The 144,179-nt window shown below is 39.1% G+C and overlaps 2 protein-coding genes across 2 annotated transcripts; both read right to left on the bottom strand.

Annotated features, from left to right (window-relative positions):
• Positions 1–32,792: 32,792 nt before the first annotated feature.
• LOC150090916 (equilibrative nucleobase transporter 1-like) lies at positions 32,793–75,527 on the bottom strand. Its single transcript, XM_090380643.1, has 5 exons — positions 75,447–75,527; positions 63,632–63,736; positions 56,550–56,745; positions 43,674–43,785; positions 32,793–32,917 (listed from the first exon to the last, which is right to left on the bottom strand). Exons 1-5 carry the CDS (start codon positions 75,454–75,456, stop codon positions 32,807–32,809), a joined length of 534 nt encoding a protein of 177 aa, XP_090236769.1. The 5' UTR covers positions 75,457–75,527; the 3' UTR covers positions 32,793–32,806.
• On the bottom strand, positions 75,485–139,831 carry LOC150090915 (equilibrative nucleobase transporter 1-like). Its single transcript, XM_090377384.1, has 7 exons — positions 139,569–139,831; positions 128,708–128,831; positions 105,989–106,065; positions 98,385–98,477; positions 92,626–92,851; positions 75,526–75,656; positions 75,485–75,490 (listed from the first exon to the last, which is right to left on the bottom strand). The coding sequence occupies exons 1-7, from the start codon at positions 139,800–139,802 to the stop codon at positions 75,485–75,487; spliced, it is 891 nt and encodes a 296-aa protein (XP_090233510.1). The 5' UTR covers positions 139,803–139,831.
• Positions 139,832–144,179: the final 4,348 nt, after the last annotated feature.

Genomic DNA, 144,179 nt, shown 5'->3' with positions numbered 1-144,179 from the left:
ATGATGCGATTTACGGAGTTAATCTCAGCATCTTCCGTTCACAGTCATCTTGAGCGGAATGATGATAGGGTTCTCACATAAGTAGTCGGTCTGTACGTGATATTTCAACAGCAATGAAGATCACTAGACCGATGATGGATGATGTGATCTGCAAATGGAATCGGACTGCTGGTGCTACTTGAAATGACCTGCAAAAACCTCTGAAACTGATAGAATGCGATAAGAGAGCTCTACAAAGAATCGTCCGCTCGGAACGCAGATTAACGTTGTCGCAGCGTACACACACACACACACACACACACACACACACACACACACACACACACACACACACACACACACACACACACACACACACACACACACACACACGCTCTTTATGAGACATATGTCCCATCGTCAGCAACAGTACAGTGAGTAGGACGCTGCATGGTATGGGTTAGCATGGTCGTGCAGCCATCCACAAGCCACTAATCATCCCGACTAATGCCAGACGCCATCTTTTTTTTTTTTTGGTAGTTGTTGGGGCATAGGCTTCTGTGGCCATAATGCACCTCCCAAGGTTTTTGCAGTACTTTGATCCAAGCCCGAGGCGGGAATCGAACCCGCGACCTTTGGGTTGCCAGACAGGCATTTCACCCACCCGGCTAGCCCGGTCGGCAGACGCCATCTAGCTTAGTGTAAAGGCAACGGTTCTTGGACCGTAGACCAATGGAAAGCTGTGCCATGGAGTGACGAATCACGGTACATTTTCTACCAGTCTGACGGTCGCGCCTGGGTATGGCAGAGGCCCGTTGAAAGCTCCCAGGCGCCTCCTTAGCCAGGTGGGAAGGAGCAGCAGTGCGTAGCACACGCTTCTTGATTAAACCGGGGTTTGAGCCTGTCACCACCAAATACGGAGGATGCGGAAAGGTCAGGGAATGACCACCGCATATCCCCGGAGCAATATGGCCTTTGTTGCTGGTGCTCCTAAAAACCAAATAACTAACAAACATAACAATTGAAAGCTCCCTTCCAGGTAGTGTGATGGGTGTGGCTGTTTTTAATGGTTTAGCCTGAGACCATTGATTATTTTAGAAAAAAAATATTAATGCTGAGGTCTAGGTAGACGCCCTGTACAACAATGCATTACCTACGTTGTGGCGGGACGTCGGAGAAAGCCCGTACCTATATCAGCAGGACAACACTCCACGTCATATTCCTTGCGTTGGAGGTTTGAAGACTGGTTTGAGGATATAGGCATCGAAAAGTTGGACTAACCAGCCCAGAGCTTTGAACTTAAACCTATAGAGAAACTCTTGGATGAATTGGGTGGTTAGGGGCATGTGAGGAAAAGCTTCCTAAAAAAACAGAGCTGAATTAAGTCCGAAAGGCAGAAAACATTGGAGATTTACAAAGAAAAAGGCGCCTCCGTAGCCAGGTGGGCAGGAGCAGCAGTGCGTAGCACACGCTTCTTGATTAGACCGGGGTTCGAGCCCGTGACCACCAAATGCAGAGGATGCGGAACGGTCAAGGAATGACCACCGCATATCCCCGGAGCAATATGGCCTTAGTTGCTAATGCTCCTAAAAAAAAAAAAAAAAAAAAAAAAAAAACTGGTTGAGAATATCCCTTTGAGGCTAGAGGTTGTCATAAACTTTGAATGTTCTAGTACACGTGATTATTATTATTTCTCCCTAATGGGGGAGCGTTCATCCTGTGATGGGTACCAAGTACCAGGTGTAAAAATAAGTTTTCTTATTCAGTAGACCCTAGTGTCAAAACGGTTCGAGTTAGCGCTGTGAAAATCGGTGGGTAAGTCATTTAGGGTATGGGAAGCGATTTCTAGTAGAAAAAAAAATTAGTTCAACTTTTTACCACCAGGGTATAACAGCGCTGCACATATGTAAAAGTTGTCATTTACTTCAAGACACGCTGCTTACGCAAATGGCATTCTGTTAGATAAAAGCAGAAAGGCCAACGCCACCGTCCATAACCATTTTGGCTCTTACAAAAAAGGAACGTGCTCTTTTAGTAAAACTATTCTACCAGAATAATAGTAACGCTTATGCAACACTATGTGAATATCTTTAACTTAAAAGTTTGTGTAAAAGACCTTTGACGTCAGTGGGGCTTCGAAAACGAATAAAGAAATTTGAAGCGACCGAACGGGGAGTTAGGTGTAATTCCAGTCATGGGACGACCACGTATCGAAACGGAGGTAGTGGATGAGTTGGCGGTTGCAATGGTCAGAATGCGAAAAACTACTAGTCAGTAGTGCCTATCAGAGGTGTGTCAAGAGACTTGAACCTTCCTTGGTCTACTGTATGTAAAGTACTGTACTTCGAATAATTTTACACTGGTTCCTATACAAGATTCACATAGTGCAAGAACTAAAGTATTGTGATCAGCAACAACGAATAGACTTTGCCCTACGATTTCTGGCTCGTATGTAACTTGCGATGCATGGACTCGAATGAGGCACATTTCACTCTTCATGGGGCTGTAAATGCACAAAACTGTCGAATATTCTCGTCCAACTGCTGTGTATGAAAAACCACTACAAAGTCCATACGTTACAGTATGGTGTGGATTCACAGCAGAGTTTATAATTTTTCTTTGAAGAGTCTACACCGCATGGCCCCGTAAGGTGTACAGTGACTAGTGCACAGTACTAAGAGATCACATTATTCCAGCTCTGCAAGAAAGGCAATGCTTGGAGACTGTAGTGTTCATGCAAGATGGTGCCCCTCCCCACGTTGGTCGACGTGAAGGAACTGCTCCGTTCAACATTCGGAAATGATTGCATCATTTCTAGACACTTTCCGCAGTTCTGGCCAGCCCGATCAGTAGATCTCAACCCCCGTGATTTCTGGCTATGGCGATACCTGAAAGACAGAGTTTACCGTGGCGGCATACAGATGCATGTCAATTTGAAAGCAAGCATTAGACAGCATGTAGCCAACATCCCCAGTGAGATGCTACGCGAAAGTGTCACGTTTTTCTGCATTTAATCTCAAGTGAAGAAAAGCATATAGAACAATATCTGTAGATTTCTAAGTTCTGATATTAAAATCTAATCCTAAGTTAAGTATTCCATTTCATTTTTACAGTGCCAATGTTTCCTGCTTTCTCATCTCCCAGTTTCCTTTAGAAGGCTCTTTGGTCTTCATCGAAGATTCGGTTGTTTATTTTCCTCTGGGAGCTCTCTTTGTATCGGCGTAGTTTCTTGCTGAGTGCGAGGAGGTTTTGCTTCAGTGTGTTCAAGTATTCACATATTCTCTGATTTCTGGTCTCATGTTTTTTTTGTATCAGTATTAAAATTAACAAGTTAAGGATGATAGTAAAATGAAAGAGAGGGAATTTATTTTCACCCCTATCCTTCCGAAAAACTTGTCACTGGAAGATTCCTATACCAGCAATTAGGGAAACACCAGCTTTAAGCTTCAAGAATTTCAAGCTTGAGAAAACAAAGCGATCCCTCCCCATCAGATGAAACTCAAGAAGTTGAAGTGGACGCTGTCTCTCTTGAGGATGCTCTTCACCTTTCCAATCAATTTCTTACTTCTATTACCCTGTTGGTATTGGGTCAACTGACCTATCTTGATTTTTAAATCCTCATATATTCTACTGACGTCTTCTTTCTCAAGCTGCCGGTTCTTCTGTTTTTGGTTCTTCTGATGCTGGTCTCTCGTTTCTTTTCCATTAATCCTAGGGGCTGCTATGGCAGCACAGTATACAGCTGTGTGTATAGCCTCCAGCATTGCACCATTGTTGTCTAGGTAATGTGGTATTATTTACCGATTGAGGTGGTCTGTTACTCTCCACAGTATTTTATTTCCACTCTTCCTCCACTCGTCTTCTATTCTGGATATAATGACTTCGTCTCTTTCCACTTCTTGCTCTTTCTCCTCTGGTTCCGTAGTATGCTGTTTCTCATCTGGTTCCATTTTGACCATATTCTATGTTCTTTGTACTTGATCGCTCACATCCTGCTTGATTTTTTTGCAAAATGGCAGGAGCTATTAGGTTCTTCGTGAAGATGGTCCTTCTTTGGTCTGCTAATTGCTGTTCGGTGACTTGAATATCCGGGAATCGTTCCAACCACTTGGTAAGTAGTCGCGACCTGTATATTGTCATATCGGTTTCTAGCCTGGTTATTTCATAGTATGCTCGCCTGATGTACGTATTCATTTTAATGCTCCCCTTCATGCGTTGGCGTTTTCTTCCTTCCTGGGTGGTCACTAGCACAGTTGCGTAGAAGCACTTCCAGTTGGTGGGGCTTGATGGTCTTTCCCTTCTCTTGGGGTAGCCATACGGGGCCAGTGCCACTTGCTCCACTGTCTTGCTCGGAGACCGTCTCCAACTTTTCGAGCCGACCACTCTGCCTAAGGTATGAACGTGAGTGACTTTATCCTGCGCCATACTCCATACGGTATGGTTAATATTTCTCTGCGACATCATCCATCTATGCAGGTTGACTTGTTTAGCTTCGGCTTATGACCAGTGGTTTATTTTTAGTTCTCGCGGGTGACACCAGATGGCGCCACTATCTGCTTCAGCCGTCACTCCGATTTTGGTCTCATGTGTCCTTGGGGAACGTAAGTCCAATTGGAGCAACTTTCGCGATGTTTTTTTATTTTTATTATTATTTTATTATATCGGTTTCCCAGCGTAATAGAGCCGCGTTCGCTTCCACCAAGGCGGGATTCGAACCCGCGTCCATTAGGCTGGATAGTTCAGTGACTTAACCACTGGACTTCCTTGTTATTATTATTATTTCTCCTTGACTAGCAGGTGTTCCACCCCGTGAGAGTTTCGCGAGTTTCGCGACCGCATTGGTCGCGGAACACTCTTACTATCTTACAGGTTTCAGGTTTGTGACTTTCTGGAGTTCCTTCTAGGTGTTCTCTGGGAGACCTATTGCTGCTAGTCTGTTATGCATGGTCTTTGGCACCATACCAGTGGTTCACACGACGATCGGGATGGTCGTTACTTCTTGGATATGGCATATCCAAGAAGTAACCATATCTCTTTGATCTCCTGTCTTAGGTTCGTGTATTTCTTCCTCATGCGTTTTCTGGAGGTTGCGAGTGTTGGGCACCCCTATGTCAATCAGAAAGGTAGCCTTTTCCTTCTTGTCTACAAGGATTATGTCTGGTCTGTTGTGCGGGATTGTCTTGTCCGTTTTTATGGCGCGGTCCCAGTGCAGCTTGTGGGTTGGAGTTTCTAGTACTACCTGGGGTTCGTACTTGTAATACGGTAAACTTTGATCAAATGGCAATTCCTTGCTAGCTTCTGATATATTATCCTGGCTACTTGGTCATGTCTACGAGTGTACTCAGTCTGGGTGATCACCTTTCATTCCGCAGTGATGTGTTGGATCGTTTCTGAGGCCAGGTAGTGTCGCCGACATCTGACATCTTATCTAACACTCCAGGCTTCTTGGCAATGTATTTTGTATAGGTCCTAGTTTTGATTACCTGGTCTTGGATGGCAGCCATGAATCATTCAGTCTCGGGGAAGAGTGTCCCGCTCTTGAGCCATGCATTGGAAGCCATTTTATCTATGTGATCTTGATGGAGGTCATTGTAGTGTCTGCCGTGGAGTGCCTTCTTTGCCATCTTTCTAGCGTCGTTTGTGCTGTCTGGGCGGGAGGGTACTCCTCACATAGGTTGAGTGAGGTATGCCGCTTATCTATCTTCCGTATGGCATGGAAGCGTGCTGCTGTGTTTTTCTGTAAGTAATCGTTCAGGTTAGCTATCGCTGTTTTCTGTTGCTCGATGAGGTCTATCAGGCCTCTTCCTCCCTCTTTCCAAGCTATTGTTCTTCTCTCCATGGCTGACTTCGGGTGGTGTTGGCGGCTCATTGTCATCATTGTCTTTGTCTTTCTCATGATATCATCCATTTCGGTGTTAGTTTAATCTCTGATCCCGAAGGAGTATGTTAGCATTGGGAGTGCATAGGTGTTTAGAAGAAGAACTCTTTAATGCATACAAAAGCGGGACACTCTTCCCCGAGACTGAATGATTCATGGCTGCCATCCAAGACCAGGTAATCAAAACTAGGACCTATACAAAATACATTGCCAAGAAGCCTGGAGTGTTAGATAAGATGTTAGATGTTAGATAAGATGTCAAAAGGTACACGCCGTACACAATACCCTTCACGGCTACAAGCCAGGGGTTTAAAGTAAAGGCTAATACAATGTAATAAACAAGGATGAGATAGGAGAAAAAAAAAACAATATTATTGCTAATTATACAAGTGTAGGTTTAAATACTGGAAAAAAGTTGAAAAATTTACATATAAAAATATTTACACAACAGCATGTTATCAAGTTAAATTATTCTCCAGGGAGCAGTCCTTTTACAGTGCTTGAGTCATCTGAGCAGGCGCAGAAAGTTGGAACACTGTGGTGATGGATCCATGGCAGTGATGGACAGGTCCTTGGGAGCAGGTTCTAATGTCCTGTGACGCGGTCCTGAGAAGGAAGTCGATGGAGTAAATTCTGCCTGTATGTTTTATCCAATGCGAACTTATAGAGGTCGCCATCCAAGGAGTGTATGTACTGCAGCATTTGCACAGGTAAGAACCGATCGGATAACTTTAACCGGTTTGGGGTGGCCTGGAGGACTGGATTGGCCCGAAGGCTTGGTACTGGGATTCTCCATCCGCAGTTAGCCCAGAAGTCTGGTTCCGAAATAACGCCAACCATCATTTTTACAGCAAAGATGAGTCTTCTCTCATGGATAATAGCAGGAAGACGTCTGATGTTTAGAGCTGCTGCCATCTGAGTGGTCTTTGGTGCAGGGGGAAGACGAAATTTCCAAACGGCCCACTTCAATAGCCAAAATTCGCCCGCAAAAATCCGTCTCAGATGTGTTGTGGCAGTTGAGGTACAGACTTCTGCGCCATAAAGTATGACCAGATGGACACATGTCTTAATATATCTGCACCCAACGGCCTGGTCATGGACATGCATAAGTTGTTGCTTAAGCATCCACCAGAGTCGACAGAGCTTTATTTGCAGATGGTCTATGTGTGGTAGAAAGGAGAGCTTCTGGTCAAAGATAACGCCCAGATCGGTGTGTTGCTGAACAGCAGAAATCGCAGATCCTCTTATATTGGGTTGCACCATTGATGGGTTGCGTTTGAGCGAGAAGGTCAACTGTTTCTTAATGGCTTTAACTGTGTTTCCTCCGTTCAGCTTTGCTTTCAGCAGGCTTCTGAGTCTCTGATGGTATTTTTCGGTCAGGTTGGCCTTGATTTCTTTTTGCTGTAACTGCTGAGCCTGCATCATCCCCAGGTATTTGTTGGTCTCCCTCTGTCATTGCTTCGATGTCTTTACCAGTCTGCATATCGTAGTTTTGCCCGACTAATTTTCCCGGATGCAATCTGTGGGTCTTGTATTTATCTAGACCAAATTCCATCCTGATATCATTGCTGAATTCTTCGGTGGTCCGGAGTAGTTGCTGGAGGTGCTTCTCGGTTGTTGCTTAGAGGTTGATGTCATTCATGTACACTAGATGAATGAGGGTGTACAGGAGTTTCCTTCTTTTTTGAAGTTATATCCATATTTGCTGCTGTTGAGCCTGGTGGATAATGGGTTGAGCGCTAGACAGAACCACAGTGGGCTCAGGGCATCTGCCTGAAAGATTCCTCTCCTGATGGGGATCGGCGTGGTTGTGATATTCTCTACCTTAATGGTGGTACTCCCTTTCGCCATCTTTGCCTCTAAGAAGTTTGTCACAGTTGGATTGAGTATGTAGATCTTCAGTGTCTCTATTAGCCAGCTATGAAGCACGGAGTCAAAGGCCCAGCGGTAATCGATGTAGGCCGTGTACAAGTTGCGCTGCTTCTTGTAGGCTTGTTCTATAACTGCGGCATCTATGGTTAATTGCTCCTTGCCTCCTGTGCTCAATCGTTGCATACTTTCTGCTGTTCGTCCATGATGTTCTGACTCTCCAAGTGGTCTTATCTGTTCTTGGTTATGCAGCTGGTCAGGATCTTGTAATTGTTGACAGACAGGTGATTGGTCTGTACTTTACCGAGACTCTGGGATTGTGTCAGGGTGCATTGTTATCTGAGTGAACTGCTCCGCTATGTGCGTGTGTGTGTGTGCAGCTGAACTTCTTGTGCCAGTAGTTGTGGATGTCTATTCCTTGGGGTTTGCCAGGTGTGGGACTTCCTGATCGACTGTTGTACACCTTCCTCCCAAATCTCCCATTCTGTCATCTCTTTTGCGTTCTTGGTTTTCTTCCTTTCTGGATCTGTCCAGGGGGTACAGCTATTATGGATAACTTCACTGCTCCACGGGTTTCCCCAGAACTCCTCTAGTACCATCTGGGTGAAGGGGTCCGTTGCCTTCTTGTCCGATTTTCCTTTTTCCTATAGAAGGCTCTGCTTTTTTTGTCAAATGTCCTATTGTCTGTTTTCCTCTGGGCACTCCTCCTGTAACAGCGACGTCTCTTGCTGAGTTCCATGAGTTTCTACTTGAGGGTGTCAAGATATTCTTCGATCCTCTGATTATAGGTCTCGTGTTTTCTGGGGATGTTTTCTTTCTTTAGGATGGCCTTCACTTTTCTGATCGGCTTCTTACTTCTGTTACCCCGTTGGTATTACGTCAGTTGGCCTATCTTCACTCTTATCTCTTTTATCTTCTGCTGTAGCCTTCTTTCTCAGACTGGTTATTCTTTGCGTTTTGTGTTATATTGGTCTCTGGTTCCCCTTAATATGCCGCTGTAGTAGCCACCAGAATGAAATTAAATGGCTGTGCGGATGGTGTCTAGTGTTACTTCGTTGTTGTTGAAGTATTATTATTATCCATTTGTTGATTAAATACCCCTGTATAGGAATTCCCTAGAAGAGTAGCGCTAAACATCCATCAATACTTAATAAATAATAACATAAAAATAAATAAAGAAAGAACAATAAATCTATAGAAACAATTATTTAAATATTAATTGAATCCGCAGAGATGGGAGAAACCCCTGGTGCCGTTTGACACTAAACACACTCTACACTATATTAATTAAACCACAAGAAGTCAACGGAACTGATGTGCAGCGTTTGTATGACAGCAAATAAATACACGATCAAATGTTCACGGTGCAGCATCATAATTGGAAGTTGCTGTTCTCAAGTGGATATAGTGCGTTTAAATCAGAAACGACGCAAGAAGTTTCTTTGCACAAGTTGTAAGTCCACAAATGAAAATGATAGAACGGAACAACTGAATAAAACAAGTGAAGCGCCACAAGGTATCATAGACACTAGTGACTCAGAAAATGAAGACCCCTCCTCACAGTGCGCTAGGAAGCTAAATCACTCCTTATCTCAAATCTTAGGCTGTGACACATGCCCAGAAGAATGTGAACACAAGAAAACGAGTGACGACCCCCAGGATATTTGTAACATTTTAGACCACACTATAGAAGCGAGCTGTATTGCATTTCAGACAGAAGATAAAAACGAAGCGAAGCACAACCAATTAGCCAACGACATACGGAGGCAGGGAGACTTACTAGAAGAACTCCTTCTCCCCATTTTCAAAACTCTCCAGGACATCCAAAAGGAAAATCACGAACTAAGAGAGCAAAACATTAAACTAATTGCCAGTCAGAAAGTAATGGATAAGAAACTAGACACCGTCCTAACACAGCTACAACATATTAACAGACGACATAATCAGACAGCTGAAAACTTACGAGCTGGCCCTGCTACCCATCTTAAAGAATCAAATAAAGAGCATGATACTCGTCTCAGGACTACCCTCCCAGGCGAAATAAAAACAGTATTGCACGAAACTGTTCCCCGCAGAGAACAGATACGCTCTGAAATTGTAGAAAGTACTGAAAACTACTTCCCGAACAGAAGAAATCCAGACTGCAGAACGGAAAACAGAGCAGTGACAACAGTCGCTAGCACTGCGTTACCCGCAAGCCAACCCTGCATAGATATGAATCGCTGTTCCAACTTAGAGCCATATGCACCGAAACAACCTACCTACGCACAGATGGTTACTCTCCCATCAAAATCGGCTGACCAAAGTTCTACTAAAAGAGAAAGCCACCTGCTACCTACCAATCAGCAACATGATGCAACGCGACCAAACGGAGATCCTATGCATAAAATCCCTGTTTCCTCGCCGAGGTTACCAACAGGATATCGTCCTTGTCTTGCCGAAAAGTACAACATCACTTCGGTTCAAACGAGAGGGAAAATATTTGTGTCGCGAATCAACCCCAATATTACTCCTGGTGTCATCAGAGAAATGTGTGTTGAGGGAATTGGTATCGATATTGAGGTACGTCAAGTACGAACCAGACACCCTGCCTACTCCTCCTTCACCATCTCTTGCCCCATTAATTGTAAAGCCCAACTACTGAACAGAAACATATGGCCCAGTGGCACCCTCGTTAAAAGATACAGAGAGCAATCGACAAGGCCCACAACTAGTGCAGTGAACACCCTGGCAAAACAATAGCAATTAACGAACACCTCGCCAGTCTTCAAAGAAGATACAAAAGTCTCCATTTTCCTACAAAATGTTCGCAGCATATCCAATAAACTCCACACCTTGCAGAGCCGTCTAATCAATTCAGAACACTCATTTATCTGTCTGACAGAAACGTGGCTCCAAAATAATAAGCAGCTGAACGCTCTGGCAGACAATTTAGGCTACAAGTGCATCGGTAGAGGGAGAGAAATCAAAAGGGGCGGAGGAGTAATGATGCTATATAAAACCGACTTCCAGATTGGGAAAGAACAAAGCTCTAATTCAGATAACTTCGAAGCTGTTATCGCCACATTCTTTGGTGAGAACAGCAAGGTACAGCTTTGTCTTATCTACATGCCACCAGAACATACGAGGCAATTAGAAATGAGTTCTTTACCTGGCTGGTATCAAACTTAGACGTAAATATTGAGACAATCATCTTAGGAGATCTGAATATGCCGTTACCGAGGAATAAAGATGCAAAAGCAGAGCTAGACGCCACAGTAGAAGCACTCGGAATGAAACAATTAACAACACCTGCGACAAGAGGATTACAGTGCTTGGATTTAATTTATTACAACGCGCAAGATGTTAACTTAATAGACAACTCCTTACAGTTTTCCTCCGACCACTCTGCGCTTTCAATGGAAGTTGCTCTTCGAAGACAGATTGCCGATCAGAACTGCGACACACATCAGAGTAATGAATCAAATTTGATATTTTCCACAAAATATATCAAATGCGAGGTCATATTGCAATGCTTAGCGCAATATAACTTTCAAAGTCTACATAAGATGTCCACTGAAGAAGCCATAGATGAGATTTCGAGGTTACTCTTGCAGATCGCCCGTCTAGGAGCAGCAAAAGTATTAAAGATCTCCGACAGAGCGAACTCTTGGTTCACTCCACAAGTAAAAGTTATGTTTAAAAAGAAGCAAAAGCTCTACCGAAAGTGGAAAAGAACTGGGCACCCGACTGATCGGACTATGTACAAACGCGAAAGGGCACAGTTCATTCGACTGAAAAGACAAGCATACTTTGAGGTTATGAAGGAAAAATTAAAAAAGGGAAAGAGAATAGTTAGCGAGAAAAACAACAAAAAAGAAATGACGGACCAGCTGTTTAGAGAGTGGACAGAAGTGACATTCGGAAAACCTTTGAATGAAAAGCAGAAAAATTGTGAGGAAAACATCCACGAGATGCAGAAAATGATTGAAAAACTGACGGATCCCACTGGAACTAACCAAACTAGAGCTAGAAACATATTACGTGAAATTAATATCAGCAGGGAAAACTTAAAGGAAGCTATTAACTCGCTCCCCAGTAAAGCAACGATCGGGCCGGACTAGTTCCCGCTATTCATGATAAAAATATGTGGCGCTTACATAATCGAACCGCTCCACCACCTCTTCCAGCGAATACTAAGTGAGGGGGTTATCCCGGAAAAATGGAAGAGATATTACGTAAAACCAATTCCAAAAATAAGCAATCCTAAAACCAGTAAAGATTTCAGGCCCATCGCAATCGGATGCTCTCTGCAAAAAATATTTGAGAAAGCAATCCTGAGCACCATCAATCAGCACTGCTTTGGGGACAGGCCAGAATACTTACATTCTGTGCTTCCTCGAAGGTCGACTATTACTAATTTAATGGAGACTCTACTCCGAATACAGCTAGCTTTAAACAATAAACAACAGTTGGACATCGTTTTTCTGGATGTTGCAGCAGCCTTCGACAACGTCTCAATCCCAGCTATAACAGTAATCCTCAAGGAGTATTTCCTCATTTCAGGAAGCACTTTAAGCATTCTCACTAACACCCTTCAAGAAAGACAAATTATCGCAATAAACGGGAAACAAACAGCATCTTACTGTATCTCCAGGGGAGTACCTCAAGGGGGCGTATTGTCCGCCACCTTCTTTGCAATAGCACTAGCCCCATTTTTAGCTCAAAACTGTGAACAATTTATTACATATGCTGACGATTTGAAATTTTTTGTAACATCTAAAGAACAAGAAACTGCACCCCATCTATCAGAGGAAGCAAACAAGGCAATCAAGAAGCTAGAAGAATATCTGCACTACATTGGCCTGAAACTTAATGAAAAGAAAACTGCCCAAATGACCTTCACCAACAAAAAGAAGAAAAATGAAATTACGATTTTTGTGAACAATACCAGAATCCAAAATTCCCCCGCACATGTTGACCTTGGCCTTAAGTGGGATGAAGGATTAAACTTCATACCTCACTTCGAACACATTAGGAAAAAGACATACGCAGCACTGTGGAGCACTAGACAAGAACTCACCGGTCTCCGAAGCCCTCATCTTATAATTCAATACATCCTTAAATGCGTTACACCGATTCCGTTGTACGCATCGACTATCTGGTCATCAGCCCCTGAGAGCAACATCAAGGCCTTCTTAGGAGTAGAATACTGGCTCCTGAGATGGCTAAACAAGATTGCCGGGAAACCGTTTACCATCTCAAGAGCGGTCTTGTCTGCCAATATGGACATCACACCCTGGAAGTATATCATCACAACCAGAAACATCTTAACTCTGGCAAAGCTACTAACGGAGAGAATAGATTCGCCGAAAGTGGGAAACGTGATCACTCGCCTCCGTATGATACGACCGAGAATAAAGAGGGAAGAACCAAGTCTCAAGTGCCAACTGACTCAATTGGACTCTCTGGGGAGATTTTTCCCAGCAAATACTGTGAATTATTTTAATAATTTAAATATAGATCCAGAGAAACTATGTACAGACAAAATGTATAGGACAGAAATCTTTGGTAATGTGTATCGGCAAGTATAAATATAATAAGAAGACTAATTTAATAATTTATATAATAATATTTAGCATTTAACAACCATTTGCAATTAATTAAATCAACTTAACAATTAATTCATTGACCGCATATTCTGTGTTTTTGCATCTCCAAATTTTGTAAATAAGTTCATGTAAACATGCTTGTAAATACTATAATGTAACCACACCCTGTAGCCACGTGCTGTCTATGGGTGTCTCGAAAGAGAAATAAACAGATAATAATAATAATAATAATAATAAATCTACTGTACAATAAATTCATCAGTATTTTAAGTCTTTTCGGACACTCTTAAAAGCGTCTTAACTAATGTTCTGTGGAGAGTCACAGAGTTTATGGTACCTTATATTCTTTCGTTGTGATTCCTCTTCGTTCCTGATTCTTCATTAAATTTGGAGTTTTGTGTACATTTCAGCTGCAATAAGATTCCTGTATGTCTTGCCTTGGCAGTACCTGTTCGTGTAGATTTTGAGGTCTCTGAAAAGTTCCAAAGCAGGGAACAGCCGCCTTAATCCCACTGTTATTATTATGGAGAGCACTCCGTAAGTTATGAGGATAGTTAAGTTTAGCTTCAGGGCGTGGTCTGACCACAAGGTTTTCAATTTGAGGGGCATCTAAACTCACAGTCAGATGTTGAGCAAGAATGCAGACGTATGCGGTAATCAGTTGAATCTACGGTTGTTGTTGTTGTTGTTGGTATGTTGTTTAATGGCATCAGGGCTTCCAAGGCCATATTGGCCTTGAATCCATGGGGCTAGGTTCAGGTTTGCATATAGCAACGGTACACTGTTGATATCATCCATGATCTCAACAAGATATGCGTCGCGTTTGATCGGTGTAAGAATTTTCAAATGATTTGGCCGTACAACTGTATTTTTAATATACCAAACAAATGTAAATGCATGCATTTCTCACATTTTTATAACCTTGTTAACAACGATGAAATTTACCTTGTAGAGAAGGTAATTTGATGAAACTTTACACTAATATTAAATTATATAAGTCTAAAACTCAGTGTTAATTTTAATTTTTATTTATTTATTATTATTTTTTTCCAACTTTAAATCCAGCGTAACCACACAGTAACCACATTAACTCTTTTAACGGGAATTAACAGTTGGGGCTCTGGTGTTGTAAAATTTAATTCTTACAATTGCAGCGAGATTTTATTCAAAAAGAAAGAGCTTTGCCGTAGCAAAAAGTTTGAGAACCGCTGCTCTAGGTGATTCATTACATCCGGAATAAGGTGACGCTTGAGTGGGCGAAGAAAGAGAATGTCACTCCTACGTAATGCTGCTGTTTTCATAAAAGATTGTGATAGTAGAGTTAACTATTTCACTTTCAGATATTAACCTCTTCCTGTTTTCTCCCACTCTTCGAATACCGGTAAAAAAAAAAACAGATATAGGCCTATTAGCTGTTAAATATACCACCTAGTTACCGCGCATGTTTTCTTTTCTTGACAACCTGACGGATAAAAATGAAGTTAATTATATATAACAACTAAAAAACCTTAGATCAGATTGAAAACATCAAAAAACGTATGTTTTTGATACTCATTGTTTAGCCAGCCACTTAAGTAAACTGGTTGCCGAAATAGTTTTTCATAAAGATGCACAGATCTAAACCCGCTGTCACTAGATAATGAGTGGGATCGTATTGAGTTATTGCCAGAAGCGGATTAAGGTCGGCTGAGGCCCCGGGCGCAGAAGAAAACATTGGGCCCCTTAAAAAGAAAAAGAGAGAGACGGGGAAAATAAAAATACATGTTAACCATTTTTTTAAATAAATAAAAAATATTATGTACTATTAATGTTTTATTTCCAATAAAAATTGAATATAATATACAATTTGTATGTATTATATTCGCGTCTTTTTTTAATTTGTCTTTTTTCAGCCCCTCATAGATGTCGTTTCATTTTTCTAGCTACCATTGGTAGCTAGAAAAATGAAACGACCTATCAATGAAAAGAAAAATATAAAATTTAATAGTCTGATGATTAGAATACTAGAGAAGAGATTTTTCGTTATAGTGCAATAAATTAATGATTAATTAAAATTCAAAGATTATTCATAAACTACGAAAATCCAGGCGCTGATGTAACAACAGGAATTAATTTTATCTTAATATAATTTCAACAATTTACGATATACGCGTATTTGCGTTTATCGTAAGTCTGCACTGCAGGAGAACCTTTGTAAGTACAAAGGACCAAATACGATTCTGTTCCTCTGATGAGCGGTAGCGCAGCCGCGCGGGGCCTATGCAGCGTAGTATGTGCATAGTATGCAGCGCAGTAATGAAATAATGAAAATAAGCGAATATAAACATACTATCAGGTTTTACCGCCGATTGTAAACTTGTACGTAATTAAAATTGCACATATGAAACCAAACTCGGTGTCATTAGAAAAAAATGTAAAGTTGGGGTTTTGATGGGGCCCTTCAGAAGTCGGGGCCCGGTGCGCCCGCCGTTAAATCCGCCTCTGGTTGTAAGGTATGTTGGTGTCCAACGGCTTCTGAGATTTCTCCCATTTCCGCGGGTGTGCGTTGTATCGGGTCAGAGATTTGAAGGTGTGTTGGGTCATGTGCAGTATACAGTATTGTGTTGTGCCCTTTGTTCTTGGCGCATATGACCCGCGTAGTCCATGCGCCATTAAACCTCAATACAAACCAAACCAAACCAAACCAAGCCCTTTGTTCTTCCGGTCTATTAGCAGCGAAGACCCTAGTGGGACCCGACGTTACCACACCATGCCACGGCTGACTGGGTCCTGCCATCTCCTGGGACTAAGACCAGATTTGAGAATGAAATGATCGCTGTTTCTTGAGCAACGGTTGTAATTTTAACAGTTAGTCTCAGGTTTTTCCCCCCAGACCTGGGGTTTTTTCGTCCAGAAAACAGGCAAATCGACCAGAGAACACACGCAATTTACAGACAAAATTATATTATATTCGTAGATTATATTATATTGTTAGATGTAATCATTTACAGGGGACCCTAATATCATACTTTTTGTAATTTTAGCAGAGGTTGTTCGATAAGTTGTTCTTGGGAAATAATTTTGATGTATTTAGATTTACACCCATGGGGCATGAAAAAAAAAAAAAAACGTAGGGAGGCAGAAGACTGGAGGGTATGAAACAGAAGGGAAGGACTGACAGGGAACATGGGCCCTGCAGACAATGCTGCTTGGCACCTAGGTAGGCCTATTAGATGACGTCGAGGCATTTAATAGGTGACGAGGCCTATTAAATGCCTCGTCACCTATTAGATGACGAGGCATTTGGCCCCTATGTAGGCGTCACATGTTATCTGACGAGGCATTTGGCCTCGTCATCTAATAGGTGACGGGGGCAAAACATTCCCCTAAGGGAATCAATGTTTGCAAGTGTAAACCGCAGAGGGTGACAGGAATCGCGAAGTTCACCTCTTATCTTCTTTGGGCCAGAGATTAATGGGGATACAGTTGGAGCATCAATTCAGCCTGTGATAAGCCGTGCTAGTGTGAGTGCATTTCTTGTCGTGATGAGAAGTCTCCAGGGAGTGGTCCCTAGATTAGCTTGGAGGATGGATCTGGATAGTAAAAGGGTGACCCATTACCCTGTTAATCCATCTGAGCAACCAATATTCCAGACAGAGGTACTTTTTACGTGGGAGGCAGGAGCAGATGACCAAATTTCATATGCGTAGAGAAGGATAGGGGTAATACACCTCAGGATGTACCGACAAAGCAGCTCTGGCCGATGCACACAATCAGCTCCTGATGCACTGTCCAAAGTGCCGCCTATATCTTCTGTCTCATCCTGACAAAGTGAGGCTGGAAGGCGAGTCCAACATCCCAGGTGAGGCCTAGGTCTGTGTGGGAAGTTACCCTTTGCACCCTTTCCCCGCCAACGAAGATTTGAACATAATTTTTAACTCCTTTTTTGGTTATCGGTAGTTGAGCAGATTTGGAAGCGTTCAGATACAACACAGTTATGGCTAGATAGTTTTCCAGTTTCATTATCTGTGTAGAGGCCTTTTTGTTTAATATCAAGGATCTGATCAGGATGGTTTGAACTCACATAGAACTTGAGATCATCGACATAAGAGACAAAGTTAGAATTACATGCTAGGAATGGTTCCAAAACTGCTGCGAAGAGGATTGTTGAAAGCACACTCCCCTGCAGGATGCCTCGTGACGTCGAAAGTTACCTGGAAGTCGTTGACGGTAACAGACAGATGTCTGAGAAGTAGGATGGACTTCAAGATTTGTAGTATCTGGCAGACCGAAGTAGTGCTTCAGAATAGTAAAGAGAGCTGGAAGGTATATTCTATCGTATGCCGATTTAATGTCCAGGAAGATGGTGTCAATCTGGGATTTGTTATTGAAGGCCTGTTGGATATCAGATTTACGTTTCATGGTCCAATGGCACAAAGACTCCGTGTGATTGAGATGGAGAGCGGTCGGTAGGATGAAGCGAGCCAGTCACGAATGGAGGTAGCAGGAGTCTTGAATGGCCAGATGGCTGTACAGTATTCTGTTTGTGGCGATAAAAAAAAAATTCACCCGAAAAGCCGTATCAAGGACCCATACTGGTAGTTATTCCTTTCCGATTTCGTATCCACCTTACTACGCAATATCTTCCTTCTAACTGTATCCCGTATGCCGCGGGAAAGAGATCTCAATTTGCAAGACATGCCCATGATGGACACATTTCTGTCTTTTCCACCATAGCAAAGAAGAGGCCGTCTCACCTTGTATCGTACACGCCCGATGCAGCCAATAACAGTTGTTTACTGTTATTCGCATGAGGTCAAAAGTCAGTTTGCAATCCAGTTCTCGACATATCTTTCATATGGAGGGGCAGGCGAAGACTAACACGTAGGGCCAGTTTATGTGGCTAACTAACGTGGTATTTGCTCAAGGCACCGAAGTTTATGTGAACTCCAAAAATTGAACGAGCAACAAAAAAAAAAATAAAACAAAAAAAAAAACACTGTCACTCAAAAAGAAACAAACGAACAGTTTAAGAAAGGAATTCTATATAGAATTAGAGAGTGAATTTTTGAGTGTTGAAAAAATTACTGAAACAAATTTATCTTCGTCCCGATTGTTTTTGGTTCGACATTTCGAGACAAATCAGCAAAGCCCTCTAAGAGGTTAATTTGAAAATATCACAAGCCGTCTCCCTGTTTCCAAAATGAATTGAATACTTTAAAAACTGTAGAACAGATGATAAATTTAAATGTTTCTAGACGATACAAAAAAGTTGGCATTGAATTCAAAGTAAATTTGAGCAACGAGAATTCGTCCCAAAAACGAACGTTGATAACACGAACACGAAGTTGGAATTATAGAGACAGCAATTGTAGGAGCCACTTTTTCTGCATTTTAGATAATGCAGTCCAGTTATTGAAAGACAGGTTTGAGTTGATTGTAAAGTATAACGATTAATTTTAATTTCTATAATTCGAATTATGGCACAGAAATGAGAATCGACGAGCTGGTAATAATTTTATGGATGTGGAAATTCTGCTTACAGATAATCAGAGTGACATCTCCGGCATCGATTTATACGGAGCATAAAAATATTTGCGACATGCTCAAAAAATTTGAACGGCATCATTGGCAAATATTTTCGTGGCGCTGAGAATTCTCAAAGTTGTCTGTATCATTTGACCTCGCGGAGCGGAGCTTTTCAAAGATACTTTAATTATCACTTGTCTCCCTTCCACGATGACACAAGATTGGTTAGATGGGTTGACAACCGTAACAATTGAAACATGCCATTACCAAAAATTTAGATTTGGATGAAATGATTGATCCAAAAATTTGCAGTTTAAGGTAGGGAAATGTTAATTTTTGAAGTCCAAATTTTAACGAGTATTTTATAATTAAAGCAACTTGTTTTATTTAATTTAAATTAATAAATCGTTTATTATTTTAAGATTTTAATAAAACGAACTGAATGGAATGACAAATTATATCAAAAATTTTATATTTTTTTGACCCGAAAACCGTTTTTCAGTTTATATTGATTGGGTGCTAAGGCAAAGTTCGGTTAAGGCTCCACGACCCTTTGATCTGGCTCTGCTAACGAACATCAGGGAAGGAGGTTTGCTAAGGAAGTAGTTCCATCGTCAATCCAATGAGAAACGTAATGCATCTCCGCTTATGACCGCTGTAAAATACAGGGACAAAATACATGAACCCTATTTCAAAATTTATAGTTGTGCAGTAGTCCAGTTCTTTTTAAAGAACCTTGATGCCCCCACTCCCCCGAGCGGAATGGCGAAGGCAAAGGACTTTATTTAGAGTCAGGACAATTCCACAATGAAGTAGCCTCCAAGGTCTGTAGATCCTAATCCTATTTAGTTTGTTTGGGGCAAGGGACGTCCAACTGGTGGCCCATTTCTTCATATCAAGCAGCATGCGGGTATGTAGACAGACAAAGTGTTATATTTTCCTCCGGTTTCGTTGATTTAAATCTTATTTAATACGTAGCGTGTCACAAAATGTAATTTCGCCTTGACTTTTGAAGATATCCGTTTTACATTCGATGTTTTTGTATTGCACTCTTATAACGTTTTAGGCATCTTCTCAGTATTTAACAATACTGTTATAATAATATAATAAGAATGCTGTTAGTGTTATATAATAGTAATGGAGACATGTGATGCAAGAAAGCATGCGTATGAGCTTATATAGCATGAGCCAAAAAATAGTTTCACACATCCATCTAAAAGTTTGTCCAGTTCCTCCTTGAATTTATTTAAGCTATCAACTTCCGCAACGACAGATGGAAGTTTGTTCCAGCAATTTACCAGCTAAAGGCAAATTTGCGCACATCTGTTCTACAACTGTCTTTCCTCAATTTGAATGTATGCCCCCTCAGGTTCGTAATCTGAGCAAGCGGAAGAATCCCATCAGAATTCAACGTGCTCAACCCATTCAAGGCCTTATAAACTCAATCAGATCACCTTGCAGGTGCCTAGTCTCCAGTCGCTGCAATTTGCAGAACTTAAGCCTTTCTTGGAAAGAGAAAGATCTATAATTGTTGTATTTCGTGTTTCGTTATTAACTGTAAATAACTAGATATGAACACTGTTAACAATTAGTAAATTCTATTTCTAAAAATGCGTAATTAGTGTCAAGGAACTGCGTTTTAGGCCCGAGACCGCTTCCCTCGAGAATTCGTGCGGCTCCGATCTTCAGTATATTATCTGTTTTGGCCCCTAGCCAAAAAGGCTGGACACCGCTGCTCGAGGGAGACAAATTTTGAATCTTCAGGTACCTCCCAAAATCTTGAAGAGTGTGCTTCAGTTCCACCAAGACTCTTCAAAAGTCTCATCACTAACAGCATGAGAGATTGTGTCTGTTGCCTGACTATCAAGCGTAATCATACATCATATTAAGAACTACAACCTAAGCTGGACGCTTAATTTCAGGTACGCATGAGTTTATTTGCATATTTTATTTACAGTTATTACGTATTTATATTTACACTGATCAATTATTTTTCAAACTATAATACATTTGTGATTTATGCTTGAACTTTTGTTCAATGGTTTTAAAGAATAATGATTCGTTAATTATGTTTTTTTATCCTTTTTTCATAAGCTTCCAACTCGTGTAACTAACTATAAATAAAGAAATTTAAAGCCACTAATGAGAGGGGTTTAAAAATTTGGCCTCGATCGAAAAAGTCGCCATTGGAAGCAGAAAACAGTAGTGCTGGCTTAATTGCATGCTTGGAATCACGTGACTTAACGTTTCAGTGCATAATTAAAAATAAACAAACAAACAAATACATCGGTGAAGCAAACAAACTACACCTTGATACTGTATATAATAATATTTCATTAATTAATGACCTCTTGTGAACAGAAACATTCCAAGTCCAATATGCATCTTTATTCAGTCGAGTTATGCGATTAATGTGTTCCTCAAAATCGTAACGGGTAAAGCGAAACGCATATCTCAGAAATGATCTTCCATAGAAGATAAAGTAATAAGACTGAGTTACGTTCTGGTTCACACTATCGGCTATTAATGCAGTAGACTGTTGAAATAACGGCACCCCAAATAACGGAACATTCGTGCTAACGGCGCAATTGAGATCGGATTACGTACAGCACAGATGTCTTGCAGCACCGAAAAAAAGAAAACGGCAGTCACATGATTACTGTATTTAGCATTAGAGGCATATGATGTAAGAAAGCAAGCTTATATAGCATCAGCTCCACCCCCCCAAATAAATAAATAAAATAATTATTCAAATACCGTTGGCTAGAGGCAAATTTCCGAACATCTGTTCTACAACTAACTGTCCTTCCTCAATTTGAATTTATGCCCCCTCAGATTTGTAATCTGAGCAAGTGGAAGAATTCCATCAGCATTGAGCCTGCTCAGCCCCATTCAAGGCCTTGTGCACTTGTACACTTCAATCAGATCACCTCGCAGGTGATCTGATTGAGTTTCCAGACACTGCAATTTGCAGAATTTAAGCTTTTCTCGGTAAGAGCACCGAGAAAAGCTTAAATTTTCCTCATCAATCTTGTTGCCCTTCTCTGTACTCCAGCTCGTTCTAGCAACTCTACATCCTCCCTAAAAGTGAATTCTGTACTAATATCACGAATTATACCTCTATTTTACATTTATTTTAAATTAAAAACCCTCACTATGGCTCTTAAAGTTAAGAAACTTCATACAGTGAAGAAAAGAAGAACAACATTAAAGCTTAGTGACAGACTTGATATAATCCAAACTATTACATTAGGGTTACCTGGAAAGTTCATTCAGGTATTGTGTCTGTAAATTGCGTGTGTTCCCTGGTCGATTTGCCTGTTTTGCTCATCGAAAAACCCCAGTTTCTGGAGTAAATCCTTGCTGTCCACACCCGAGACCGACTAACTAAGCCACGGACTGAAAAAAGCCCATAAAACTACCTCGCGTCATCCACGGGATTTGAACCCGGGGCTTTACCACCCGTTTTGGGGAGGACTGACGATACCGCTGTGCTACCGCGCAGACTAAACTTGCTATAATAAAGAAAATAGAATGGGGCGTAATTAGGAGTGTATTAACGACAGAATATAATATTGGATCGTCAACGTGTTTGTTTTTTATGTGTAGTTAATAAAATTGCCTTCTTAATCTCGCTATTTGTTATTTAGTCTCATTATTTCTGCATTAAATACATTAAAAATAAAAATTTCTAGATAACGGAAAAATCAAAATAACGACACCTTGAATCCCCGAAAGTGTTATTACAGTATTTCGAAAGTCTACTGTACCCATCCACCTCATGTAATCGCGAACCGACTTTACTGTAGTCGTTGAATGTAACACTTCAACGACTAAAGTAAAGTCCCCAAATGTTAATTTGCAGTTTACTGAACTCTTTGTGCTTCACTAAATATTTATCACTTTTGCGAGTAGAGAGCAGTGTTAAGTTAATCGTGAAACTGTTAATCGACTATTAATCGTGAATCTTAATATTCACGCATGTGGAAAACAGCGGATTGAATTTAGTCGTCACACTGAAATAGCATGGCCTTTTCATATCATATCGACTTAGATGGTTTCGGGTGGAAGTATCACTTTCTTTATTTTATTTATTTTTATATAAAATATATGGAAACTCAGGAATTTTCAATAGGCCGACCTACCATACATTGTATGCACGTTTATAGCCATGATGTACTGACGTTAATGTTGCCTCTGCGCTCACTGGAAAACAGCCCAACCCTTGAATTAATAAGTTAGATCGATGTCAAGGTAAACTTTATGACTTAAGTTAAAAAAAAAAAATAAAAAAAATAATAATAAGATAAAGAAAGAATTTTTCACTGTCATGTGATATACGAAGATATCTTGAGTTTTGTCGCCATTTCTATTCATGATTTAAAATTTACATAAATATTTTTATTACACTTGTGGGTTTATAAAACTGATGACAGCGAAAAGTTCATTGAAATATCATCAGCTGCAAACTTGTTTCAATATATGCTTTATTATTTAATGTTTCCCACATAAATGCCATTCAAGTATACTATTTTAATGTTTTTTTAATTTTATTTTTCAAAATTATATAATACGGAATGCATTTTAATTTATTTTTCAGGCCTGTCACAAAGCCTGTTATTAGCTGTCGTTGCTTTTACATTCCTGCTCAACTTGTTTCGGACTGACGAAATATCTTTGCAGCTAACGACCTTTCAAAAAATAATAAAATAAATAAATAAATAACGACATGTAAACTACAATTACACACAAGAATAAAAAAACAAACAAAAAAAAAAAAAAAAAACCCGATTAATTGGCCGGAATATAAAAATGCATTCTTAAATGATCAGTTCTTGTATTTTTTTTTTTTTTTTTTTTTTTTGCCCTTTTCTTAAAAGTTTTCTGTTTGATTTTGATTTGATTTGAGTGTTCTTGGCGGAAGAGCTACTGTGGGTAAAATGCGCATGAAGTTTTCTGTGTAGCAGAAGCATAATAAAATAACCGATGAATATGTTAATTGATAACTTTGAAGAAACGACAAAAATGAAATTCATTTTTTAAGATCGTTGTTTATCAAACATTTAGCACTTCCGTCAGCAGTGATTCCACTCTTCGGAAACATAATTGGGTGGTTATTGACATTAATCAGAGTATGCTACTTAGATAAACCGAGCAGGTGGGCTGAAAAATGGCAATTGAGGTTTGACATAGATAAAATTTGGGCAGCAGTAATCCCAGAATAACACATCATCCGGTACCAAGCTCAAGATGGTGAAGTATGAAACAGATCTGGGAACAATTGTACAATCTGACATGAAGATTAATGATCATTGATCTAAGAGTTAGCACTGTGGACTGTGGATATAGTTACCATCCTCTGTGGAACTAGGCAGAAAAGATTTGGCTTCATATCCCGTTAGTTCCCCCCCCCCGCACAAAGTGGCTCTGTTATTCGGGCTTAGGGGAGAGGGATGTATGGTTTTATTTGACAAAAAAAACTTTTTTTTTTTTTTTTTTTTTTTTGGAAACAGGCAACCGACCACAGAACTTACAGACACAACATACAGTAGACTTTCAAATTAATGGCACCTTCAAGGTCCTGTTAGTTCGATTTTTCCGTTATCTAGGAAGTTTTATTTTTAATATATTTAATGCAGAAATAATGAGACTAAATAAGAGCGATTAAGAATGCAATTTTATTAACTGCACATAAAAAACATAAACATGTTGACGATCCAATATTATATTCTGCCATTAATACACTCCTGCTTACGTCCTATTCTATTTTTTTTTTTTTTTTTTAATTATATCAAGTTTAGTCTGCGCGGGCAGCACAGTGGTATCGTCACCATCCTCCCCACGCCGGTGACAAAAGGCCCGGGTTCGAATCCCATAGATGACGCGAGGAACTTATTTGAGCTTTTTTCACTCCGTTGCTGAGTTAGTTGGTCTCAGGGTAGATAGTAAGGCTTTTTCTCTCGGAAACTGGGGTTTTCGTCCAGAAAAACAGGCAAATCGACCAGAGAACACACGCAATTTAAAGACACAATTAACTTTTTGGGTGACTCTAATGTAATAGTTTGTATTATATCAAGTTTGTCACTAAGCGTTAATGTTCTTCTTTTCTTCTCTGCATGAGGGTTATTAATTTTAGGAGGCATAGTGAGGTGTTTTTAATTTAAAATAAATCTAAAACAATGGCATATTCCATGATATCAGTACAGAATTCACTTTCAAAATGGCGAACGTAAACAAATACAGTAATCACATGACTTGCCGTTTTCTTTTTTCGCCACTGCAAGACATCTGCGCTGTATGTAAACATCCGATCTCAATGTGCCGTTAGCTCGAATTTTCCGGTTTTCGGGTGCCGTTATTTCGACAGTCTACTGTACTAACCCTTCAGTCGGCGTTTAACACGAATATCACACTCTGATCACTGTAGACATGCCGCTAGAATAACTCATGAGATTCCCTCAATGATGTATCAGGAACTTTTCTAGCAGAGACAAAGAGCTTATCCCGTTGTATAAAGCAATGGTTAGTTGTTGATGTAGGATTTTAGGGCACATCAGCAACTTATGCCATATTGTGCCGTATATAATATGCCTGTAAATTGCATCTGTTCTGTGGTCGATTTGCTGGACGAAAAACACAAGGGAGAAAAAAGCCATGCTACACTCGTCCGAGACCGACTAATTCAGCTATGTTGTAAAAAAGAATAAAAATTCCTCGCGTCATTGACAGGATTCGAACCCGGTGTGGAGAGGATGGTGATTATACCAACTGTGCTACCCACGAGGGCTGTGATGGTTAGGCCGCAACTTGAATACTGAATACTGGTTTGGAAAACCAGTATGCCAGTATGTGGTATTCAAGAAATTACAATCTGTTGAAAGGACAATCTGTTCCAAAGGGTGCAGAGAAGAGCAAGGAGATTAGCTGGGAGCACAAATGGGTATTCCTGCCAAGAAAGGCTGTGGTTCTGTAAATTGCATTAATCGGGGATTTGCATCTGAAAACTAGGAATCTACGTGGTCAAGTAACTGAATTCTTTAATGGTTGGATAAGGTAAATAATGATAAATAAATAAATAATTTATTTACCATAATTTACAGGCAAGTCCATAACAGCCAAAGCTAGAAGCCAGTTTTAAAATTCGGCGGATACATTTATAACGCTAGTTATTTAAGTCACATTATAACAAAATTCGAATAAAGTTAGGAAATTAATCCAGCAGGTTTTTAATACTAAGCTTATAATTCGCTATGATCTCTCCTCGTACCTGCTCTTCCCTCATCACTGGCCACTATCAGAACTGAATGAACACCTAACTGAACATTTTTCTCATTGGAATGACGGCACTGAACTGATAGAAATCAAACTCAGACACTTCCCATCCCTTGTTCTGCAAACTGTCTTCCTTTCCCTGGCCTTCCGTGGGCTCCCAGACCAGGGGTGATGACTTCTGCCTTCCCACCTCTTCTTTCCGCTGGAGGATGCCTTCTTTCCTCATCCTCCTCCTTTTACCTACTTCCACTATCTTCCCCACTCTCTTGGCGGAGATCAGCCAGAGTATGAAGGAAGCCTGGCTCACCTCCCAATGGTGTTGGCGGGCAACGTAGGGTTCCGCTAGGGGCCCTGCGGCCAAGTAGCCAGAGACACAACAACAGAACATAACAAAATTCTGCATAAACCAGACGCTACACTTTTTCTAGCTTATGCAGTAGTTCTGCATTCCCTCACAGAGTACATACGGCGAAGATGTGGGAAACCACAGGTGGCGCCTAATCCTAAATACTATGCCACTAAGCTTATGAACTTGGCTGGTGGCTTTCCAGTATTAATTTGGTTACAGATATACAATTTTAGTGATTGGTTCATTTATTTGAAGATATTTTTGGCAATTTCTGCATCACCAGCTGAATTTATCACTCCGCCTGTTGGTGATGCATTGCTGGCGGCCAACATTGAGGATATTAATTAGCTATAACGCAGAATGGGAATAATCTGCTCACTTATTTGCTGCATTCTAGTCACGCGAGTTCTCTACGGCGGTTTGTATCTACCATTGGCTCTCATTGATGACGAGTCATGACCCGACTGATGTTAAGGGAATCAGTTGTTTCAGTGATTATTTTAGCTAGAAGGGCGATATTGTTTTCTTTAATGCGAATTTCCAAGGTTTTGATGCTAAGGTTACTCTGAACTGTTGTTTTGGAGGATATCCAAGCTCTCTGTACGTAGACCATTTCTCAACTGAAAAACTTCGGGATCGTCGTTTCGCTGCAGTGGATGACACGAAAGAAAACGCCGAAGCGGCCATACATGCGATAAAAAAAACAACAACAACAAAAAAAAAACACGATTTTAAAGAATGTTTCAAAGCTTGGGAAGACTGGTGGAGCGTGTATGTGTGGAAGGAAGGTACTTTGAAGGTTATTAGGTTAGTAAGTTAACTGTTCACTCAATAAACGTTTATGGTAAAATTCCGGGAATTTTTTTGTATGTTTATGAATATATCTATTTCTTAGGGTGGTTTTGTTGAGAGAATATCAGACGAGTCGATTTGTTGACATTTATTGATAGATTTAGATTCTTGAGATATTTAACTAAGTTTGCAACTAGTATCCTTTTTTTTGCATCTTGAGAAATTGTCCGAACGTCATCCTCAGCTTTATTAATTAAGATAATTTTTAAACGATCTGTCTAAGAAATGGTTCAAGTACTGATGTGAATACCCCTCCCTCCTTGCGAGACTCCACTTGTTGCTACAGTATTATTATTTTGGATGCTGAACAGAAAAGGTACTAAATACCCTTTCTCTAAGACTATTGCAGAAAGTTTGCTATCGCTGTATTGATGTTAAAATTCTGCATTAAAGATAATGCAACCTTTTTACCTCAATAACGTCAGTTAATGAATGCAACATTTTAACATACTGGATGAAACCATAAATATCTTTATGGTTTCATTCAGATTCAGGTTATCATAGGCTGTGTTATGTTAAGATACAGTATGTCGCACTGTGCTTCCTGGAAGGCTTCCTGAATTTCAATTATAGTTTCTACCAGATGGGTCATAGCTGACCCTTTCACAGCACTGAGTTTGCGACTGAGTTTGTTGTTGAATATTGTATTTTGTAGATAGAGCAGAAGGGCTTCATCATACTTTTTTGAATTGCACAGGCAGTTGCCATTGGTCAATGACATTTGCTATACCTGTTCTGAGGCTTTGGGATAAGTCTCATTCTGTAGGGTCCTCATTGCTCTGGGAAGTATGGATGCGTTATACAACTCCTGAATAACAGCATGAGTAACGGGAGTGCGGTATAACGGTATGAGTATATTTTACTGCTTTTCTTGTGAAAGTTGTATTCCATCAGAAGCTGCCGTATTCTTTAATTTGAGATAATCCGTATTGCGTTATTTTTTATGCAATCAGATCAGAGTCAGTGGGTTGGCTTTGTTACTTGATTTTTTTTAAAATCCATTTCAAGACCTCTTCAGCATTAATTAGGTTTCTGTCTTTGAGAGGTATAGTCCATTGGTCGTTCTGCAGCATATGGCCAGGGGACAACATATGGCCAGGGTGATTGTATGATTATGATGGTTAGTGTTTGCAGTATATATGGATAATAATCTTATAATTATCTATTTGAAAAAAAAAAAAATTATATTTAGTATACTATACTCTTATGTAGAAAAGTTCTAAAGCACTTTTCTTTGAGGTTGTGGCAGATATTCTTCCAATTATAGCAGCTCTTGCATAGAATTTAAAACGCTGATGGAGCTGACTGTGAATAGGTAGAATTTCGGCATGGTCTAGGCGTTCGGCTAGAACCAAATTCTCTGTTTGCATCTTCATGGCTGTGGGACTGTTAGTAACTGTGTGCATAATCCCATGTACCTAATATATTAGAGGTGACCAATTATGTGTGAACCAACGTAAGCATGGGACGAGATGAGGTGTCACATCACACAGAGGAACGGTTGGTTGTTGTTGTAAGTGCATCAGCGATTTAGAGCGTATTGTTAATGTCTGTAAATTGGTTGTGTTCTGTAGTCGATTATTTTGTTTGCTGGAGGGAAAAAAAACATGCTACCCTCACCTGAGACTGGTTAACTCAGCCACGTTATGAAAAAGGCCCATAAAAATTCCTCACATCATTGACGGGATTCGAACTCAAGTCTTTTCCACCAGGTATGGGGAGGACGGTGATTTTACTAGCTGTGCTACCCACAAGAGAGCAGAGAGGAATGGACGAGTCTCTGTCACTGTGTTCCTTACATTTTAAGGATATACCTTTAAAGTGATTTTGCAGTTCGGCCACTGGAACAAACCTGTTGGTAACTCTCTAGGAGGCATCCGAATCAGCTAGTGTATAATCTCTGTTCGTGACTGGAAGGAGTCCGAGTAGTGCATGAGGTGCGGGGTGGGGGAGACACTGCCTCGGCCACTTTATGTTAAGAAGCTGGGTATGGTGTTGCTGTGTGCACGCCGTAGCTAAAAGTTCCATCAATTTATGTAAATTAGAATAGACAGAAATTCAAGTCTAATGTTAACAAGTTTCTTCTGTCTTCTCAACCTAATTAGTACAGGAAATAAAATCAGAAATGGTTCTGTTACATTTTCTCTGTATTTTAATTATAAGATTTGATAATTGAGAGCTATTAAGTGCTCGATAATTCCTATATTCTATTATATTATAAATCAACAGGGATTACCTTTATTTTAGATATAGGAAGCTTCTTTTCCAACTCTCCTAGTCCAACTCGCTAATAATTCTTGAGGATGGCGATATCTATTTTGTAAAGCAGGTGGGACATCTTCCCCACTGTCAGAACCGTAGTGTTCAAACCGTGTTGAGACCGCACGGTCTGAACACTACGGTTCTGACAGTGGGGAAGATGTCCCACCTGCTTTATAAAATAGATATCGCCATCCTCAAGAATTATTAGCGAGTTGGACTAGGAGAGTTGGAAAAGAAGCTTCCTATATCTAAAATAAAGGTAATCCCTGTTGATTTAATTATAAGAAAATACATGTATATACAATTTCATGAATTTTTATAATTGTGTTTGTCGTCTTACTTTCGCAGCCTGTGTTTTTTCCCAGTAAAAATAAAAGTTTGGGTGCTATTGATTGAGATAATTTATAATAATATTTCTAAATGACTCATTAATTCAGTTATTCTGCGTCTCTAACCCTATTCGAATGAGCTAATTACTTTTATTTGCGTGTTGATGAGTGCTAGCTCTTGAATCGTATCTTTCAGTTTGCGATGTACGAGTACGAATCATTTTTTTTTTATGAAAACCCCAAACACGAAAGGTATCAAAATCTATAGTACTTAGTACCGTGCATGGGTTGAAGTATGGGGGGAGGGGGATGCCGGAAACTTTGCTCTAGATACTAAACATGGGTTTCACCACTTCAAGCCTCCAATAAGCTTAGGATATTCATTACAAATCATTTAGGATTAGGATATTCATTACAAATCATTTAGGATTAGGATATTCATTACGAATCATTTAGGATATTCATTAAGAATCAGTTATACGAATCATCTATGATATTCATTAAGAATCAGCTATACGAATCATTTAGGATATTCATTAAGAATAAAGTATACGAATCATTTAGGATATTCATTAAGAATCAATTATACGGATCATTTAGGATATTCATTAAGAATCATTTAGGATATTCATTACGAATCATTTATATGAATCATTTTTATAAAATGATTCGTATACATGATTTATACAAAATAATATGAAAGATTCTTTATAAATCCTGGTGGTACTGCTGATAAAATTTGAATAGTAGTAGAACTTTACGTCTGAATTGTTAATTTTAAACCTTTATTCTTCATCGTAATTGGTTTTATATCATGTCAAAAATTATGAAAGTTGGGAAACAAAGAAAACTTTGGATTTAGACTAAATAGTAAAAAAGTTGGACAAGTTGATCATTTTGTGTATCTAGGAACAGTCTTTAGTGAAGATGGAAGACTGGATATTTAAATAAACGAAAGTAATCAAAGTTGAAGATGAAACCAGTTAAACAAATTCATTTGATACAAGAAGAGAAATTAGCTGTATTTTAACGCTTTTAACTTAAGAAATGAGAGCGGGTAAGCGCTTATCAGATAAAGAAATTGATCAAAAATTCGAATCTTCAGAAAGGAAAAATTTAAGGAAAAATTAAGAAAAATTTTTCCTTAAAAAAATTTTCCTTTTAAGGAAAAATTAATGGAGGTTACATTAAAATTAATGAGCTAACGGAAGCAATGGCCAAGACCATATTATAAATGAGAAAATAAGAAAAAAAATTGTAGTAATATATCAAATCAAAGGTACTACGTGAAGCAAACTTAGATGGTATGGCAGATAGAATGGATGGGAGAAGAGAGAATAGTTAAACGAATAGGCCTAGAAGCAGACCAAGAAGAAGGTGGTAGATCAATGGTATCAAACAAGCATTAGAGGAAATGTGGCCTTCGCTTGGCTAGAGCCACAGGAAATGGGAATAGTATGCCGAAAAATGGTGAATGGAAGGCTTATAGTCCAGAAGGACTGATAGGTACTCGTATTTGATGTTGTTATTGTTGTTATTTGGGTTTTAGGAGCATTAGCAACTAAGGCCATATTGCTCCGTGAATATGCGGTGGTCATTCCCTGACCTTTCCGCATCCTCCGTATTTGGTGGTGACGGGCTCGAACCCCGGTGTAATCAAGAAGCTTGTGCTACGCACTGCTGCTCCTTCCCACCTGGCTACGGAGGCGCCGTATTTGATGTGTAGTGACTTGAACACCCACTGAGTATAACAGATTTGGATGATGACAATTAACAATTATGATGGATAGCCACTATAGTAAGAGTTAAATGTTACCGTGACAAGAATACAAGAATTTAGAATGAGCTATTTATCTGTCTCGTAATGATTAAATATGTTAGCAGACCTTATTTCTCTAGCGAAAACAAAAAGCTTTTATAGATGGAAACTCGTTAATAAATACAAACGTTTCGCCTATCGGAAATATGCACTTATCAGATTTAAAAAAAAAATAGTACAATGTCATGGTGTTACTAACAGTAGAAGCAGAGATCTAGAAGCAGCACTGGTTTCGGAAGTTGTGTGTAAGCATGAAAAGTTGAAGGATGCGTTGCTTTCTCCTCATAGCTTTGGTGACATCATCGAATGAAAGAGGGCACAGTGTCATAGCATTTCACTCAGCTCCTTCTCGGACACTCCTGTTTTATTCATCGTCTTTGAAGTGAGCTACATTTGGCAGTCATTAACATCGACTGCAAACAGGAAGAGGAAGTGAAGCAAACGATAGTGAAAAACCGTGAGGTATCAGTTGCTAATAGCTGAGACGTTGTACTTCACCTGATTGTTGTTGCAATATGAGCTGATTGCTCTTTCTCTCTGTCTCTGATTTTTTTTTTACTGTCATATCATTCCAAAGGACTGTTGGACATTATTTTTCATTATTTTTTTTACCCAAAATTTGTATTTTTTTAAACACTGATGGAAGAGTGCACGAAAGGAGGAAGCTACGCGAGGTACTGGAATCGTCTAATTGCTTACTAACAATAAAGACTGTTGGAGGAGATGTGGAAAATGTTTTTGCGGTACCGGAAAATACTGGTTGCTTTTATTCACTGTGTATATGTCACAGTGAATATATACACTCTTTTGACCTCACTGTCTCGAGAATAAACAGAAATGTATTTATTTATTAAAACATGAATGTTTCTAGATTTATTAACAGAGCAGCGGTTCTCAGCCAGCGTGTCGCGAATAGCTTGGAGGTGCTAATCGAATATTTATTAAAAGTGCATAGGTAATACTTTAAATGCGTCACTCCTTTTTTATAACTTCGGTAGATTTTAGTATGTTGTCTTTTGTGCACATGAGAAAAACTTGAGAACTGCTGATTTAAAGTGAAATATGCGGAATGTAAAAAAATCATCCCTTGGCAAAATATTAAAGCACTTCAGGTGGAAGTCTTCTTACTTCTTTAGAGACTTTAAGACATAATAGGTGAAGGGGATTCCAGAAAGAAATTCCAACTAATACCAACATTGTTATATGAGCCTGCAAATGAAAAAGAAAAATTAGCAGTGTTTGATGATTATCTCTCTTTCTCTCACACACGCACTCACGCGTTCACCCAAAGGAAATTATTTCTATTTGGAGGAATAAAATTACAAATATTATTTGTAATTTTATTCCTTAAAAGGAATAGAATTCCTCTATAGTAATAAAATTAAAGTAATATTTGTAATTTATTCCTAGTACTCCAAAATTTCCGAGGTATATATATATATATATACTAAAAGTACTAGACAATTTTACGAAACTGTATGTGTTAAACTTTTGTAGTAAAATATATTCCTAGAAGAAATCGAATATTTTCTTTTCACCTGAATGCATCGTACCTAAAAGTCTCTCAAAAGAGAAATCATTCTATGATGTGGAATTCTTTTACATTTCATTAAAGGGACGAATAACTCCTTTATACATAGTAGATGTAAGTTTATTCTAATAGTGAACTACTGTATTCTCAGGCTGAATACAACTTTCGGCACTCCTGTTAAGCAACCATATTTTTTCAATTTGAATTTTTGCCCCCATGTTTGTATCATCTGAGAAAGAGTAAAAATATCATCAGCATTTAGTTTACTTAACCTTTTAAAGCCTTATATATATTTTACTTCAATTACTTCACAGGCAGATGCCCAATTTCCAGGCGCTGCAATTTACAGAACTCCAGGTTTTCTTGATAGGAATATCCTTATTGCGTCCTAAATGATTTTGTTGCTCTTCTCTCCATCCTTTCTAACAGATCTGCACTCTTCCGAGAATGAGGTTTCCAAACCTGAATGCAGTATTCCAGCGTGAACTAACCATTGCTTTTTACGTCAGGATAATTCCTCTTTGTATCTGCTTGTAAAATTCCGTACATTATTGACAGAGCATCATGAACTGTTCTAGCAGCCTGTCTGCACTGCTCAGAGAACATCATGTCAGACTGTACAATTACCCTGTCCTTTTCCTTAACTAACTACCTTGAATTTGGTTCTACCGAAATTGTATGTTATTCCGTGATTAGTGCTACCCACTGTGTCATCATTTACCTGTTAAGCCGCGATTGACATCTTTCAGTCCATCTTCTTAGTTTATCCAGATCTTGCTGAGTAGTATATACTCTGATCGATGTCAGTAACCACCCTGCCCACTTTTGTATTATCAGAAAACTTAGATATCATACTAGAAATACAGTAAACCTTAGCCTTAACGGACCTCGATTTTAATGAACTTCGGAAATAAGACAAAGTCTACTGAGCAAGACTATTTTTGGGAAAGCATAATTATCTCAGTTTGATGGCATATATCATCAGTTAAAACGTTTTAATTAATAATAATAAAGTAAGTTTAACTCGTAGCTAATGTGAAGGTTGACTTGTTTTCCGCTTATAAATACAATATTAGGTAACAGAATAGGCAAAAAAAAAAAAAAAAAAAACACGAAATACCCTATAAGGGGCATGTTAATCTCTTTCATTGAAGGAACTTTTGAAATTCCGTAAAAAGTCCTGTGTATAGTTCATGCTATTATGAAAAAAAAAAAAAAAAAAACAAAATTAAATTCTTTTCGTCCTGCGTCCCTTACAATATTCACATTTCAGAATGTGTAAGGGAGTTCAGAATTCTCCTTATAGTCACTTTCCATCAGCTTGCCGAGTGTCTCAGACATCAGTGGAATGTCATCTGAACCTTTAGCGAGAGTGCTCGAGAGCTCATCAGATCTAAATAAACTTCAGTCAGGAATTTCCACTACCACTATACTACACGGTAAAATTAAATTATCCTGCTCCACACAGTTGGAAAGTGCAGTAGAATACAGTATTACAAATTTGATGTTTTTTATTTATTTATTTTTATTTTTTTTAAATTTCTATTGCAGCACTTTTTATGACATTCCAGCAAACTTGCAAATATATGTTTCTTTCGAGTTTAACGGACAATCGGATTTAGCGGACAGGCTTTACCCCTATATAATCCGTTAAATCGAGATTTTTATTTATCTATCTCAATATTGTTAATACACATTAAAAATAGTAGGGGACGCAACATTGAATCCTGTGGTACTCCACTCTTGACAACAGACCAAGAAGGGCAATGATCCTTTATAACATTTTTGTATCTTACCACTTAATGATCTCTTTATCGGTAGCAGTAACTTGCCCCTGATGTCACATTGTTTCAGTTATATAAGTCTTTCCTATAATTTTCTTTTTTTTCACTCAAATGTCAGTCTGTGATGGCAAATTTATTCTCTGCCTCCAGTTCCTTTGTAATGATACATTAGTACCTAATCAGATTGGTCAGGCATGATTTTCTTTAACAAATCATGTGATTACCTTATAGCTCTATTCCTATCAGGATAACTTTGCATTGCTTCTTGAACTATTGACCTCATTATTTTACCTGTCACAGAAGTCAAACTTATGTGTGTATTGTTTCCACTTTACCCTTTGAGCCACTTGTGAATAGGAGCGACTCTCACCCACCCATGTGTATTACATTAATACATTGCATATGTTTTATGGTCGGTTATCTGTTTTTCTGAAAGAAAAACCCGAGTTTTCGGGAGAAATAACCTTGCTATCCTTGCCCGAGCGACTAACTCAGCCAAGGAGAGAAAAAAGCCCATAACAGTTCCTCGCGTTATTGACGGGATTAGAAAACAGGGGCATTTTTCTCACAGTGTGGGGAAAATCGATTATAACTACAGTGCTACCCGCGAGGACTAGTATTGTAGCTAAAGGTTTGATTATCCCTCTGCCTCTTTTAATATAACTGGACATATTCTGTCAGATTCAGTGTAAGCTGCCCCAATTTCTCTTCCAGCTTCCTTTCATTTATCATAAAATCGTTTAAATCCCAATCAACATTAGATATCTGCTGTCCCAATCTTTAAAATACTTTTTTTTTCACGTGTGAATGTAGATGCAACGTCTTGCCTAATGTCGTAAACCTACAATCCTAGGTTTACGACAATGCATTTTATTTTATCTGTCGTCCTCTCTCAATTCGTTAAGTTTGCAACGGCCTATCCACGTGTAGAAAATCGAGAATTTCAACATTCTGATATGTGGAGAGTAATGAGGGAGTTAGCATAAAATCATTTAACATGCTCTAATAAGAATTTGCAGTAAATGTACGGTTGAAGGAAAAAGGTTCCGTACCTCTGCCAAGATATCATTATTGAGAGTCTGGACTGATTTGTGTGAATAATAGGTTTACCATATTTCTCCGATCAAATCCGTGAAAAAAAAAATGGTTTTAACATAAAATATGTAGAAAATAAACATACATAATCTGATGATTCTTATTTATTTATTTTTTTTTTTGACCAGTGGAAATTAAACCATCCTAATGCTGTGAGCAGAACAGAATTTGCCTTATTGTATTACTTCCAAACAAATGGCATCCTTTTTGTGATGTCATCTGTTTTGATAGGTTAATTTGCCATTTACTTGAAAGATGAGACAGTGGATAAATTACAGGTTAATCTACCATTTGAGTAATTTACCTTTTGGTTAATCTACCATTTGAATTATCACTAATAACAAACAAATGTGTTTGAAAGCAGTGCTATACCGAGGCAACTAGTAAAGCCAAAGTATGTTCTGTGGCTCGAGCCCATATTTTTCATACTCTGCTTGAGCCACACATGTTCATTAATACGGCAATAGTCGTGATAGAGAAATATATCATCTCGAGAGAGCTCGTTATGTTATGGCCAGAATACTTACTGGCCATTACATACCTGGAAAAAGAATAGTCTCAAGTAGGTCTGTCTGACGATTTGTAGACAGATATTGTGAGTAGCCTTTTCGGGGGCACGTTCTAAAAAACCAGGAGACAACTGGTAATTCTAATAAATAGTGCTGTTTAATTTAGTTAATGTTAAGATCCTTCATTGAGGTTCTTGATATCCTAAGTAAACTTTTGTGGACTTCTTATATTGGCCTCCCGTAGTCCACGAAAGCCTCATTTGTAATTTTTTTTTTTGTTTATAAATATTTGTAGGAAATAAATTATGGGAAAACTAACAGACCTCATTATTTGTGACCCAACCTGTATATGCACAGTTTCTTTTTTTTTTTTTTTTAGGAAAATAAGGCTTAAATATCACAAATTTCCATAATGTAATATAAATTCATATGCTCGATAAGAAATTTTTTTATAGGTCAATAACTTCGGAAAACGTGGAAGAATGGCATATGAACAGATTTTTATAAATGAAACAGATGCGATGATAAGCATTCATAAGACTTAATTCACTTTTGATAAAATGAGAACAGTAGTGGGTCCTGGACTGTGACTGAGAACTCTGAAAGATTTTTTGTTCTCTGCATCTGTCCATTTCTTCCACCCCTCCTCCTCCTTTAATGAAAGCTTTCAGGTCAATATACACACCTGCCAGAACATCTGAATGTGTTGCTATAATGGAAAAGCTTTTGCTTTTTCTCTCTCTCTGTGTCTCTCTTCAATGCCTTCCAAATTGGCTATCATAATAAATATTAGAGTTCGCTTTTCTTCATATCCGGTTATGTCCGAAGACAAATCGCTAGAAAGCCAGTTTTCTATTGTGAGATATTATTTTTAATTCTGTTGAATAACGTATCAACTCTATAAGAGTTGAACAACGCACGTATAGCGTGAAATATAATTTCTCTTCTTAACTTTTCTTGTTCTATTATTTTTTACTCATAAATTGATATGAATTTGTACAACAGCTTGAAGCAGAATATATGATGTATATACAGGATGTTTCAGAACCGGTCTGCCACACTTTGAGGAGGGGGAAATGATATCGAGTAAAAAATGTTGATACATTTTTTATTACATTGGTCTATTTTCAACGTTGAATAGCTATGAATGTTTCAAGGTACGAAAAAAAAAAAAAAGTGAGTATTAATCAGGTGAATTTATTGCCACAATTATATAAATTGTTTTAAATTAACCTTGCTCCTTCCAAACAAGAGTTCACTGCCGTTGAATCATTTTGGAAAGTTCGTGTACGTAAGCAGCATCAGGAACGTGAATAATCCGATAAAAATTTCTCTTTCTCTCTCTCTCGTACTTTGATTTTGGATCTGGACATCTTAAATGAGAGAGAGAGAGAGAGAGAGAGAGAGAGAGAGAGAGAGAGAGAGAGAGAGAGAGAGAGAGAGAGAAATAAAATAAATAAGGAAAGTAAATAAATAAATAAAATAACATTGCTACACTTGAGAAAAAAAAAATAAAACAAAGGAAGAAGAAAAAAACAAACCCTTCTATCTAATCCATTTCAGGCCCAATACCGGGGGTGTTGACCACTCTATATAATCTCCTCCTTCGAGCAAAGACTTCCGTAGTAAAGTTGTGAAGAACAGATAAACGTTCAGGGGTTAGGAGTAACTGGTCTAATTGATTTTCAGATATTGGGATGGTGTTCACTAAATCTTGCCTCAGATCTTCGTACAGAATACAGTCAAATAGGAGGTGCCTCCAGTTTTCCTTGGCTCGCAGTAGCACAGGTCAGTCGTGCAGAGGTTGGTGAACTAACGTATAGCGTGAGACGGCTCTCCATTAAGAGAGCCGTGTCCTGTAACCAGGAAGGAAGTCTCCATGGTGAGGGAAAGCCAGCATTGGACAGACTTAGAGGATGTAAAAGTGACGTCAGGAAGGAATCCTCTGGTAACCATCCCAACCTGGGACGTATTCTGGCTGGTCTGCCCAGATGTTTACTAACTCATTGTAGCATCTGGCTTTCTCAGATTTTTGGTCGGCGTCAAGATTAGGCTCGATGTCAAGGAACTTAGTGGGGATGTTATTAGCCTGCTCAGTCAACAGATCTGAACCCGATTGAGCATCTGTGGGATGAGGTATCTGCGCGGTAGCACAGTGGTATCGTCACCGTCCTTCCCACACCGGGTGGAAAAGGCTCGGGTTTGAATCCCGTCGATGATGCGAGGAACTTTAATGGGCTTTTTTCACTCCGTGGCTGAGTTAGTTGGTCTCAGGTCGTAGGTATGGGTAGGCAGCAAGGTTTTCCCCTCAGAAACTGGGGTTTTTTTTTCTTCGAGCAAAATAGGTAAATCGACCAGAGAACACACGCAATTTACAGACATAATACATAACCAGGCATATGTAAGAAATTATGGGTGGCCCTAATATAACAAGTTGAATTTGTGGGTTGAGGTTTCACCTGATCCAACAGATGCCGCCAAGATCGTCGCTATCCACTCTGAGGCAAGTGCCGGATGTGAGCGAGTTTGCATGGAGAAGCGTCGCTGTGGAACCCTTTACGCGCCTCATGGAATTCATGACAATAATACGACCTGAGGCTGTTTTCGCTAAAGGAAGTGCTGTTGGCAATCAGGTTAGTATACCTAATAAACTGGCTAATCAGTGTGTTTCAAAAGGTATGTGCCACAATGTGTTTCAAAGGTATGTGCAGAAAATTCTGGGACATATTTTTAGGTTTAAAAAAAAAAAGTTTCAGGTCAGTCGTGCTGACCTGAAACTTTTTTATTTATTTATTTCGGAATTATTACTATTTATTTCGGAAATATTACATCATTATTTATTTCGGAATTAAACTTTTCAAAAGACATGAAAACAGAAAGTAACCATAATTTTAAATTTCACTTACTCGTTTAAGTAATTATTCGAAGTGACGTCCTTCCACTTGAACGTAGACGTGTTCTCGTGGAGTTTGCAAATGCCGAATGTTCGACCATTCCCACAGCGTTGTTGATTGTTTCGCTGCCACGTGCAATTCGTCGCTGCAGTTCTGTAATATCCGAAACATCTGATTCATTACCCAGGCTCTTTAAATGACTTCACAGAAAGAAGACAATGGGGGTTCACGTTGGTGACCATGCTCTCCAGGCAACAGTGCCTTCCCCCCCCAAATATATCTGAGTGGATAGGTAGCTTCGAGGTAAGCCTTCGTTTATCGTCAGAAATGGGCAGAGCGCCACCGTACATGTCGCCGTAGATGAATATCTTAAAGAAACCGAGCAAAATTACATATAAAAAATAACAATAATAATAAATAAAAACCGTCGGTAAGTTTGCCGATCAGTCGCCATAGAAGAACAGGTAGTTCCCTTAACAGGTATTAATAGAGAACTGCTCTTGATGGGAATATAATATTATATCATGCTGATTTTCTTTCCTCCACTTCAAGTTGCGCGCGGTTATGATTCCATCCTTCGCAAAACTTCCTTCATTCGTAAACCGTATCCGCCTTGCAAAACCAGAAACTTAAGCATGATAAAAGACTGCACATAAAATACTACAGTACAAGTTGGAGCATCTAGGCATTAAGGGCACGATATTATTATGGATAAAGGGATGGATGAGTGGGAGAAGACAGAGAGTAGTTATTAATAGAAGCTTCCTCATTTTAGGCACGATGTCGATCTGCTGGAACAGGTGGAGAGAAGGCCAGCGAAAGTGATGAAAGGAACAAAAGGGTGTCTTTACCAAGAAAGGCTTCATTTCTGCAGATTTCAGCGTAATTGCTGCGAGGAGATCTGATTGAGTTGTTTATGTCTGCGCGCTACCACAGTGGTATCGTCACCGTCCTCCCCACACCGGGTGGAAAAGGCCTGGGTTCGAATCCCGTCGATGACGCGAGGAACTTTAATGGGCTTTTTTCACTCCGTGGCTGAGTTAGTTGGTCTCAGGCGTAGATAGCAAGGTTTTTCTCTCCAGTAGCTGGGGTTTTTTCGTCCAGCAAAACAGGCAAATCAACCATAGAACATACGCAATTTACAGACACAAAATACAGGTTAATGTATTTAATTACGGGAAACCCTAAAATAATAATAATAATTTGATTGAGTTGTTTATCCTGTCGATGACACGAGGAACTTTAATGGGCTTTTTTCACTCCGTGGCTGAGTTAGTCGGTCTCAGGCGTAGATAGCAAGGTTTTTTCCGAGAAACTGGGGTTTTTCGTCCAGCAAACAGACAAATTGACCATAGAACACACGCAATTAACAGACATAAGACACAGCACGGCAGATTAATTTAATTATTCGGGTGGCCTAAATATAATAGTGATTAAGTTGTTTGTCTCCGCGGGTAGCACAGTGGTATTGTCGCCGTGCCCCCCACACCGGGTGGGAAAGGCCCGGGTTCGAATCCCGTCGATGACGCGAGGAACTTTAATGGGCTTTTTTCACTCCGTGGCTTAGTTAGTCGGTGTCAGGCGTAGATAGCAAGGTTTTTTTCGTCCAGAAACAGGCAACTCGACCAGAGAACACAAGCAATTTACAGACAAAATAAATATGGATAGATGTAATCATTTACAGGGGACCCTAATAACATTTTTTTTTTTGATTGAGTTGTTTAGAGCCTTGAATGGATTGAGTAAGCTCAATGCTGATAGCATTCTTCCTCTTTCTCAGACTACACACGTGAGGGAGCATAAATTCAAATTGAGGAAGGATGGTTGCAGGATAAATGTACGGAAGTTTGCCTTCAGCTAGCAAGCAGTTAATTGTTCGATTTGTTAGGTTCCATCTGTTGTTGTTGGAACTGGGTAGTTGAATAATTCAAGGAAGAACTAAAATGATTGGAGAGGATGGACAGGTGATGTGGAACAAGTTTTTTTTTTTTTGGTGCTGATGCTTTAAAATCTTGCTTTCTTGCATGCTACTAATGACATTTAAAGAACTATTGGCAGACTTCTTGTCGTTGAGGGAAAGTTCTTCTGGAAACAATGATTACACTTTCTGCAGATGGCAGTGTTCGAGTTGCTGTCGCACTGGACGGACGTGTTGGGAACATGTAGAGCAACACCAATTTGTTAATGGATCTTCTTGTATCCTGTCAAGAATTTCTTCTTCAGCGTCTTGACAATAGACTGCTGTCACCATGACAGCCTTGCGGCGCGACGAAATGTCAAAATGTTTTCTGTCAAATTGTCACAAGTGCTCAACCAATTGGCAGTTTTCTAACACTGAAGTTTTTCTAGTATTAATCGTATTACTTCCAATGAATTTTTTACAGCATGACCATACGTGAGATGCATATCTGAGTACCCAATAGTCATTGGGATGAAACTAAAATCACAATCACAGAACAAGGCCCAGAAAAAGACTGATATGCAGAGCAGAAGCGTTGGAATGTGTTGGCTCTTGGGGTGGGGAGATGAAGGGGGTTTGCAAATGCTTCCGCTTCATTTTGAGATCGCATTCTTTCAAACAAAGAAACAATATCAGGGTTTTATTTGCGACAGTTTTAACGCATTCAGACCACCGTTTCTGAGAATGACACGTTATGAAATGATTCTTTTAAATCATTCTCGTGCGTTATAATGATTTTAATATGAATTTTTTCTTATTTTGGACCCAAGAATACTTTCTAGAATTTTTTTTTCCTATACTTTTGAAAATATACTTTTTTCCTCTCCCTGAATCCTCTTCCTCTCCCTTTTTTCCTCTCCCTGTATATACACTGAAAAAACATCGAAATAAACCAATTTACCTAATATCAAGAAGGGAGTCCATGGGCTGGCAGAACGACTTCGATGTTACGAGGCGCTTGAACCAATCTGGAGATATGGATCATCACACTATCTGTAGTGTCCCATAATTATCCTACATTGAAGAGTGGTAGATTTACATGTCTGACAGGCCGTTTTACCTCATCCCATTTACTGTATGTTTTATGAGATTCATCTCGGGTGAATTGAAGAGAGGGGCACTGAAAGAGGGTGAAATATTCTGACTATTCATTACACTATTGTTGCACACCTCTGGCCCGTGGTACAGTCATATTCTGCTTTTATGAGCTGCTGGAAGCAGATTGTGATTTTCCATCAATTTAGGAAAAGATCCATTTACAACTGAACTATGCAGCGAGAGTTGAAGAATCTCGAATTTGGTAGTCGTGTGCCTATACGAAAGCCACTTTTTTCTGTAAAAAAAATCTAAAGATTCAACTGAAGTGGTGAGTCTCGATTTACAATTTTTTGCACCAATGGTAGGGTAAAAGTGTGGTGTGAATTTCATGAAGCCATGAATCCAGACTTTTTTGTGTCCACCACTCAAGCAGCTGGAATAGTATCATGGTATAGGGTGTATTTCTGCTGGTACAGATTGCGTCTGCTCATGCCGATAGAAGGTCGTGTTACTTCGTGAATATCCTTCTGTCGTATAGTACCAACTTCACCCTGAAATGCTCCATTTTTACCCGATTGCAGTGGATTCTTAACGAAAACAAAATTATCTACCATTCAAAAGTTGTATCTGAATAGTTGAGAAACATTTTCAGAATTTCAGACGTCTACCCTAGCCGTTTAATTGTCCAGATCTGAATCCCATTGAAAATATCAGGGATGTGTCGGAAAGGGCAGTTCGGCTTCGTAGTTCTTTACCGACATAGTACAGCAGCTGACAAATATCCTTATGGAAAAATGATCAAATCTAGAACCGGATTCTCTCAGGCACTTAGTGGAATCCATGCTGGTGTATACGGGCTAATAACGTGATTCGGGAAAAAGGAGCCTTAATAGATAAAGGTTTGCAATAAATTTTTTGGCCTGTGAGTATATTTTTGCGAATTTATGTTTTTCTCTTATTTGCATATTTATTTTACAAATTTTCTCACTTTTCGAATGCGCTATATAAATTTTCAGCATCTGTAGTATCTTCTCGCTGTGGCGTTCCAACAATTCATTCAAAACTAGGAATGCAATGCAGTGTATAATAACGAACTTTTTTTTTTGAAAGTGCAAATTATAATGTGATTCTTTTTACTAAACTATTATACCTACCGCCATGGGATTCTTCTCGGTCCACTCAAACAGAGGAAATTGTAGAAGACACAGAACAGATAAAATAGTTCCTAGTAGGCCCATTAACTTATTGAAATGCTTTTGAGGAAATCTGTAAAAGAATATAAAAATGCCATTAATTTTCTAATTTTCTGTGGGCAGTGCAAAACTCACGGTAAAAAAAATTTACGACATAATGAAATTCATTTATACAGATTTAATGGGTAATTGAAATCCCTCTGCCCTTTGTTCTAATCAATAAGGTGAAACAAATTTAGCCTGGAAATTTAAAGTGTAGGTTGCTTTAGAAGTAATTCGACATTCTTAAACAGTTAGATCATAATATGATGTTCTTAAGAAGCAATGTGTTTTTATGAAGGTTAACCCTCACTGCTGGTAGCGTGAGTACTTTCAGTTCTTGACTAATTATTATAGTTAATCCTTACAGGTACATTTTTTCAGCTCTGAAGAGAGAACCTTTTGTCCATTAAAATGGATTTAACAATACATATGGATCCCAGAATACTGTGTAATGTAAGCGGTGTGATTTGTTATAAATGTTATATATGTCCATTTATTGCCATAAAACATAAAAAAAAATTTAAATATAAAAAAAAGAATCTCATGGTATGGTACTTCAGAGGAAGGAGGACTACAAGTATACAAACCTAATCACGATTGTTCTGACCCATGTGTCCCCATTCCAGGTCAAAACAGCACAAGCAAGCTTTAGATCCGAAAGGCATTCTTAACAGTGGAAAAAACTGTTACTGAATAATTAACCTGGGCCAGAAAATAGCTAAATCTGGTATTGATTGAAGGCCCATTTCTTAAATCTCTTGAATTGTTCAGCAGCAAATCATTCACAACAACTAATGCGTAATGATCTTATTCAAAAGATATGATCACGGGTGTCTTTATAATCGTGAGACCACAAATATACCGATGAACTTAAATACACCGAAAGGTTTTTTTGTTTGAAAAAAACGGGATCAATTTTCACCCCATTATGCGTGGGGATGGGGTAAGAATGACAATTCGTAAAAGTGAATTTTTTTTTTATAATGAAAACCCCAAACACGAAAGGTATTAGAACTTATAGTGCTTAGTACCGTGAGTAAGTTGAAAGAAGGTACTTGTTGACATTAAACTTCAATATTTGTAGATTGTAATTTTCAGGAAATACGCACGGAGGGCAGTTTTTCCCGAAAACAGAAGTTGAAGCAATAAATGAGAAAGAAGAATAGTTTGTTCTTTGAGTTTGAAGTTGGACAGTAAGTGGATGCTGGCTGCCTGCGATGCGTGTTCGGACTGGTTTGAGAGAGAGAGAGAGAGAGAGAGAGAGAGAGAGAGAGAGAGAGAGATTGAAAAGGCAAAAGGCTCTCGTCGATGACGCCAAGAATTTTAAGGGTTTTTTTCACTCCATGGCTGAGTTAGTCGGTCTCAGCCATAGTTAGCAACATTTTGCTCCCAGAAACTGGGGTTTTTTTCGTCCAGCAAAACAGGCAAATCGACCAGAGAACACGCAATTTACAGACAAAATAAATACATGTATATGGTAGATGTAATCATTTACAAGGGACCCTAATATCATATTATAATTTGTTTTCGTATTGAAAAAGGCATGCAGCACAAACAGGACATATAGCGACTTTTGAATAGCGTCTAGAAGCCTGAAAGAGGTTATAGGAGCACTGTCCCGGATGTGGGTGCCATATTCCGTGATAGACCGGATTTGAGATTTGTACAGAGTTAGTGGTTGTTTAGAGGAAAATTAACGCCGAGAGCGAAAGAGAAAACCCGGTCTTTTAGATTAGATGCAGAGAAAGCAATATTTGTGACGCACATATGCCAAGAGAGAGATTGGAAGTCAGGGTAATCCCTAATAGAGATATGTAATCTTTTAAAGTAAGCTGAGTGTCATCGAAGATAAGCGTAAGAGTTAAAAAATCCATCTTGCGAGATATAATACAGAACTGAGTTTTAGAAGGATTGAAATTAACTGCGTTATCTTTGTCCTATTGGAGAATTACCTGGAGATCAGCATTTAAGGAATCGTTAGTGGATATTCCAGAAGTTCAAGCTGTTTGTGCAGAGCAAAGTTCCTCAAACTGGAAAGTGGAATGTAATGTGTTATCATTAGCAAAACTATGGAGAGGATTTCCAGTCAATAGAAGATCATTAATATACAAACGAAAAAGAGTGGGAGAAAGAACTGAATCCTGGGGATCAGTAGCATTAGTGGAGAAAGCAGGCAGACATCCATCTACCAATACTCGTACTGAGCTGTCAGAGATAAAACTGGATACCCAATTACAAAAACCAGTTGGCAGACCATAAAACGAAAGCTTATTTAGAAGACCTTTATGCCAAACACGATCAAAAGCAAGTTTTCTACTCCTTAGCCTGTTCGAAATCTAGTTTTGGACTGATTAATAACTGTTTTAAAATTATTGCGAGCTTTGGTGTAGGCAGAAAATGAACCTGGAGATTTGGAAACAAGCCAATTACGATATGCAACATTCTTCTCTTGAATAACACATTTATTGGAAAACCAAGATTTAGATAAAGAACGAGATTTTAATGTGGAATAAAGTATTCCTTCCCTACAAGAATAATTTTATTGACACGATCTGAGCAAACAATGGCATCAGAAGATTTGAAACAAGATAAAATGCTCTTATATAGTGGCAAGCAAACTATCGCTCACCGGAGCACATTCATTCCTTTGGTTTTCTACAAGTTTGCGCACATCTTTTGTGTCTTATTCCAATATTTTTTATGTATAGAAAATGCAGATCATTTCTTGACGTACTGGCCACACGTCAGGAGCGTGTTCTAGAGGTGAGATGGGACAAAAAAAAAAAAGTCCTTTAAACCATACGTCGATTCTATGCAATTATAGAGTTAGGTGATAATGCAATGTAGCAGTGAATCTAGGCAGGAGTTAAAAGAACCAGCGGCTCAGTTTCTCCAGGACTTCAAGACATTGAGATGGGGGCGGACCACAGCGAAGCCAGTGCCAGGCGTTGCGCCATTTAACATCTCTTCTGCATACAACGGTTTAACCAGCCAGGTGCGCATCGAGAACGATTTATCTGAGGAATTTACCATCCAAACTGGAGTCCGCCAAGGGGATGTAGCCTCCCCGTTGCTTTTCAACATCGTGGTCGACGCCATTATGAGGCAAGCATTCAGAAACAGACAGGGCATACAATATGACAAGGATCACTATGTGACTGACCTGATGTTTGCTGATGATAGTGCTATCCTTGCCAGTAACGACGCTGAAGCCACGGACATCCTCTACGACATTGCCCGCATTGCCCGGCCATACGGTTTGAAGATCAATGCTGGTAAGACAAAGGCCCTGACAACAGATGGGTCGCAAGCCACCATCTATCTCGAAGGCGTCCAGATCGAGCAAGTGCAGGACTTTAAATACCTTGGGTCGCTGGTCCAGGAGAAGAAAGTTGCATCCACCATGGAAATCCACAGCAGAATTGGACAGGCGGCCACTGCGTTCGCCTCGCTCAAATGGTGTCTGTGGAAGAGGACCAACATTTCCAAAAAGACTAAAATCCGACTCTTCCGGACTTTGATCCTGCCCATTCTTCTTTACGGATCGGAAACATGGATTTGTCTCAAGTTAGATTTGAACAAACTTGAGGTATTCCAAATGCGATGCCTGCGGCAGATCTTGGGCATCTCTCTTCGCGACCGCATCACTAATGATACCATCCGCGCCAGATGCCAACAGCAACCAACCATTGCCGACCAAATCCAGAAGCGAAGGCTTAGATGGTTTGGCCACGTATGTAGAATGGGCACGAACAGAATACCATCCAGACTCCTTTGGAGACAACGACCCACCCAATGGAGCATCCAACGGACCGCGCCTAGGAAAACGTGGGCCAAGCAAGTGGAAAATGACTTGAAGAGCCGACGTCTCGACCTTAACCAGGCCAGGACTGACGCCATGGATCGTAAGGTATGGAAGAACATCACAGAGCAAGTCCGAAACCCTGCGGCAACTACAGCAGCATACTGGTTGCGTGGCCAACCGCCTCCCCCAGCTGCCAGCTAAGGACCAAAGAAGAAGAAGAAGAAGAAGAACCTTATTTTTAGTATCTTTAAAAATGTGTGCCAGGGTACTAGAAATTTTTCATTCCAGAATAAAATTTTCAATTCTCCTTTATTATTTTCATCCTAAATTTACTAGTAATTACATCAAAGTTTCAATTAACCTCCAGTTTTATTATCATCCTACAAATTTACATACAACGAAATTCAGTTTTCGAAATGACCACCTTGTGACTGCATGCTTGGTGCCAGTGCCAGGCGTTGCGCCATTTAACATCTCTTCTGCATTATGCCTGTTGGTTTCGGATTCTGTCACTGGCTTTGTTTATGTCCTCTGCCAACTGTTTCTGGATTTTTACCATAACACTTCCTACTGCATATAATTTGTCAACGGTCCTAGTCATGCCAATGGTCCATCTCTATCATCCATCTTCGCTGATAATTTTCTTTATGGGACTCCATGACTTCTTTACTGAGATGTCGAGGTGATTCGTTATGTATCACTTCGATATGATTAGTTATGTATTCTCATTCGACCCGTGTGGCGAGATGCACATCTTCTAACGACAGTGGCGGGTCATGTTCCATAAAAGTCCTTTAATACGCAGTTGTTAGACTTCCCTCGATAAAATGTGTCCCAAATAGGTGGTAGCCCTTTAACTACACTACATACACTGTGCTGCCACTTTATTAGGTACAGACCTATTGTGCACACAAATGGTTTGTCCCACAACGTTGCAAATCACATAATCACAGTTGTGGATATAAATGCAGCAGAACAACCTTTCTACTTTTATCAGTTAAGTGTACAAATCGTAGCAAGAATAGAGGAAAAGGAGTGATCTAGCGAACTTCGAACGTGGCATGGTAGTAGGTGCAAGACGTGCTGGACAAAGCATTTCTGAAACGGCAGTTCTCCTGAACTTTTCACGCACCACGGTTTCAAGGGTGTATCGAGAATGGTGCAACGAACAGAAAACATCCTCTCAACGGCACTCCTGTGGAAGAAAATCGCTTGTTGATGAGAGAGAAGTCAGAGGAGGATGGCTAGAATTGTGCAAGCAAACAGACGGGCCACAATGTCGCACATCACGTCAGAATACAACCTTGGTGCACAGAACAAAATATCGCAACGGACCACTAGTCGCACTTTGTCGCGAATGGGCTACTACAGCCAACGGCCACATCGCGTATCTTTGTTATTAATGAAGAACAAGAGAGCACGCCTCCTGTGGGCACAGCAACACCAGCACTGGACTATCGAGGATTGGAAAACAGTTGCTTGGTCTGATGAGTCGAAGTTCCTGGTGCATCATGCTCAGAATTTGACGAAAACAACATGAATCCATGGACGTGTCACGTCTGACGACTACTGTGCAAGGTGGTAGGGGCTGTGTTATAGTGTGGGGAATGTTTTCTTGGCACATGTTGGGTCCATTGATACTCATAGATTCACATCTGAATGCCACATCGTATCTAAACATCGTTGCTGACCAAGTGCATCCGTTCATGTTGGCAATTTATCCTCAATCAGATGGTTACTTCCAGCAGGATAATGCGCCAGTGCACAAAGCACGAATCACTACGGAATGGTTCCAGGAACATGACAATGACTTTTCTTTGGTGCAGTGGCCCGCTCAGTCCACGGATCTCAATCCTATTGAGCATCTTTGGGATGAGCTGGAAAGGGCTGTTCGCTGCAGGCCTACACCTCCGTCGAATCTCAAGGAACTGCGTGACACACTAAATGTCTGCATGGACTCCATTCCTGCACAACGTTTTCAGCATCTTGTTCAATCCATGCCTAGACGTATTCAGGCTATTTTGAAGGCAAAAAATCGGCACTAATGAAATGATGAAAATTAAATTGAACCATGATTACTACCGTTTATTTTATTAGAGTATATAATTATTAGTTTACTGATTAGAATCAAAAGAGCATTGCAGCCCAATATATCCTATTATTACAATCTTAAATTAAAAGAGGAAACCTCGTACCTTTTTACGGAGGGTTGATTTAGCCTTTTGATAATGATTTTTACAGTTCTTTAAAACTACGAAATTCTATGCCGCCGCCACCGGTTGTGTTTTATTTGTTTTCCCTGCTCGTGGACTATCACAAGGCATCGCAATTTCCGTTGAAGTAAAGCGCGCTGCAAAACTGCCAAGTCGATCTTGTCCCATTCCTGCTGGCAGACTTGCACAAGCCTTCAACAGTTCTGGGGCGGCGGTTTCCCAGAGCTCTTTTCAAAAGTCCGAATGCGCAAAAATCCAAGAGTGCGTTGTCAGGTGATTTAATAGGTATATCTTCAAACGGGATCGAACGAATACCTGTCGCTGCTTCCATTCTCCGCAAAAAATCGCGGGTAGAACTTGTCATGTGGCTGGACACCTTATTCTGGTGCACATAGACCTTTTCAGCATCAGAACCGTACAATGTGGGTAATTCACGTTCAAACAACGGCTGTAGAACTTCAGTCTGGTAATACACTGAGTTTACTTTCACGTTTTTAGTGACTGTACGCAACTCAAATTTGACCTTATAACAAAAACCGGCTACAACCATAAAACCTTAGCCAAAACTTTCCTTGCACTGACGCGCCCATGTTGGAAAGGCCTTGTCACCCTTTGGATGGTAATAAATTGCCTGAATTTTGTTGCAGTAGGAGAGGTATACGCATGCTTCATCCAATGTTGCTACGAATTTCCACCTTTCAGTTGCCAGATATTTTTCGTAGAGTTTTCGAGCATTGACACACCGCTCTGCAATGGGCCTTGTGCTTCTTCTCCAGTTGCAAATTTTCGTTGGTTATGCGACAAACGGTTGACTGGGAGGTTCCCACACGTGACGCTATAGCTCTTTGGGTTTTTGGATTTTCACTGACAACGAGCGACTGGACTTTTCATACTACCTCCCTCGTTCGACTTGGAGCAGGATGCAGTTTCTTCGGTGTTTTCTGCCCACTTGCAGCAGCTTCGCGGAATTTTCCTTTGCCATTCAAAACCTTATGGATACCAAACTTTGATACACTAAAATTTTTCTACTTGCACCTATCAATAATTTTCGCATAACTGTACCCTTCTTTGGAAAGCGCGGTTATGTAACCTTCCAACCATGGGTCCAATTTCCGAGGTATGTCTACATTAAAACAACTTCTACAACTGATGCACCTGTTCATAAGGTTTGTGACTGCACCTGCGCGAAAAAAAAATTTACATTGCTGCCGTACGCCACAAGCAGGATTAATATCAAAATCGTTATCAAAAGGCTGAATCGACCCTCTGTAGTAGGACTGTAAATCTCTCGACACTCAATCGCGGATGATGTATTATTATATGAACATTAAATAAATCAAATTTTAAAAAATCAAATTAAAAATGATGATTTAAATTTAATTTTTTTAATTTGATTTATTTAATGTTCATATAATAATACATTCATCCGCGATCGAGTGTCGAGAGATTTACAGTCCTACTAAAAAGGTATGAGGTTTCCTCTTTTAATTTAATAATTATTAGTAAATTATACTACTCATGAGCACAAAGTTGAACGTATTGCTGGCAGGTTGGAATTTATAAAACTTTCATCGATCATATGATTTGTTTTAAGATTGTAGCCTGACTGTGTCACGTGACCGATAAAAAGTTTTATATATGCCGTAAAGAAAGGTGCTGGTAAAGAAAGGATATCAGTTATTGAACTTGTAAAGTAAGCGGTCAGTCAGCTCATCAGCCATCGAGTTAAATCTGTTGTGCCCAACATGATTGATTTAATTCAAATTTAACTCGATTGGCTGGCAAATTCTTCTCAGTGGCTCCAGAACTGGGAGGAATTTGATCTTTTTGCCCATTCACTAAAAATTCTGGTAGAGAGGACAGTTCCTCCCCATGTAGTGGTCAGTGCCGAAATACAGTAGTATATTATATGCGTTTGAGCTGTTTGTGGTTCCAGCTCACGTGACAGCTAAATAAGGCCAATGATTCTGTTGTCAAAGTGATTAGTTGTAACTCCTTTGACTCATGCGGTCCTGTTGGAGTACAGATTACAGTATATAATTTTTTAACCAAAAATGCAGTATACGGTTATTATATACTGTATAAAAATGCACGGAAACTGCCTCCTCAATGTTTTAACGAAAAAAAAAAAAAAAAAAAAAACAATAGCAGTAATCAAATAGTGAAAAAAAATTGTTGAAGCATGAGAGGAAAAAGGATTACAGTATTCATATTTCATAAAAATATTCTCGCATAGACTGGATTGGTTATGTGGACTTTTGAATTATGGAGGTAGAAATCGAAACAAAGAGCGTGGGACCCGTAGGAATGTAAACCATAGTATAAACTTTATACTATATACAACAATGATCATCAGATGTTTCATATGAACATCTGAAACAAGATAAAATGCTCTTATACAGTGCTCCAGTGAGTGATAGTTTGGCAGGCAAACACTCACTGGAGCACATTCGTTCCTTTGGTTTTCTACAAGCTCACTATATATAAATCACAGGACGTGGGGATGAGATGAGGTCATATTCCTTTATATGGTAATTTTATTTAAATTATCTGTAAGTTATTGGTGAACTTGGTGATTTTTTGTTATTCAAACTATTATTTTTCGTATCTTTTTCTAATCAATTTTTTTAAGATAAAACTTGATTATATTTCACAACTTTTGTAAATAACACTCCTACGGTTGTAAGAGTCCCGATTGATTATTCAAACTGGACTGTATTCTGTTCTGAAAACTTTCAGGTTTACAGAAGCACAAGTGACGTCAAAGTTTTTTGATGGTGACAGAAGCACAAATGATGTCACTCAGTATTTGTCTTACATGACCACGGGCGGGGCTTCTTTTCCAGCTCTTAGTAAGTTAAACGCTTTCATAGTTTTTTTTCCTTTAATGGAAAGGTATGTATATTATATATTTTTAATTTTACTCAGTACTTTTGTTGTTTTCCCTGAGTTCAGGGAACAGTTTCTTTCTACTGCATTTTTATGACGACCCTAAGACCGAATTAAAGGGTGAGAGGTGACGTAGGTGACTCCAACAAAAAGGAAATGAGCAGGGAGAACAAGAGTTCACTCCGTAGCTGAAAGGGGATGAACATTGAGAGATGCATACCCTAGGCTTCCTTCAGTGAGGAGAGGAGTGTATTTATAATTGTTCAATTATTTTTTTTAAATTATTTTAAAAGTTATGTTCAGATGAGCAAAATTTATGTGTGTTATTATATGTATTAAACGCACGCAAAATTTATGTGTGTTATTATATGTATTAAACGCACGCAAAATTTATGCGTGTGTTTAATATTCAAATAATTTCTTTGAGATAAATTTATTTCTTAAAAGATTATTCATATTATATTTCAAATGTTTCATTTTGCTTTTTCCATTTAATGATGGATATTGATTAAAATTTCAGTGTGTGATAATAATTAAACCCTTACAAAAAGAAATATAGTGATTTGAATATACACTCAGTAATCAATGAATTATGACCACCTACTTAATAACGTGTTGGGCTACCATTCGCACGGATAACAGGACTATTGCCTAGGCATTGACTCTACTAGATGTCTGAAGACGTCCGTAGAGATCTGCAGCCATGCTGCCTGCAAGGCTTTCCACACTATCGGAATAGATGATGGTTGCGGGTACATACGCCTCACTTCCCGTTCCAAAACATCCTACAAGTTCAATTGGATTGAGGTCAGATGAATTTGGAGGCCAATAAAGCTGGGTGATACCTTCACTGTGTTCCTCTAACCACTCGTGCACACAGTACCTGCCCCGGCGCCTCCGTAGCTAGGTGGGAAGGAGTAGCAGTGCGTAACACACGCTTCTTGATTAGACCGGGGTTCGAGCCCGTCACCACCAAATACGGAGGATGCGGAAAGGTCAGGGAATGACCACCGCGTATCCCTGAGAAATATGGCCTTAGTTGTTAATGCTCCTAAAAACCAAATAACTAACTAACTAACAGTAGCTGCCCGATGACTCGGGGCATTATCGTCCTGAAAGATCCGATTTCTGTCCAGGAAGAAATGCAACATGGCAGGCTGCATATTGTCTTCTAAGAGCTGCCGGTAGACCTCACCAGTGAAACATTGGTCCATACTAGGGCTTACAATACCGGTCAAAATCTTAATACCGGCATTTCGGTATTTTTAATTTATGAAACCGGTATTCCAAAAACAAACGTTTTTCTCAATAAATTTTGATGACAGTTAGATGCAATAAAGTAAGGAAAAAAACTAAGTACTGTAATTACTTGAATTCGTGTTTTAAATAAACTTTTATTGCAATAATAAATATTCTGAAAAAAACCATTAAAAGACATATTGTTACTGCAAAGTTTAGTTATGTTTAAGCATCCACACTACCTGTCCGAATAAAGTGAGCTCTTAAGAAACATAAGCAATCAATAGTATGATCGTTAAAAATGGATCTAATTTTGATACATACAGTATTTGATTAGCGGCAGAAAATGCCCTTTAGATTCTATTCTGGTACTATTGTACTGAGATAATCGTAGATGATCTTAGTCCATATTTTCTAGGCTTTGAATTTTTCTAGAAAAAATAGTTAAAAGTATTTAATTTAATTTCCGACTCAAGTTCATCTTTTAAAATCTCATTGGAGTCGGGCAATTTCTTATTTTGGAAAGAATTTGCCAAACACTGATGTTCTGTTCCATGTTGATCTTCCATGGTTGAATTATGTTCATCATTATCTTAAGGAGAAAGACTTTTTATTAAGCGAAGTATAATTTTCACTATAGTATCTTTACTGAGTCTGGCAGAGAGGAAAGAGTGGGGATAAGGAGTAAAGAGAGCAAAGAGTGCAGTTAAGGAATTCTTCACATATATAAATGCAAAGAACAGAAGGACAAATCAGATTGGACCCTTATGTAATGGACGTGGGATAGTATTAGATAACATAGCTGAAGTTGCAGATGAACTCAGCAGTTACTCTGCATCGATATTTACATAAACAAAACCTTTGTGTCAATGAGATATTATGGAAGTGAAATTGAAAAAAATGTAATTAATGATGTTGAAATCTCAAATGATTATTTAATGAGAACTTCCGCGCCTACAGCGAGTAAGGCTCCTGTTGTTGATGGCATATACCCTATAATCTTAAAGGAGGTGGCAAGTGAGTGCATTGAACCATTAAGGCTAGTTATGAGAGCATCAACTGGATAGAAGAGATTCCGTTGGATTGGTGTAAATTGGAACATAAAGGCGTTTCTAGGAGTGTAACGGGAAATTACCGACCGGCCAGTCTAACTTCAGTAGTAGGGAAAATCATGGAGACAATGATCAAGGGTGGAATTCAGGATCATTTTGATGGAAATGGAATTCTGTAGGATACATAGCATGGTTTTGTAAAGGGAAAATCATGTTTAACAAATCTGGTTAGCCATTTTGACAGGTCACTCTTGAGCTGGATTTAGGAAATAATTTCGACATTGTTTATTTGGATTTCAGCAGAGCATTTGACTCAGCCCCACACGAGTGGTTACTTTATAAGTTGGAGCAGGCTGGAATCATAGGGAAAATCCTTAGAGGGATAGCACGATGGCTTGAGGGCACCAGGCAGAGGGTTGTGATAAATGGTTATTCCTCAGATTGGGTTGATGTATTGTAAGTAGTGGGGTTCCCCAAGGATCAGTATTGGGACCACTGTTGTTTTTGATTATCTTAAATGACATCTATAGAGGGCGTGAGGTCTAAACTTGCAGATGATTTAAAGGATCAGTAGAGTAGTTAATAATTACCACCAAGCAGGGCTTCTTCAGAGCGACCTAGATAGACTTCCGGGATGGTCAGAAAAGTAGCAGCTATGCTTTAATTCAACAAAATGCAAGGTCTTGCACCTGTGGAACAGCAACCCCAAAATAACTTATACACTTCGTGGAGTTCAACTAAAGCCAGTAGTGAAGGAACGGGACTTGGGGGTTACGGTACCCGTTCTGACATGAAGATGTCCGAGAATTGTGGACAGGTTGCAATGTTTCATAGTGTCCTATCGATGATTTATCGAACATTTGCTAGTAGAAATAACGACGTCATAATCACATAAAGGTGATTTTATAACGTTTATGTGATTAAATTATAAACAATTAAGTTTTTAAATTAGTACCGAAACACCGGTATTTTTTGTATCAATACTGGTATTTCAATAACGGAAAAAAATGACCGGGATCCCGGTATTGTAAGCCCTAGTCCATACGCTCCAGGGATCCTAGTTCTTGCCAGCAAAACATTCTCCGTATCGTAAAAAATTGCAATTCACCTCCCAATACATCGTATGCTCCGTTGCCTATGTATTAAGGTACTTTTTAGCTTGAAGATAAAATTCGGTATAGAATCTATAAAGGTAAGCCCACAAGTCAGTTTTTGAATTTTGTGGCTTAATAGCGAGATCTGTTCCATCCGCTTCACGAAATAAACAAACTACAATTTTATTACGTGGGTTGTCTGCATTTCCTCACGCAAAAATAAACTAACTCGTGGTGAAAAATGTTTAATATCGATATGAAAGAGAGAAGACTGTTAATTAATTATAATTCTTTTGTATTTTGAAAACTCGTAAAACGTATATATAGCTTTTGATACTCGTATATATAGTTTTTGATATTCAAGATTGTTATGTGCATACGCTGTTGACTTTAAAAATGAGAATACATTCTTATGCGCATAAATTTTGTGCTTTACTGTGTTATACAAAGAGATTTTCTCTAAATTAAAGGGAGTAAAATTAAACGGAGAAAAAAAAACTTACCTTATCCGAAGATATGCGGGATTCACTGAATTCAGCATGGAACGGGAAAGAATATAAAAGATAAGAGACGTATAAACTGCAATGACATGGTGAAAGAGTTGGCATATGAACATCATGAATACAACAGTGTACGTTAGAATTAAAGCTCCGAATCCTGCCCGCTGAAGGCGAAGCTTTCTGGTGTAAGGATCATTCACTAAAGAATACAAATATATTAATAATGGCATATTAAAGCAGCATAAATGAAGGTTCCAGACAACTACAATTTAAGATAAAAATTATTTAACAAATTTCACTGTGATACTGATAGATCGTTATCCGAGTTTAATACCTTTTTCCAGTGGTCAATAAGTCCTGCATTCAAATTTAATTAACATAAATCGAATATGTGAAGAAATCAGCAAAACTTAATTGATCATAAATCACTATTTATTCAACCGAAAATATTTTATCCAAATTTTGCAAAATTAATTGTAAGTTGTGTACATGTATCTAAAAATTTCTAGCATACTAACAGGCTCGGCTTTGAAGCTTGTGAAATGAAAATTGGCACGCTAACAACGAGAACCTTTCCTTCATCTGATAAGTACCACAGTTTTGCTAAACCCAATTTACCGCGGCGTCTCCGCACTAATTATCACTTGTAATGGAGGACTGTTCCGTTCACTTTTTTTTTTTGACAAAAATTCTGTTTAAAATTCGATTTGCATCTCAAAATTTCTAGCATACTAACAGGCTCGGCTTTGAAGCTTGTGAAATGAAAATTGGCACGCTAACAACGAGAACCTTTTCCTTCATCTGATAAGTACCACAGTTTTGCTAAACCCAATTTACCGCGGCGTCTCCGCACTAATTATCACTTGTAATGGAGGACTATTCCGTTCACTTTTTTTTTTTTGACAAAAATTCGGTTTAAAATGAGCAAAAACATTGAATTTTTAGAAGTAGTCATGAGTCATAATGAATTAGTAATTACAGAAATTAGTAAATTACAGAAATGTTACAAAAAATATTTATTAAGTAGATCAAACTTCTTAAAGTATCAAACTTCTAATTACAGAAATTAGTAAATTACAGAAATGTTACAAAAAATATTTATTAAGTAGATCAAACTTCTTATTAAGTATCAAACTTCTTAAAACTGGAAAGAGTCAAAATCTGCATTTGTTGATATTCTAAAGGGAGTAAAATTAAAAGGAGGAAAAAAAAAAAACTTACCTTATCCGAAGATATGCGGGATTCACTTGAAAATATTTCTCTAGCTTTGCTTAGTACAAAATTATCTGCAATTTTAATATACAGTAGTTCAGTTCGCTGACGACGTCATTTAGATTGAGAAAATAGCCAATCTCCATTCTTGAAGCATCATTGACTGCATGTAAGTTTTTATAAGTTTAAGTTTCGAAGAACTTTTCCTGATGTTACAGTGAAAATTAAAATAAATGAAATTCTTAGAGAAATGTTGATGTTGAAAATGTATATCCTTTATGAAGCATATTACATCGATGAATGTGTAGGAAGGTGTACCATTCATTTTCATTCTTTTTATTAACACACACACACACACACACACACACACACATATATATATATATATGTGTGTGTGTGTGTATGCATGCATGTAACTGTTCAGTGTAGCGGCGGCACCTGAAACAGAGTTTAACTCTACCAGTTATCATCGTATTGTTTACAGAATGCTGTAGTTTGACCAAATGTAAATCACATGTGGTGTGGTTTGTATGTGTCTGGTCGGTCTCAGGCGCAGATAGCAAGGTTTCCCCCCAGAAATTGGGGTTTTTCGTCCAGCAAAACAGACAAATCGACTCTAGAACACACGCAATAAACAGACATAAGACACAGCACAGCAGATGAATTTAATTATTCGGGTGGCCTAAATATAATAGTTTGGTTTTTTGGTTTGTATGTGCTATCCTCAGCACGAGGAGGTGGTGAGCCTGTATTAACTTAATTTCCCAAAAAAGGGGCAGACCCCACACCCACCGAAGGCAATACTAAATCGGTGGGTGCCAGCAGATTTCTGTAGTTTCTCAAACCAGAGGGAAAAAAATAATAAATAAATAAATAAAGAAAGAAAGAAATCACTGAAGGCTTCGTGAATTTCAGTACTACTAAGGATAATTCTGAAAGACAGCAGGATGCGAAAGGAAAGCATATATTCATAATGATGCGTCGTTAGAACTCGTCGTGGAAGTTCTCAGTAACTGCCTTCTTCTGTTGAAAACGTAAACAGAAAACTGTTAAATGGTTGAAATTGACAGTTTTAATTAAAATGTTTACATTGCCAGGCGAGAACTGCGGAACTTTTTCCAGTAGGGAATTCCTAAAGTCACAATTATAAGGGCAGCGGAAGACAACGTGCGCCCAGTCTTTTCGCTGCTGACAAAGGCAAGTGTCATTATTTTCTCAATCCAACTGAACAAGTTTCGATTTGATGGAACCGTGCCCAGTGATGAGAAAAGACGTGTAGATATTTGCCGAGAACCAATATGAAATTTGCCGATCAGAAGAAAACATTACATTATCGATAAAAATGTATGTTATTCTACCCTTGACTGACGTGGTCGGTCCAAGATCTTGCCAAAGGTTGATAAGTTCCCACTAGATACGACGTTTTTCCTGCTTTTTATCATTTAAAGAGTTTGCAGTAATACCAGAAAATTCCATTGTCAATGCGTGCTTGAGATGATAACAGAACGATCTAAATATAAGATGAAGATCTAACGGCAATGTCCCACCTATTACTTTTAGGGCATCCATAGAAACTGTCCTGCAGGCACGTAGCATACAAAGCAGTATTGAGTGCTGAAGAGGGTGCAGTTTAAGTCGAAACTTTATAGTCACGCTCAAACCACATAGCAGAAGCATAAGCGACAATTGAAAGAAACACGACTTTTTAGTTGAGCGTCTTCGAAGAGCGTCTTCCTGCCAAGACCCCAGCGAGATTTCGAAATTTTCACTATAGCCACAGTAAATTTTTGACCTTCTCGAGAAGATTGTTGATGTGTAGGGTGAAATCTAGTCGGTCATCTACCCCAAGATATTTCAAGTTACGGACGTAGGTTATTTGTTTTCCATCAATTTTAATATTAGGAGGGCGGTTCAGATTAGATTGATGGTTAAATGATATCATTTTGGTTTTCGCCTGAGGTAAAGTAAGCTTGTTTCGTTTAGTCCAATCAATTTGGTCCAGAAGGATTGCAGACGTCCTGGTTTAAAGCTGACTCTTGAACCTAAGCTCGTACGATTGATTTCTTGCATCACATGCTTCTATTACTATTACTATATCCAGAAACAATAAGAACCAAGTGGTTTGCGTATGCAATTGGGACAATAAACTAAAATTGCCTGATAAGCGATCTATTTAAAACAATGTTCCAAAACAGAGGTGCCAGTACAGATCCTTAGGCCATCCATTCCAGAGAGACCTCCTAATTGTCTGATTTTTGGATGATACTTGGATAACCCTGTCTCTGAAGTTATTCCGGATGACCTGATAAAGCTGCATCGAACATTTTACAGCACGCAGAGCTTCGAATGCACTTTCCCACCACTGAGAACCGAACGTATCTTCAAAATCAATTAAGATAACCAAATGGTAATTCGAATCCAAGTTCTTATTATGTTTCTTTAGTTTTTGTAAAGCATCCTCTCAATACCCTTGATAAATCCGAATTGGTGAGTTGAAAATGATTCCTGATCATGAAATAAATCTGTAAATGTATGATAAATCATTCGCCCAAACAGTTTGCCTAAGTTTGGAAGAAGGGAAATAAGACGGAAAGATTTTGGATGTGCCAAGACCTTGATAGGCTTGTCCGGCTTTTTGATGAGCTTCATCAGGGCCGTTTTCCACAAACGCGTGAAGACACCATTTAGCAGACATTTGTTAAACAAATATAACAGATATAACAAATATAATATAACAATTCACCAAACTTCTTTATTACAACATTTTCGATCAAATCCGGTGCTTGCAACTTAGATAAGCTGAGTGTTTTCGGTGGTGCTTTTAACTTAGATAACGTAAAACAGTCTGTTTCCAGGCTGGTAGAATATTCAGAATTAATTTTGCGAATAGATGATTGAAAGTGGTTTTCAGAGGAACTGTCATCGACAAGAAACAAGCCATCAAGAATAGATTAACAGTGTCAGTCCAAGTTAAAGCTTCCGAGTTATCACATATTACAGAGTTATAGGCCCTATTTGTAACCAATTTGTCTCTAGAGATTTTATATAGAAGACCCCACGGGTCATAATTTCCAGTTGTTCCAACATAAGCGTGCCACGTAATAACCTTTTGTTTATTGATTTCTTTATTATATTCTTGTTCCGTGCACGATAATCCCTTTATCCTCTTTAGTTTGGTAACAATACTCTCCGGCCAGGAGCGATGGCGTTGAAACAGCCTTCTGGCACGATGTACTCTTTTTCTCAGGTCAGACAGGTGAGAGTTCCACCAGAGTACAGAAAATGCCTGAATTTTCTTCCTTCTAATTGATGCAGCAGTAGCACGGTGAAGGGCTGCCTGTGCATAAAAAACGTACTCGTTTGGATTCATTGATTCAAAGTGGCAAGGGTGTCCTCGTTGAAGGTTAATCGTAAAGAAGTATGGAAGAGTGGCCATTTTATAAATTTGGTACAGTATCTATCAAATTATCTATCTATTGTACCAAATGATCTATCGTTTGTTATTTAGTTTTTAGAAGCATTAGCAATTAAGGCCATATTACTCTCAAATTATCTATCAAATTTAAGGGAAGGTGTACCAGCAACCAATAAAATCAGTTATCTCCAATTTCCTTCAACTTTCTCTTACTATTTTGTGCGCATCTCGCTGTTCGGATTTCGTCCTCGCATTTTTTTTTATTTTTTTTATTGGAGCGCTGGGCCTAAGGCAACCCCCTCTCCCTAAGGCCGAGCGAACGGGCCGATGTTTAATGTGTTCATAATCAGCTAACGTCTTTAAATAAGTAAGTCATTGCAACTACAAGTTTAGTTGCACCCAATTGAAGATGGTCGTATTCAATATAACTATATGGAATGTGACTGCTGCACAAGTTATCGTGTAATGCACTACGGGCTCGAAATGGATTAATAACCGGAACGCCATTCCGGTTCTGCATACACTCTATTTATTAAAAAATAGGATATTTTATTAACTAGTTTACTGATTCATAAACGTTCCATTTCGATTTTTGGTGCATTAGCAGTAAGCACTGCATAATAACGTATGCAACATTTGCAAATGGAAAACGCATTCAACAGCACACCAAATAAGCCGTTTCGTAACTGTTATGACGGTGTACGGTGAGTTACAAATTAAGGACAAGACAACTAGACGTCACAAGCAATGCGGAAGAAAAGGGAGAGTGAATGTTCTTCGTAAGATATGTGTGAAGTGTTTTCTGCGGAGGTAAGAGGGCAGTAACCGCGGAAACTGCTCACCACAGAAAACAGCACTTGGCAAGGTGGCACAATACGACATACCGTCCACCGATTGGAGCATAAAAAAGATCCAATTTGCATCTAAATCAAATACAAGGTACAGATATTAATACATAGAATAATAGATTAACAGTAGCCGGAGGAAGAGATGAAAGTGATTCTTGCGCTGATTCTTTTGGGACATGCAAAGGCCTGGAAAGAAAAGTGTCCTTGGTTACAAGCCTTCTATGGATCCTCATGTGACAAGCAACATGGACTGTATTAGGGTTACTAAGGAGACGTTTATGCCAAACACGACCAAATGCTTTTGAAATGACCAGAGCAACTGCTTGAGTTTCACCAAATTTTTCCATTGAATTTGTCCATAAATGGGTGACATAAGACAATATACTCGTATCACGGAATCGGTATGAGTCGTTGATCCGATGGAAGGTTTCAATATGGAGTTTAGGAGTTGGCAGTTAATGGATTTTTCTATTACTTTAGAAAGAGGTAAGTGCAATGGGACGATAATTGAATGAGAAAGATTTTTCCACCTTTTTAGGAACTGGCTGGATGTGATAAAATTCCAAGCAGAAGGAAAAATACCAGCGGAATTAGAAAGTATAAAAGGGAACAGAAAGCTCAACTCCGGAGGACAGATTTTGAGAACAATTGGAGAAATACCATACGGACCTGAAGCTTTCTTGGATCAAGCTTGTTCGAAAATTTTTTGATTTCTTTTTGACGGAAGACCACAGAAGGCGTTGAGTGGAGTGTATTTGGAATGGCAGGTGGTAGTTTACCAAAGCTGTCAATACAAGGAAAGTAGGATGCTAGTGATTCGTCGGCTTTATCTGTCGCTGAGGTGGCAATAGAACCATCGGGTTTCAGATGATTCAGATGGGCAAATAGCTGCGGCAAGAGACCACAATGCTCGACTACTGTTTCGACAAGAAGGAAGTTTTCTACTCTTAGCTTGTTCAGCATCTAGTTTGGAATGTTTAATAACTGCTTTAATTGATGCGAGCTTTCGTGTAGGCAGAAAATTAAGCTGGAGATTTAGATGCAAGCCAGTTACCATAAGCAACGTTCTTATCTTGCACAGCCTTAACACATTTATTGGAAACCAAAGTTTAGATAAAGGACAATTTTAATTTGGAATTGCGGAATAAAGTATTTAGTTCCTGCAAGAATAATTTCGCTGACATAATCTAAGCAAACATTGACATCAGAATTTTTAAAACAGTAATCCAACCAATTTGAAGAAGAATAAAAATCTCGCAGATCATCCCATTTTGCATTCTTGTAATGCCAAATAACAGGTGGCTGAGAATGTGCATGAGAGAAAGGCTCATTGAGAAGAATCTATCATTAAGTTGTGATGTGAAGTGCCTAGATGTTTACTCACCTCGACCGTGTACTTGGAAGAGTTGTTCCTGAGGAAAAGATCAAGAGTATTAGTTGTCTGGGTTAGGATTGCCGTAAATATGCTTCCAACTCTATTACTAAATTAACTGCAGAAAATAATTTTCGCATTGTTTCTTAATGGAATATTCACATATACAAAACAAATTAACTAAATATATTTAAATATATAAAAATCGCTATTTAAATATTTAAAAATAAATTGTTACCTTGTTTGGCTCTACGGATAGCGTTATCCATCAAAAAACCGCAAAATGGAGCTACAGCAAGAGACGATAACTGTAGTAGTCCATAGATTTCTGACATAATGCTAACTGCAACAAAAATATTTGTTATAATGATAATTCTGAAATGTAAAATCAGTTCTCTTAAATAAACTCTATTTTTCATGCCATCAATATCTTAAGAGAGTGACTGAAGCTCAGTCACTGTCTTAGCGTATTAGGTTTTTCATTACTTAAACACTTTTATTTATTGTGTACAGCTTGATGGGCGAAAAATTCTATTTCAAAAAATGTCTGATCAATATATATTTAGATATGTGAAAATACGGAGTTTGCATTTACTTGCATTATTGCTGATTATTGTTACTTGTGTTGTATTTGAATTTTAATGTTTTAACTTGTAATTTTTAAAACATACTAATACAATAAGTTGTCAATTGAAATAGTATGACGCTTTTTTTCGCACATTTATGGTACGAAAACTATTGAACTTAGGTATCAGAAGTGTTCAACTACTCTATGCACTCATGCATCCGCGCCACTCAGACAAGAGGCCAGCATCTGGTCAGTTCTCCCGATGTCGTGAAAAGCTTCATGCTTTCCCGTATTCACTACTAAAAATTCCAGCGATCCTATGAATAAAGTCCTAAAGATTCAGGCTAATGAATGTACAGGTAATATAACGTATATTCTACACCATTCCTTCATTGAGAAAAGTCCAGATCGAACCATATTTGCATCGTATTGCGAAAGTGTGGTCTGGTGCAGTTCTTGTACGTAACCATTGTCGTGGAGAGATGTTCAGTTAAGCATGTTCTTGTTTATACACAGGGACGACCACCAAGTCAGAGGAGTATTCAGTGAATCATGAATACAATCGTCGCATATAGTAGCACGTTATGATCGCATATAGTAGCACGTTATGATCCCTCCCCGGGTTATCGATGTCATTAAAATTCATGTGGGCTAAAAATTTATTTTTTTAACCAGTTATTTTTCATTTAGTATGCCAATATATGTTGGAGGATTGCTTCGTTGATATACAGGGACGACCACCAGATCGGAGGAGTTTCAATTGAAATGCCAATTGAAACTCCTCCAGGTCGAAATAGTTAATTGAAATAGTTTAATTGAAAGTTTTCAATTGACTATTTCAGTTGACAAATTGAAAATGAAAAATTTAATATACAGGGTGATTCAAGAGGAATAATAAATATTTTGGGAGTTTGTATTATCGATTATACTGAGTAAAAAGTTCATATAAACATGTGTCCAATTCTCAATGGATACGGAGATACCGCAGTTTGAAACTGGCGCACACAAAGACATTATGAGAGGTATTAAAGAACGATAAATGACTTATTGTTTATGTATATGTCTAAGGTGGCACCTGGACTGCAGGCCCATTCGTAGAACCTCTACTAATGGGCCTGCAGTGTAAGTGAGTGAAAAAGTGTGTGTAATATGAAAAAAAAAAAAAACAGGCCATTTCGCCACCAGGGAGTCTACTTCCTGGTGTCCGTCCTGGGTACGAGGATCCAGGCCCGGGTCGGGTCTACTTCACTGTCAGTGCATTGAGCACAAAACACTGCACCCACCAGGTCTAGTGCAATACTGGTGGGTGCCGACTCTCCCCCTACTCCCAAGCTGCCCACACCTGGGAGACGCAAAAAAAAAAAAAAAAAAAAATATATATTTGTGTGTGTGTATATATATATATATATACATATACAGGGTGTCTCAAAAATACACGGATTAACTTCAGGAATGAGTGCCTCATATGTAGACAATAAAAATATTTTATATCAACATAGTTCCGGAAATGCTTGGTTCCCGAATTATTAACCAGAATGTCTTATCTCCCGCAGGTGATTTCCTTCATCATAAGGTACTGACAGAATCTGGTGGTTTTCCATTCCGACCATGTACTCAAATCAGGAGCAAGCGGGTATGCACTTTATGTACGGTTTGGCGGACGGCAATGCACTGGAAGCTCGTCGTTTGTACCACGAAAGGTTCCCAGAACGAAGATGTGCAGACAGGAAAACGTTTGAAGGTATCCATCGCCGCCTTTGTGAACATGGGACCTTTGCACCTCGTGCTGCCGACAGAGGACGACCAAGATCTACGACTCCTGAAGTAGAGGAGGAGGAGATTTTGGATGTTGTGCATGCCACTCCTGGAATCAGCGCACTCAGAATAGCAATGCAACTGGCTGTTCAACGTTCGACTATTGGGAGAGTGTTGCGAGAACACCAACTGTATCCTTACCATCTGCAACGGGTACAGGTCTTGTCACCAGCAGATTACCCTGCGTACATAAAGTGCATATCCGCTTGCTCCTGATTTGAGTACATGGTCGGAATGGAAAACCACCAGATTCTGTCAGTACCTGCGGGAGATAAGACATTCCGGTTAATAACTCGGGAACAAAGCATTTCCGGAACTATGTTGATATAAAATTTTTATTGTCTACATATGAGGAACTCATTCCTGAAGTTATGCCGTGTATTTTTGAGACACCCTGTATAATGGTCAAAAATTAATAAAAAATAAATAAAATAAAATAAATAAATAATAAAAATAAATATAAAAATAAATAAAATAATAAAAAATATATATAAAATAAAGAAATAAAATAAATGAATAATAAAAATATAAATAAAATAAATAATAAAAAATAAATAATAATAAATAAATAAAATCATCCCGCACTCAGAGGGAAAAAAGAAAAAAAAAATCATCCCGCACTCAGAAGGGGAAAAAAATATATATGTCCTACTGAGTGACTGCAAAAAAAATAAAATAAAATAAATAAATAATATTATACAATGTCTCTGTGCATTCATTAAAACCGTAGACATTTGACTACGCTTAGAAAACATAGTTTTAGCAAATTCGTGCATAGCATTAAAGTTAGATCTTGAAGATAAATACGATTGCTTCTTGCCAGGCTGTAAATCTGGAATGGCAGTCCTTAACTTGTTCCTAAATTCTTCATAAATAACACAATCATATAAAATATGATTCTGTTTCCTCACTAGAACAGTAACATAAAGGATCTAATACTAAATTTTTTTTTTTACTAAATTAAAATAATGTAATTTAGACTTATTTTGTGTGGACATGTGTATTTGTAAAGGGCGGCTCCTAGAACGTTTGTTCAACTCCACCTCGTATCTCTGTGAAGAACAGTATCACTACAAATGGGCCAGATATGTTTGTGACGTACGTTTGTGTGTTCTGTTGTTCTGTTCTGGCCGCCTGGCTACCCAGAAGCATCAGTCACCTGGACAGATGATTCTAGGTACTCGTCCACACTACGGGAAAGTGGGCCAGTCCATGTAAAGCACGTACTGTCTCAAGAGAGACTCTGACCCACTTGATGTTGTCAGAAGGTAGGCCAGGATCCTCTGGGGGCCCATTCCAGAGGGGAAAAAAAAAAAACGATCACCCATGGTGCTGGATATGGAACCGAAATTAAAAAAATAAAACATTTATAAAAATAAATAAATAAATAAAATAAATGAAAAAAAAAAAAGTAAAATGGAAGAAGGTAGTGGTGCTGCTAAAAAAAAGAAGAAAAAAAAGCCAAATAAATTAGTAAACAAAAAAAATTATAATAAAAAAATGCATAAAAGAAAGTGATGCTACTAAAAAAAAAAAAAAGAAAAAAGAAAGCACTTAATTTTGTCTGCAGGCCGAGGAAAATTTTCACTTCTTGAGGATTTGAGTTTATATATTATTAAAGGAGATCTAACCAGCTATGCATCAGAAGGACCATTGTGCTGCATCCTGTTGAGATCTGTCGACACTGAATGCCTTTGAAGAAATATCCCTTGAGCGAAAGCCTGAAGAATCTGATATGACTCCGAGCTTTGAAGCAGGGACGACTCCTGTCCTGGTTGAAAATTAGTAAGTGCTTGAAGAGGAAGTCTGAGATCATCATACAGGAACAATGAAACAAGATGGGATCCCAACTCTCTGGTGATCCACACGAACAGAGGTCTGTTTGTGATAAATTGAACCTGAAAAGACTCTGGTTCATCGATCCATGTCCTGTCAACAGGTAGGATGTGAATATGTCCATGCAGAACCACAATCGAACACGTTTATCAAGGAGAAATTAAATTTGTGGTATAAATTTTCTCGTTGTCGCACCAACTGGAGCTGTATCCCATCGATACTGCCAGATGTTAACTAACTCGTTCCACAGTCTCCTTCTTTCTCTTTTAGCATCATCTTGAAGGTTGATGGTTATTCCAAGAAATTCGGTCTCAATCTGCTTTTTCAGTCTGTATAAAAATCCTCTATAAGTAACTTGCAAGTCTAAAGGTAATGTTACGGCCATTACTTGCAGAGCTTGCGTCGAGACTGTCCTGCATGCCTTAACTAAACACCGCAATATGGTTCTCTGCAATGAGGCGAGTTTTGCTTTGAAGTGTTTGAGCCGTGCCCTGTGAAACCATGCACCGGCAGCATACGTGATCAGAGGAAGGAAAACTGCATTGTAATAGATCCTTAAAGTTTTTCTGGAGAGCTCCCATTCAACAGGGTACACCCTAACAATTGCACCAGTAAATCTACATATTTTAGATGATAAGTTTGTCAAGTGAGGAATAAAATTGAGACTGGAATCAATTACCACTCCTAGAACCTTGTACTCTTTAACTATGGGGAGACGAATGTTGCTGATCTTGACCAACGGAGGACGAGAGATATCCAACTTTGATCCAAGAATCATCATCTTTATTTTTGACAAGCTGATTTTAAGCTTATTGGCCACCGTCCAATAGGAGAGATCCCGGAGAACCAAATTTGCGGTAGTTTCAAGATCGACCGTAGAGTTACCATTTACCAAGATGGTGAGATCGTCTGCATACGCTATTATTTTGACGTTATCGAAAGATCTGGAGATCCACTGCTGCAGCACCATGTTCCATCTAAAAGGACCCAATATAGAGACCTGTGGGCACCCTCTAGATACTGATCTTGATACTTGACTATTATGGTTCTATTGACAAAGTAATTACGGATTAAAAGGTAAAGGTGGTTGTAGCACCTAGCCGATCGCAGACGCTCCAGGACGCTCTCCCACCAAAGGGAGTCGAAGGCGCCCTTGAAGTCGATGAAAACGGCCAGGGTATATTTATGTACCGAGTTTTGAATTGAAGAGACAAAGTCCACAAGAGCATCCTCGCAGGAACGTCCGGGACAGAACCCATATTGACTCCTTGAAAGCAGATCCTGTTCTACCAGTAGGGTATTCAATCTAATGGCCATTAGTCCGGCTTTCTGATCAACTTAACTAGAGCGACCTTCCAAATTTCCAGGAAAGTTTCTTCCTGAAGGCATCTGTTGAATAAGTTTAGAAGAACATAAAGTTTTAATTTCAAGACTCTGATAATAAAAATGTTTTCTACAAGATCCAGTCCTGGGCACTTCTGAACATTAACTTTATGCGAGACAGCCTACAGTTCATCCAACGTAAAAGGTTCGGTGGTTGTTGATGACACATAAAATTGTCAACTAAGGCTGAGGTAGGATCATCCAACGGAAAAAGAGCATCTAAGATTGCATATGCAGAATCGTGCCAGTTCAGTGTTTCCACAGAATCCGCCACAATTGAGCCAAATATGTTAGAACCAGAGGTTTTTCCTCTTACAATCTTGTATAGAAGACCCAAGGGTTAGCATTTCCAGAGGTGTTAACGAAATTCATCCTCGTTTCACACTTTTGAGAGGCAATGGCCTTCACGTAGCTTTTCCTCAATGAAGAATACTGCTGGTAAAAACGATTAACGTCGGCTTGGGGGCCAGTCTCTATGCCTTGGGTAGTACCTACGGGCTCGATGAACTTCCCTTCTTAACTGGGATAACTCCTGCGTCCACCGTGAACACGTCTTCTGATTAACTCTCTTTTTTTTTCTAGAAGACTTGTATGACTTTTATTATAGCATTTTGAATATAGTTCACATGATGAGAAATAGGTGAGGTTTCAAAAGAAGCAAGTTTCTGTTCGTCAAGGTCCAGAAGAATGGAAGAGTCAAAAGCATTCCAGTCAATATTTCTGATGGAAAATCTTATTAATTCTAGCTGTGAGAAAGTGTGTGAAGATGGAACAGCAGAATCAGGGGAAAGCATATAATAGATGACTCTATGGTCACTGGTGCACCAGTCCGTATACACAGTCCAGTCAGTAAGCCGCAAATCGAAGTGAGAGTTTGTCATCGTTATATCTATATTAGATTCTCCTGCATAACTTGAGAAAGTATGAGGGTGATTAGGCTTGTTGTGAATTGAAACACAATGATTAATTATGATTATACAGACAATACAAACAATACAGACTTATTGTTTGTATTTATTGACTCTTTAAATGATACAAAACACAAATAATTGACAAATATTTTAGAGTTCACAATAAATGTTCGAAAATCCCACCGCCAACCTCAATGCACTTTACAACTCTTGTGGTAATATGACGTGTTGTTCTTCTGAGGTCGTCTTGGCGTTCCTTTATGAGGGCAGCAGTATCCAAAATGCGAGCGAGCAATTCGTCTCTTGTATTCACCTTTCCTTTGTAAACTGTGCTTTTCATCCATCTCCACAAACAAAAATCTAACGGAGTGAGGTCTGGAGACCTTTGTGGCCAAGAACGAGACCACCGCGGCCGATCCATCGTTCAGGGAAAGTTCGATTTAGATATTGTATCACCAGACGGGTATAATGTGTAGGAGCTCCGTCATGCTGAAAGTACATACCAATCCTTGTAGCCAAGGGAACATCCTCCAATAGTAGTGGAAGTTCGTTTTGCAGAAATTCTAGGTAAATGGGCCCTGTAAGACGATTTTGTAACGCAACAGACCCAATCAACTGATTGTCGATGATACCGCACCACATGTTTACAGAGAAGCGCTGGTGAAAATTTGTTTCTACAGTGGCATGTGGATTTTCGTCTGACCACCTATGAGAGTTACGGGTGTTGTTGATATCCTCACGGGTGAAAGTAGCTTCATCACTGATCAGTATTAATGGAATTAATCGGCAATTAGCATTTACCCACCGACAAAATTCCAATCGTCTCCTGGTTGAAGGTGTTGCACCCGCTGTATGTGAAATGGATACAAGCCGTACTCAGTTAATGTTCGCCATGTTGTTGTCTGTGACACCGATACGCGTAGAAATTCTTCGTGTGCTAATAGTAGGACTACGGATGCCTTCTATCGACTGAAGGATGTGTTCTATTTCATCCACATTGTTCATTTGCACGTTCAGAAGAAATATGATCGCTGGGAACTGTACCAGTCTCACGCAGTTTGGTGTAAACACTAGTAAACGCTCTTGAATCTGGTATTCTGCGCTCGGGAAACCGTCCACGGTATTCTCTACAAGCAGCAGTAGCACTTCCACAACAAAAACCGTAGACAAATACCATATCGGCATATTGAGCATGTGTGAAGATGTGCGGCATTCTTAACAATACTTCTAACGCCAAACAGTGTCTAGTTATAACTGCTTCTTGGTCATATCTGATTCAGGGAGCTGTGCGTGATAGTTTCAAACAGCTGTATTTCCGTATTCATTGAGAATTGAACACATGTTTATATGAACTTTTTTACTCAGAATAATCGATACTGTAACCTCCCAAAATATTTACTATCTTTACTATTCCTCCTGAATCACCCTATATATATATTTTTTTTTTTTTATTTATTTTTATTTTTTTTTTCCATTTATGTTTATTCTTTTCACCCATAGACTTGTGGTGTACATCAGAAATGAAGACAGTGTTGCTATTTTGCTTGCAGTTCCGGTCGTTGGCACCTGATGAGAGTTCTGTTTTGTAAGTTGTGCAGCAACATCCTTATTTGCTCAATTTTTTTTTTGTCATGTATTTTTATTATGCATATTTTGTTATCTACCACTCTGTTTCTCTCACTTCCTTTAATTTTTCATTTCTCACTTTTGCTTCAGTTCTTTTATTAATTTTACTTACTGATCTTTTATTCTTTTTCCTCTTCCCTTATATATATATATATATATATATATATATATACTATAGGTAACTCTTTATAAAGACCCCTCCCCCTAAGAGGAATCAGAAAAAAGACGTTACTGCATATCGATAGTTCAGTGGTCTCCAAAGTGGGGTGCGCGAGACAATCCGCAATAAATAAATATTTCTTAATTATGAAAACTTTATTTTTTCGAAACGTAAGTGAAAATAAAACTTATAAATAAATGTATTTTTAATACTTCAATATGCGGCCTTGTGTGATCATGCCATCAAATGCACGTTCAAGTACAAAATGTATCATTTTGTACTCGAACTTCAATTAGATTTTGTTTTGTATTTTTTTATTTGTGATATTTTAAAATTATATAATGATTTTATAAATGTGATTTTAGATATAATGCTTTCCATTTAAATGATTTATAACTAAAAAAATATTAAACTTATATATTTAATTTTTTTTTATTCCGGGCTGCTCGCTAGTCCTTTTAAATATAATAAGGGTGTGCGACCAAAAACGTTTGGAGACCACTGAGATAGTTCATAAAATCTGCAAAAGAACAAACAAATGTTTGAATATATAATATAATTCTATTAATATAATATAGTATAATGTAATTCAGAATATTTTAGTATATATCAAGGCCTAACATAGAAGAGGAATTTGTTTCAAATTAAAATAATCTGCGAAATAAGTGTTTTAGTAGCAGCGTAAGTTTTAAAAGAGAATTATAAAGTTTATAGCGGTTAATTTACTTTCGCAGTTTGGTTGCACTTAAAAAAAAAAAAAAAAAAAAAAACGACGTACGAGTTCTAATCCTTGATGATATCCTTCAACGAAACTTCATTCTCGAACACAGCGGGCTCCTCTTCTTCATCACTACAAATTTTAGGTTAAGGTACATATTCTGAAACACCAAATATCCGCATCCACTTCGGCGTACTCTTCAAAACACATGCTTACCTCTAAGTTTAGGCAATGACTCACATCCTCAAATTTATTCACTATTGTCGGTCTCGCGATTAAGATCGCGAGAACAGTCCGACAATAGTGAAGAGGAATAAGGAAGGAAGAGGAAGATTACATGTGAAGCTTCATTAGTTGCGCCATTCAAGGCGACAAAAAAAAAAAAAAAAAAAAAAAAAAGCTACGGCCGCCGTAGCCGAGTGGTCAAGCGAGCAGGTGCATAAGTACACATGCCTTGAGTGACTGGGGTTCCAGCCCGTGCTGTTTCTCGTATTCTGTCTATCTTGTGAATTCCTCTGACCGTTTGGTTGTCCCGGAGTATAAACAGAAAATTTATTTAAATCCAGCACGTTTGAAGCCATTGGAGATCACTTTTTTCCTCAGCCTCATGCTATGCTGAAACACGTAAATACTTTGGCTGCAGTACGTAAATTTCGCATTGCATTTTGCTTTCGAGACATAGTACAACTTTGTTTAATAGCTTTCTTTGATAGTTTGCTTAAAGCACTGAATTACTACTTGATCAATGGTTGAAGAAGTGATGTATTAAGTGGAGATACTCAATAGTGATTGTGCAGTAGGCCATTCACTTGGCAATAACGGGTGCAGATACTTCTTCTTTCGTGCTCTGATCCTATCCGATGCAGTTACTTCTTCTTTCGTGCTCTGATCCTATCCGATGCAGTTGATTTCTCTAAGCTCTCAATCTTTTTTTTTTTTTTTTTTTGATCTTTCAGAATGGTGAACAGTGTACTGTTAAGAATGCTGACTGTTTAGCGATGTTTATTTTATGACGCGCCCTGTTATTTAGAGCTTGTAAAATCATCATTTTGCAGCGAGTGACATATCAATCAGCATATAATATTATATCGGTAATCGCAGTCTGTACACACAGTATAATTAACTTCTAGCCAAAAATTTATTTCATTACTCCAATGTAAAATCTTAATTTTGTCTGCGATTGGCAAAGCTAACCATTGTGTAGGACTCATATCGATAAACATAATATATACACAATATATACACTGAGTTGGCTTTACATTGGCAACACCCCCCCCCCCCCTTGTGGAGGAATGGACTGGTCTGTGACACTGGGGAAGTCTCAAATTCGGGAACGGCTAATATAAGATTTAGTTCACACACATGGCTATCAGTTTTTGAGTATCTGCGAGGAACAATGAGTCGGCGTCGATATCTTTCCGACTTCGAAAGTAAAATGATTGTAGGGTTAAGACGTTCAGGTGCCAATATCTCGAAAACAGCCAACATGGTTAATATTAGGGCCACCCAAAATCTAATTCATTTGCCCATGTGTAATACGTTCATAAGTTGCGTTTGTTCTCTGGTCGAATTGCCTGTGTTGTTGGATGAAAACGCGGGGGAAACTTGCTATCTATGTCTAAAACCGACTAACTCAGCTACAGAGCCAACATGGTTAAATGCTCCCGTTCTGTAGTGTCAAGAGTCTACGGTGGCCTGCTCAACAGCGGTCGAACCAACCAACCAAAGATCACCCGTGGGACAGCCATGTGTGGTCGACGCCCGTGGTGAGCATCGTATGTCTCGTTTCGTAATATAGCAGCGACGCAGCGCAGTGGTCCAGCAAACCATCCAGTACAACGCAGGGATAGCAAGACCAATATCCACATGAACTATGCGCCGGGCACAGCTCGTATAGGTTGTAGGTGGATAGCCATCATGGGTACCCATAGCTCACTTCGAGTCACAAGAAACTGCACCTCTGATTGGCATGTCAGCACTAACACTGGAACACTGATACATGAAATCGGCCCTCTCGTCTGATGAATTCCATTTCCAACTCTATCATGATGGGCGTATCCGCATTTGGGGAAAGCAACATGAAGCCATGGCACCTGGATCATTGTTGGTGGTCGACAGGCTGGAGGCGGTGGTACGTTCTCTGGTCGGGGACTATTTAGGGACTTTTTTTTTCGTGGAATACCCTGGGTTGTCTGATCACTGTTAATCAAGGCTCGATGGGAACGCCTATTTTTCTATTGTCGACGACCAAGTACATCCCTTCATGATAACAGTGCATCCAGACAATTCCAGCATCTATCAACAAGACAGTGCATCATGCGACAAGGCCCGGTAGGTTGCTGTTTCTAGGAACATGACATTGAATTCTACGTCCTACTCTGACCGCCCAACTTACAGTATCTCAATTCTCAACCCAGTGAGTATGCTTGGGATCCAATGGAAAAAGGCCTTCGATGCAATGACCATCCACCTGATTAATGGGTGGGCATTATTGGACACATTGTGCAACCCATGGGTAGCACTGCCACGGTGTGTTTTACGTACACGTATTTCCTGGAATTTGACAAGCGTAGCACTGCTACTGTGTTTTACATTTTTCCTAGACTGTGTGTCATTATTATTATTACGTATTTGTAAAGTTGCAATATTACGTATCTCACATTCTACGAGACATTCAATACTGCTTCACAGTTCAGTACAGTACTATTTACTTAATTTTTAAGACAATTCGATTGCTGAAATCATTTAGCATTATTTATACCTCCTAAAATAGTATTATGAAAATAGTATTAGACAGTCCCAACAGCCAAAATAGAGGCACAATTCGACCCGCAGCCAGTTTCAATAAAAACTCAGTAATAGTTCATAAATTAACGTTTTTTTTTTTTGTAATTTATACTGTTTCTACTTATCGTCTGTACATGTTGCATAGTTACGCATATACAAGTAAAAAAACAGAAGTGGATAATATAAAAAAAGTAATTTCCCAATAGTTTTTCAATGGATGTAAAACAGTTTATGGTAACGCGAACTCACCTATACTCATATCGGTGGTGATCTCTCCAAGCCACCAGTTAAAACTTCCATTGTAAAATATTAGTGATAAAGCAGAAACAGTTCCGGCATACAAATGCAAGAAGTAAGATGAAGTTAAAATAGACTCCCGCAGCGAAGGGATTTGAGGATTTGATATGTTTTCCACTGTAACCTGAACACTTATATCTTGGATTCCGTACGTAAGTGCACCTACGAAAATAACAAAAAATGATTAAAAGGTCATTCGCGCTCTAGTAAAGGAGAATTGTATAACTTTGCGTAAACATTTAATTACAAAATCAACTACTTACAAGTTATCTTATATCTGCCTGTCATACTGTTTACTATTAGTACTTGGCTTCCTGCTGCGATTAATATTATCTAGCCTTCATTTGTTGCTTTCAGGCAGTGTTACATTTAATAAAGATCATTATTTATTTATATGTATTTATTATTTCACTGGAATTCACATCTCTAGTGTATTAATGACGTATGCTCAAGCAACAAAAAGACATCTATCAGTTGAAACCCAAACGGTGGTAACCATACCGCCAAGTGGGAAAGATGAGTATTGGCCACCAAACCAAACGACTAGCAAACAAAGTAAAGCCATAAATACTCTAATTACTTGGCCCACTATGGCCATAGTTGTTGATGCGCCTAATAAATCCCTGAACAAACAAACAAACTCAAATTACTGAACAACCAGATGCCTCCCCACAGCAAAACACTAAAGTAACTACAAATCCTGATGCAAACAAAACAGATTGCATGGACTTAGAAGATTGCTCACAGCAAGACGAGCACGTACTAGAACTATTCACTGATGAGGATATGGACACTGAAAAACCATATTTTACAAAGAAGGGGAAAGGGAAACCTGACCGAAACAAACCTTCAGCCCCTCGAGAACAAATCGAGGATTCTACTAAACTCAAATAATGCTGACATTCCTGCAATGGAATTTTATTATTATTATTATTATTAGCTACATGGTGCAAGGAAGTGTAAGGCTTATGCTGCACCAACAAAAAAAAAAAAAAAAAAAAAAAATTCCCAAGTTACCCTGAGAGAGAGAAAGAAGTAGAAGGGAATCACTAAGAAAGAGAAGAATGATGATATCCAGCTCAGGACCCTGCGTGTGCCAAGCCCATACTCACCAGATGTGAGCCCCTGGGGTAGTTGTAGAGGATATCGCAGTAGTTTAAATGACATCCACTATCTCCTCACACAATATGAACCTATCGCTTTCTGCCTTCAGGAAACCAACCAAACCCCACATATAACTGTTTCTCTCCGGAACTACACTGGTGTTCAAAGAAAGTGCATCACCTAGGAATTTCACATTTCTAACCGTTTGTTGCGATGGTATGTTACATTAATGACTAGCATCACAAATATAAATATAAACAAAAGATATTTATTAATAGTTAAGGCAAAGCTAAGTAATATTTGACAGGCAGGTGCTCTCAAAATATTCCAAAATGAGCATTTGCAATCTTTATAAAACAGTTTTGGTAAATATGACAATTATGGCTGAAATATTATCAGAAGCACTCAATTTGCTTCAGTTTATCATTTTAAATGAAAAACAAAATGAAAAGAAAGTTCACCAGGTGCAAACTAATATTTAGTTGAACCGCCTCTGACCCTGATGACAGCAGCACACTGTCGAGGCCGCCTCCGTATCCAGGTGGGAAGGAGCAGCAGTGCGTAGCACACGCTTCTTGATTAGACCGGGATTCGAGCCCGTCACCACCAAATACGGAGGATGCGGAAAGGTCAGGGAATGACCACCGCATATTCCCGGAGCAATATGGCCTTAGTTGCTAATGCTCCAAAAAATAACAGAACACTGTCGAGGCATTGAAAAATTCAATTTCTGAAGAAAGATAATCAACTAAGTTCGTGGTTTATGGTTGACAACTGTGTACTTTTGGGCGGGAGACTCCGGCTTTTCTATAATTTCTCCGTGCTCCGGTTCAGGTTTCAAGTTCTCCGGCGGGCCCAACAAAGGGCCAAGTATCAAATATAAAAAAAATTAAATTTGCTGCCTACAATAAAACTTTCTTCCCACACAATACTACCAAACTACTTTTTTGCGTGAACCATACGAGCTGTGTACTCGTGTAAATTTTAATATGGAATGCCAGGAATTTATTGAATTCCTTAAACAACCTGAACATATCCCATTCTTAAAGACTGCAGAGCATCGAAAAAATATAATTTTAAAAAATAAATATAACTTTTTTTTGTAACTTTGTTTTATGAAGCTTCATGAAATAAAGTTTTAAAATTTTATTAAACTTATTTATCAGTCTGTACATAAAATATTACTTTAAAATTATCTTAGCCATTCCCCCCCCCCGTAAATCTCCGGCCCAAGTCTGTGAAAGAGTTGGCAACCCCATAATTCATGTTTGGAAGCTTATTAATAGTGGTTCCATCGTGGTTCCAAACACGAATTATGGCTTCCTGAAATTCAAGACGGGTCTTTGGTTTCTTTCTGGCAACGCGATGCCAACAGTTCTCTATAGGATTCAGGTTCGGGCTGTTTCCTGGCCACCTAAGAGTTGTAATGGACCGTTCTTCCAACCATTTTTTTACCTGTAACAAATGTAAACACATTACTGTCGAACCTGTAATGCAGAAATGAAGCTAAAGTAACTACAGAAGTGCCTACTTACACTTTTCGCCCGATGACAAGGAGCAGAGTACTGAAAGATACAGTTACTTGGCAGGTTGAAATGGTCTCTAATGGTTGGCAGCAATTTGCCTTCCAATACAGCCAGGTATCCATTGGCATTTACGGAACCTTTTATAAACTGCAGATGACCTACTCCGCGATACGAAATGCACCCCCATATCATTTGACTGGTAGGGAATTTCACTGTAAACACCATACAGTCTGGGTAGTATTCTTCACCACGTCTACAGCGAATCGTTTGTCTCCCATCAGAGCAGGTTGAATTTCTTCTCATCCGAGAAAATAACTGACTTCCACTGCTTGGGGGTCCATTTGACATGCTCCTTACACCAAATTAATCGGACATTTTTAATTTTCTGTGCGAGGAGGGGTTTTTCTTAGGACGACGGTCTAAAAGTCCATTTTTGAAGAGGCGTCTTCCGACTGTTACTGCACTTGCTACCACTCCTGTATGTTCTTCCCATTCTCTTTTCAGCCCTGACGAAGAAGCTTTATGGTTTTTAAGACATAAGCGCTTCAAAACGCAGTCCTGTTTTGGCGTAGAGACTTGTTTGCGTCCTGTTCCTTTTTTCCTATCAGCAGAACCAGTATTCTTGAGTTTGGAAAGAAATCCACTCACTGTCGACTGTTACAAGACACTCTATAAGCAATATGGCGGGGTGAACATCCTTCCTCACCTGAAACAATAGCACACTTTCTTCGTGGCGTCAGCTGCATGTAACTCTCTATCCTGACATAAGCAAGGAACGACCAACTGTTGCAGAGCGTGCTTTTATAGCTGAAAGTAATAGCCGATGCAATATTACGTCATCACTTACGCGTGTCAATCTTAACTGATGCAATCTCTAAGAAATAATGCCATGTACTTACGTTTACTTTCTTTCTTTCTTTGAACACCAGTGTATGTAATTCATTGGCAAGATCGTGCTGTACACATCTCTAACAATCGGGCGCATGGAGGTGTGGCATTGATAAGCAACGCCCAAATATCCTCCAAACCACTCCCATTAAAAACAAACCTTAAGGCAGTTGCAGTGCGAGTCAACGTTAATTTTGACTTGACTATCGTCTCGCTATACTTGCCCCCAACCAAAATATAAGCTACGCCGACGTAGACCTAGTGGTACAACTTCCTCAAACCTACTTTATCCTAGGGAACCTCAATAGTCACCATGCTTTATGGGGAAATCAAAATATGGACAAACGAGGACAGGTTATAAAAAAGTTACTTGACCAGCACAATTTCATTACTCTCAATAATGGCACACACACACTTATACTCATTTACCTACAGGATATTCTTCAGCTATTAATGTCTCTCTATGCTCGGAATCCATATATCCTCTATTTGGATGGACTATTCATAGCAATCCATTGGGTAGTGTAGTGACCATTACCCAGTGATATGCCGGATTGATACTAACGTTCCCCACTTTTCTAACAGAACTGTCAAATGGAACTTTTTCAAACCGAAATGGGATATATACAAACAACTAGCAATACTGGAAGAAAAGCAGGTCCAGCAAACATCCATAAACTTGGCCGCAGAATATATATCTAACCAAATACTACAGGCAGCAGACCATGCGATTCCAAAGCAATCCAACAAAATATTAGCATGCTCAAAGTTTTGGTGGAATAATGAATGCAGCATGGCTAAAAAAGAAATGAACAAAGCATGGAACATCTTCAGGGAGTTTCCAACAACTCTCATCCCCTTTAAACAGGCTAGGGCAAAATCAGCACGTATTAGATATATTAGCAAAAGGGAAACATGGACACGTTTCGCCTCCACAATTATAAGAACTACAAAAATACAAAGCTTATGGGCCAAAATACGACGCATGTACTCAAAACATCTCCACATCAACCTTCCCATACTAACTGTAAGCGGTTGTGATTTTACAACAGCAGTGGAAATTGCATATGCATTGGGCGAATCGTTCATGAAAATCTCAGCCACCACATCTTACACACCTCATTCTCAGGTACACAAGGCACAGGCTGAGAAATATTTCATCAACTTCGAATCAGCGTCTAGTGCCGCATACAATATCCCCTTCACAATGACAGAATTGCACCATGCTTTAGCCGCCACCAACCTCTGCAGCAGGACCAGATAGAATACACTACATCTTGATAGCACAACTTACTGAACCAGCCCTTAAGACAGTGTTACTTTTTTATAAGAGAAATTTCAAACAGAATACCTTCCCGGACAAATGGCATCACGCTTATGTTTTGGTATTTCCAAAACCAAGGAAAGATCCTACAAATCCACATCACTACCGAGCTATTGCACTCACCAGCTGTATGAGCAAGGTCCTGGAAAAAATGATCAATGCCCGCCTAACATGGTTTCTAGCCCACAACAACCTTCTTAACTCGGTACAATGCGGTTTCCGTGAAAGCAGATCCACTCTTGACATACTGATTAAGGCAGAAATAAACATCCGTGAAGCTTTTGTACCTAAAGAACACCATGTGATGGTTCTCTTTGACATAGAAAAAGCGTTTGACACAACTTGGAGGCATGGTATAATGCCATCTAAGACGCGGACACCTACCAGAGTTTATCAAAAACTTCCTCCATCATCGCTCATTTCAAGTTAGAGTCAACAACCAGTTATCTTCCAATTTTATCCAGGAAGAAGGAGTCCCACAAGGTTCAGTACTAAGTGCCACCCTATTTAACATAATAATGAACTCCATAACAAAAGAATCTACCACAAACAGTGTCCACTACCCTGTATGCCGATTACTTCAGTATCTCCTGCCATTCGCCTAATATGCGAATGGTAGAAAGACAGTTGCAAGGTGCCATCAACAAAGTTGTAAAATGGACCCAAAACAATGGTTTTTCGCCTCTCGCCTCAAAAGACTGTGGGGATTCACTTCTGTAGGAAGCGTAATCTACACCAGACCCAGAACTTCACCTAGAAAATCATATCATCCCGCTGGTTCGTAGTGTCCGCTTTCTTGGTGTGGTTCTTGACCAAAAACCTATCTTCCTCGAACATATAAAAGAGCTCCGGATTGCTTGCCTTAAGAAGCTAAACAGACCGTTACATGCTACTGCATTTGTATCATGCATTAATACGGTCACGTCTAAACTACGACTCTGCGGTCTACAAAAAGCCAAATTGTGATATTATGGTTGTCCGTAATTGATTTTATAAAACCGGATTTGTGTCTGTAAATTACGTGTGTTCACTGGTCGATTTTTTATGGACGAAAAAAACCCCAGTTTCTGGTGGGGGGGGGAAACCTTGCTATCTACGCCTGAGACCGACTTACTCAGCCACGGAGTGAAAAAAGCCCACTAAAGTTCCTCGCGTCATCGGCGGGATTCGAACCTAGGCTTTTTCCACCGGTGTGGGGAGAACGGTGACGATACCACTGTGTTACCCGCGCAGACACTCTGCGGTCTACAGCTCTGCTAGACCAAGCCTTACGTTGGCTTGATCCCGTACACCACAGTTTTCTTCAGTCTTGCACGAGGGCATTCCGTACATCGCCAGTCCAGAGCTTATATGCTGAATCAACTGAAACCTTTTTACATCTACGCAGACAAATGCTTCTGTTAAACTAATCAGCATACATCAAAGGTCAACTGGGCCCTACTCGGAATGGACTTTTTCTGGCCCAAATGGGGAAAACCTTTACAGAGCCTGCCTATCTAAAAACCCATCATGCCTGCGTTCCCTGCTCGATGACTGGCAAATTGACCTTATCATGATACAGCCTACTACTTATCGTACAGTCCCACCTTGGATGTGTCACATACCGCTGTGCGATCTTTCACTCACATCGTTGGGGAAACACACCTTACCTTAACAGAACATACTGCAAATTCATGCCACATTGAGAATCCAGCATGCAGAGTACACGCCAATCTACACGGACGGAACTACAACTGACGCCCATTTTGGTGCAGCAGCAGTATTTCCCAACCTTACCATAGCCGAGAAACTCCCCACTGAATGCAGTAGCTACACTGCAGAACTCCATGCTATCTACATGGCGTTAAATTTAATCTTCTCAACAAATATTTTGCACAGTCTTGTCTACACAGACTCAGTTGGTGCTATCCAAGCTATATACAGCAGAATAAAAATCATCATAATCCCTTACTCGTATACATTTGGAATACCATGACCAAGTTAAATAACAACAAACAACAAGTTCTCTTTTGTCAGGTTGGAATTGCTGGAAATGAACGTGCCGACCTAGCTGCCAAAACTGCTGCAGATCAACCCTTTAGCCAGGGCGGCCATATTTTGAAAAATGGTAAGCGGGATAACTTGAAACGAAATGTGTAGTATAGAATTTTTCCCTTCAAAAAGTAAGAGAAAAATATAAAATTACAATTAAAATACATTTTTTATCAATCATTCATAGTATTTATTTGTTATATGATTGCTGCTAATATATATATTGTCCTATATAAACTATAATATTATTTATAACAGTTATTTTAAAAATAGTGAGGAAGACTACTTTTACTTTATGTATTTTTCTTTAGATTTCGCTAGTTTTAAATTTTCTTCTCCCTCCGAAGATTTTAAAAAGTTTTTAAATTCTAAACAGGACATGTTATAGTTTTCTTTCACCGTAAGTTCGACTTCTGAATTTTTTAATAAAAGACCGTTTCTCTCTTTCCGCCAACCAATTTTCATTAAGCTGAAAACTTTTTCTGATGAAGGAAACCTGACGTAGCCGAGTGGTCAGGAGTGAGTGGACCGGAGTTCAAGCCCGTGACTACTAAATACGATAAATATTTGTATTGACGATTTATTGTAAACTCTACTGACTTGGTTGTCGTGCCGGAGTATAAACAGAAAATTTATTTATTATTTGAATGTGGAATGCTTAATATGGAGCTTACAATTTGAGACAAATTATTTGCCTCCGGAAATTTTGAGAAAAATTGCATCCATTTTTTATCAACACGCATTTTCTTTTCTTCATTACTCAGTAACGAAAAAATGCCTTTAAACTTTCTCATTTTTCTCTTGTTATTAGAATTAATTTTTAACACATCCGTTAGATTCCAATAAGAATTAATTAAAAATACGTAAAATTAATAAATTAACAGTTTTTTCCTCTCTTATCGGGACGAATGATGGTATCGGGAAGCGGGACTTGAAGTTCTAAATCGGGACAGTCTAGGCCATATCGGGACGGTTGGCCACCCTGCCTTTAGCATAGCACTCTTCGATTTCAAGTTGATTATAAAGAAGCGAAGTCTTGAGCAATGGAAACACGTCTGGCAAAATCATGTTGACAACAAGCTGCCCTGTATAAAGAAAGAGCTCAAGCCTTGGAATTCGAGTATACGTGAGAAGAGACATGAAGAAGTAGTAGCTCGACTACGAATAGGCCATACACACCTGACACATCTCTGTCTTCTTACATGCACTGATCCACCACGGTGCACAGGGTGCAACACTTCTTAGCTCACTGTCCAGCATGTATTTATTGATTCCCCCAAATACATACTGATCGACAAGCTATGGCCGACCGGGCTAGCCAGGTGGGTAAAGTGCCTACCCGGCAACCCAAAGGTCGCGGGTTCGAATCCCGCCTCGGGCTTGGATCAAAGTTCTGCAAAAACCTTGGGAGGTGCATTATGGCCACAGAAGCCGATGCGCCAACAACTACAAAAAAAAAAAAAAAAAACAAGCTATGTTTACCTCATTTTCTACGACAAACACTTCTTTCAGCATTTCTGACCTCCTAGCAGACACGCCACATGTGACCAAAATTTTTGGTTTCCTCAAGCATAGAAACCTGTACAATACAGTATAAATTTGAATAACATCTATACAATATAACTATGTATTTAACATCACCATAGTTAGGGGCATTATGGCCTTGCGCCGTAAAACCTACAAACAAACAAACTAGTGTACTGAGTATAATACGATATACATAGCTCGGATCAAATCAAATACATTTTTCTGTTTATTCTCTCGGTGGCGTATATTTCTAAAACTTTTTTTTTTTTTTTAATTATGCCCCTAATAAAACATTACTGCAAATGGTCGCCCCCAAACGAATTGGACGCCTCCGTAGCCAGGTGGGCAGGAGCAGCAGCCGTATATAACACACTTTTTGATTAAACTCGAGGTTCGAGCCCGTAACCACCAAACACGGAGGATGCGGGAAGGTCAGGGGAATAACCACCGCATATCCCCTGAGCAATATGGCCTTAGTTGCTAATGCTCCTAAATAACAACAACCAAACGAATTTCTTTTTATAGTAGTTTTCTCTCATACATCCAGAAGTGTAGGGTAGGATATGAGGAGTGTTAACCGAATATTGATGGTGGTAGTATTGAAGTTTTCTATTATTTAGTTATTTTTTTGTTTGCAACTGTTATAGAGATCAGCATTCTTTCAGCGTACAGAGTTTAGTTGTTTAAATTTTGCGCTAAGGTAAGTAAAGGCTTGAGGCGTCAGTGTGTTTTCTGTATCTTTCATTACGAATGCTGGATAAAAAAAAAAAAAAAAAAAAAACTCATGCAGTGGGTTTTTCATTCAGCATACAGTTAACTTCTATGCGTGTTAGAAGAACGCACTGAATTCCTCCCATATGACGAAAATCGAACCCAAGGTAATTTAGGTGGTTAAATTTTCGATGTGAAATTACAGCGAGCTTAACCCAGTGCCTGACACGAAAGCATCAACTGTATAGAAAAAGATGTGTTAATCATTTCGGAGTCAGTTGCTCCATCTGTTGTGCAAAACTAGAACTGACTTGTTCATTTATTAATTATTATTATTTTTTTTTTTTACGGTAAAGTGATGATTTTTTTTAAAAAAAGGTATTCCAGGTATATGATTGATATCTAATGCTTCTGATATTTTAGAAAATAATTAGCAGTTACAAAAATTATACAATATTTAGAGTAGTGTCTTTGTAATCAACTTCAACCTTAAAGTCATGATGCATAACATTGTGTTATCTAAACTGTTTTCAGTTATTCTATAATGTGAATGAAGTTGAACTCTGTTATCTGCTTTTATCTTCAGGTATAAGCTACTTGGTACTTTGGTCCTTGAGGTTGTCACAGACATTCTCTCAGATATGCCAGGCTGGGCTTGCTAACCCCAGGGGCTCACATCTGGTGAGTATGGGCTTGGCACACCTAGGGTCCTGAGCTGGATATCATCATTCTTCTCTTTCTTGGTGATTCTCTTCTGCTTTTGACACTCTCTCTGTCTCTCAGGGTAACTCTGGGATTTTTTTTTTTTTTTTTTTTGGCTGGTGCAGCATAAGCCTCAGGCTTCCTTGCACCATGTAGCTAATAATAATAATAATAATAATAATAATAACAATAATAATAATAATAAAGTCAAAAATGCTGATGAACTGATATCGGGTGGCACTCAAGTCAAGTGTACCTAATTTCAGCGAAGTACGGTTGGTCTGTGACAGCCAGATGACCAGCTTGCACCTTCAAGATGGTGAAACTGTTAGTAAACCTGGGTATAACCCCATGTGCAAATCCTGAAATACGACACCTAGCATACAAGAGGTGACCACCCAGGTGCGAACCAACGTAAGCAGGGGTAGAGGTGTGGTACCCACACCACACGGAAGAATGCCGCCCTTCTGTGCTACCAAGCAATAAGAGGTGGTAGATGACTCTCATCAACCAGTACAATATCACACTTTGCTTATTAGAGGCTTGAATTGGCTCAATCCATATTTAGTCTACTTTAGCAACCCATCTCCAGAGGTTTAGCAAACCCCATCTCTTCCATCATGCAGTATGATTGATGTCATTTGAGGTTATGATGACATCATGGCGAGATCCAATCTTCCTTACATTTCGGGTACAGCTCTAAAACGGTGTTCGTAGGTTGACCGCTAGATAGTCCACCAGGCCGAACCTATTGGTAATTATTTTGGAGCTTCCGGATCAGCTAGTGTATAATCTCCTGCCTCTACTCTGCCAGATACTGACTGGAGGGAGTCCAAGTAGTATATATGAGGGTTGCATTGTCGAGGGCCACGTTATGTTAAGGAGCTGCGTATAATCTTGGAATGTGTACGCCATATCCAAAGATTTCATTATTTCATACAGCATGTCCGCCCCACCTTTTCTTACTACTGAATACATTATGAATTGTCAAACTAATAGAACAAAGTTATCTGCCAAAAGATCTAAACCTCCCAAATACTTCGTTCATTTCACAATATACAAATATACAATAAAATTCTTTATTCCATACTCCACCTTGAAATCCCGTCCTTTATCTAAACCAGCGTTTCCTAAACTGTTTTCCTAAGATGTGAACAATTGTTCCGTGAAAAATTCTAATTAATAATTTAAAAAAATAATAATAAAATAAATAAATTTTGCATATTTTTAGCGTACGCCAGTTTTGTATCATTATAATTTTTAACGTTATTTATTTATTTTTTTTTTTCGGATATTAATATACTGGCATAGACTAATAATCAAATAGACCGCCGCGGAACACTATTTTGGAGCGCTTTTGCATAGAGAGAAGTATGCGTAGAGGTAATGACATCTAGAAAAAGTAGCAATGTAGTGATCTAATATGCGATTTTGCCTGAGTACACGGGGTTGAAGGATAGAGGGAAGCGAACTGATATCATAACTAAACTCACTTCCTTGTATAAATTTTTTTTTGATAATTATCAATATTTCGAAATATTATTATTAAAATAAATGACCATGGCTTTGTGGTTGAAATCAGGAACTTAAAAACGAGAAGCAAGTACTTCTAGTATTGCAACTGTGGTCGATGAAAACGAACACAGTATTGTCACACTTCAAAGTGAGGTTGAACAACCGCAGCCTTTTGTTCCCCACAAATCCGAAGTGAAAAAACAGGAATCAACTAATAAAAGACCAAAACGAAAGTATGATGACAGTTATTTGAATTTCGGCTTTACATGTGTTGGAAATAAAGATGCTCCTGATGCACAGTGCGTCGTATGTAATAAAATATTAGGAAGCAGTTCTTTGGCTCCCACTAAATTTGTGTTCCGTAAATATATGTGTTCCGCAAATATATTGTAAGATCAAAAGTGTTCGGTGACTAAAAAAAGTTTGAGAAACGCTGATCTAAACTTTGGTTTTCTAATAAATGTGCTAAGGCTGTTCAAGATAAGAATGTTGCATATCGCAATTGTCTTGTACCAAATCTCTATGTTCATTTTCTGCCTACACCAAAACTCTTAACAATTGTAAAGCAGTTATTAATCAGTTCAAACTAGATTTCCAACAGGCTAAGAGTAGAAAACTCGCTTCTTGTCAAAATGGTAGTCGAACATTCTGGTTCATTTCTTGCTTAAGCTATTGGCCGCAACCTTTGCCCATCTCTATTTCCACCTCTGTCAAAGCCAGGTGGTTCTATTGCCACTTCAGCCAAATGTAAAGTTGACTTGATAGCGTCCTACTTTTTTTCCAACTCGTGTATTGATGACCTTGGTAAAACCACCTCCTACCATTCCCGGTACAATCCATTCAATAGCTCCTGTGATCTTCCGTCAAAAGGATTTTGATCAATTTTGATGGTAAGGAAGCTCCAGGTTCTTCTTTCAAGAGGAGTGTTTCCATTTACAATGGGTTTCCTCAGCCTACAAGTTATTTCTTGTTAGGAATTTTTTTCCGCCATTAAGTGCGGTTCAGGGTGTCTTGGTCGGTTAAGCCTCGGGCTGTCATGCACTCCCGTACTCCATCCATCCATGTCCTCCTAGGTCTTCCTCTTCTCCTTCTTCCAGGAGGTATCCATTCCAGGATAGCCTTTGGATATCTGTTTTCTTGCATCCGTTTTACATGTCCATACCATGTTAGACGCTTTTCTTTGATGGTGTCAATAATAGTCTTTCTCACTTCCATTTTTTCCCTTATGTCTTCATTCCGTTTTCTGTCTCTTCTAGAAGTTCCTGCTGAGCGTCTCCAAAAATCCATTTCTGTGGAGAGCAATTTGTTTTCCGCTCGCCTATTCAATGTCCAGGTTTCCGCTCCATACAATAGAAGACTTTGTACAATCGTTTGAAATATAAGTTTCTTTGTTTTATTTAGGATATTTTTGCTCCACAGAACAGAGGTTAACATGCCGATAGCCTTTCTGCCGTCTGTAATTCTCTTATTAATCTCTGCTTGGGATGATCCATCACTTTGTAAGATTGATCCCAGATATTTGAATTTATCGACTTGTTTGATTTTAAAACCTGCAATATTTAGAACGTGTCCTGGCCCTGAAGACAACATTTCAGTCTTGCTAAAATTGATTTTTAGACCCTGTTGTTTATATTCCTCAAACAATTGACGACATGCATACTTTGCATCTTCTAAGTCTTGTGCTATCACCACCTGATCATCTGCAAAAAGTAAATCGTGAATATAGGTGTTCTTTTTAATTGGCAATCCCATTTTATTACATTTTTTTGACCAGGATCTTAGGCAGATGTCAATATAAATTTTGAAAAGTGTTGGCGACATGCAACAACCTTGTAATAAGCCTTTTGAAGTGTGGAATTCAGGTGACAAAGCTGATCCCAATTTAATTCTGCATCTATTATTCCTGTAAATTGCCTTAATAATGTTAATCAGTTGTCCATCAATATTTGCCTCTTTCAGTGCTTCCCATAAGAGTTTTCTTGGAACACTGTCATATGCCTTTTCAAGGTCAATGAAAATCATAAAGATTTTTTTCCCTTTTGATTGGCATTTTTGAAGGATCTGTCGTACTGTTGAGATATGATCTATACATGACCTCCCAGCTGAAAAACCACTTTGTTCTTCTGATACCTCGATTCGGTCTTCTAAATGGTTCCTGATCCATTTTCCAAGGATCTTTAACAGCGGGTTCAGGACGCATATTCATTTGTAATTTGAACAGCTTTTCCGATCGCCCTTCTTATAAATTGATGTAATATATCCTGTTATCATTTCTTTCGGTATTTCTTCTCCTCTCAGTATACTATTTAACAGTTTTTGTATCAGAACAGCCACTCCTCTTCCTCCATATTTCAGAAGTTCCATGTAAACTCCTCCAGGTCCAGGTGATTTGCCATTCCTTCCTTCCTTCCTTCCTTCAGCAGGAGTTCCATTTCCCTAACAGAAACTTTTAAGCCCGAGTCTTCTACACCAAAATCCTCCATCGTCTTGAACTCTTCCCGGTCTTCTTTTAAAAGTCCTTCATAGTACTCCATCCAGTCTTTCAAAGGTATTAATTGCGAACCAGCATTGTGTTTATTCTGTTTTCTCAAGTCTTTAAGGACTTCCACGATTCCGCTGATTGCTTGAAGCCCAATTTACTATTAATAGTTGCGCATTTCCTTTCCCATTCTTCATTTTTCGCTTCTACTACCAACCGATTGGCTATTTTCTTTTTAGCAACATAAATGTTCCTATATGCATCATTCCCATAACCCAGCCATTTCTGATATGCAAGTTTCTTTTCCTCTACAGCAGCTCTTACTTTCTCTGTAATCCAGGTCTTTTTTGGTCCTTGGCTCTTCTTTTTGCCAAGGTTTCATGAGCTATTTTTTAACAGTATTTTTTAAATATTCGTAGATTTCTTCAGTATTACCTTTTATCTCTATGTTAATTGCAGCATCCAGTCTTTGGGTGAAGTTGTTTCTAATGCTGTCGTCCTGGAGTAGGTCAATGTTAAATTGATCCACTTGTAGCATTTCTCCTTCCCTGCATTGTTGGTTGTCCCCACATATTTTCTTAATCCAGTTCCACCTCAGTGTTGTTTTAACAAGAAAATGGTCAGATCCACATTCAGCTCCTCTATAAACTCTGACATCTTTCAATACATATATCCCTGAATGTTTTGAAAAAATGTAATCTATAACTGATCTAATTTGTCTTGTCTCCTGTGACCAAGTATATTTATGGATATCCTTATGTTGGAAAAATGTGTTGTTTATTCTCAAGTCGAACTGTTCACAAAGATTGCATAGTCTATCTCCATTGTCATTCCTCTCTTTCTCTCCAAATCTTCCAATAACTTTGCTATTTTGTTCAGTTCCTACTCTTGCATTGAAATCTCCCATTAGAAATATCTCTTTGTTCTTAGGAATTTTTTCTATTTGTTCTCTCATATCTTCCCAAAATTCATCCTTCAAGGCATCGGCGGTGTCATTAGTCGGGGCCTATATTCCCAAAATACATATTTCTCTCCCGTATATTTTCAGTTCCAATGAGATCATTCTTTCATTAATAAATTGCCAGTTTTTGATGTTGTGTCTCAATTTTTTTTAACAGCAATAGAAACTCCTGCTCTTGCTCTTTCACTCTTATCAACTCCACTCCAAAAATGGTAGTATTCTCCCATTATTTCCTCTCCACATCCCTTTTTCTTTGTCTCTGATAACACGACGATGTCTAACTTGAATTTGTGCAGTTCATCCGAAAGAAAGTTTCTTTTAGTTTCAGGTTCTGATGGTATTTCTCCGCTTGTTCTCAAATCCCGTGCTCCTGAACTTACTCCCGTTCTGTGTCGCCTTTTTTCACTTTCTTATTTCGAAATTTTCCCTTCTGCTTTTGGAAATTTGCTCATATCTAGCCAGTTCCTAAAAAGGGTGACAAATTCCTCACATCTAATTATCGTCTCATTGCACTTACTTCTACTCTTTTTAAAGTAGAAGAAATCAATTTACCGCCAACTCTTATGCTACCTAGAAACCTTTCATCTGATCAATGATCGCTAGTATGGATTCCGTCAGTGTTGATCTATTTGTGATATTCTGGATTAAGTTACCAATCTATGGAAAATTCAATTGAAAAGTTTGGTGAAACTAAAGCATTTCCTTTTGATATTTCAAGGATTTTGATCGTGTTTTTAAAAGGTCTTTTAAGTAAGCTTCTATCTTATGGTTTTCCAACTGTTTTTTGCAATTGGGTATCCAGTTTTCTCTCTGACCGATGACTGCAAGTGTTGGTAGATGCTCTATTTCTTTTAACTTCTCTACTAATGCTGGTGTTCCACAAGGTACAGTTCTTTTTCTCACTCTTTTCCTCTTGTATATTAATGACCTTCTTCCATTGACCGGAAATCCTATTCATAGTTTTGTTGATGACAGCACATTGCAATCCACCTTCCAGCTTGAGCAACCTTGCCCTGAAAAAACAGTTTTAACTTCTAGAATATCCGCTACCATTTCCTTAAACGCTAATCTCCAGATAATTCTCCAGTGGGGCAAAGATAACTTAGTTGATTTCAATCCTTCTAAGATTTAGTCATGTCTTATATATCGCAAAAAGGATTCTTTTGCTCCTATGCTTATCTTCGATGACACTTTAATTTCTAGACAAGATGCAAGATCATATATCTTCATTGGGAATTAACCTGACTCTCTCTTGGCATAAGCACATTACAAATATTGCTTCCCCTGCATCTAAAAAAACTGGGTTTTCTCTTTCGTTCTCGATGTTACTTTTCTTCCAAACAGCTGTTCATTCTGTACAAATTGCAAATCCGCCTTACCTGGAATATTGTTCCCACATCTCGGGTGGTGCTCCCAAAACTTTTGTAAGGCTTCTATATTCCATTCAAAAGAGGACAGTTAGGTTAATTAATGACTCGTCTCTAACAGAGCCTCCCCACTCTTTGTCTCTTAGACGTTCTGTTTCTGCTGCATGCCTTTTCTATAGATACTTTCATGGGCACTGTTCTTCTAAATTGACTTCTATAATTCCCGCTCTCTTTTCCAAAGCAGTCCGAACACGTGCCGCACCAGTCAACATCCTTTTACTGTCCAACTTCAAACTCACAGAGCCAACTTTTCTTTTTCCTCCTGTATTCATTCAACTTCCGTTTTCTAGAACAACCTTCCTTCATATGCAGTTCCTAAAAATTACAATCTACAGAAATTCAAGTCTAAACTCAACAAAATATCTTTTTTCATATCAACGTTCAACCCATGCACAGTACTAGTACTATAGTTTCTAATAACTCTCGGGTTTGGGGTTTTCATTAAAAGAAAATTGTAAAATCCATGCAGTTTCTGCAATCACTAAAGTTTTAACAAGTTTTTTTAATGTAAACCTTTAATAACCTTAAACCTAATTATAATTATTAATTAATATTTTGAGTTAATTATTAAAACCTTAACTAAATTATAAAATATAATAATTAAATTTTTATCTGTAAGATGGCAGTTTTATTTATAAAAAAGAGGCTTTTATAATAATTGATATAGCTAATAATAATTGTAATATTTTAAAAATAATTATAAATTTTGTTATTTCGTGGTTAACTACATTCGGCGCGTACGATGGATCGGCAACTGTGACCGGGTACACGGTCGCCATACCTTTGTTACGCCCCTGGATGTATGGAAGCTAACGACGAACAGTTTCAAACTAGCCAAATAACACGACAGAAATATTTCGCGTTTTATTGTATTACTACTTAGCTAGTCTTACTAGTGTAGCTAATAATGTACTGCGTAGGAACGAATGTACATACTTCTGTTTTCCAAGAGTCCAGTTCGTGAAGTCACTGCGATCTCATCTTCCGATCTGTCACATGTACACTGATCAGGTCTGACGTTGTCTGCATCATCCGCAACTTCTTCTTCTTCAGTAATAGCATCCCTTGGAAGCAGTAAGAAAGTAGGTATAAGCATTAAGCTAGATATACCCGCCCAGGTGTAAAATGATGTTTTTCTTTTGATCCCATAATATTTTGTGTACTGTAAATATAAAATTAATTTCGAATAAGATTTCAGAGTGAAATGTCTGGGAAAATCTCTTAATAACTAAAATAAAACATACCGTATTTCAAATCATAAGTAAGTGTCTTTGTATAAAATTAACGTGAAGGCGAATTCCTTTGTTTTGGTTTGCATTAAGTATGTATTCACTGTTTTAGAAGCTGTTTCGCAGCCTAAAATTATAGATATGTTACCGGAAAAGTGTAGAATTATAGATTACACAAGTAGGCAAAGTACGAAATAAACGTTCTTGATGTGAAAACATCTTTGGTGGCAACTACTACATACAATCATGTGGTCATTTTCGGACTGAAGCAAAACCAGTTGGTAACGAAAATGTCAGACGAAAATTACGCAAATGACGTCACTTCCTAAATAATGCAGTCACTAACGTTGATTCCGTAGAGGAAGTAGCGGGTTCACGCCCGCTACTTACTCTACAGAATTTTCATCAAAATGTGAAACGGAAAAGACGCAAATTACGTCACTTCCTAAACGACGCTCATTCAGTTACTAACGTTGATTCGGTAGAGGAAATAGCGGGTTCACGCCCGCTATTTCCTCTACCGAATCAACTTTTAGGAATATGTAATTTGTGTCATTTCCGCTTCACATTTTGATGACAAATTCGGTAAAAGATGTTTTCAAATAAAACATCATTTGTGCGTACAGGGTACACCGCCTTTTTTTTATGCGAAAACATCGTTATCGGCACCTAACAATGGAATGTGACAGAAATGTGAGATGGGTGTATTGTTGTGTTCAAATATTTGACCACAACAATACACATTGCAATCATACTTCATTACAATACACATTGCAGTCATACTAAGGAAGTATGACGACACAAAATAACCATAATAATGGTTCTTTAGCAGCACGCCATACTATTCTACAAATGGATTTCGTTAACCCCTTCCAAGCCAAGGATGTTTTCACATAAAGCAACTTTTGTGCATACAGGGCAGATACGCAGTTTTTTCCATTTTTTTCCCCTTTTGTTGTTTTCCTCTTTATTTTCTTTCTTTCTTTTTTTCTCATTTCCGTATGTTACTGTTATGTAAGTTAATAACAGTTTCTGAACCTTTACTAGTATACAAGGGCATAGTATACATATACAGTTTCTGAACCTTTACTAGTATACAGCTCTCTTGACTGCTAAACACTGTAATGCTCTCTCTCTCTCTCTCTCTCTCTCTCTCTCTCTCTCTCTCTCTCTCTCATGAACTCCTGTGACCTTATTTGGTCGTCCCGGAATATAAAAGCAGATTTTTTTTCCTTTACCTTAAAAGAATCAGAAGAGATGTGTGTGCTTATGTATTGTGTTCTGTGTAGCACTGCTTCTGAATGCTAGTTCAAGACAACCTAACTGAATCAGTTTTCGATTTTTAGCAGATGCATATGGAGGAAATACTAACCACCCATCTCGCTGTTAAAGTGAATATATATCCATTATAAGTGCTAAATATAATACGAGGAAAAAAATGTTTATTTCGTGCTTTGCCAGAAATTGTATACATCGCCTAGATTCTAGACATTACAGGTAACATTATAGACATTCTTCGCAATTATTAATGCAAAATAATGTGGACGTTTTATTTTGTCTATATAGTTAGCAATAACCGAACTGATTTATTCTGTCCTCCAATGTATACTAGAACACCTCACTCCTGGGATATAATAGTTTATGCCACAGGTCGCATGACAGGTAGATAGCAGTAGCAGTTTAAATTATGAAATTATGATTTAAAAGGCATGCACGCTCAATAATTGGCAAATGTAACAGAATGGGACAGTAAAAGGACTTAGCTAAAATGATTACAAAGCGTATTGATTCTGCCTCTTTGCATAACTTAAATCAAGGACCACGAAGAAAACGAGACAAATTGATATATTTAATAATTTAAATATTATTCAAGAGAAATTTTGTTATGATGTAGCCTACAGGAAACAAATATACATAGCTGCAATTCTTCTCTTCTATGATATCAACCATAAAGAAAATATGGCAATAACTATCTGGTGTCTATCTGATGCTAAGTATGATAGCAACCACGAACAGCGTGAATGTCCAATTATTTTCAAGAAAATCAATGCTCGGGTTGGTGGAGGCTCTACGTACAAGCAAGAAAGTGGGAACTGAGTACAACAAAAAAATTTCATGTACAGTATAGGAATCCCTTCCCAACGGGTTTGCCAACCGCAGATTTGAGATAACGATTTTATATTTGTATACCAAAATTTTATAATTCACACTTTTTTATATATATATACGCGAATCCTAGTAGATGAATTTTCATAAAATTTTACACTGAGTGATCACTGAATTATAACCATCCCTATGAAAACAACGCGACCCATTGACTACGTGAGGTACGAGAGTGCGCAGTTAGTCGATCTACATAGCATAGATAAGGTGTCAGTGGTTCAGTAGGTAGTAAAATTCCTAGCGTGATGGTAAAAGGAAGGATTTATCGGACTTTGATAAAGGACAGATTGTGGGAGCTCGACGAGCTGGTGCCTCGATTTTCCAAATGGCTGAACTGGTGGGGGTGTTCGAGAGCTGCGGTACTTAAAGTGTACCAGGACTGGCGTAAAAATGGTCAAACAACGACCTCACGGCAAAACTGCAAAGGTCAGCGAAAAGTTGATGTTACAGGTGAGCGCCGGGTTCGACGACGCGAACAGGCGCAGCACTGTTGAAGAGTTGACTACCCAGCAACATGGGCCAACCCGGAACAATATCTGGCATGACCATGCGTCCCACGTATGGGCTATGCCAGCAGACGACCCCTACGGCATCCTCTCTTAACTAAGGTTCATCGGCGTAAAAGACTCGTCTGGTGCAAAGAGCATGCACGTTGGACGTTAGAAGACTCGACGAAGGTGTGCTGTCGGATGAGTCACGTTATTTACTCCACACCGTGGATTGTTGTCTAGGGATTTGGCGTCAACAACATGAGGCTCTTCATCCATCATGCATAGTATCAAAAGTGCAGGCCGGTGGAAGCGGTTGTATGGTATGGGGCATGTTTCCACTGGCAGGAACTTGGACCTCTGGTGCACGTGGAACAACGTATCAGTGGTCTCCGCTATCGTCAACTGCTTGCTGACTGTATACACCCCGCTATGTTACACTTTTTCCCGAATGGCGATGATGTCTTCCAAGATGCGCCGAACTATCGGGCACTTGTGCAGGAATGGTTATAAGGACACAGTTCTGACTTCCAGCATATCGATTGGCCTCCGAACTCCCCCGATATCAGTCCCATAGAGTACTTGTGGACACTATGGAAAGGCATATCAGGCGTCTGGATACACAATCACCTGCATTGCTGACCGCATTACACACAGCTTGCTTGGCCATACCTCCCGAACGCTTCCGAAATCTTGTTGAATCAATGCCACGTCGGATAGCTGCTGTACTAAGGGCAAAAGGAGGACCTACGAAGTATTAGGTAGGTGTCCATAATTCAGGGATCCCTCAGCGTATATTTGGCTCTTTTAGGATACTTTAGCATTAGTAGAGACATGTGATGCAAGAAATGAAGCTTATACACTTTCACCCATCCATTCGCTCCGAAAGTTTGTTCAGTTCTTCCTCGAATTTATTTAAGCTATCAACTTCCACAACGACCGATGGAAGTTTGTTCCAGCAATCAACTACTTGCTGGCTAAAGGCAAATTTCCGCACATCTATTCTACAACTGTCTTTCCTCAATTTCAATTTATGTTCCCTCAGGTTCTTTGGTACTCAGGTTCTCAGGTACTTTGTCGAGCCATGCAAATTTCATAAATATCTGACAAAAAGAAATTCGTAAATTATTTTTATCCGTAAAATGCCTCTAATTCTACACTATTACATCCAGAGCAACGGTGGCAAGCTGATGCAGTTTAATTAATTTTATTCCCAAAATTCTAAATTCTCTCTTTCCTTACTGTTATTTCCACCCCCATTAAAAGAAGACAAAATATTGTCAAGATAAGTGGAAGGAAAATCCCATCTTTGTTCATACAGTTTATGCTAACCCGAGAAGAGGATGAAATTAATTGAGGTGGTCGGCAAGGTTCGGATTTAGGTTTAGATTTCTCTTTGATTCTGCTCCGAATAAAAGTTTCAGAGTTAGATGTCGGTTATGTCATGATCAGTAGCTATTTCATTTGTAGTATATAATGCCGGTTTGAAAAATTATTTACTCTAAGGCACAATGTAATTTTCTAACTCTTCTGGATCCTAACTTCGGGTACTCGGTATGTTACCTTAACCGGTCCCTGTTACTAGTATCACATTACGTATAAATTTATTCTTGGTGTCTCCTAGGGCAACTTACTGCGACGGTATCATACACTGGTGTGCAAAACTTAAGGACCAACACTATTTCTAAAGGTTACAACCACAAAATCTTTACTTAAGGTACTCTTTACTGATGAGAGTAGATTCAGTCTCATCAGTAAAGAGTACCGATGAGAGTAGATTCACTCTCAGCAGCGATTCTGGACTTCAGCTAATCTGGCGAGAGGTGGCACACAGTATCACCCTGCAAACATCACTGAAAGGGATCGATATGGCAGTCGAGGTGTTCACCTCTGGGGAGACGTTATCTTGGACGGACGTACATAACTCCAGATACTGGAAGGCGGTACTGTAATCGGTGCACGCTATTGTATTGAGGTAATCCTTTCTTAATAAAGTATGTTTGGTGCCATTGGCCCCGAGTTCGTGTTTATGGATGATAACGCCACATCCCATCGCACTGCAGCTGTGATATGCTTTTGGGAAGTGAGGAGGAAATTGTTCCTATGGATTGGCCCGCCCGTTCAGTCGATCTAAATCCCATCGAACACATGTGGGACGCTCTGGGGAGATGCCTAGCGGCACGTCCACACCCACCAGAAAATGTTCACCAGCTGAAGATGGCGCTGACAGAGGAATGGACGATGTTACCGCAAGAACTTATCAATAACATTGTTCTAAGTATGGACAGGCGGTGCAAAGCCTGCATCGACATTTGGGGTGGCTATATTGAGGACCACCTCTTCCCTTTGTTCCATCTTTGGCAGTGATGCATCTGTATCATGGCAGCCAGTACTATGTTGCCATTTTTGAATAAAGTCCCTCTGTACCGTTTTGTTTCCGTTGTTGTGTCGGTGTTGTTTCCTTCATCATTTCTGTACCTTACAAGATTCCTTTGGTATGCTTTTCCCATATCCAGGCTACTCCTATGAGAAGCTACAGGAAGGCGTAAAAACCTGACTGGTCCTTAAATTTTGCACACCAGTGTATGATTTTTCTTTTTTTTTTGACGAACGTTTATTTACGGTGTTCCTTTGTTGTGATAAACACTAGTCCTGCATTCTTAATGAATTTCTATAAGGACATAAAACAGCAGTTGGGCTACGAGATTTTGTTGTATGCTACTGTTCAGATTAATAGTAAAACTGCGAAGCGACAGAGAACCAAAATAAATTTTTGAAATATCAAACATACTTTATTAAGAAATGCCAAACTTACCTTAAATACTAAAAAAACAGCAGCTGAGGAACAGAAAGCTCCATTATATAATGACATGATGGTCGTCTTCTGTTCCGGAAACAAATTCGCAATCTAAAAGAGAGAAAATAATGTCTAAATTTAGGACACCACTGACGTAAGTTGCAATCTCATTTCAGTATGTTTGCAGTGACATAGCACAAAACCAAAAATTGCCACAGTAGCAAATTATAAAATACTTGTTCAGTCTCTAAGAATATATTCCTACATTTAAGGAAATATTGATACCTGTCAATCTACTCAGTACTGTACGAGAGGTAATACAGTACAATAATCTATTGTTGGAAGTGGAGTGGAGTATCCTGCTTCTTTTCAGAGTTCCCGAACACCATTCCTCTTTCGATCAGAGTACATTACGATTCCTTTCAATCATTTTTTGGCCGTGGAACCTTTTGAAAACATAAACGTTCCGCAGAAGCCTCTTTTAAGACAACAATAATAATAATATTAAAAACAGTAATGTATGTGTAAAAAATTAACTCGTAATACGAATTAAGAATTCGTAATACGAATTCTTAATTCGTATTACGAGGTGCATCCAGGTTTATCCAAATTTATTTCCCATAAAATACACAAGACATAAATTAAACATAAAAGGCGTTTTTCAACATAATCTCGAAGGAAAATACACGCTTTTCAATCTTTGTTCCAAGCTGTCAAGGGTGCGGTGAAGGTTTTTGGAGGTGTGGTGTTTAGCCCACTGATGAACGGCCGAAGCAGCTCCTAGGTGGCCTTGTTTTTTTTTTAATGAAACCCAAACATGAATTGTATTAGTGTGATGGTTGAAGGTTGAGAATACAGAATATAATTTTTGACATTCGACTTGAATTTCTGTAGATTGTAGTTTTAAGGAAGTACATGTAAAGAAATGTTCCAAAAGATGGAAGTTGAAGGATAAATTAGGAGGAAGAAAAGTTGGTCCTGGGAGTTTGAAGTTGGACAGTACATGGATGATAAAGTAGTTGGACTTGTTTTAAAGATAGAAGGGGGAATTATAGATATCAATTTAGAAGAACAATACTAATGGTAGTATCTATGGAAAAAGCATGCAAAAAGAGAACGTCTGTGAAAAAGAGAGTGGATAAATTTAAAAAGTGGACTATAAATTAACTGGATTGCCTTCTTCTGAATGGAGTCAAGAATCTTGAAAAACCCTATGGGAGCACGACCTCAAATGTGGGAACAATGTTCCATAGTAGGGTGGATTTGAGATTTGTACAGAGTGAATAGTTGTTTAGAAGAAAAATACGAAAGAGAAAACCCAGTTTTTAGATGCGGAGAAAGAAATATTTTTGATTCTGTATTGCTAAGAGAGAGAGAGAGAGAGAGAGAGAGAGAGAGAGAGAGAGAGAGAGAGAGAGAGAGATTAGAAGATTGAGTAATCCTTATTAGAGATATGTGATTTTGTTCACAAATCTAATGTCGTCGAAGATGAGCATAGGAGCAGCAGAGTCCTTTTAGCGAGATATAAGACAGGACTGAGTTTCAGAAGGATTGAAATTAATCAAGTTACCTTTGCTGCATTGCAAAAAAATTGGAGATCAGCATTTAAGGAATTGATGCTCAATATTCGAGAAGATTAAGCTGTTTGTGCAGGGCAAAGTTTCTCAAACTGAAAGATGAAATGAAATGTGCTGTCAGGAAAACTATGCATAGGATTTCTAGTCAGTGGCAGAAGGTCATTAATATACAAGAGGAAAAGGGTGGAAAAAAGAACTGAACCTTGAAGATCACCAGCATTAGTGGAGAAGTTGGAAGATAGAGATTTGCCATCGCCGGCAGCAAAGTTAGAGAGAAATCTGGATACCTAGTTGCAAAAGTCAATTGGCAATTCTTAAGATGGAAGGCTTATTTATATGATCTTTATGCCAAACACAACAAAAGTCTTCGAAATGTAAAGAGCAAACCAAACTGCTCGAGTTTTATCAAACTCTTCCATTGAATTTGTCCATAGATGAGTAACATAAGCCAGTATACTACCAGTGAATTGACACTGACGGAATTTATACTGGCGACCATTGATCAGATGAAAGGTTTCTAGGTAGTTTACGAGTTGGCGGCTCATGGATTTTTCCACTGCTTTGGAAGGATGATTAGAGGTAAGTGCGATTGTGCGAAGAGGAAGTGCGAAGGATGATTAGACGTAAGTGCGATGGGACGATAATTGGATGGGAGAGATTTGTCACTCTTTTTAGGAACTGGCTGGATAGGAGCATATTTCCAAGCAGAATTATAAACACCAATGGAATAAGAAAGTGTAAAAAGGCGGCACGGAACAGGAGTTAGCCGAGGAGCACAAGTTTAGTTGAAAACGTGAAGAATTACCATCATTACCTGAAGCTTTCTTGGCATCAAGATTGTTCAAAATTCATCTGACATCCTTTTGACGGAATACCACAGAAGACATTGAATGAAGTGTACTGGATTGGTAGAAGGTGGTTTACGATGACCATCAGTACGAGAGTTAGAAGAAAAGTAGAATGTTAGCAAGTCACCTTTATCTTTAGCTGAGGTGGCAACAGAACCATCGGGTTTTAACAGAGATGGGATTAGAGATGGACAAAAGTTGCAGCCAATAGTTTTAGGAAGAGACCAGAATGTTCAGCTACTTTTCGACACTAAGCAAGTTTTCTACTCTTAGCTTGTTCAAAATTTAGTTTGGACTGATTAATAACTGCATTATTTTACCATTACTTCATTAGAATATTATTTTATTAGTATTAATATCATGCGCATATTTCTCTTTTATATTAAACTTTGGAAAGAACAGAGGTAAGTGCGATGGACGAGAATTGCACGGGAGATATTTATCACCTTTTTTTAGCAACTGGCTGGATATGAGCAATTTCCAAGCAGAAGGAAAAACACCAGTGGAATCAGAAAGTGTAAAAGAGACGGTTTTGAGAATAAGTGAAGAAATGGGCCTGGAGCGTACTTGTCATCAAGGTTGTTCAAAAATTCTCCTGCTATCCTTTTGAAGGAAGACCATTGGAGGCATTGAATGGAAGGCACTGCGAATGGTAGCAGGTGGTTTACCAAGATCATCAATACAAGAGTTACAAGAAAAGTAGGATGCTAGTTAGTAAGTATCCCACTTTTCATCTTTAGCTGAGACGGCAATAGATCCATCAGGTTTTAATAGAAGTGGGAGATACAGATGAGCAAAGTAGTGGCCAATAGCTTTGGCATGAGTACTCGACTCTGTTTTCAAAAGAAGCATGTTTTCTATTCATAGCCTGTTAAAAATCTCGTTTGGATTGATTATTAATTGCTTTACAATTGTTGCGAGCTTGAGTATAGGCAGAATATGAACCTGAGATTTGGATATCAGTCAGTTGCGATATGCAACATTCTTATCTTGAGCAGCCTTAGCACAGTTATTGGAAACTAGTTTCGATAAAGGACGAGATTTTAAATAAAAAAGACTGTCATATTGGAGCCACTGAAGACCGAACCTTTAACCCCATATATGTTACGTCAATTAATTGCCTGTGTTCTCTAGTCGATATTTCTGTTTTATTTGCCAAAATGCCCGAGTTTCCGTGGGAGGCGGTCCTTCCTATCAACACGTGAGTCAGATTAACACAACCACGGAGTATAAAAAAAAATAAAAAATAAAAAGCCCAAAAACTGTTCCTCTCGTCATTAAAGTGATTGGAACTTGGTGTGGAGAGAATGGTGATCATAACAACTGTGCAGACATCTCCATAGGGGCCCTAGTGGGTAGCACAGTTGGCAGAATCGCTGTCCTCCCCACACCGCGTGGAAAAGACCTTAGTTTGAGTCCTGTCGATGACGCGAGGAATTTTTATGGGCCTTTTTCATAACGTAGCTGAGTTAGTTGGTCTCAGACGATGGTGGCATGTTTTTTTTTTCCCGGAAACGGGGTTTTCATCCAGCAAACAGAAAATCGAAAACAGAACACGCAATTTCAGAGAGTATACACGGAGCAATATGGCCTTAGTCGCTGATGCTCCTAAAACCCTACTACAATAACAATCCTCATAACAATAATTTCACTTACACGATCTGAACAAACATTAACATCAGAAAATTTAAAACAGTAATTCAACCAAGGAAAAGAACAATAGAAATCTCGCAGATCATCCCATTCTCATACAATGCCATCATGTATTGTCTCATGTAATGCTTGGCTGCTCTCAGCCTCAACACGAGGCTGAGAATAGACAAGAGCGAAAGGCTCCATTGGAGAAGAGAGTGTCACAAAGTTCTCATCTGAGGTGCATAGAGGATAATTCACATTGACTGCTGAGAAGAGTTTTTTGTGAGTAAAAGATCCAGATTTGATTGTGTGATTGGGATCTGGTAGGTAAATGAACAATCTGTGTGCGGTCATTAGTAATTGCAAAAGCCTCAATATCTCGACCAGCTCGGTCCGTGTGATTAGAAAACTGAAGGCAAGTTGAGTTATGAACATTAAAACTGCTAAGGAAAATGAACTCACTGTTAAGAAATTTGAACTGGAAAAAGTGGGGTTTAAAAAAAGGAAATATCCAAAGAGTTCCAAGTTATTAGTGGCTTGGGAGAATGATGGAGGCAAAAGATGAATTTCATAGAATGGCGTAGAGAGATTTTAAGCCAGCGAAGATCGAAAAGAAGAGATTCCAAATTAATAAGTCTTTGAGAGGGAATACCAGAGTGCACAAATGCGCAGGTACCACCTCTCAAGCAAAAGAATCATACGGCGAATAATTAGTGCAACTCAGAGGAGCTTTGGTTGAGGAAACTAATAATTCAGATTCAGTTAAACAAAGTAAGTGGGACTTGGCAGAGTGTAAGTGGAAATGGATATCATTGAGATTGGAACAGATCTCGCCATGATGTTCATCATGACCTCATATTGGTGAAATGAATGAGGAAGTGTTTTTGGCGTTTATATCTTTTCGCAGACAAGTTCTGTTAGTTTGAGTGTTCGTGATGCATTCAGTAGAAAAAGTAAAGGTGGGACATGTTTATGAAGTAATGTAATTTTTGGATATGGAAGTACAGACAGCAAAAGTATATCCATCTACTTGACATAACGTGGCCTCGACAATTTCCCGGCATGCCACTACTCGAACACCCTGTATTCATTGTCTTGTAGAGCAGAGGCAGCGAGATTATATATTAGCTAATCCGGATGCTTCCCAGAGGCGAGGTTCGATAAACTATCTAGCAGCTGTACTGTGAATTCCATTTTTGAGTTGTACCCTCATCATATAAAGAAGAGTGGATCTCGCCATGATGTTCATCATGACCTCAAATAATATAAATCTTACTGCATGAAGGAAGAGATGGAGGTTGCTGGAGCTTTAGTCTGGAGACTAACCATGTGTTTTACCATTTCAACCTCCAATAAGCAAAGTGGTGGTGTTGCACCAGTTGATGAGAGTCATTTACCACCTAGTAAAAGTTCTGGAAAACGTCTACCGTAAAGAGCATGGCATGCCCTCGTGTACAGTTGGTATATTCACCAACCTCACCACCAGTCTTTTCTTGACTCGAGGATTTTTTATGGGTATTTTTCGCAATGTGCATGAGTTAGCGGTTCCAGAGGAGGGTAGCATGGCTTTTTCTCATGGAAACTCGGGTTTTTCATCCAGCAAATTGCCCACATATACACGTAATTTACAGACACTTTATGTATGGCGCAATATGGCCGAAGTTGTTGATGCGCCTAAAACTCATAACAACCAACCAACCAGCAAAGAGCATCTTTCATCGATGACGGAAACAACCAAAAGTCACAAGATGCAAGGTCAGGCGAGTGTGGAGGATGAGATAACCTCAATTTTGTTTCTTGCACCTTAGCAGCAGGATGTGCCGGAGCATTGTCCTGATGAAATTCAAAGTGATCCAGCCCTTGCACGCTTCTTTTGAAATCCTCGGAAAATTTTATAAAATTGGTAAATCCTAATATTTACTAGATTTTGTGCTTTAAGTACATATGCACAACCGTCTAAAAGTTTGGAATCACGTTTCATATTTCTTAATTTTTAAAGTTTTTATTAAAATAGGACCAGCTTGTTTACCAATTTTTGTTAAAATATTTTCTATTATGCATAAAAATCAAGCTGAAATGATATGTAAGAACTATTACACGCGTTTTATACTGCGAGCTATGCGGCATGTACTTGCCTGAGTAGGTGGTCATGTTCAGTGTATCAACACGTTCAGTGTATAAAATGCAGTATAAAAGGCCGAGCAGCTTTATACGCTAGAACAGTGGTAATTTGCATTTGGTCGTGCAAGTCAAAGTGATAAAGTAGCAGTTATGAGATGTAGTAAAGATATCAGGCAGTTTCAGAAGGGCATGATTGTGGGATCATGAACAATCGTGCATTATCCAGAATCATGCTTCCAAATCGGAAACGGCACGTCTTGTCGGTTGCTCACAGCCCACTGTGATTAAGGTGCTCAAAGAATAGTGCCGAACAGGTCTAACCACCTCTCGCCAACAGAAAGGATCACGCGAGGTGGATTCTTCTAGTAGACGAATAGATTTGTACGGGCTAAACGGCAGGTTGCTGTGCGCCAGTTGACATCGCAGTATAATATGAGGAATGCAAGAACAATATCCCCAATTCAATGCGCCGCAATCTCCTAATTCTCTTCAGGTGGTCAAACTCTGTTCTGGTTTTCGAACAGGCTGCGCTATTCACAACATCCAAAAACTGCTTCCACAAATTTTGTAGCTATTTCTTTGGGTCGCAGGTTTTCTTCCGGTCTTGTCACTACCATGTCGGTCTTAGAATGACCGAATGATTTTGACCTTTTTTGTGGTTGCATGGGCTCCTCACTCAGAAGAAAAGTTTAAAGAAGCTATAGCTCGTCTCTTAATGAAGGTGGCCAGTGCAAGTTTCCTTGCCGTTCTCTTCCGATCGCGCAGAACCCCTTCATAACAGGCAGTAACTTTGTTGACAGTCTTCTTGATAGCAGAGATGCCCTCCCAATCATCATCATTATGTTTAAAAAGTTCAGACCTGTATTTATCAAGCCCACCAATTCACCTGAAGAACTTTGATTGTTAAGACCCTTCTAATTTGAATCCTCTTCGTCGCCAACCCCATAATCTTTCAGTGTGTAATCCTAATACAACTTATGCACCTTGTCGTTTTTCAGTGGTCCCCGTGAGACTGCAGCAGCTCCTCTGCATCCTAAGCATTAGCCGTTTCAAATTTGGTACTTTTGAGTAACACTGTGATGTGTGCTGGCATGCTCTCCTCAGATCCAGTTGTTTGTAACGCTTTTGCTGCAACTTTTGCTAGATATTGTTATTTACCTTGATAAAACAGAGTTCTTGCTAAGACTCATCAGTATTACTGATGGCCTTCATTATGTTATAGTTAGTGGGACTGATTCAAACTGGATTTCATTCGAAGTTAACTATACTCCCATTATTATAAATCAGAGTATAATAGGATCAATGCAAGGTATGACTGTATATCATACCTTGCTTTATGCGACTGCGGATATGAATTACTGTGGTACACATGCACGCAGAAATATGTTGCTATTTTATACTATAATTGTTTTAAGCTGTGTCTTATCTTATTAATTCTTACCTGGAAATTTACAAGTCTCAGTTGACTGCCGCCAAGTCCTAGAAGCAATGTTCCCGGAAAGAGCAGATATGGGTTTTCTGGTGAAAATAACAAATAATTAAATAAGTATATACCTAATTTATATCAATACTCTTAAACAAATGGAATGGAATAAAAAATAATATGAAACGGGTTATGTGAAATGGAAGGGAAATAGTGAATAGCGCCATAAAAGGTTTGCCTTGAATTACTATATCAGAGTCAAAAAAAAAAAAAAAAAAAAAAAAAGCAGGTAGATAGCATAAACAAGACGTTAAGACAGGTCAGCCAATATTGTGCATGGTCATGATCATGTTAAATGACCGTCAATATGATGGGGCTCATGTTTGGCGTCCCTCGTGGTAGAATCGCCTCCAGAAGCACAGTTGGTAGAATCACCGTCCTCCCTACACCGGGTGGAAAAGACCTGAGTTCGAGTCCCATCGATGACGTGAGGAATGTTTGTCGACCTTTTTCACAACGTGACTGAGTTAGTTGGTCTCAGACGAGGGAAGCATGATTTTTCTTCCAGAATCTCGTATTTTTCGTCCAGTGAACAGAAAATTGGCCATAGAACACACGCAATTTCAGAGAGTATACACAGAGCAGTATGGCCTTAGTCGCTGATGCTCCTAAAAAACCCTCCTACAACAACAACATTTTAGATAACCAGCCTTTTGTAACTAGACTTGACCCGATCATTGATCCACAAACGATACATGTCTCATAAAACTGCTTGGAGTCTCAATTTATTCCTGATAGCCTGCTACTACAGTAGCCTCTCTTATTTTTTTCCTTCCTAAATCTGCGCAAGAGGATCCTAGGTTCGAGAATACCTTCCAGGTAGTAGCACAAAAGATAGTAATCGTGGGTCAAGCCGCTGTAGACAAGCGATGATGCGCTCTCTTCAAAATGTATGCAGCTTAGCCAACAAATTGCACTAACTACAGACTCTTTTGATGCAGTCTGATCTTGTTTCCATCTAAGTGGAAAATGGCTGACAAAAAAAATTCAAATTATTATATTAGGGCCACCCGTAATCTCTTACATATACTGTACCCATATATGTACTATGACTGTATTTTGAAGACTAAATGCTCAAGGCATAATACGTTTGGATTGAGATTAACTATATAATATTGGTGTAAATTCACCATAGTTTACCCATAGGTTTAACTATATACGTAGTGTAACGGCATCGTTTAGATTTTATCTCATATTGTGGCTACCTTCACAACGAGATACCAGGTATTGCGTTATTTATTTCAAGTAGTGCAATACCTGGTATCTCTCTTCACAACGAAATACCAGGTATTGCACTACTTCAAATAAATAACGTTTCTGTAGTATAGGAGGCTACTGTTATTTATTCTCAGGCACCACCACCCAGAAGCGTTTCGGAGCTTGTTGGCTCACTCGTCAGTGGGCGGTCAGGTACCGAAACGAGCTCCGAAACGCGTCTGGGTGGTTGTGCCCACTGAGAATAAATAACAGTACTGTAGTCTCCTCTACTAGAGAAGCGTTATTTTTTTGAAGTAGTTCAAAACCTGGTATCTCGTTGTGAAGATAGTCACAATATGAGATAAAATCTAAACTATGCCGTTACCCTACGTATGTAATTAAATTTATGGGTAAACTATGGTGTATTTACACTGATATTATATAGTATTATGACTATAAATTGCGTATGTTCTCTGGTCGGTTTGCCTGTTTTGCTGGACGAAAAACTCCAGTTTCTGTGGGAAAAAAAACCTTGCTATCTACGCCTGAGACCGACTAACTCAGCCACCAAGTGAAAAAAGCCAACTAAAGTTTCTCGCGTCATCGACGGGATTCGAACCCGGGCCTTTTCCAGCCGGTGTGGGGAGGACGATGACGATACCACTGTGCTACCGCGCAGACTGGAACATTGTTGACAGGGAAAAAAAAAAAAAGTCTGGATCACTTTACGAGGCAAATCCCACACATGACTATTAGTAGTGGCATAGTATTTAGGGTTAGGCGGCGCCACCTGTGGTTTTCCACATCTGCGTGGCTATTACCTGACTATTATCAATTCAAGGAAGAAAAAAGATGTAGTAGTCCCCTTCAAAGATGATATACACCTACTGAAGTCTCAGCGAGTACCGCTGGGGGCTTCGAAACCATATGTGGTGTTTTATGATATGTGTTTAGTGATTCATATTTATTTATTATACCTTCCCCTAACGTCATAATGAGTCTGCGCGGTAGCACAATGGTATCGTCACCGTCCTCCCCACACCGGGTGGAAAAGGCCTACGTTCGAATCCCGTCGATGACGCGAGGAACTTTAATGGGCTTTTTTCACTCCGTGGCTGAGTTAGTTGGTCTCAGGCGTAGATAGCAAGGTTTTTCTCCCCAGTAACTGGGGTTTTTTTCGTCCAGCAAAACAGGCAAATCGACCATAGAACATACACAATTTACAGACACAAATACGGGTTAATGTATTTAATTACGGGCAACCCTGAAATAATAATTTTTTTTTAACGTCATAATGGGTCTACGCGGGTAGCACAGTGGTATCGTCACCGTCCTCCCCACACCGGGTGGAAAAGGCCTGGGTTCGAACCCATCGATGACGCGAGGAACTTTAATGGGCTTTTTTCACTCCGTGGCTGAGTTAGTTGGTCTCAGGCGTAGATAGCAAGGTTTTTCTCCCCAGTAACTGGGGTTTTTTTCGTCTAGCAAAACAGGAAAATCAACCATAGAACATACGCAATTTACAGACACAAATACGGGTTAATGTATTTAATTACGGGTAACCCTAAAATAATAATAATAATGATAACGTCATAATGGTACCACCCGTTCAGGGCCCCTCATTCGAATCGCAACGAATCTTGTGCTCTCAGGTATCCACAAATGCAACTGAAAACTTCAATTTGCCACTCCTAAAATATTGCGATGATAAATATTACATTGACTCTCTCCTTGGGGTTGGTTCATGAGATGATTCCCTGACCAGAGGGAGACAGTCCTTGATCTTTTATATCACAGTTATACCAAAGGCTAGCCTACTAGTATACGCATAGGTTTCCATCTGACCTCCCCAGCTACTTTTGAATTCCGAGTGAGCTATTGCAGACCCCGTGAACAACTTTGAATATCAGTTACCTTGTTCTCAACTAATTGCTTAAAAAGAGAGATTATCCTAAACCATCTGATGTGTTATGACTGGATTGGTCTTGGGGGTAAGGTCATAGACAACCAGAGTGTAGAAAGTAATAAAGCATTAGAAGTGGTCTCAAACGTAATTTGTGTATCATCAAGATCCAAGAAATGGTTTAATATGGAGACCGAAGTTGCTTTTATGAAGAAACAAAGTGTATATGGAAGATGGAGATAAAAACAAACAGTATAGGATCATATATCTTATAAAAGGAAAAGAGCAGAATTCCTAAGAATGAGAAGAAATCAGCACTTCCGTATTTTATCACTGTGACGAAGAGGATTTCCTCAAATAGACATATAAGTGTCAGTGGATTTTTTTATTTCACTCCCCAAGATGTCTAGTTGCCAAGCTTCGCAGCCCACACCTAAATCTCTCTATAAAGATCGATTAGAGTCTCTCATCGTCCTACTTTGAACTAACCTCTTCTTGAACTGGAAGCCACACCTAAAAAAGACAGAGCTTTGAAGAAAACTTCAAGGCCTTTTTTGACTGTGGCTTTCAGACATGAAGCCGTCCTTCTCCCTACTTGTAAAGGTCCTAAATTATAGACAGGTCGCCACGTGTCTGTCTAGCTCCCTGGTTACACTACATGATAAATTTCACATCTGAGTGTTTGTATCATAATCCCTAATTTTTTTTCGCCGTGAACCGCAGTTATCCTATAACTCCTCCACCCCCCCCATCCCCAGGTTGTAACTCCAGGATTTCTTCCCGGGTGAAAAACCTTACATTTATTATTTATTTCGTATGTGATCAATACACGAAGGAACCAGTTTTTGGCGCCTCCGTAGCCAGGTGGGAAGGAGCAGCAGTGCGTAGCACACGCTTCTTGATTAGACCGGGGTTCGAGCCCGTCACCACCAAATACGGAGGATGCGGAAAGGTCAAGGAATGACCACCGCATATCCCGGAGCAATATAGCCTTAGTTGCTAATGCTCCTAAAAACCAAAATAACAACAACAACAACCAGTTTTTTCTTGCTCCCTTCGTGTATCGTGGCCGGGATATCCAACCAACCGGTTGGTTCGGCACCATCATGATATCCAGCCCGAGGCGGGAATCGAACCCGCGATCTTTGGGTTGCCAGGCAGGCACTTTACCTACCCGGATAGCCCGGTCGGCAACCTTACATTAAAAACATTAAACTACAGTTGGTATTTTGCAGCCCATATCTGCAACCGATCGAAGTCATTTTGAAGCAAAGCATCGTGGCCTACTGCCCGATCCTACCTTCAAATCTTCACTAAACTTTTACAGCTTTCCTCGTACTCCTTCTTCCCTTTAAAAACAAAAAAACATTAGAAACAGGAGGAGAATATTTAATTGCATAAATGCACATTTGTCTGTAACCTTTAATCTCAGAGTACGCAGACAGCAATGGTACTACAGCATAATGCAGCACCTGTTTGTTATGACCAATATTGTTAGAGAATGGCTTAAAGTACACTGTCTCTAATGGTATATTGGTCGAGGATGGACAATTACTTGGCCTCCTGATCTCCAAATATCAGTCGTGCCGACTTTTACACTTGAAGGGGCTAGCTTTATGTCAAAGTAATTTCACCAAGATAGTTAGTGTTGTGTTCGTGTCCAAGATAATCGTGTTCAATATGCTGCCTTTAAAATCTGAATAATCCTCATTAACTGTTGCGAATCTTTATGTGTCTTTTGTGACATTACCAAGCATGACTTGCGGTTAAAAGATAGCCATTTCAAATATTGTCTATAAACCTACTGAAGAGTATAAAAGATGCATTCTCAATGTTAGTATTAGTAATAGCCATATAGCGCAAGCAAGGCACAGGCTTTTGCTGCCCTGGCCAAAAAAAAAAAAAAAAACCTTGTTGTTACATAATAAATAAATGTTCTGTTTTTATTCCGGGATGGGCCACATTGGCTGAGAGTAGTTCACAGAATAAAGTATACAAGAACATTACCATATTTCGTGTTACACATGAGTTTTGACCACCTGGCGTTAATTCTATACCGGCACGTAATGCACTTGGCTACAGTAATACTTAAAATGGTTCCGTTTATTTTCCGGCACGTTCACATAGATCATCGAAGTGTGCCTGTGATTAGCCAGGTATGATTGTACAGGACAAGCGAGAATGAGTGAATGATTATGTGTGAAGGGGACTTGCACAGGCGAGGACTACCCTCCCAAGCATGACAGTAAAAGTTGTTCTTAATCTGCAAAAAAAAAAAAAAAAAAAAAAAAAGAAAGTGTGGGCTGTCTATATGTATGGTGCCGTAATAACTGAATATGTGTTGTGTAGGTGAGAGAGTACCCGAGAATGTCCTAATTATATGTTTTGACTGTTACACTCCGAATATGTGTATATAATTTAAAAAATATATATATTTAGATACTCCCTTGAAGGTTAAGGTGGTGTAATTGTGGTATTAATTTTTTGGCCATGTGTGTAAACTACAGTTGGGAGATGCACCCAAACTGTATGTTCCCCTACTGCCTGTGCTGACGCCATACTGACCCCCTATTTGGCACGGCGTGGGATGCTGACACTGGCTGCAGCTGCTCTGGCCACTCTGGGATTCTTTAACTTGAACTTTCCTGTTAGCGACTGTCCCCCTCTCACATAGGGCGTCCTGACCCTATGACTTGAACTTCCCAAATACCCAGACCATTGACCATCCCACCTCCCACTCCAAACACTTCGTCTGGTGGGCCCTACCCTAGATGCTTTTGTTGCTCTTAACAGTCCTTCCTGTGGAGGGTGGGTTCCTCCACAGGGGGTGCCTTTCTAGCCCCTTAACTTCCAAATTCTTGGTGGAAGTATTCTGATCATTCACCTTCTTCGCCTTCACCCATACTTTATATCTTATGTTATCATCCCCGCGCTTTCTTCCAATAAAAACTTCTATTTTTTAGGGGGCTCTCCCAGGCAAGCTCAGGCGACTCCAGGGTTGTCCCCAGCCAGAGGCCTTATACCCTCTTCTTGGCCTACTTTCTCATGGTCGTGGACGGGCAACGAGGACCTTAGTTTTCCAAGAGCTCCACGGGTAAGAGGCCAGATGAACAGCATAACCCAACCAGACACTATGCAGACCACACAAAATAACAAATTACCTGACATTGATAAGAGTTTGTTCTGCAACACAAAGTACAGTATACAAAGCAGAGTTGGGAGGAACCTCCGGTGCTGTTTGACCTGTAACACTGAACACGAGATCAGAGAAGTTTGAAAGTAGCCCATTTGACAAGAATATTAATATTAACCGAGCTTTGTGGTTATATGGATTCGAAACACGGGCAAATCAGACTTGTATACTACTGCGCCATTGCACTGAGCACTCAGCTACATCAGTTATCGTTTATTTATTTTTAAGTTTATATAAAAACTATTTATTTATTTAAATAACAACTTAGCGCACGATGGTTTTATGGCCTGACTTTTTTTTTTTGCCCTGGCAAAGAGGAATAAGGTAAGGCCATAAAACCATTGTAATCTCTCAAATTAATCTTCAAATAAAAAACGTTTCACAGTAATTTTGCATCAAAAAACCTCCTAAATCAGTCACTCAAGTTATGCTTATGTATTTATACACTGAGTGATCACTGAATAATGACCTCCTAGCTAATGCCTGTTGAGCCATCGTTCGCACAGATAACAGCCGCTATTCGCCTAGGCATTGACTCCAGTAGATTTCTGAAGACGCCCGTGGGTATCTGTAGCCATGCTGTCTGCAAGGTTTTCTGTCGGAATAGATGATGGTTGCCTACTGGACTGACTGCTCACTGGACTGAAATACCCACATAGACAGCCTTCGCTATCCATTTTAATTGTGCTTACCAATCAGCAGACTCCACTACAAACATTGATCCAAAAAGACACTGACCTGAGACTTCTCCACCTATAATGACACACCCGGACTGACTGCTCACTGGACTGAAATTTTGATCCACTTCAGATCACCCGGACTTGTCAACTGCTGAAACCCACCTCCACAGGTGAGAACTCTCTCCTGCCTATCCATACATCCAACAGATGTTCAGTCTGATTGAAGTCAGGCGAATTTGAAGGCCAATCAAGGTGAGTGATATCTTCACTATATTCTACCATTGTGTACATAAATTGGTGTGTTCCTCGAGCCACTGGTGCACAGTGCCAGGCCGAAGAATGGCGCATTATCGTCTTGGAAGATCTCGTTTCTGTCCAACAAAAAATGCGACATGACAGGATGCACATGGTCTCCTAAGAGCTGCTGGTAGACCCACCTGAATTGGATTACATCTGACAAACTTCAATACCCACATAGACAGCCTTCGCTATCCATTTTAATTGTGCTTACCAATCAGCAGACTCCACTAAAAACATTGATCCAAAAAGACACTGACCTGAGACTTCTCTACCTATAATGACACACCCGGACTGACTGCTCACTGGACTGAAATACCCACATAGACAGCCTTCGCTATCCATTTTAATTGTGCTTACCAATCAGCAGACTCCACTACAAACATTGATCCAAAAAGACACTGACCTGAGACTTCTCCACCTATAATGACACACCCGGACTGACTGCTCACTGGACTGAAATTTTGATCCACTTCAGATCACCCGGACTTGTCAACTGCTGAAACCCACCTCCACAGGTGAGAACTCTCTCCTGCTTATCCAGCAATCCAGTTCGGTTGCGATCTTTGCTGGTTCTGATGCTCGGCTCAGAGCGGGAAGATAGATAACCCTCTTAGAGACCAGCTGACCTTGGTAGCCTGAGGTGGGACCCTTCTGTTGGCCCATTCGGGGGTGGGATTAACGGACACCACTGTCCAGACTTTCTTTGCTTTTACTTTCCTTCATTAATCTTGTAACTTCTGCTTTTCTTGGGGATGTCTCCTTCTTTCTTCCCCTACCTTTCTGTCTACTCTTCCCCCCTCCATTTTACCCCACTCTTTACCAACAATTTCCTCTTCTCTTCAGTGTTTCTTTTTGACTTCTCTACAATTTTCTGGAAAGTCCGGTGCGAGACCCGTCCTGGATAGTTGCTGACTCGCCTCCACGTGGCTGAGGTTGGGAGGCAGGGGCCAGCCGACCGGGTTTCTGCTGCCCCCTGGCTGCGAAGTCGCCGGGTGCCAGCACACAACAAACATAACACTTGCAAACCTACATTACACTTACACAGCCGGCTTTGGAATTTGCCTAGTACAGATGATACAGCGGTGTATGGGGGGGAACCTTGGAGACCGCAAAAAAAAAAAAAAAAAAAAAAAAAGAACAAGAAACACAAGAGAGAGAGAAACCCACCTCTCATCATCACAACCAGAAACATCTTAACTCTGGAAAAGCTACTAACGGGGAGAACAGATGCGCCGAAAGTGGGAAACGTGATCACTCGCCCTCGGATGATACGATCGAGAATAAACAGAGAGAACCAAGTCTCAAGTGCCAACTGATTCAATTGGACTCTCTGGGGAGATTTTTCCCAGCAAATACTGTGAATTATTTTAATAATTTAAATATAGATCCTGAGAAACTATGTACAGACAAAATGTATAGGACAGAAATATTTGGTAATGTGTACCGGCAGGTACAAATATAATAAGAAGACTAATTTAATAATTTATATAATAATATTTAGCATTTAACAACCATTCGCAATTAATCCATTAACACATACTCTGTGTGTTTTCATCTCCAAATATTGTAAATATGCTTGTAAATACTGATATAATGTAACCACACCCTCTAGCCACGTGCTGTCTATGGGTGTCTCGTAAGAGAAATAAACAGATAATAATAATAAAATAATAATAAAAGAAAGAGAGAGAGAGAGACTTTGTTAGAGGAGCGGATTAAGTTTATAGATAGAATGTTTTCTGTTCCCTCCTTGGCATTAATAAAGAAATGCACGGTTGACCGTTATATATTAAGTGTAATGCATATAGAAAGGAAATTGTTAATTCAATTTTGTGAGCTTCGTAACTGTCTTATGGGACGTTTTCATTGTACACTGTTTTTGGTGTAACTGCTCTCCATTTCTGTAAACTCTATGTAAGTTTGCAGCTATTTTCTTCTTGTTTGTTTGTTATTTAGGAGCATTAGCAACTAAGGCCATATTGCTCCGGGGATATGCGATGGTCATTCCCTGACCTTTCCGCATCCTCCGTATTTGGTGGTCACGGGGTCGAACCCCGGTCTAATCAAGAAGCGTGTGCTGCGCACTACTGTTCCTGCCTACCTGGCTACGGAGGCGCCATTTTCTTCTTGTGTAATGTTAAATATTGTTATTAATTTATATTGTATTAATTTATCTTAATTGATTAATAAAATGTTTGACTGAACCATAAATTTGTATGATGTTATAATCCTAGAACCTAAGCTTGTTCCGTCCAGGGAATGTGATATAAGACTGATAACACCATATGTATCTTTCATTTATAATAAACGGATATTTATTTATTTATTTATGGTAAACCGCATACAATTTAATGTTTATAAAGAGAAATTTAAAAAATAATTCACCTGGGCTGCACAGTCCTATGATAATGGATCCACCAGCGATGAACATGCTGCAATAATAACGTTTAAATTAATTTGATGATGTGCTGATTAAATTGACACAAGGTATATGTCAATTTAAGTATATTGACTATTAAGTATATTGATATATTGACTTCAGTATATTGACATACTGAAGATACGAATACAGAAAACAAACCAGCCGGATATAATTACATTATGTAAAATAAAATTACATACTTCATATAAAAGTGAAAAATTAACAATTGAAATGATTAATTAATTATAAAGGAAACTAACAAAAATAGGTATACATATGTGAGACGCGAAAATGGCCATGGAATTTTATGATTACTGTTTTAATTCCACTAGAGAAAAACTGAATATAAATGAATCCCTCTCCAACCGCTGGTTTGCCAACCGCGGATTTGAGATTATCCGGTTTTATATTTGTATACAAAAATTTTACAGTTTGCATTTTTTTAAAGTATACTCGGTTCCATCCCCTAAAACAAAATACGACGGTTATTGCTTCCGCCTCTATAAATCATGGAATGGGCAGGTCTGGCGGGTAGTGCAGAGCGGGGGGGGGGGACTTGTTTATGCTTTATCCCGATTCTAAACCTTTTTATCACCCAATTATTATTTAGTTATTTTATTACTTTATTTATTTAGTCACTCAGATCACATTTAGAGTAAAGCACACTGTATTCGCGGCGCACATAAAGAATGATTTGCCGTGGTTCAATCCTATGTGACTGCTAAATACAGCGCTTTGTTTACAGTGTTTCTTGTATTCTCTCTCTTTCTAACTTGTTGAACTCCTCTGGCCGTATGGTCGTCCCGAAGTCTAAACAGAAATTTTATTTATTTATTTTTACCATTAAATCAATGGAGCTCCCCTAATCTCGCGGCACACTTATCCCTCGTGGGTAGTTGGTAGTGGATATAGTCACCGTCCTCCTCACTCCAAGTAGGAAAAGTTCTAGGTTTGAATCCTGTCAATAACGCAAGAAACTTTTATGAGTTTTTTTTTTTTTTTTTTTTTTTTTTCACAACTTGGTTGAGATAGCCCAATGGTTTTCAACTGGGGTGCCGCGGCACACTAAGGTGCCGTAACGACATTCTTAGGGTGCCGTGTAATTTGGGTTTAAGTTACTTAAAGTTATTATATATATTTTTTTAATTTGTATATTTATTTCATTATAAAAAAGTGTACAGTATCCATTGTACCGTATCTTTTTAATTTTGTGGTGATCTTTATTTAGTACCTCTATATAAAGAATAAAATTATTATATAGGTATATATTAAAAGGTCGAAAACCATTGTGTTAGGTATTTCTTTTGTTCTGGGGTTGCCGTGAAAAAATTACTGGGACACTAAGGGCGCCATGAACCGAGAAAGTTTGGGAACCTCTGAGATAGCCGGTCTCAGGCGAAAGTTACATGTTTTTTCTCCCTGAAACTCGGGTTTTTCGTTCAGCCAACAGACAAATCGACAATAGAATACACGCAATATACGAACACTTCATATTCTTAGTTGATTTGGTGGTTAACAGAACAAGCGGTATGCTTGAAGGCCGCGCCACATTGGATAAAGGTCTAGTACCTCATGGTGACAAAGTACACAGTTTGGGAATCGGCAGTCTACCCAATGACGCAGTTTTACTGAAATCTGCACAGAGATACGTGAATCTGCGCCATTACTCTGTACTTTTTTGTGTTTTTGATAACATTTACGTTTTTCTCGGACGTATTTTGCTCTTTTACCCGTAATGCTTTAAAATTGCTATGTTTTGCCGCATAAAATGAAGGAGCGAGGACAGTTGACATTTTGTGAGCATGAGTGTATTTTGCTACATCACCTTGTTCGTGTCATATTTTCTAGTATTGTCAACATTATCGTTTTTTTTTTTATGTTGAGTAAATGGAAAATGAAGTTTATTATCTTTATCATATATTTTGCTGTCATATTTATTATCATACAGGGGCTTAGAATTAAGTATGACTGTTTTTTCCTGACCTGTTTCCTATGGGACTTTAGTCTTGCCAAACGCTGTAATTTCAGGAACATGTACATCGCGATTGGCGAGAGATTACTGTAATCTAAAGTGAGGACTTCGGAACATTTGTTTGATCTAGCATGTAGTAAAAGTAACGTTGACCATAGTGGACAGGGGGCTGAGGAGCAGGAATGGAGAAAATATAGGTTAATTGATTTATTTACTTATTTTAAACAAATTTTCCCCAATACAGCAAGTTTCTAGTACAGGAATCCTCGTTATCCGAGGATAATTTACATTACGAAAATTGGAATTTTCTGGAACCAATTATCCTCGGATAATGAGGATAATTGGTTCCAGAAAATTCCAATTTTCATAATGTTTATTATTTAAATAAAACTAAATGTAACTAGGCATAATATTTTAAGAGTTTTAGATTCTATGTCTATATAATATCGGTGTAGATACTCCATAGAAACTCTTAAAGAAAAACTATGATAGTACAGTAGTGTGAAAAGCATAATTTCATGTGTATCTCATATTGTGCTCATCCTTCACAACGAGTTGCCTATGTATTGCGCTACCTCTAATAAGTAACGCTTCACTAATAGAGAAGACTATTGCTAATTATTCTCGGTGGGCGCCACCACCCAGACGGCAACGTTTCAAAACTAGTTGGCTTTTCATCGGAGTGTGGGCAGGTATCCTGGTATTGCAAGTGAAGCGTTACTTATTCGAGGTAGTGCAATACATCGGAAACTCGTTGTGAAGGATGATTAGATATGGTGTATCTACACCGATATTATATAGTAATGTTTATGATGTACTTGTACATAGTAAAAAGTGGATGAAGGAACTGAAAAAATGAGAAAATTATTTTTTTAGACATTTTTTATTATAATATGTTCCACAATGTAAGGTTAAGTAAAGTTTATTGAAGTTACACTATTTTTCAGTTGTACGAATGAAGAATGAATCCAGGGTTGTTCGTGTTTTTTTTTTGTTTTTTTTGTCGTATTTTTTCAGATAAAATTGTGTCGTAGCATTTAGTTGTCTTTAACTTCGCGCTTAACATTTGTTGCACGAACATGAAGATCGTTCTCACAAAAAATATTCAAGTGTTTGGTCAATTTTCTCAAGGAAAGCTTTAATTCTTTAATTTTAAAATCTTCATAACTGCGGGGACTCGGATACCGGGGACCCAATGGTTGAGGCTAAGAACTTTTAAAATTTGTAATTATACACTTTCAGTCTGTGCTTGTATTACAGAAACATATTTATGCATAAAATGTTTAAATATATAAAGCTGCACATCTAGTTAATTGTATTTGCAACATTGTGAAACTTCAGTAATTCTTTTTTTTTTTTTTTTTTTACCTTTATTTTAATACAAGATCAATATTACAAGGTTCACATGGCGTCTTTATCTGTGAGTACTCTTACTGAACCAACAGATAAAGCTGGTTGACAGTAAGACTACCGACAGATAAAGAACGAAAGAACATATTTTTAAGGCTTTGAACGTTTTCAGTTATTGTATGAGATTTTGAGTCCAAAATGTATTTGTGTATGTTTTCCTTAATTTCTTTTCTATAGTTTTTGTACTGTGTATATATAGAGGTTACTAATTATTCTCGGTGGGCGCCACCACCCAGACGGCAATGTTTCAAAGTTAGTTGGCTTTTCATCGGAGGCAGGTACCCTTGTATTGCAAGTGAAGCATTACTTATTCGAGTTAGTGCAATACATGAGGTTGCTAATTATGTTAACCTTCATATTATTGATTGCTGCTAATGTAATTGCCGGGAACATTCCTTTTATAATAGTGAGGTTTGAAGGGATGAGAAGACGTGTAAAGCGAGTATTGTAAAAATGAACTTTGACTTGCTCTGAATCGTTAAATTCTATAAATAATTTTAAGGTTGTCTGCAAACTTGAGCCCGGTATGGGATGCCAGAAACGGTTCCCTGATAACTGCGAAAAATGTTGACATGTCCCCTTTGGTAAGCCCCTTTCAACAATTACCAAAATGGTCACATTATAGAAGTCGATACAGGATGTTCGAAAAAATGGTCACATAATCAGTACGGTGTATGATCCCCCCACAACGGCTAAACAGGCCTCACAGCGGTGAAACATGCCGGATATAAGAGTGTCTATTAGATTCTGTGGCAACAACTCAAATCCCATTCTTCCACCAGAGCAGACCTTAGATCACCAAGTGACCGAGGAGATGGCTGTAGTCGTGTTGCTGATGTGCCTAAAACCCATACCACAACAACAATAACAAGACCTTTAATAATTTGTCTATTCTTTAAATTTATTCAAACTTAAGTTTATTGAAAGCCCATTTCCAACTTTTAACTAGTCGCTGGTTGAAAGAAAATGACTGTACATCTGTCCTCCATCTGTCCAAATTTATGCACCCCCATGTGTATGTTATCTGAACAAAATGAAAAACGCTGGGGCGCCCAAGAAGCAACTTATATGCCCATATCTGTTATGTCCATAAATTGTGTGTGTTCTCGGGTCGATTTGCCTGTTTTGCTGGACGAAAAGCACCAGATTCAGTAGGGGAAAACCTTGCTCTCTACGCGTGAGACTGGCTAACTCAACCACGGAGTGATAAAATCCCATAAAAGTTCCTCGTGTCATTGACGAAATTCGAACCCAGGCCTTTTCCACCTGGTGTGGGGAGGACTGATTATAACCACTGTGCTAACCGCGTGGACTGAACATCAGGAAGGATGCATCAGCATAATCCTTCAATCTGTTCAAAGCCTTAAATACTTTACTCACACCTCGCAGGTGCTTAATTTCCAGACGTTACAATTTGTAGAAGTAAAGCCTTTTTTGGTAAGAGCACAATTTTGTTCCTCCTCATTAATCTGATAGCTTATCTCTCCACCGGTTCCAACAGATCCACATTCTTCCTAAACTGAGGCATTCAAACCTGTGTGCAGTACTCAAGATGTGGCCTGACCTTGCCTTTCGTAACGAGATCACCTCCTTATTGATGCTGGTAAAATTCCCGTATATCATTGACAAAACCCCATGAGCTGTCTGCATTGTTCAGAGAACATGTGCATCTGCAAAAGGTATCCACACGTATTCGTTTACTGTTACCCACAGTGTGGTACCACGCAGTTGGTACCTTAATTTGCAATTAGTGCTGCCCATATGCAGTACCTTCAATTTGTCAATGTTAAATTTCAGGTGCCCACTTCTCAGCCCATCCGCCTAATTTTTCTAGATATTTTGGCAGTAGCATACAATGATTACTGGTTGCTATCCTGCCAACCTTTGTATCATCTGCGAACTGAAATATTAAAACCTATATACCTTCATCAATATCATTAATTAATGTAGAAAACAATGGGCCCAGTACTGAACCCTGTGGGGGATTCCACTACAATAATCCGCGAAAAGAATTGTCTATTAATAGTGTCTGTCTGCTCATACTCAACCATCCTTTTATCCATAGCAGTTATTACCCTTAATGCACACTGCTCCAATTATATAGCATTTTTTATATACAACAGTATTAAAAGCTTTCCTGAAATACAGACGTTACAATTTGTAGAAGTAAAGCCTTTTTTGGTAAGAGCACAATTTTGTTCCTCCTCATTAATCTGATAGCTTATCTCTCCACCGGTTCCAACAGATCCACATTCTTCCTAAACTGAGGCATTCAAACCATTAAATGGTATCAAAATTATTTTTTGCATCCAGTTCCTTTGTTACTGCTTCATAGTATCGAATCAAATTAGCCGGACAAGACAAGATAAATTTCAAAGTTAACCAGTTATCCCAGGTGTAGATCCGCTTCTTTATAATCAATAAAATATTTCTTGATTTCTTCAACATCCTCTATCAATAAACTTCAATGTCCTCTGTCACTAAACTCAACAAAACAAATTTAATTGAAGAAAAACTATATAACGATATGTAATCCCAATCGTGGGATTACAATAAGGATATTTACATGTTATCCGAAACAATAACATGTAAATATCCTTCATTGTCATAACAAGCAAACCTGAAAAATGAAGGGGCCCTGAGAGACCTGTAATTCAAATGACTTAAGATCTGCCCCTACAAAAATTTCTAACACTGGACTGTGCTAATAGTTCTAAAACACTACGGATTGTTTCTCCACCATAGTTAAAAGGCTTATTATGTGCTGCATACTTTGCAATACTATCAGTTTTTCTTGTGCCCTTCTTAAATTTCATCCGCTTCACTTATAAAGACACTAAACGGAGACTAGAGGATCATAGGCAAAGGAACAGGAAGGCAATCGTAGAAGATAACAGGCGTTTTATATTAACAAAGACATATCTTTGTTAATATAAAACGCCTAAGAATTAAACTTTATCCCTAAAGTGGGATCAAGTTTGTTTCCTAAATGGGTGTCAAATAATAATAAAATTCTTTATTCATAATTTTTTTACAAATGAACTGTTGAGACTTCTTGAAGATAAGAAAAATGCATGAGATGCTTATAAATTATCAGGAGTTACAGAAACTTACAGAAACTTTACATTATATAAAGCAGTGTGCAAAGAAGTCACAAAATGGATTAGAAGTGTAAGAGAAATTGTTCAAGCTAAACATAAAAAAAAGGCTCCTGGGGTGGAAGAGATCTATCCAATTATATTAACGGATGCAGCAAAAGAAGTATGCAAAACTTTAGCCATAATTATGAGAGCATTCTGGAATTCAGAGGAGGTTCCTATAGGCTAGAGATGTGCAAATGTAACCCCAGTTCAAATAAAGAGGGATCAAGGGAGAAATAAATAATTACAGACTTGCAGTCTTGACTTCCGTTACTGGGAAAAGATTGGAGACATTAAAGAAGTAATGCAGGGGCATCTAGACAGGAATTCACTTACGTTGTAGTCACAGCATGAATTTGTTAAGATGCGATCTTACCAGACCAATGTGAATAAATACTATGAAGGAATAACAAAGGAACTGGATGCAAACAATAATTTTGACATTATATACTAGATTTCAGAAAAGGTTTTGATACTGTTTCACATAAAAGAATTTTTTTTTTTTTTTCAAATAAAGGGATATCTGAGAGAGAGAGAGAGAGAGAGTCAATGATGTACAGGAATTCTTCTAATATGTCTGAAAGCCAGAAGTTCAAAAGTTTTACTAATAAACAGTCATCTGTAATTATGACATCACTAATTTCATATGGCTCAGTCTCACTCGCACTTGCTCTTCTCAGCAGGAAGGATCTTTCTTTAGTCAAGACCGATGCAAAGTACCTCAGCTGGGTTATCTAAGAATTTCTCACACCCAGTGCACAAAGGTCCGATCTGATTAGCTCCCTTCTTTCTTGTATTCACATACATGAAAAATTTCTCGTCCCCATTCTTTGCTCTCTTAGTCAATGTTTTTCATACACAGCCTTGGCTTCCCCGACCTTATTTGCAGTACTGTTACAGATGAAGTTGTATCTGTTGTAAGCTTAGTACTTTCCATCGCTCTTTAACTATCCCATGCTAACTGACGATTGCATGATCACTTCCTGACAATGGTTCCTGTACCTTAAGCCATGCGATATCATCTGATTCGTTAGTAATGATGAGGTCAAGAATATTCTTAACCTAGTATTTTCTCTAACATTCTGGTACAAATAATAATCATCCACTTTATTTTAAAAAAAATTCCCCATAGTAAGTTTCCCTCCCACTTATTCCAATTAATCTGGGGCAGATTGAAGTCACCCATAATAAGACATTCACGCTTGCTTACCCATTCTATCTGCATTTAAAGACTCTCCTCATACCGTTCACAATCTTCTGGTCTATAGAATATTCTCACTTTCATTATACCTTTGCTTCTAACTCACACCACACAAATTCTCTGCTGGCAGATGTAACTTCAGACTCAGCAAAAGCTCTTTTCACATTCATGCTGCTTTTGATAAGAAGCATACCCCTCCATCCCTTCTATCTTTCATATCTTTTCTAAATTTGATAATAGAGAGCTATTAAGTGCTCGATAATTCCAATATTCTATTATATTATGAATCAACAGGGATTGCCCTTGTTTTAGATAGGAAGCTTCTTTTCCAACTCTCTTAGTCCAACTCGCTAATAATTCATGGGGAAGGCGATATCAATTTTGCAAAACATGCGGGGCATCTTCCCCACTGTCAGAACCGTAGTGTTCAGACCGTGCGGTCTCAACAATAAGCGCTCAAAACTTCTGTCTTCAAACACCATACCTCTGGCAGCAAGGAAACCATTACGTGGATTGGTATAAATTAGATTTTTGAAGGTCTAAACTGCTTAATAAATATGGACCGATTATTTCTTTTGGTCCTATAGCTGGACTTTAGAATTAAATTTAGGGGTCTAAAAAAAAAAAATTGGATATGGGGGGGGGGGTTATTCTCTACATTCCTTTAGTCGGACTAGAACTTTTCGGGGCGTCTTGTTCACAGGAATAGAGCAACTCACAATTAATCCGAAACTTTTGTCTTATGTTGTAGTGTTTATTCTTCACGCATGCGTATAAGTGACCAATCGTCGGACAATAGGAATGGTCTACGGATATTGATTGAAGTTGCATGTAGTTTCATCTCTAAGGTTTCCGCAATAAGTAGTTTGTCGTAGTTGTGTTGAATATTTATAATTTTTGTTTCATTAAAGCTGAATGAATGTCGTTCATTTATTGCGTGGAACGAAAGGGTTTTGCTATGATTTTCATGTCGCTTCCCTTGCATATTTGGTTAAGTTTATTGTGCCAGTACTCGACATATGGAATGGTGATGAAATGTATTTTGGTCTTGTCAGATTTTTGTGCAATGTTTGTTGCGAGGTTGTTGTTATTTATTTTATCACGGGCTATTGTTTTAACTTTGTTTATATAGGTTAGCGGGTAACCCCTATTTGAGAATTTTCTGGTTAATTCATTTATTTCAGTGGTTAGAGAAATCTGGGTGGAAGAATATTTAAAGGCGTTAAGAAATTGGTTCAGCATGACCGATTTTTTGTATGGTTGGGGATGATAACTGTGGAAATGCAAAAGTATCCCCTTATTAGTGGGTTTTCTATATATGCTGAAATTTAATTTTTGGTCTAATCTGTGTATGGTAAAATTAAGGAAATTTATGGAGTGGGTTTCTGCTTCAATTTCTAATTCAAATTTTAATCTCTGATGGATGTTATTAAAAACCTGTAGAATATTGTTTATGGTCAAATGATCTGTGATAATTAGGATGTCATCCAGATATCTTCCTTAATATGTGATCTGTGGTATAAATGGATCAAGATGGATCTTTTCTAATTTGTCTAAGTATAGTTCGGCAATGAGTCCACTGATGTTTAGGCCCATTGGGAGGCCGAAAATCTGTCTGTATATTTTTTCTTGAAAGAGAATGTAATTAGCATTTACTAATAGTTTTGTTAGTTCGAATATTCTGTCTTTGGGGAGTCTGGTGTTATTAATTTTTATGTTGTCATCGTTTAAGTAGGCCCAGACTATGTCTAAGGCGTAAGGTACATTTACGTTAGTGTATAGTGAAGTCACATCCACTGAATATAACTTCATATCCTCCTTGATATGGAGATTTTTGAGGTTCATGAATAAAGCATCGTAGTTTTTTATGTTATATGTTAGGAGTTCTCGGAATGGTTTTAGAATTGGGTAGATGAACATGGCAAAGGAAGCAAAAGCTGAATTCTTATATGACACGATTGGACGTATTGGGTATCCTGTTTTGTGTAATTTTACTTGGCAGAATAAGGTTGGGATATTGTGTGTGCGGGCTTTAATTTGTTTAAGTTGGACCATAGTGATGTGGTCATCTTTCCTATAGGTGGTGAGCATTTTTTTATATATGTTAACTAAGCTGTTGAACTCTGATTGTGCAACCTCTTCGTATGTCGTTGTGTCTGAAATGATGGTGAATAATTTATTTATAGTCTCCTTTATTGAGAATAACTACTGTATCGCCTTTGTCGGCCTTTTGAATAATGATATCTCGGTTTTGTCTAAGTGTGCGTAAAGCTTTTGCGCCTTTTCTATGTCGTTTTGATATTGAGGGGATGGTTTGGTTTATGATTCGATTAGTCTGTTGGATTAATACGTTTTTTTTTAAGCAAATCTCTAAGAGCGAACTCAAGATCAATAATCATTTGTTTCTTGTGGGGGGGGGGGGGGAATCTCGGCGGTAAATTATAATTTAAACCTTTATTTAATAGGGCTATTTGCTGAGAAGTTAGCGTAACAGATGTAAGTTCTTTACATTATCTAATGGATTAGGATCGTTATGGGAACCAGTGTTTAAATAGACCCGGAAGTCATTATTAATATGTGGTAGATTTCTATTGAGGAAGGTGTGGGAATTTTTATCTGCGTTTTTGGTGTTTCGGTATGCACTCTGATTCTCAAAACGATTGTGTGACGAATGATGACCTCTGTTGTGCGGAAAACCCCTAAGGGCTTGTAAATTTTAGGTTATGTCTATTCTCTAATGTGGAGGATTGGGCGTCTATTTTTAATTGAATGGCTTGCTTTAGAGTATTCCAGTCAATGCATACTGTAGTGGAAACTGTCATCCCCAATTTCCTAGTGGATCCTTGTTTCTTTTAGCACTATTTTGTCAGCATTAGTTGTCCTAATCTGGAGTTCAAATTCAGCCATTTTGTTGGCAATGCTCCTGACATTACTGCAGACATAGTTAAGACTAAGTAATCCTCTATAGCAGGAGTGACCAACTTAATTTGTGATGCAATCTACTTTTTTTAGAAAAGATTTGATTTACTCCGTCATACCGTAGCCGAGTGGTCAGGAGCGGGAGTGCAGTAGTACACGCTCTTTGAGTAGACCGGGGTTCAGCCCCTGACTGCTGAATACGGCCGATCTACCAACCCGCAGTGGACCAGCGTGGCAGATTATGGTCCATTTCCCTCAGCATGAATTGTTGAGGAAGCTTCCATCCTGCAGTGGGTGGATAATGGCTGCACTTTACCTTACCTCTACATTTTACGTCGAAAAGCGTGCAAGGGGATTGGGCGAGCAGGGGACGGAGCCCCTAGTATTAAATTATAAAAATAATTATTATGTTATTATTAAATTAATATCCACGATATCGTACTTATTTAAAAAAAGGCTTTTATAATAATTGATTTAGATAATAACAATTTTTCATATTTTTAAAATAAATTATAAATTCAGTTATTCTAACTCTAGCTCCATTCGGCTTTTACAAAGAATCGGCGTTACGCTTTTGCCTTAGAGCGTCACATTATATTTTTCATACGAAATAAGCATTTTCGGAACCCCAATTCCTAGTGGAATTTGACTCTTCCTTAGGCATGGAATGTAGGGTCATCAGTGAATATCACCCATCTTAGGCCTCCATTATCCGCTTCCAGCCGTTTCATCATGTCCATGGCGAATGCATAGCATTGCAAACGATTATTGGACTTAAGTGCCTGTACAAATTGAATCCAGTATGCATACATTCTCGAGTGCCCATTTAGTTCCTTGTGCATTGTTTAATGTGGAATCTGCAATTATCCGCTACATGTGCGTGCGGATTCCTGAGGACTAAGCGGAAATGATTTTTGTATCCGTTCCATATCCACGACGTTGATATTTTCCCCGGCCGCCCCTGAGGCATTTCCACTCTCTGTTAATGTTTAATGTCATTCGCGTGTTGATAGTCTACTTGCTGATGTCCTTTGGTATTTTCACTCCGTGGCTGCTTAGTTGGTCTCAGGCGTAGATAGCAAGTTTCCCTCCCCCCAAAAATTGGAGTTTTTTTCGTCCAGCAAAACAGGCAAATCGACCAGAAAACACACGCAATTTACAGGCACAAATACGAGTTGATGTAGTCAATTACGGGAAACACTAATATAATAATAATGATGTCCTTTGATATTTTGTACAAACTCTACGCTGCACCTGGTCTCAATGAACCATAATATTGTGCCTTCTCGAAAGTTGCCATTTGCATTCGATGGGTTTTGAGGTTGCTCAGTTGTCTGCAATTACCCGAAACAAAAAAAAAAAAAAAAAAAAAAAAAAGCGTTAAATTTTTAAACCTCGTTACGCCGCCATTCGGAGTTTAAATATTCATTCCACGTTTGCTAGATTTGATGTGAACGCTCTGTGTATATCTGAGTTTGAAACCAGAGAAATGAAAGGTTACAATGTTATTACATTAAAATGTAAAAATTCTAAGTTAATTTGAATAACATAACAGGGTGTCCACAAACCTCCATTGAAAAATTAAAACGTTATTGTGTGAATAGGGTATATGATACAAACCTTCAAATTTCAATTAGAAGTGTTTGATGTGGGTACCTTTATTTATCAACTGCAAGTGTTCTACCTGTAATCTAATTCTTCCCATATTCGCCACAACATATCTCTGCAAATGCATTGTTTATTTTCCAAATGGTTCCTACAGAAGTGGAAAATGCAGTTGGTCTTTCACGAATCCCCAGAGAGTAAAATCTAAAGGAATCAGATCAGGAAATCGTCAGAGACAGTAAAGCGGCCCTCATCTTCCATTTGACTTCTCCAAGAATACTGTGTTGAAGTACTCACTCCTTTATGGCACTGTGTTGGATTTACGCCTTGTTAGAAAATCAAGTTGCCATAATTATCATTCTGCAGTTTGGGCCTAAGAATGTAACATGTTCAGATACACCATGCTTGTACGAACGTTTCTCTGAAGAAGAAAGACTCGTACATTTTGCGACAACTCATCTTGCCAAAGGCCAAATTCCGCCACGATTACTTACAGTTTTGTGATTATGCTGCAGCTGACACATTTTCAGTTGGTGAATAAAATATTGAAGATATCACCTGGAATTAGTTTCAGTTTTGTATCATGCACTTTATTTACAAAATGATTTTGGTTTTGTAGTGGAGGTTTTTGGATAGCCTGTATAATACATGTTAACTTATTTGACTCAACTTGTTGCATTTGGAAACCTCTTAATTCAAAAGGCACTCTTTATATTACTCACTTAGCTATCAAACGGGTAACTCTCATTCCAACATAATCCAGAACCGTGGCAATTATAAGTAGACTTCCACCTTTTGAAAATGCTGCCAATGTAAATGCAAGATCAAACATATTATCCTGAGCTGTGCATGCACCCACCTTAATTGGGAAAAAGTATACATATACACATATAAATATGCATAGACATACATATGTATACATATACATAAATATGCTCTAAACTGAATTGGCTTTGCATTAGCAATCCATCGTTGTGTAGGAATGAACGGGTCTAAAAGTCGGAAACGGCTGATATAAGATTGTAGTTCGAACACTTGGCGATCAGTTTTGAGTATCTGCGAGGAACATTGCGTCAGCGTCGAATCGCTCTGAGTTCGTATGGATAGATTGTGGGGTAAAGAGGTGCAGGTGCCAGTATCTCGACAACAGCCGACATCGTTAAGTGCTCCCATTCTGTAGTGTCACGATTGTACAGTGACTGGCTCAGCAGCAGTCGAACAACTAACCAAAGGCCACACATGGGACAGTCACACGTGGTCGGCCGTCGTGGCGAGTGTCCTGTGTCTCGTCTCGTGACACAGCAGAGACACCGCACAGTGGCCCAGCAAACCACCCAGTACATCTTAGGAATAAAAAGACCAAAATTCACATGGAGCCGGACATTAGCTTGTATGGGCTATGGAAGTTGACAGCCGTCACGGGTACCAATGATCACTGTGAGACATAAGATACTGCGCCTTTCATGGACACATCAGCACCAACACTGGACCACCGACATGTGGAAATCTTCACCTGGTCTGATGTATCCCCTTTCCAACTAGCGTATTCGCATTTGGAGAAAGCAACGAGGCCATGGCACATGGATGCACAGTTGGTGTTCGGCAGGCTGAAGGCGGCGGTGTTTCGGTTTGTGACTATTTTCGAAGCATGCTATGAGTCCTCTGCTCGCTGTTAATCATCGGCTCGATAGGAACGCTTACCTTTCTATGGTCGCCAACCAAGTACATCCCCTTCATGATGGCAACGTATCCCGATAACTCCTGCAGCTATCAACAAGACAATGCGCCATTCCACAAGGCCTGGCAGGTCGCTAACATGGCAGTGAAGTCTCCGTCCTCCCAAGGCTGCCCAGCTCAGCTTAACCCAATTGGTAATGTTTGTTTGGGACCCACTGGAAAAGTACATCAAATGTACTTTTCCAGTGGACACCACCATCCGCCTGACACTGTGGACACATTGTACAATCCATGGGTAGCGCTACCACATGATACCATACAGAACCTTGTGGAATCCATGCCTAGAAGTGTACTGTCTACAATGACCTCATGACATATTAGGTAGCAATTGCTAATGCAAAGCCAACTCAGTGTATAACTTTTGATAACATGATAAGGCTCTTGAATATGTGTACCTATAACACGTGTTAAGAAAATCTATGTGCATAAAGTATAATACAATAACACGAAGCATTAACAATACTGTTAATATACACAGTGATCACTGAATTATAACCACCTCATCTGTAATGGACACTGCCGCACATAGCTTGCAGTATAAAAAGCCGAATAGCTTCATATGCTAGAGAAGTGATAATTTGCATCTGGTCGCGCAAATCAAAGTGATAAAGTAAAAGTTATGGGATGTAGTAATGACATCACATGAGCTTCTACAAGTAATGACATCGCATGAGTTTCCATATCGGAAATGGCATATCTTGTCGGTTGCTCACAGCCCACTGTAGTCAAGATGTACATATAATGGTGTCGAATGGGTCAAACCACCTCCTTTCCACAGAACTTTAAAGGATTACGCAAGGTCGATTCCCGTGGTTGGCGAAGAGTGCAGCGCTTTGTACGGGCTCAACAGCAGATCACTGTGCGACAGTTGATATCGCAATACAATATGGGGAATGCAAGAACAGTATCCCAAATGACCAGTGGACTTTGGATGTTTTTATTTTCTAATATTAATTATTTTTTTTTTGATATTTTTATTTATTTATTATTTTATTTTTTTAATTATTTATTTTTTTATTATTTTATTTTTTTAATTATTTATTTATTTATTATTTTATTTTTTAATTAATTATTATTTTATTTTTCAATTAGTTATTATTTTATATTTTAGTTATGTATTAGTATTATTTTTTTTTTTTGCTGGCACCCAAGGACTTTCATTACTTCTATGGGTGCAGGACTTCTTTTTCCATGCCTAGAAGTGACCTCGTGCCCTTCTCTGGAATCGGGATTTTGCTGGTGCCTGGGTTTGGGCTCCCACCCACCCAGGGCCAAGGAAAGAAAAAAGATTACAGGGTAACAGTTACCCTGCAAAGGGGTGCCATATGGCGTTTACACCCGAAGGCGTTTTGTGGTACCTGACCCACCTTCCAGTATACAGGTGCAAAGTCATCCGACACCCGAAGGTGTCAGCACTGTTTGAAGTTAATCCTACCCCCGATGGGGTTTGTAGCGTATCGTACCCCGGCAGAGGTAGTTTATCCTACCCCGTAGAGATTTGCAGTGCGTTTAGGTTGGTTGGTTATTTTTATGGCGCATCAGCATCTAAGGCTATAGTGCGCCAAGTGCGTTTAGGTGGATTTCCTTTGTACTACTGTCGAATTGTTGGCGAGGAGATTGTTGTCTGATTAGTACCCTCTGAGTTGGAAGGTTGATTGAGCAAACTCGGTAAGGGCATGATAGTAGAGCTCATCTTGCAGAAAAAGATGTTCCTGATGGTGTACGTTTCCGTGTATTTTTGTGATCAGTCTTGTCCTGTAATCCTCATAATAAGGGCAGTAGTACATTACATGCTCCCAGCTTTCAGATTGTCCGCATGTGCAAAGTGGATTTTGTTCGATGCCCAGATCTGTTAAATTTTTCCTGAAGGGTCGGTGTCCATTAAGTAAGAAAGTTACTTGGAGGCCCGGTGAAAACCAGGCAGGAGACTTTGGGTAAGTTTGGGCAACAGAAGGTAGGAAAAGTTTGGCTCCTTTGCTTGTGTTATCCCTTGCGTCTTGCCAAATTTCGAGGTGTATGTCAAGGATCTCAGAGGGAATACCTCTCTTCAGTCTAAAATAGGCCTCTCTTGATCACCTCAAGATACAGGGGTAGATATCCTGCGAGGACGTGAAGGGCCGGCGTACTAACAGTGAGACAAGCCATAGTAACTGTGAGGAGTATAACTCTCTGAATTGAATCCAACTTAGCTTTATTTCGCTGGATGTTGGCTCTCGTATACCACACTGCCGCACCGTAGCAGACAATTGGCAAGAAGATGGTTTCATAAATTAGTGCAAGTGCCCGTCGTTTAAAGCCACAGTCTGCCCTACTAATTCTGGCAATCAGTGTCATGTATTTCCAAATTTTGGTTGCGACATGAACGAGATGCGGGTAAAATATTAACTTCATATCGAGGATGATGCATAAGTACTTTATTTCAGGGAACAATTTTATGGGTGCACCATTAATTTTTATTGTTGGTGGTCTGGTTAGTTGAAGCAATCCCTTGAGCAAATCGACTTGGTTTTCTCACCAGAAATAGCCGGTGTGTGTGTGGAGGCCCAGCTCTAGAGCTTTCTGAGGGCCTGATTGGCATTGACTTCCAACTGGGCTCGAGAACAAGCATAGATAACCATGACTAGGCAGTCTGCCCTACTAATTCTGGCAATCAGTGCCGTGTATTTCCAAATTTTGGTTGCGACATGAACGAGATGCGGGTAAAATATCAACTTCATATCGAGGATGATGCCTAAGTACTTTATTTCAGGGAACATTTTTATGGGTGCACCATTAATTTTTATGGTTGGTGGTCTGGTTAGTTGAAGCGATTCCTTGAGCAAAATCGACTTGGTTTTCTCACCAGACATAGTGAGCCGGTGTGTGTGGAGGCCCAACTCTGGAGCTTTCTGGGGCCAGATTGGCATTGACTTCCAACTGGGCTCGAGAACAAACAATAGATAACCAAGACTAGGTCATCTGCAAAGGCCAAAGACACAGCACACTCAAGGTCCATCTGCAGGAACTCGTCCAAGGCAATGTATCGTTGATGGCAAGTGCTATGGTGTTAAAAACACGCGCGTTGAACTCTGGTGGATTGGAAACGTTGGTCAGATAAGTATAAATATCTGGTGCAACGCGCCGACGGACGCGTTCGTGTGTGGCGCAAGCAACACGAGTCCAGGGACCCATCGTGCACCGTGCCTACTGTCCAGGTAGGTGGCGGTGGTTGCTTAATATGGCGCATGTTTTGCTGGTAAGAAGTAGGACCCTAGTGCTTATAAACTATTTATTAAGATCACGGAAAGTTATTTCATCTACTCATGAGTGTTGTGGCTGTAAATTGCCTGCGTAATCTGGTCGATTTGCTTGCTTTTCTGTACGAAAACCCCAGGGTTCCGCGGAGATAAACCTTGTCATCTACGCCTGAGACCGACTAACTCTGCCACGGAGCGAAAAAAGCCCATAAAAGTTCCTCGCCATATTGAACTCGGGCCTTTTCCACCCGGTGTGGGAAGGACAGTGACGATACCACTGTGCTACTTGGGCAGACGCTCTAGTGCGTATATTATTATTATTATTATTATTATTATTATTATTTTAGGGTTGCCCGTAATTAAATACATTAACCCGTATTTGTGTCTGTAAATTGCGTATGTTCTATGGTCGATTTGCCTGTTTTGCTGGACGAAAAAACCCCAGTTACTGGGGAGAAAAACCTTGTATCTACACCTGAGACCGACTAACTCAGCCACGGAGTGAAAAAAGCCCATAAAAGTTCCTCGCTAAATTGAATTCGGGCCTTTTCCACCCGAAGGCGTTTTGTGGTACCTGACCCACCTTCCAGTATACAGGTGCAAAGTCATCCGACACCCGAAGGTGTCAGCACTGTTTGAAGTTAATCCTACACAAGTGTGGGAAGGACAGTGACGATACCACTGTGCTAACTTGGGCAGACGCTCTAGTGCGTATAGACTGTCGTTTCGCTGGTGAGGCCTTTTTTTTTGTGTGTGTTTCTGTTCTCGTTTGCGGTCTTCAGGGTTTCCCCATACGCCGCTGTATCGTCTGTACTTGGAAAATGCCAAAGCCAGCCATGTAACTGTAATGTAGATCTGTAAGTGTTATGTTTGTTGTGTTTAACGTTGTGTGCCGGCACCTGGCGACTTCGCAGCCGGGGTGGGGGAGCAGACACCTGGTCGGCTGCCCCTGCTTCCCAACTTCAGCGACTTGGAGCCGAGCCAGGAACTACTATTCCGGACGGGTCTCGCACTGGACTTTCCGGAAAATTCTGGAGAGGTCGGGAAAAAAAAAAAAAAAAAACATTGAGTAAAATGGAGCAGGGTGAATAGGCAGAAAATTAGGGGAAGAAAGAAGGAGACATCCCAAGAAAAGTAGAAATTACACGATCATGATGGAAAGTAAAAGCAAAGAAAATCTGGACAGTGGCATCCGTGAATCCCGCCCCTGAAAGGGTCAGCAGAAGGGTCCCACTTCAGGCTACCAAGGTCAGCAGGTTCCCAAGAGGGTTGTCTATCGTCCCGCTCTGAGCAAAGCATCAGAGCCGGCAACGATTCCAACCCAACTGATTTGTTGGGTAAGCAGGGGTGAACAGTTCTTGCAGAATTCCCACTCCTGGAGGGGTCAGCAGTTGAAAAGTCCGGGTGAGATGTAGTGAATCAATAGTCCACTCCAGTGAGCACTCAGTCCGAGTGTGTCATTAGAGGTGGTGAAGGCGAAGGTCAGTACCTTTGTGGGTCAATGTTGGTAGTAGAGTCTGCCGGTTGGTATGCACAAAGAGCACAATTAATATGGGCAGCCAAGTTCGTCTATGTGGGTAGAAAAGTTTATCAGTTTGTCCAGTCCAGGTGGGTCGCTTCGGATAGCTTGTCACGTCCGTGTGGAGAAGGCAGGTATATCCTCAGTTAAGCCACAGAATCCACACTGACACAGTTCTCTCAGTATTATGTGGTGTTGTTTCAGATGACTTCTTCTTTTGAAGACTTTGTTGACGTATTGTAAGAAACCATTATAGTTTTCCTTTGAGTCTAAAAAGAGAGGATACTTCTTGAAATGAATAAACTTTAGTTAGTAAGTGAAGTGGTTGCTGAAAGTCGGCATAGCTTGGACATTCTAATAGTATATGCTCTGCCGTTTCCTGGGAGACATGCGCAATAGCGGCTTTGAGAGAGGTGGAAGCTGTGCATAGTGGCATAGTGTTTAGGGTACGGCGCCACATGTGGTCTCCCACAACTGCGCCATCTGTACTCTTGTGAAGTATACAAGACTCTGTAAATGCCGAAATGTGTGTGTGGTGTGGTGTGGCATGTTGTATGCGTATAGTATTGTGTTGGGTTCTGTTGTTTCTCTGGCTTCTCGGCCGCAGGACCCCTAATGGGACCCTACGTTCCCTGCCACCACCACTGGGAGGTGAGCCAGGCTGCCCATCATACTCTGGCCAGCCAGAGTATGATGGGCAGCCTGGCTCACCTCTGTGAGGTCACCTGAGCTTCCTGGCAGAGGCCACAAAAAAAAAAAAAAAAAACCTTGTCTCTTCCTCCTCCTCTCTTGTTCCCTGTAAACTCTCTTCACAGGGAATAGGAGAGGAGGAGGTCAGACTGTGGGGTGAAAGAAAGATGGACTGATAGTGAAGACAGTCTACCATGGATTTAGGCAAAGTGTGGGTACGGAAAGGTATTAAAAATCCTATGAGCAGGTGCCCCTTTGCGAACACCATTGGCCAAGTGCTGTGTGTTGATCCCGCACCCTAAAGTGGGTGCCAGCAGGGATCCTACCCACAAAGGGTTTGCAGTATAGTTTCCATAGCACATATTTATATTTATCCTACCCCTGAAGAGGTTAGCAGGGAGTGGGGAGTATTCTGGACTGTCCTAGCAGCATTGAGCTGGCATGCCTTGTGGTGAAGACAGCCTGGGAAAATTGAGTGAATGTAATATATGTATCCTCATCATTCAGTAGATCTTGCTCCTGATTGCGGGGAGTTCCTGGAATTACTGTAGTTGTAACCGGTCGTTTTCATAGAAGGGTCGCTTATACATAATATGGGCCCAGGACTCCTGGTCTCCACAATGGCAAGAGGGATGTGACTCGATATCCATAAAACTGAGCTTTTGTTGGAATGATCCGTGTCCTGTTAATAAAAAGGTTGCTTGCAGTCCAGGTGAGTACCAGGGAGGAGGCTTGGGAACGGTGGAGCTGACTATGGGGAAGAACTTCTTTGTTATTTCTCCTTTGTGGGTTGAATTCCAGGATTCGTACCAGAGGCACTGCAGGTGATCTCAGATTCATCGTTTTTCCTGTTTGTGGTCTCTTTTCCGGTCCAGTTGGAGGTTTAGTAGCTGTGTAGGCATGCTCTTTTCAGCAATTGGAAGAGGTCTCTTTTTGGCAACTTCAAGGTATAAGGACATATACCCTGTGATGACTTGGAGTGCAGGGGTGCTGATGGCATGCATATAAGCATATGCATGCTACACCTGAATATAAGCATAAATCGTTGTATGGAGTCCAGCTTGCATTTGTTTCGTTTCTTTCCAGTGCAACTTTTGTGCACCAGACTGAAGGGCCGTAACTGACAATCGGAACAAAAACTTCTTTGTAAATTAGGGAAAAGGGCTTTGTGTTTTAGTCCCCAATCTGCTTTACTGATTCTTCTAATTATAGCTGCATATTTCTGTATTTTGATTGCTCGGTATTTCAAGTGAGGACGGAAGGTTAGCTTGGTCTTAATGCATAGGCCTAGGTATTTAACGTCCTCGTAGAGGCGAATTGGAATATATTAACATTCATGACCGGTGGTCTGTGTAGCTGGTGTTTCCCCTACAGTAAGATAGATTTCGTCTTCTCACCGGAGATAGTAAGTTAATGTGTTTTGGCCCAGCTCTGGAGATGTCCCAAAGCCTCGTTGGCCTTAACCTCCAAGGCAGCTCTAGTGTCGGACTGAATGAAAAGAACAAGATCGTTGGTGTAGGCTAAGGGCTCTTCTATGGTCCCCAGGACAGAACCCTGGGGACAACCTCGGAAGATACTTCTTGTGACTGTTTAAATTTGGTGACAATCTGCACTCTTAACATCAACGTATGATGTTATGCTGTTGAGTAGAGGTTGCCGGAGATTCCAGCGTGCAGAAGTGGAAGCTGTGTAGTACAGCAGCTCTTCGAAGACCATCTGCACCCTGCCATGTTCCATATTTTCCCGGACAGAAACAGAATCTTCCAAGACGATAATGTGCTGTGTCATTGGGCCCGAGCTGTGTGTGCACGAGTAGTTCTATGAACAGTGAAGATATCACCCATGTTGATTGGCCTCCAGGTTACCTGAGCTCAGTCAAATTGAACACTTGTGTGATGTTTTGGAACGGGAAGTTAGGCTTATAGACACGCAACCGTCATCTATATCAACACTGTGGAAAGCCTTGCAGGCAGCAAGGCTGCAGATCCCTACGGACGTCGTCAGACATCTAGTGCAGTTAATGTCCAGGCAAATACCTTCTATTTTCCGTGCGCAGTGGCCCTACATGGTATTAGATGGTCAAAATTCGGTGATCACTTACTGTATTTTAATTTAACTTTTAGTAAGTAAAGGAAGATTTTTGTGAATTTTGATCAGGCCTTACAGGCTTAAGTAAGTTTGTCAAGTACGTTTCATAATTAAAATTGTCTTGCAAGTTTGTGATCGTATCAGTCACAAACTTGCATTAACCGCTCGGTCAATCATTCCCATCAAATTATAGAAAATTATGATCTGTTTCAGTAGGTACCGTATATGCAGTTATACAACAAACATGGATTTGTTAAGAGGCGATCTCTTGTCTGAGATCTTGTCTGAGCAGTCTTGACAGACTGCTCAGACAAGATCTCAAAGACAAAACGTTTGACTGAAAAATTACATACTGTTTTTAATTGACGTCAACAGATAATTGACGTTTGATACACAATTTTAAGTTGTTCACATGGGATAATCACAAGTTCCTTGGTATCTGATAAATGCTGTGTTCTAACATCTGGCTTGCCAGATGTGGGATGCTACCATGGAGCTCTCCCTTGCAGACCTTCATTATTCCGCATACTGTCTTCCTTTCCCCGGTAGTGGGCGGGCTTGACTATACGTCCGATAATGAAGTTGGCAGAGGCAGTATGATCGTCTGGGGTAGTTTTTCATGGTTTGACCTGGGGCCATTGGTAGTTTTGGACGTCTGCGCGGATAGCACAGTGGTATTGTCACCGTCCTCCCCACACCGGGTGTAAAAGGCTCAGGTTCGAATCCCGTCGATGACACGAGGAACTTTAATGGGCTTTTGTCACTCCGTGGCTGAGTTAATCGGTTTCAGGCGTAGATAGCGTCCCCCCCCCCCCAGAAAATGGGGTTTTTCGTCCAGAAAACAGCAAATCTACCATAGAACGCACGCAATTAACAGACAAGACACAGTACGGCAGATGAATTTAAATTATTCGGGTGGCTGAAAAATATAGTTTGGTAGTTTGGGACAAAATCATGAATGCTGAGGTCTATCTAGTCGTTCTGGACAATAATATCTTACTTACGTTGTGACAGAACGTGAGAGACGACTACAAACTTGTATCAACAGGGACATCACAAACTTGCATTGTGATGGACTTGTTTGAGCAGTACGACATGAGCGTCGGAAAGTAGGACTGGCCAGCCCAGTTTACTGATCTCAGTCCTACAGAGAATCTTTGGGGTGAATTAGATCGATGGGGGCGTATGAGAAGAGGCTACCCGAAAAAACAGAGCTGAACTAGTAACCGCTTTTGAAGGCCGAATGATGGAAAATATTGGAGGACATTTTCAAAAAACTAATGGAGAATGAGGGCCTCTAATCTTGGAGATTAGAGGCTGTCATAAAGGGTAAAGGTTTCCGCACACCTTATTAGTTTTTCTGTAAATAAAGATTATTTGTAGTTATATCTAATGTCAACAAGTATATTCTTTCATCTTCTCAACCTATGCACGGTATTAAGGTTTTTTTTTTGTTGTTGGCGCATCGGCTTCTGTGGCCATAATGCACCTCCCAAAGTTTTTGCATTTACTCTGATCCAAGCCCGAGGCGGGGTTCGAACCCGCTACCTTTGGGTTACCAGGCAGGCAATTTACCCACCCGGCTAGCTCGGTCGGCCGGTATTAAGTACTATAGGTTCTAATACTAATTACTAATACCTCTCGTGCTTGGGGTTTTCGTTAAAAAAAAAAAAAAATATATATATATATACTGCCCTACCATTAATATCCGGAAGTATAATATATATATATATATATATATTTTAAATCTTGTAGTTTAATGTTTTCAGATTTTTTTGTGCATTGTTTTATGAAATAATTTTACAATTGATAATATTTGAATGCCCTAGAAAACCCAGCGAGGTAAAAATTTCCTCACTTGGCTTTTTATTGTATCCCTTTAACAGCAATTAGTCACAGCAACGCCTTATTCTCTCTCTCGTTTCCTTTGCAATATCTAACCAATGTGATTTTTTCAGAGTATAAATAGTTAAATTTTCTGTTTATACTCCGGCACGACAACGAAGTCAGTAGAGTTTACAATAAATCGTTAATACAAATATTTATTGTATTTAGTAGTCACGGGCTTGAACCCCAGTCCACTCAAGGAACGCGTGCTATGCACTTTCGCTCCTGACCACTGGGCTACGTCAGGCTCTTTCTTTGTTTGTTATTACATCCAAAAAATCAAAAATTTCACAAGTTAAAAATTTGAAATTTTCGGCAATTTTCATTTTATTATTTATACTTCGAATTTTGTACGTTAATTCAAATTTAAACTAAATGATACATCAAGTTATCCATTTCTTCAGATATTTCACTTAAAAACTTTCATAAGTTTACTTACCTGGGAATTGTTACTATGTTTCCATTCCTGCTTATCATATGTGAGATTTGATGTAATCTTTTCTGGCACATGTGTATTATTTAAGCATCTGTCTGAAAACACACTGTCTAGTTTCAGTACGTACACTAAATCTGCCCAACCGTAGATAACTCCGCTGAAAAACAGCATTTCTAACAAGCCTGACACAAGTATAATTCTTCGTTTTGCATTACTGAAATCCGATGTAGTTGCCATGTTCCTGTGAACCAAATGCGTCTCGCTTCTCTAAGTGTTCATTATTTGTTTACTGAGTGATAAAAAAAAAAAAAAATCCCCCGATTCGACTATCTTATGCCATAGCGAGATAAACTAGACTGAACTTTTCTAACAAGCATTCATTTTTAACAAAGAAAACTGGTGAAGATGATGCGTCATGCATCTGAAGGAAATTACATAATAGCCTAGTATCATATTTGGCACATTCCCAGGGTTGGATTTACAAATAGGCGTCCTCATTGTAGCAAAGTGAATAACACCTCTGGTCTCTCTCTCTCTCTCTCTCTCTTTCTTTCTTTCGAAACGTCTGTGCTGTTTTTCAAGCAACTTAAGATAAACCAGACCTAACTTTTCTAACAAGTATAAGTTTTATATAATCTTGCTTTAACTAAATGAGTTAATTCAAGAAATTATGCAATGCGTTAAAATTCCCGCCAATCACGACCATAAAATTCGATGGAAACAGACTGAAGAAAACTAGAAAGTTTTCTTATGCAGGAAACTCGTGTTTATCATCGAGGAAAACATACGAACCGATCATAGAATACACGCAATTTACAGATATTATATGAGTGGGGGGGGGGAGGAGTTTCAGAAAAGATTTGTATTCACCCAGAAGTAGGCTGACCATAAAACTGGGAACGATGAATACGGGACGATGAACGAGCTGATGCTTTGAACCGAATTCAAAGTTTTCTCAGCATACTTATGTTTCTGGCTACGTAGATGTTGGTTAATGTCACTCCTACCTCCATAAGCAACAGAACAATGAACATCACAACGTTGACAAACCACTTTTGTTTTTTCACTATACCAATTTGTCCAGTTTAATAAATTTGAATTGTTTTTGAAGGTCTTTGTTAACTGCGCAATTTCTCTCTTTTGAAATTTTAATTTTTGAGGCTTAAAACTTGTAAAATAAAAACTTTCAAAGTGTGTGTATGCGATAACCGACAAGCACACAGAATAAATGCCGACTATAGATCGACTACTGACACGCAACACATCGTTGAACTGATGTTACAGGCCTATGACAAAAATCGTCGGTCTCTTCAGTCGTGGTTGTAACCACCGGCAGATGGAATTCTCGGCATTTAATCGACGCGCCTCTACCTGTGGTTGGACGAATGACTACTACCCAGAATGGCAGCCATCCTACGATATAATCACAATTATAGGTTATGTTGCGCAAATATTTAAGCGTTTTTTAAAGTTTTTTTTTTTTTTTTAAACGGGACAAAAATGATATTTTTTACTAAAACGACGGGACTGCCAGCGCATAGCTAAAAAAAAAACAAAAAAAAAAAAAAAAACGGGACGTATGGTCACCCTACCCAGAAGTAGTTTTGATAGAAGGTTGAAGTAAACACCGACTCGGCAGCAGAAACTTCGACTTTTAACTACGATTCGGCAGCAAAAATAACCTCATCATCAATGTCAAAGTGTTTTTCGCGAAGAAAGGACTTCGGGGCAGGAAAGAAGAAGAAATTCTGCTTATTCCCCCAACCTTGCATCCTCGGTGAAAGGTTGGGGAAATAAGGAGGATGCGGCAGTATTTCAAACTCACGTTCGTGGGCACGCCTCATTACAGCATTCGAGGAATCGTGGGCATTATCGTGGACATAGTGTTGAGGTCAAGCGGCACCGATGATGCCCACAACTACGCTATCAGTTCTCTTGTGTTGAGATACAGTTCACTGTAAAAGCCAGAAATGTGAGTAATGTGTTATTAATGCTGTGTACTGTAGGGTTCTGTTGTTCTTCTGGCTTCTTAGCCTGGGGGTCCACGGGGCGCCACAGATCCCTAGTTCCCGTCCATATGGGGAGCTGGGCCGGGGAGTCCGGGAATCATTATTCTGGTTAGAAAAGAGTGGTATGGAAAGAGGTGATGGGAGACAGGAGGGATCCACCTATTAAAAAAAAAAAAAAAAAAAAAACATATATAAAAATAGTTCAAAAAAGATAAATGAATAAATAAAATTTTGTTAGTAGGTTAAGTGTTCGCTGACTGAAATGCCGGGGGAAAAAAAATCTGTTAATTAAGTACCTGGTGGAGTATTAGGTTAAGGTTAATGCTTATTTAAATGAATACAGGTTTACAAACGAACCCAAATTTAATTAAGTTAAGTAATAAGTAAAAAAAAAAGAAAAAAAAAAGACGTATATTTATTTATTTAAAGAAAACTGTAATTAACTATTAGGTGGAGTGCTGAGTTATGGTTAGATAATTATCTAAATCCCGCTCCTGACCACTCGGCCTCCGTAGCCGAGCGGTCAGGAGCGGGAGTGCAGTAGCACACGCTCTTTGAGTAGTCCGGGATTCAAGCCCCTGACTGCTGAATACGGTCGATCTGCCAACCCGCACTGGACCAGCGTGGCAGATTATAGTCCATTTCCCTCAGCATGAATTGTTGAGGAGGCTTCCATCCTGCAGTGGATTGATAATGACTGCAGTTTTAATTATCTAAATAAACACTAGTTGACATACTAATTTAAACTTAGAATTAATTAAACTAATTATTAAGTTTAAATAAGGGAAAAAAAGTACTAAATGGAGTCCTAGGTGGGTGTTGTATGTTTTGTAGTACAAAACCTGTCATGTATATCTTATTTACTACCTAGCTCTAGCCGTATAGGTAAATTCGATGTTTAAATGTAATCCTTAATGATTTTATCAGGCACTATACATACATACTCTTTTGTTGTTAAGCTCACTTTCAGTTACAGGTATTTGTTTTTATTTACAGGTATTTATAAACAGGTATATGTTTTGATATATTTATAGTTATGTTAGTTGCTAGATTTGATTTGGTACAGGTATATGTTTTGATATATTTATAGTTATATTAAGTTGCTAGATTTGATTTGGCTGACGCATGCCCTGTGTTCAGTGCCTGCTGTAATTTATATATACAGCAGGTTATTATATATATAAATTTAATTTATTAAATTTATATATATAATTTAATAAATTAAATTAAGCTACGCTATTATATTGTATATACAGTAGTTTCTACTATTAGTTTAACCAGTAATTTATTAAGTATTAACTTTAATTTTAATGTGGCTATTTGATGGGGGCACAATGTGATAAACGGTTATTTCTCAGATCGGGTTAATGCACGAAGTGGGATTCTCCAAGGATCAGTATTGGGACCACTTTTGTTTTTGATTTTCTTAAATGACATCAATATCATTTAAGAAAATGACTTCATCTGACTAAATTTTCAGATGATTTAAAGGTCGGTAGAGTAGTTAATGATAACCGCCAAGCAGAGTTTTTTCAGAGTGACCTATATAGATTTCAGGGATGGTCAGAAAAGTGACAGCTATGCTTTAATTCAGCAAAATGCAAGGTCTTACATCCGGGGAACAGTAGCCCCAAAATAACTTATACGCTTGGTGGATTTGAACTAAAGTCAGTAGTGGAAGAAAGGGACTTGAGAGTTACGATACAGTCAGACATGAAGTTCTCCGAGCATTGTAGACAGGTTGCAAGGAAGGACCTTAGTGCTTTTATCGATGATTTATCCAACATTTACTAGTGGAGATAAGAAAGTTATAATCCCATTATATAAGGCAATTGGTAGACCACACTTGGAATACTGTGTTCAAGTATAGAGACCCGCACCTAGAAAAAGACATCGAGCTTCTTGAAAGAGTCCAAAGATGGGTAACTCGCCTGGTGACATCGGCAAAAGGGCGTCTATGTGAGGAAAGACTTCGAATATGTGGGTTGCACAGCTTGGAAACTATGCATCTTAGAGGAGACTTGATTGAGATGTTTTTGGCTCGAGTGGAAAAAGTGAAATGAATGAGAACGAAATTTTCACTGTTATAAATGATTATAGAACTAGGGGACATAAATTCAAGTTACGGGAGGGGGAGAAGTTTAGACTGGATTGCAGGAAGTTTTATTTTAGCCAGTGGGTTATAAATTACTGGAATAAGTTACCTACATGGGTGGTAGAGGCTGACGGTTTGGGAAAATTCAATGGTCAGCTGGATAGTTACCTACTGGAGGAAGGAAATGCACAGGTTGTCTATTTTCTTTTCTTTTATTATTTATTAATTATTTATTTTATTTTATTTTATTATTATTTATACTTCTTTATTTATTAGTATTATTTATTTATTTTTTTTTTGGCTGGTGCAGCATAAGCCTTAGGCTTCCTTGCAGCATATGGCCGTTACTAATACTGCTAATAATAGTGTTCATTTAATCTTAATTAGGTTTTTTGTTTTATGCTGGGGTGTGTAACCTTAATTTACTGTTGAATTAATTTGACTAACTTAAGTTAAATTATGTGAGTTGAGTTATATTAAGCTTATAAATTATATGTTAAAAAAATCAAA

The sequence above is a fragment of the Mastigoproctus giganteus genome, chromosome 1 (assembly GCF_048544385.1).
Source record: "Mastigoproctus giganteus isolate SK-2022 chromosome 1, ASM4854438v1, whole genome shotgun sequence".
Classification (NCBI taxonomy): domain Eukaryota; kingdom Metazoa; phylum Arthropoda; class Arachnida; order Uropygi; family Thelyphonidae; genus Mastigoproctus; species Mastigoproctus giganteus.
The sequence above is the reverse complement of the archived record's forward strand: the minus strand, read 5'-3'. Positions and strand labels throughout refer to the sequence as shown.

Bases quoted from the DNA above. Each gene is read 5' to 3' on its own strand.
- LOC150090915 (XM_090377384.1), bottom strand. From the start codon at position 139,802: ATGGCAACTACATCGGATTTCAGTAATGCAAAACGAAGAATTATACTT. The intron at 106,066-128,707 runs GTTTGATAGCTA...TATTTTCACCAG, and splicing joins TGTTGGAATGAGAGTTACCC to AAAACCCATATCTGCTCTTT. The intron at 92,852-98,384 runs GTAAGTTTGGCA...TTATATTTACAG, and splicing joins CTGTTTTTTTAGTATTTAAG to TACACAAAATATTATGGGAT.
- LOC150090916 (XM_090380643.1), bottom strand. The intron at 56,746-63,631 runs GTAACAATTTAT...TGTATTCTTTAG, and splicing joins TATCCGTAGAGCCAAACAAG to TGAATGATCCTTACACCAGA. The intron at 32,918-43,673 runs GTAGGTATAATA...TTTCATTTGCAG, and splicing joins CCGAGAAGAATCCCATGGCG to GCTCATATAACAATGTTGGT.